Source organism: Harmonia axyridis, chromosome 3 (genome assembly GCF_914767665.1).
Source record: "Harmonia axyridis chromosome 3, icHarAxyr1.1, whole genome shotgun sequence".
NCBI lineage: Eukaryota > Metazoa > Arthropoda > Insecta > Coleoptera > Coccinellidae > Harmonia > Harmonia axyridis.
Window position 1 is genome coordinate 32,893,381 of NC_059503.1, and position 120,353 is coordinate 33,013,733.

The 120,353-nt window shown below is 34.2% G+C and overlaps 4 protein-coding genes, 1 long non-coding RNA gene and 2 other non-coding genes across 11 annotated transcripts; 3 read left to right on the forward strand and 4 right to left on the reverse strand.

Moving 5' to 3' along the window:
- Positions 1–1,002: 1,002 nt before the first annotated feature.
- Positions 1,003–3,927, reverse strand: LOC123675783 (casein kinase II subunit alpha-like). Its single transcript, XM_045611300.1, has 2 exons — positions 2,417–3,927; positions 1,003–1,804 (listed from the first exon to the last, which is right to left on the reverse strand). Exon 1 carries the CDS (start codon positions 3,468–3,470, stop codon positions 2,448–2,450), a length of 1,023 nt encoding a protein of 340 aa, XP_045467256.1. The 5' UTR covers positions 3,471–3,927; the 3' UTR covers positions 1,003–1,804; positions 2,417–2,447.
- A 3,014-nt stretch (positions 3,928–6,941) lies between these two features.
- LOC123676894 (cytospin-A-like) lies at positions 6,942–97,425 on the forward strand. Of its 5 annotated transcripts, XM_045613177.1 has the most exons (15): positions 36,770–37,059; positions 67,946–68,342; positions 68,965–69,152; positions 71,439–71,612; positions 73,496–73,635; positions 73,694–74,216; positions 74,273–74,461; positions 74,520–74,645; positions 74,708–74,851; positions 78,532–78,694; positions 87,937–88,098; positions 88,563–88,802; positions 88,906–89,016; positions 96,241–96,515; positions 97,179–97,425. In XM_045613177.1, exons 2-15 carry the CDS (start codon positions 68,108–68,110, stop codon positions 97,266–97,268), a joined length of 2,760 nt encoding a protein of 919 aa, XP_045469133.1. In that variant the 5' UTR covers positions 36,770–37,059; positions 67,946–68,107; the 3' UTR covers positions 97,269–97,425. The 5 variants fall into 5 exon arrangements, with proteins under 5 accessions (XP_045469131.1, XP_045469130.1, XP_045469129.1 ...); XM_045613175.1 differs by lacking the exons at positions 36,770–37,059; positions 87,937–88,098; positions 88,563–88,802; ... (1 more) ...; positions 96,241–96,515; positions 97,179–97,425 and adding exons at positions 6,942–7,199; positions 23,987–24,058; positions 81,907–86,627 and having other exon boundaries at positions 68,137–68,342; XM_045613174.1 differs by lacking the exons at positions 36,770–37,059; positions 87,937–88,098; positions 88,563–88,802; ... (1 more) ...; positions 96,241–96,515; positions 97,179–97,425 and adding exons at positions 23,865–24,058; positions 81,907–86,627 and having other exon boundaries at positions 68,137–68,342.
- Trnac-gca lies at positions 19,973–20,044 on the forward strand. The gene has a single exon. It is a non-coding gene; the product is annotated as a tRNA-Cys (tRNA).
- On the reverse strand, positions 23,271–23,342 carry Trnat-ugu. Its single transcript has one exon. It is a non-coding gene; the product is annotated as a tRNA-Thr (tRNA).
- On the reverse strand, positions 49,895–50,753 carry LOC123675264. Its single transcript, XM_045610609.1, has 2 exons — positions 50,625–50,753; positions 49,895–50,435 (listed from the first exon to the last, which is right to left on the reverse strand). Exon 2 carries the CDS (start codon positions 50,432–50,434, stop codon positions 49,895–49,897), a length of 540 nt encoding a protein of 179 aa, XP_045466565.1. The 5' UTR covers position 50,435; positions 50,625–50,753.
- On the reverse strand, positions 79,294–81,128 carry LOC123676895. Its single transcript, XR_006747017.1, has 2 exons — positions 79,605–81,128; positions 79,294–79,541 (listed from the first exon to the last, which is right to left on the reverse strand). It is a non-coding gene; the product is annotated as an uncharacterized LOC123676895 (long non-coding RNA).
- A 6,453-nt stretch (positions 97,426–103,878) lies between the features above and the next one.
- LOC123676335 (rabphilin-3A) lies at positions 103,879–117,561 on the forward strand. Its single transcript, XM_045612187.1, has 11 exons — positions 103,879–104,314; positions 106,673–106,783; positions 107,512–107,659; positions 111,375–111,559; positions 111,648–111,877; positions 112,699–112,738; positions 112,796–113,063; positions 113,148–113,353; positions 113,434–113,629; positions 114,795–115,009; positions 116,570–117,561. The coding sequence occupies exons 2-11, from the start codon at positions 106,707–106,709 to the stop codon at positions 116,868–116,870; spliced, it is 1,866 nt and encodes a 621-aa protein (XP_045468143.1). The 5' UTR covers positions 103,879–104,314; positions 106,673–106,706; the 3' UTR covers positions 116,871–117,561.
- Positions 117,562–120,353: the final 2,792 nt, after the last annotated feature.

Genomic DNA, 120,353 nt, shown 5'->3' on the forward strand with positions numbered 1-120,353 from the left:
TAAGTGAGCATAGACATAGGAAAAAAAAATGAATAATATACTATTAAATGTTGATGTCCAACTGTAATGATATACAATCTTGAAAAAGGCTTATTTTGCGCTGAAATATATGTCTATTTCACTGAATAAAATGTAAATATTTGAATTTCAATGTGCTCTAAACCCAAGAAAATTACACTTTCAACATATACATATTTATATATGCAGTCTCCAAGGGTGTAATAAGCTTATTGAAAAAAGAGCTCCCATAATATCATGACAACAGTTCAGTGTTTACCCCATTTTATTCCATTCTTTTCAATCCTATATCTAATAACTACCTTACATATCCTTAGTCAGAAAAAAAAATTATTCCAAAAAACATATTAACTAATAAGCAATGAATAACTTGTTTTCAAATCTATTAATCTATCAAAAATCATAATTCCACCTATTATAATTTATTTGAACTGGGGTCGTTTTGGTTCGGTAAGCCTACCGGGAACTGTAACAATGTAGATCTTTTGTTCTCTACCCTACTCATTCATGGAAACCCAAGGAGGTTGTCAATTCCACCTAATTTGTAGAGGTTCAAAATTTCCATTCCACTCTGCTTCTTTTCCTGCAATAGTATGGAGCATGCTCTACAGAAGGAAAGGTATTTTGGGCAATCTCAATTTTGTCGCTGGAATGTCTGAAACAAAATCTCATTAGTATTTCTAGACATCTTAAGAATATGACAAACTGTCTTCCTAAATGACTAGCATACTTGCAAATCTCCACATAGAATGAAACCAGGTATGCCTCAATTCATCCCAGACAGATAAATATTTGTTAGAAATATCCAAGGATATCATGGTTAAAGAACCTTGGTCTCAAAACAATCTAGTTTCACACATCAACACCTATTGCGTTTTTGTAATCCAAATAATCCAAAATGAAAAACATAAAATATAGTCTTTCATCAAGAAAAAATAGCCAATCGATATTAGTAATTCTATGTTCATAAAAAAACAGAAGTTGTAATTTATTATCATAGTTTATTCAGGTAGCATTCATTATGTAGATGGTAGCGTTATAATACCTACGAAAAAATTATAGCTTTCAGCCTTAATTTAATGAACACTGACAAATTCTCAATATACAACTATTTACAAAAAAAAATGGTTTTGAGGCTGTGGAAGATCTTCAGTTCAATTGACACAATAAGATAAGAGCCACAATAAAAACATCAGTCTTGTACCACAGCCATACATATTTAACTCTATCAGTCTTCAAAACATATATTTACAATTTTTCCATATCTGTTTTTATATACACCAGTATTATTATCACATCCTCGTTTATTTTGTATCTCTATTGGAATTTTTGTAATATGTCTTATTAATGGAAAAGAATTAGAACATAATATATGAAAAAATTCTATTAAAAAGAAATATCACCCAACTCATAAACAATAAAAAATAATTGATTATTATCAAAAATCTTAATATTCTTTTACTACTTGAAATACAATATTCTTTGAGGTAGAATGTAGTTTTATTAGAAAATGTGTAACTAAGTTTCAAAAAAAAAAACAAAGAAAGAACTATTGTTAATTGAAAAACTTGAAGAAATGTGAACAAATCAATACTATTGTAAATACTAGAAGTACAACTAAATATGTTAAAGTAATACCAAAAAATTTTCAAGATAATAAAATATTTATCGTTTATAAATAAGGAGTAGGTGATACTGAAAAGAAATTCTGTAAGCTGTATCCCTCGATATTCTTCGAATTAGATATCTCACTTGGTCATCTTTATCCTCTGGATGTACATCAAATCTATAATGAAAATAAAAATGAATTTCACTTCACCTTTTACATATTTTTTCTATAACTAACAACAAATAATTCATTTTATTTCAATGTTGTATCTCCTCTAGAAAAACTGTTAACAATGAACCTCTGGTATACAGATGGGATTGAACAAATTTTTTTTAGTTTTCTCCCTGTTTAAAACATATTTTTCCATAAAATCCAAAATCTCCAAATTAAATTCTATATAATCAGTAAAATGGTAACTTTCAAGAGTTAAAAAAGGAAGACACACATTTACTATCCATTCAAAAGAAATAGTACTAAGAAGTTTGATCTTATAGCGCTCCTCAAAATATAATATTCAAATATTAAACTGCTCAAAGAAAGAAATACAGATGTGAGATGAATTGTGGCTGTAAGAACTTTCCTCTTAAATTAAATCTTAATTAACTGATTATGATGATATTTCTTTTCAAAAAAGATATGAAGATGAGGACAGTTCAATTTGAAATTATATTGTTAATGAACTTTGGAAATACATTATATTCCATTATCATTATATTCCCGTTTACTGTAAATGGATTTATCATAATAATAAGATGAAAATCTCACAATGTATCTTTCTTCAAAACTCACCAATGCGTACGATCCATGAGAAAACCACCCGTCAAACCTTAGACGTTGAGGAAACTACGCTCATTTGCGTCAAACCTTGTGTAACTGGAAAAAAATAGGGGTGGTCCATGGCCTCTTTAGCCGTCAATCTCTCGGCGTGATCATACCTCAGCAACTTATCCAAAAAATCCAAAGCTTCCGGCGTGACCAAATGCTGATTTTCCCTGTTAACGAAACGTTCCCAACGCTTCCTCGAATGTCTACCCAGGATATCGTCAAATCTTGAGTCCAGTTCAACGTCGTACTTCTCAATATACCTGAACAGGTCGTCCGTACCCAGTACCTTAGCTATACGAACCAGCTGGTCGTAGTTATCGTGACCGTGGAAAAAAGGCTCTCTCTTGAAAATCATCGAAGCTAACATACAACCCAAAGACCACATATCCAAGGAATAGTCATACATCTGGAAATCAACCAGGAGTTCAGGTCCTTTGAAGTACCTAGATGCTACTCTCACGTTGTACTCTTGTCCTGGATGGTAAAACTCAGCTAGACCCCAGTCGATCAGGCGGAGGGTTTTGGTTTCAGGGTCAATCATCACATTGTGTGGTTTGACGTCTCTGTGCATGATCCCCATGCTATGGCAGTAATCCAGGGCTTTGAGTAGCTGATGGAGGTAGTACCTTATGTCCAGATCTGTAAGTTTAGGGTATAGTGTCTTGAATTCTACGTTATTGATGTTCTCGAAAATCAAAGCTGGTATCTTGGTGACTGGATCCTTAACCACTGACTCGAGGGTTATTATATTTACTCCTCCTTTCAAATTTTCTAATATCTTGATTTCCCTCTTTATCTTTTTTCTGTTCACAGGTTTCAGGACTTTAACTACACACGTTTGACCACTGGTAGAATTGACGGCTGCGAATACTTCACTATATTTACCTCTACCCAGTTTTTTAACTAGAGAATAATCGTCTAGGGATTTCCAATGTACAACGTAACTTTCATAGTCCCAATATTCCCTAGGTTTCTGAGAGTTCACGTCGGCGTACACTCTAGCACGACTACTAGCCATTTTCTGAACAAATATAAAATAAACGCAAGCAAACCTCAGCAATAAGCACCTTAACACATTCAGAGTAACTGTAAAGAGTAAATCACGTGTACACACATAACCTATCTACATATATCGTAGCTCTAAACACAAGCCCATTTACGCACCGTTCACAAAAGACTAGGTTCTGAAATGAAAGAATCGTTATTCGTTCGACACGTTACGTTAGACCGGCATTAGAGATTACTCGGAAATGTGTTGTACCCCTCTAAAACTGCATTGCCCCGATAGCGTCGCCTGTATAGCGACCACGTGCGTGCGCTGTGACGGTTTTCGGCACTTTCTGACTTTCTGAGCATCGTTATGCGAGAATTGAACACGTTCTTCTGTTCCACTTACGGACTGTCCCACGTAGATTCGCGGGAAATAAAAGGCGACTATAAAGTATAAATTATGGTCGTATTGAAATTCTGTCAAAACCTAGATTGTCAAAAGACAGATAGCCACGATTGATTCGCGTTTATTCTACAATTAATAAGGGGAGACACGCAAATCATAATTTTTTTTAATTGGTTTGTTATTATTACTTGAATTAGATGCTATTCGTTTTTGAAATCAATACAACCTGTCAGGGCCAGCGAAACGGATTGGTCCAGGTGTGAAAAATGGATTATAATATGTTTTCTCATTTGTTCATTTTTTTTTTCTTATTCCACAAAGAGCTACCTATATAATCATTTCATTACAATGTTTCGAAGGTTTGACTCGATGATGACAAATCCGTCGTCAAATTCAATTATGTTCAGATCTCGAATAAAATTTCAATCTATATGAAATTCTGCATTTAAAGGTAGAATAACAATTTTGAGCTTCGTGTAAAATTTCATGTTGATCACGTTACCAGAACCAGCGCCAACGGAAGTAATAGTCAATATTTCATTGACAACTGAATAATAGATTCTTCCTAGTCTAGTTGCGATTTTGCGCATATACATATATTATATACAGGGTGTCCAGGAAAATGTGGGAAATCTCTCAGATTCAGATAAAACATAAAAAAATAAGATGACAAGTCCCCATCATTTTTTTTTCCTAGCGCCCCTATACGGAGATACAGCCTCCTAAATGACATCACTGGAAATCGATTTCACTGGAATAAATTTCAAACTACTTATTATAATTGAAAAATATTTGATATGATGAACATTAGAAAGGACTTCTTAAAATACTGCCCTTAAATTTATATTAGCTCTTTTAGTTTAGCAGGGGCGGACTAGGTTGTACATTTCAATGCTCACATTTTCAACACCCTGTATGATAACGAGTAGAAACGAAAATTTGGATAGCTTGAACATTAAGCTAAAGAAAAGGTACGCTTGTTTGTCGTCGATAAAATGAACCGTTTTCGAAAAACAAAATAACAAAGGAATTAATTTTTTTATTTCTATCAGAAAGAACCATAAATTCAATTTTTTTTTGTCGGTAACAAAGTGTTTATGTCATCGAATCCGGCAAAATCTGTTTCTTATCACATCACAATGAAAGATCAACTGGAGAGGAATACAAACGTTACTATGGTAACTACAAAGTAAAAAGAGCTAATTTAACTTTGAGGGCACTATTTTAATAGGTCCCTACTTCTGTTCATCATATCAAATTTTCTTCAAATTATATTGAGTAGTTTGATATTTATTCCAGTAAAATGGATCCATTTTACTGAAATAAATATCAAACTACTCATTTTTTTCTTCTCCTTATCATATAGGGTGTTGAAAATGGGAGCATTAAAATGTACAACCTAGTCCGCCCCTGCTAAACTAAAAGAGCTAATTTAAATTTAAGGGCAGTATTTTAAGAGGTCCTTTCTACTGTTCATCATATCAAATATTCTTCAATTATATTAAGTAGCTTGAAATTTATTGCAGTAAAATGGATTTCCCGTGACGTCATTGAGGAGGCCGTATCTCCGTAGGGAGGGCAGCTAGGAAAAACATGATGGGAACTTATCATCTTATTTTTTATGTTCTATCTGAATCCCAGAGATTTTCCACATGTTCCCGGACACCCTGTATAAAAAAATAATTTTAGACTCACTTTTTTAATTTTATTATTTATAATAAATAAGAACTTTTTGCAATGACGTGCTCTTTAAAATGAATAATAGTGAAACCCTCATATAAATCGATGATCTTTTGCGTCTTTTTTTTATTTGAACTGATCGCTGAAATTTTAACATATTCCATCTAGTATTCTAGTAGATAGGTTTATAAAAATCATTTCAAGTTTGAAGGGCTGCCGCAAGATATTTAGGCGCCCCGACGAAATAAAATTTTAACGACCTGCTCTGCCTAATTAATCAATACATTAATCAATGCAGAATTTTTCTCAAACTTTCGAATTGCGGGTTGTTGAATTTTCTTTGAAGAAGCCTCTGTTATTCCTCTCAGGCATCTTTCAGGCAATTTCTTATGGAATCGTATTTTTGAATTTGAAATCAATTTCCGATCATCAAAAATCGCCCTTAATTATTTGAAAGTATCAAGTTCCATAGTAAAAAGACAACGCAATTCTTAAAGGTGCATATTTCAGTACCTTCTTGTTATTTGTAATTGAACTAGTTGATAGCGCCTATTCGATTTCAATGAAATTAGAGCTTGGTAATTTTAACTATAAAGAGTTACATATTTTCACCAAGAAAATATTTATTGAAAGACACGTTTTTGGTGACTGCTTAATTTCACGTTTTGGAGCTGTGAATTGGCCTCCAAGATCTTGTGATTTAACACCGCTAGATTACTTTCTGTGGGGCTATGTAAAGTCATTGGTCTTTGCGGATGAGCCACAAACCCTTGACCATTTGGAAGACAACATTCGCCGTGTTATTGCCGATATACGGCCACAAATGTTGGAAAAAGTCATCGAAAATTGGACGTCCAGATTGGACTACATTCGAGCCAGCCGTGGCGGTCATATGCCAGAAATCATATTTAAAATGTAATGCCACAAGATTATCTTGCGGATAAAAAAAATTCATGTCAATCGAATAATCCATTATTGCAATTTAAAGTTCTATAGCTTTAAAAAAAAACACCCTTTACATCAGTACATGTATAAATTTCGGTGCATATAATTTGCTTCTTCATCAGGATGCTAAAAAGAATAATTATCCTACAGAGAGCAATACGTGAGAAATATAAATATAATATTATAATTAATATAATAATAATATAATGAGTTTATAATTTACGGCAATACTCCTTGTAGATACCTTACTAGTACCTACCACCAAAAACTTAGAAAGTGGCCCAACTAAATCCAAGAAACCCCAACAAAACTATGGTATTTTTTTTTTGTCAACTGGACAAAAGCCTATTTCACTACGTCTATTCCTATTGTTAGCAATCGGCAACGCCGCAAACTTTGGACCACGAGGAAATGCAAGCACATGTCCGGTACAGTTGTTGTCGGATTGTTTTGTTTGGGTTGGCAAGTCGACGCGTAGCGTCGGTAGTCGTCTGTCTCATTTTGTTTTCCGCATTCGACGTCGCGCGTAGGATGTATAAACGTGACGTCATTTTTTTGTGAAAACTTCGAATTGACGTAGGTGTTTTTTCAATTTGCTATCTCCAAATAAACGTTCTGTTTATTACAACTAAGGGATGAAACAGTGACCAAGGGTAATAACAAGGGGGTTGGATACGTCAGAAAATTTGCTGCAGAGGGTTCTATATACGCAGTGGCGTAACAGTGGTGAGTAGTATTGAATAACACGATGAACATGTTTTTGTTTATTTTATTAGTTTTAAATTTTCCGATGTTTCAAAAAGGTTGCGAATCGGGTTTGAGACTTTCAATGAGAGCTTTCATTCAATTTGTTTTCTGTCTCCTTTAAGTAACTGTCTGAAATTGGAAAACTCTCAAGGAATTAAAAGAAGAATTTTTTTTTTGAAATAACAATTTTGGGAGGAAACGTCAAAACATAATTAAGTTACCTTCATATTGAACTTGTTTTATTGAATACATATTTTAATTCGAAAATTATTGAAGCATCATTGTAGGGGTTGATTTTTCCACCCCTTTGTCATAACAATACTTTAAATACAAGGTTTTTATAAATGATTGTAACATCGAAGTGAGCTTTGAAATATGTTTACCACTTTCCACTAAAACTGGCAATTATTATATAGGTACCATATTAAAATTTCGAAATTGACAACCATAAATTTTTTTCTATAAATTCTTGAGTAAATTTGAAATTTTTCAAAGAGGACTACGATGATATAAAGACCCTGCAGTATTAGTTATCTGCCTAAATAATTAATTCAATTTAGGATTTTTAAGGCTACAATAATAATGATCAACTTCATTGAAATAGGTAATATACGAAATGTTGAGATTCAACCTAGGGTAACTCTTCGGGTTACCCTTACACTTAATTATCACCTGCTCAAAAGATTATGTTATCAGCCTACAATCCTCAAATCAATACCATACAGCGAAGATGTCATATCAAAATAGGTAAAGGGTTCTCCAATAGAAATGATATATTTATAATTTGAAATGATTATAATAGCTACACTGTGTGTTATTTTTCAACATATCTTTTGACATTTGTATTCTAGGCCATTTAATCATGAGGAGATACTTTTAGAAATTACTGAATTGTTTTATGAAAATGTGCTAATTTATGAGACAAATTTGAAGGTGAATAAACTTTCAAATTTGTCTACAATAAAAAGAATAGTGGCCTATTAACTGAATAATGACGTCCATGAATACTTCTCAAATTTCCCTCAGTATTCACAAACCAGCTCTAATTTTGATAAACAATTTCTAAAAGTTGTAGATGTATGTATTTTCCATGATCAAATAACATTACATACTGAACAAAAATTACATGAAAATATCAAAAATCAATAAACAATGTTGCCAACAGTGACTTAATTGACAACAGAACCATTTCAAATTGTATAAATACTTTAAGAAAACCCTTTACAATACTTTCCTCTCCGGTAGAAATCCTTTTTTGTTATGGTGGTATGATTTTGTGACTGCATAGAAGAAAGATCAGCGGCAGTGTTCTCAAACAAATTATTTCATTCAAATTGAGTAAATTTACATTGATTACTCATATCTGCCGGCTCGCTGAAGGGATGTCTTTTAGAAAAAAATCTTACTGAAATAATAATAATAAAGGAAATTACAAATCATAAAATCCTTTCCTTCTTTATGAAGTTATTAAAAATACGTATTTTGCCTTTAATATTTCACGTATGAAATAAGAAACTATTAATCATTCTGTATTTCAATTAAATAGAATACAAGAAGCATTTCCATTTCGTATTTAAATACTTTTCATGAAGTATTTTATACATCTCTGCACTTTACATATAGGAGAATTGTCTTTGCAGCAGTTATCAAATATTTTAGCAGAACCTATATCTTAAAATATGAACCTATGAACTTATATATAACTTAATTTGATAACGAATTATTATATTAGATACAGTTTCCGAATTTCTAGGTGAAATGGTTTTTGCTTGGGTTTTTGAAGAGTAAATATAATTTCCACTCCACTTGCACTCGTTATAAGTTATTGGTGCCTAGTAGGTAATAGCAGTTTGCTATTACACAAATATCAAATTTATGAATATTTTCAAAATCATTATTGTGTACTCTCTCAGAAGAATAAAATCAATATCGTTGAAACGGATTACATTTTTGAAAAACCCATAAAGGGATGCTTTTCGACAAATCTGCGGCTTTAAAAACTGCGCTGAGAAATATAGGGTGTTCCATTTAAAAGACACCATTTTTACTCTATATCTCTGAAACGGTAATTAAGTTCTATGATCTGTTATGAGTACCATTTAACAGTAAAAATTACTGAAAAAAACGTTTTAGAATTTTTCGCATATCTTGAAAAGAAACCTAGAAAAATTTGAAACGGTAATTTTTCGGAAACGTCCCCTAACTTGAGAACGAATCAAAATCTGCTTTCTGTTATCTTATTATTTCGAAAAAAGATATTGGAGGTTCTTGTTGTTTTTGAAGTCTTATAGTCCTCAAGATGATTTCATAGAGCATCGAATTTGGGACACCCTGTACATGAATTGAAGAACATTATTAACGGGTTCTATCTTATTAATGCGTAAAGTACAAAATGCATCTTGTTCATGGTTAAGATGTCTAGAACTACACGTTTGATAAGATAAAACTTGCGATTTTCGAAGAAAAGAGCCTACTCGGTTGTTTTAAAAAACAACTGATACTACACTTAATTTCTGCATTGATTCCTATGTTGTCCACATCAAATTACACTGTAGTTCCCATGGAAATATAGCTTTATATATATCTTAGCCATCCATACTCGTAGCCATATGAAATCAACTGAAGTATATAAATTCAAACTTCTTTAAATTCATCACTTCAAGAGTCGCTAGTCAGATCTGTAACTTTTCCAACCACACCACTATTTTTGAAGATCTTACCTGGCACCAAGTTAAAAGCACTTTGTAACTGAGCACCTAGCTTATTACCTGCAGTGTGGCGTTAGCAGTATTATTGTATAGAACGTCTAATGCAGTTTCTTTTCACCAGAAACTAGATATTTTAAATAACAATGCTTTACAAGAATTTGAGGGGTTTACAGAATAGACTGACAATATTAGATCATTACAGGAGATCTTCTCACCTTAAATAAAGAAGACATAAATAAACAATCAAAAGAATAGTATTTAATATGTTCATGAAATAAATTGTACATAAAAAAACGAAGATTATTTTGAATACTCTGAAGATAATAAAATTAATTTGAAAGAAACAATTTCGAAATTCAGAAAATGAGGATAACTCGGAATTTCGAGATAATACCAGACTTGGAATCTGAACTCGACCGTGGTATGAATAGATATTCTTTACACTCTTTATAGTCCAGTCAAATTAGTAGTTAACCTCGCAATTTGAGATACCTAGCTATAAACTTGTATTATAACATCCTAAAAGTTTTCTCGTAACCTATATAGTAGGGTGTCCGCGAATATTAAAATCTACGATTGAAGGTTTCAAAAATCGGTTTTTGGACATTTTTTTACTTTTTGTTACCCTTGACCTTAGAATTTAATAGTTGCCCATACCATATGTAGGTTTTGAGACACCTTTTAGGATTTCCAAATTCAAGTTTTCACGAGTTTATCTGGGAATCTCTAATCCCGAGATTAGTATGTGTTCCCCAAAGGTACATCGTAGTTACGACCTTTTACAGCTTTTCAATTTAATTTATTGAGGCCCTATCATAAAACTATCCCTAAACACTTGGTCCACACACGCCAGCTGTTCAGGATCGTATTGTTAGAAATTTTGTTTTCAATTATCTATAAATGCCCTTGTTCTTAGAAGTTACCTATCAATAAGGTTAGTATACTAAAGCTTAAACCTTTCAAGGAAAAAATTCAATTCAATACAAATTTGTAGAGAGCATTTCTCAAGGCAGGATCCGTAAGAAGAAAATAAAGAACCCTGAATTTGTCAAAATATAAGAAGAAATAAATAACACTGCGCCAAAATTTAGTAGTGACTGTATTGAACTGAGAAAAAAGAAGTTGAAAAAATATCCCCCGTCAGTTGGAGTAAATGTGTATGTATCACACGTTATACTAGAAGAAGAAGTTTACAGAAAAATGATGGTGCCGGACTTAATTATTAACATAGACCTATGCAGTCCTATGCATAGACAGTATGAGGATACCTTTGAAGCGGATGTTGAGGTTATGTACATCCGAGCGAAAACTTATCTTATAAAGGTATGGATGACTTTTGGTCTGGAGTACCTTGTGATAGGAAATACTTGAATGAAGTACTTAATCTACTGTTATTCATATTGAGCTAGTTCGCAAGTTGGAGAGTGTGATCCTATCGAATTTATTTAGGTATACCTATCAAATATTAAATGAAGACATTAATTCTGAAACTTCTTTATGCTTGTCCACATAGCTCAAACAGAAGTTGTATAATGTCTCAGCATAGCTCGAACGAGTTAGCATCAAACCCCCGCAAAGTAAAATTTTGATATTTTTATTTGAATATTCTCGTTCACCATATACAGGTGTTTCAAGTTCGACGGCCTATTAGACGTTTCTGGAGAACGGGGCCGATTTGAAATCTGAAAATTCGGAATATGACATTGTTCATGATGCCCTATTCAGCTAAAATATTTTCGAAGTTCCGGCACTTATATGCTTTTGTATTGTATTTTGGCAGTTGGTGTGACTGTTACGAACATTGACAGATTACGCAATTTGAATTTGAATCGTACTTATCAAATTTAAATACTTTGAAATTACTCATTTAATTCATGAATTATGTCTGACGAAACGATTCAACACCACCAGATTTAAGAGAAATTGAGAACAATGCTGCAAATCATTTCACTATATTATCCAAATTATACATTATATTAACAATTATTGACGTTTGTTGAAATTATGATAGGATTGAAAGGCAGTAGAGACAACCACAAAACGAAAAATATAACTGAAAACGATGCTGTAATGAGTTCATTACAGCACTGTTTTTAGAACTGTAATGAACTCATTACGATACTTAAATAGAAAAACTCATTTTATGAAATTGTTTACTTCAGATAATGGAAAACAAACTTTTCAATGACCAATGTTTAATGCAACTGATAAACGATTAATTTATCGTGAAGAATTAATCGAAGATGATTTCTTTTATCAAGTTTTTTAGCCCATATATATATGTCTACATTTGGCGCATATTTATTTGATTTTCTAATGAAAGATAGATAAGCAACACAATATTATTGAATCAATTTGAATACCCGCAAAAAACAATGTAAAATCTTAGTGATTTTTTTTTGCCCGCCAGTGTATTCAATTGAAATTTAAAATTTTTCGCCAATATACTATCAAGTTCAAGATATTCCGCCAAAAATTACTCTCTTTCAATGAATATCCTTTAGTCTTGAACCTCTGAACTCTGTCTAGTGTCTAGTCCAGCCATACTCAACGTGCGGCCCTTTGCCCCTTTTTATGCGGCCCGAGCAACGGCCTAGTCCAGTATTACAATTTTCACAATAGTATCATAAATGAAGTTTCGAAATTACGCAAAAATAACGGTATCAATATTCACTCATTTACCTTTGTTTTCTCCCTTATTGCGTAGGTACACACAGAACACTATATCCATAATAAAGGGTGTTTTTTTAGAGCTATAGAACTTTAAATAGCAATAAAACAACGATGGATTATTCGATTGACATGAATTTTATTTTATCTGCAAGATAATCTTGTAGTGTTACATTTTAAATATGATTTCTAGCATATGACCGCCACGGCTGGCTCGGATGTAGTCCAATCTGGACGTCCAATTTTCGATGACTTTTTCCAACATTTGTGGCCGTATATCGGCAATAACACGGCGAATGTTGTCTTCCAAATGGTCAAGGATTTGTGGCTTATCCGCATAGACCAATGACTTTACATAGACCCACAGAAAGTAGTCTAGCGGTGTTAAATCACAAGATCTTGGAGGCCAATTCACAGGTCCAAAACGTGAAATTAGGCGGTCACCAAACTTGTCTTTCGATAAATCGATTGTGGCACGAGCTGTGTGACATGTTGCGCCGTCTTGTTGGAACCACAGCTCCTAGACATCATGGTTGTTCAATTCAGGAATGAAAAAGTTAGTAATCACGGCTCTATACCGATCACCATTGACTGTAACGTTCTGGCCATCATCGTTTTCGAAGAAGTACGGACCAATGATTCTACCAGCCCATAAACAGTCAGTTTTTCTGGATGTAAGGGTTTTTTGACATACACTTGAGGATAAGCTTCACTCCAAATGCGGCAGTTTTCTTTGTTGACGTAGCCATTCAACCAGAAGTGCGCTTCATCGCTAAACAAAATAAAATGGACGTAGTGCGCGATACCTATTCCGCACAGAACCATTATTTTCGAAATAAAATTGCGCTATTTGCAAGCGTTATTCAGGCGTGAGTCTATTTATGATGAATTGCCAAACCAAACTGAGGATAAATCACTTGACAGCTGATAAATCGGTCGCCATCTTGAACAGTAATGCCAGCTTAAAGTTATATATGTACCTCGAAAAAAAACACCCGTTATAAACAATGGATTCTTTATGTCATAATATACCTAATCTTTTTAGCGAGAATACCGTATCTCGCGTTTTTTGCTCTTGTAGTTTTCATTTCTATGGATTCTTGGGTGCGTTTTTTTTAGCTGATTATACGGTTAAATTGTCATATTATTGTGTAATTTTTTTTCTGGTCAGTACCATGATTTTTAAAACCTCTTATTAGCATTATTTCGTGAATTATGCTAATAAAAGGGTTTAGAAATCATGGTACCTACCAAAATAAAAAATTGCGATAACAAAAATTATTCCAATTTTCTTAAAATCGCCAATAGTACCCCTATTTTCGTTGTTGGGAGCGTTTCCCTGACACCCTGTATATTTTTATTTTCGCACTTCCCTACTAACATTACAAATGCAAAAAACGTAACCTGCCTGTCTGTTACGCTTTGACGCATAAACCACTGAATCGATTTTGATAAAATTCGTTTCACAGACAGGAACTACTAGTGCTTAGGAAAGGACTAAGGCTACTTTGAAACCGATTTAAAAAAAAAGTTTTGATTATGCGCGATAAACGAAAACCGCGCGGGCTAAAGCTAGTTTTACCACTAGGTAAATTACTGCGGCCCGCAAGAATGAACAGTAGCAATTATGCGGCCCGAGGTGAAAAAAGGTTGAGTATGACTGGTCTAGTCCATCTAGAACTAGACCATTTCGACACCTAGGACAGAGATTACGGAAGTTGACCATGCCTCTATGAGTGGTTTAATTTGAGATTGCGTAACACGATAGCGGTTAATGCGGGCCCCGGATGTCGGATGTGACGAGCATCGTCACGCTTGCAATTCAGGCAACACATACGACCCCAACGTTGCAATATATAAAAAGCATTGTGAAGTCACGTTCCGGGAAATAAGACGTCCTTACCGGTGAATCTTTGAATTTTTGAGAATGGGGTGCGTTTTTTTCTTCTCTGACTTTGTTTTGTCTTATGTTGCCATTTAATTTTATTCTCCTTGAGTTTGGTTCTATCCTTGACAATACACAGTGTCCGTAAAGTATGCAACAAATTCATTTTTAGCTAAATAGACCATTTTAAGAAATAATCCTGAAATACGTCCATTTCTTATTTTAATTTACCGTATTTTAAAATAATAATCTTATATACAGGGTGAATTACTTTCGAGTAATGACGTCACCGTCATTTTTTTTTAAATAGAACACCCCCATTTTGTCTCAATTTTCCGATTACTCCAGCTGAACTGATTCCAAAAATGTATCACATGTTGATTCCAATTGGTACAGGGTGGACAAAAATACAATAGTTTTGTGTGTACTCATAAAGTAACGCGTAACATTCTTTATTAGTTAAATCATAGTATAAAGAAGGATAGTAAGACAGTCCTAATGTTAAAGCGATTTGAAGCGATTTCGAGAGCCATCTGGTGTTCACGTTGTAATACTGCAATAAAAATGGTCTGTAAAGTGGCGACCTCCAAAAAAAATGCAGTTATTTTAAGGAACTAATACTTTTCTGCCGGTACAAGAAGATAGGAATGAAGTTTTCTATATTTTCGTATATCTACAGAACTGTAATCAACTCGAACAGACGTTATTGTAGACTTAACAATATGAAAGAAGACCGAGACAGTGGCGTGTATAGTCCATGTTATTGATTTCTTGATAAATAACGCTGTTGCTTTGTGTTCAGAATTTTTGTACAATGGCTGTAGCGAATGGTCATTTCGAAATGTTCCTTCCAAGGTGAATTTCATTTATTTCATAAAGAGTTGACTATTTTTTCAATAAGGTTATTGTGCATTTCTGAAGAAAGATCCAATTTTCAGTGGGTTTTGCCATAGTATGGTTTTGCTTGCACAATAACCATTAATAATAATTTGTAGAATAAACAGACATTATGTCTCAGCTAAATTTTTCAATTTAAAATAATTCAGCTATTGGGGAATAAATAATAAAATAGTCTTTTCAAAATTCGTAGGTATTTATTATTTCGATAGAATACAGTTTGCAGGTATGGTAGGTAGTTAAATGAATGTTTATTCATGAAAAGAAAGTTTGACTAACTCACCCTTCGGGCTCGAGGGTTAATTTCTTCGAATGAATAAACATGTATAACTCACGTAATGTATACAAAATTTTACCCCATTTGATGGGGATTCAAATGAACAGTTTCCAGAAATAACTATGAAATGAGATGAAAGGTACCGCTCCAATTTGTGATTGCTACGACACTGGGTATTGGATTGTTAGCAATTGTCATAAAAAATATGATAGTCTTGGAGGAATTCAGTGGTGAATTAACTTTATTTTTAAATTACTGAATGGATTAACGTCATTTTACCCTTGTTGCTGTGGATTGAATGATGTCGTTTTATGCGACAAAATGGTATAAAAAATGAAATAATCCTTGAACAATCTATATTCTCACATGTTTCCTATGCATTACTCTGTGTGGCTAAATGGATACTTATTATTTCATTGATCTTCACTACGAAAACTTTTTGAAACTCTCGAAAAATACCTCAGCCAGGTTGTTGAGCCGTGTTTATGCAGCTAACTTGCTAAGTTGAAAACAACCTACTTTGTGGAGCTAAATAATTTATTTGATACTCTGAATATTTTCATCTGAACTTTGCAATCCTATGTATATAAAGCGATACCAATCTAATAATTCTGCCGATTTTCATTCAACAATAATGAATTAGGTTCTTTATACTATGTCTAAAGTAACTGTACCTATCAGTTAATTTCTGATGATTAAAATATTAGCAGTGTTACATAAAGAATAACAACGGCCTTAGGATTTCAAGTTCCTTTTCAATGAATACTTTTAGGGTTCTATACCTGTAATACGACCCCAACTCCCTTCTATTGTATTGTTATGGCCACTCTTCAAGTTATTTCCGCAACCAGAGGAAGAATGCTATGTTGCCAAATTTTATAAATTTAACAATCAATTTTGTTCTTAGTTTACAAATCGCCAAAACTTTTGACTATGTGTGTATATCGGGTGTCCCAAGGTGAGTGGCCTATTAGATTATTATGGAAACTATCGATGGTAAAGATTTAAAATTTTGTGGATAGATATTTCGCCATGTAAGGTACATTTTTAAAATAATTTCACATTTCCAATGTTGCCGGATGTACGACAATTTGGCAACAACTTTGTTATTTTGAATGGGACATCCGGTATTTCTATTTTTTTTATGATACTCCATAAAATATTAAATCTATTCACTCCTACTTTTCCATCCCTATCTTTAACGGTTTTTGAGTTATTAATTATTTTTCGAAATTCTAGATCGAATTGGCGTATTACGAAAATGACTCTAGTTCGCTCAATATTTGAGATTTAAGTCAGAAATTTTGCAAGTCGTTAGATATTGATCTGATCTGTGTCACTGCTTTTGAATTATGGTTGTCAATAATACAGGACGGACCAAAAAAAATCATCATTCACCAAGTTACAAAATTGTAAAAAAGTCTATTTTTTCAAATTAGACACCTAGTATATTTTTCAATTTTTGGAATCAGTATAACACACTCTACAATTTTTCTATTCACGTCCCTATACCTATCTCAACTGGATTCCGAGTTTTTCGATTTTTTTTACTTCTGGAGGGCGTATGAAAATGAAACCTATACCAGATTTTAAGTTAGATCTTCAGGAACACAACTGTGAAAACCGCATAGAATTCTGTGCTGTAGTTTCTGCGTGATGCGCAAACGAATTTACATACAGACAAAAAGACAGACAGACAAAAAATTTAAAAATGGTTGTTCTGCCTTCTAATACTCATATAAGATCTCCCAGCATTGGTTTTCTTCAAATATCTCTCATGTACCGACGTCGGACCCCTTACAATTTTATTATATATCAAGATTTGATTTATTATTTGTCTGTTCGAATCACATTTTATTATCGAAGGGAAAATGTCCGGAATTGCATAATCAAATTGCTTCTTTTACGTAAAATACATGTGCATGTATTAGGAATTAGTACCCTGACGACCGAGCTTTGCCCGGTGTTCTCATTTGGAAAGGCTATCATAAATAGTTATCAAATAAGTTTTTTTTTTAATGATGTTTTTCAAAACACCATCCTAATACCAAATTTCATCCAAATCATTATGGGCGTTTTGGATATACCTACGCAAAATGTATGAAATTGTGCCATATTATATATTATGTTTATGTAAATATAACGAAAACTCAGCATACAAATCGGTTTTATTTATTTATTTTCCTTATAACAACATGAAAATCAAATGTACATGTAAGTTACAAATGTATGGAAATATTTCATTTTTCATAAAATTTCCAAAGAGCCCACACATGACATATATTTACATTTGAAAGTTTGGTAGTTTGCAGCCAAAGGGTTGTAGGAAAAAAAAATTTTATTTTCAAAAACTGGAGAAAATTAATAATCGAATAACGGGTTTACGCATTTTTATTCTCAGTTATTGGTTGAAGAAAATGAATTTTATTCCAGACTAACGCCGAAACAAAGTATATACAATATACATACATGCGAATAATACCAGAATTGAGAAAACAATCAATCATTAATTTTTCGATATAATCACGTTCGAAAAAACTTGAAGAGGCGATTCAAATCCGCCCAACTTTAGTATCCGCCACTGGTTTAGATTCCAGGGTAGATTTAAAATACAGCGACATCTATATCTATTGGGTCAGCACCATCTGTTATCGAGGTACGTCTTGTCCGAAACCTAAGTATGTACCAGAATCAAGCTACGACATGCTTCGTCCTGAAATAAGCTAAGACGTGCACTGGATGGCAAATCCCCAGCGACATCTATTGGTGCACTCCACGCCGTCAAATTTTAACCCCGTATGGTTGGATTACTATCCTTCTTTATACTATGGTTAAATTAACAATATTATCACAATTACTTATTGTCTAGCGGCAATTGGTTTGAATGTAACACCCTGTAGTTTGTTACATTTTCAGATTAATAAAAATAAGCTGTTTCCAAACATGTTTGTTACTTGTGGTCTAGCAGACAGAATATGAAAGAAATTATTTCTTATCAATTTAAAAAGCACATAGTTATCTATTTTTTTGTGAAATGTCATTATTCGTTTAGTTATTTATTGGTGTTCAATGACAGTTTAGTACTACAATATTTTTGGTATTCGAGAATGTTTTAATTATTGCTTAGATTTAATTTATTATTTTTGCTAGACAAATTGAGACGGGGTGTTCCATTTAAAAAAAAAATGACGGTGACGTCATTTATCGAAAGTAATTCACCCTGTATATTAGATTAGATTAGTGTGTTTCCTAATCGAATGTCAATATTTATTGGGGTGAGTTTTGAGTCCATTTTAAGAAAAAACTTCATATGGACATATGTCCTGAACGTCTTACCTTTTGAGATACAGGATGGTAAAGTTTTCAAAAATAAAAAAAAATGGAATCTGTATTCAATTATGAGCAAATTTGATCTCTTGAATTTTTTCAATCCGACGAACGGGTTTCATCTAAAGCAATAAAATATACGTATGTCTCTGCATGGTAATATTGTAATAAGTATGTATTAACGATATTTTTATGATCATGCAGAGAAACTGTTTTTATTTTTATAAGCGAAAACCGTGCATCGGATTGAAAAAAGTCAGGTACTTAATCAACTTTGGTAATAAATGATTGGGAAATTCAAAAATAATTTTTATTTCAGGAAAAATCTGTGGCGTACCATCAATGTCTGACAAAATAGGCAGGTCAAATTACGTACGAACGCCACTGGTTGAAATTAAAAAAATTGATACATTGAGAATGCCTCTTGATTCATAGTACAGTGGTAGTGTAGATATTAATAATGAGTAATTGATTTATTTTTGAGAATTTTACTACCCTATATCTCAAAAGGTAAGACGTTTATGACATATGTTCATATAAAGTTTTTTTCTTAAAATGGGCCCAAAAACCATAAATATTGACATTCAATTAGGAAACACCCTGTATATATCAATTATACATATAGTCTAAGGTTCTATCCATCTGTCATAACACATTTTTTGTTAATACAAATGAGGGCTCTATAGTTTTTCTAGTTTCACTTCCTTTGTCTGCAGCAACTTCTAATTAATCCATTGCATTGAATTATGCACTGAATTCTGAATTTTCTGCAGTATTCCACTTAGGCAACACACAAAACACAACCTTTTATTGATTGTTGCTCGCTTTATCCATGTTTAAATGAATTATTAAGGTCTATATTATTATAAATCTGATTAGTTTGATTTTTTCCAAGGCTAATTTATGTTAATTTAAGGTTTAACGAATTGATATAAAATCTCATAGTATTCGTAGTACTTATATTCGGATACGCCCTAGATTCTCGAATGGGGGTATAGCTCAGTGGTAGAGCATTCGACTGCAGATCGAGAGGTCCCCGGTTCAAACCCGGGTGCCCCCTCTTTTTTTATGAATATTGTGAACTTTCCAAATTCAACACTAGTCTGAAATTGCATCTACAGTCCATTCAGGAATTATTGACATCCCGGGTGGCTTTGGAAAATCGAAATTAAGTTGGTACTGGCTCATTCCGTAACATTTTGAATTGCAGATTTCGGGTTGGCATTGGAAATGTCATTGACAGGAGGTTAGATTTCAGTTTGTTTTGATCGAAGAAATTTCGAAACTTAAAAGTTGTATCAATTTCAAACACACATTGATTAGTTTATTTGAGTATTTCTCACAGTACTGTTTGAGAAAAGAAGAAGGCAAGTCATTACAACCTGGATTATTAGTGGAAGAAAACCTGTGCAATACGATTTCACCTTCAAAGAATCATTGAATGATTTGATTGTTACCAAAAGCCGAGCCAAAAGCAAACAATATATCAGCCTGGATGAAATTTGACCAAAAAGCATCTGGATTTTAATCAATCAAAGACAACATTACATAAACTTAATTGGTTACAAGTTCAAAGCAGTTAATAAAAGGAAAATTCTTATTGATAAACAGAAAAATATAATAATAAGTTGAGAACAATTTTATGGTGAATACAGAGAATATTTGCAACAAAATGTGAAATTCATTTATCTGGAGGAAACTTGGTTATTTGAAAATGCCAGCATTATTCAACAGTGGACTCTAGAAAGTAAACAAAATGTTTTTCAAGTATATTAAAGGGTAAAAGTAGAAGGAGCACTATTTTGAATACTGGATATTTGGATTTTTACCTGGATGTTTTGTTTTGACAGTGGTGATCACGAGGATTATATAAATCTTATAGAGAGAATTATTTTATTATTGGATTGCTAAACAAAGTCTTGGCATTGCATCTATAGTTTATTTATATTCTATATTGAAATTAAGTATTGTTATATCTGTTTTTTGTTCTTCAATGAGTAATCCAAAAATCTAATAAATTCCAATTGCTTTATAGAATTTTTACTGAGTATTTAATCAAAAAATATATTCAGAAGAGTAACTTGAAGAATTTCTTCACCTCTTACCCACTTGAAGATAATAATAGAATGCAATAAAATTTTAAAATTCACAAATTAAAAATAATTTCATGCAAAAATGCTTTTAGTGAGTGAGTTAATGCTGTTATGGGCAAAATAATTTATGTAATTTAATAGAAACTAGTATAAAACCATTTCAATAAAAAACAGAAAACTCGAGTACAAATATTACCTATATTTTTCATACAAGTTAAATCAATCATTCATGTCATGAACAGTTTCAATAAATAGTGACTTCAAAAAGTAATTTACACATCGGCTGATAAATTGGTTCCAATTTTGAAAGTTACAGTACAACTGTGATGTCAAAATTTTTCATATACTAAATGGATTCTTTGAATTTTATTTCTGTCTTATTATATCTGTATTATTATTATTATTATTCTTCACCAGTTTAGACACCACAGTTAAAATGATCCATAAGAGTTATTTGATAAGAATTTTGCAAGCAGGTTGGTATCCAGTGTCCATCAGTAATGCAACAATTTTTAAAGAGCCTTTGGTGAAAAGGAATATGCATATTTTAATGATCTTCAATGGGATCTTTCATGGGCGACTCTTAAATGAATAGATATCTCTTCGTTGGATTTCCTTGAAATGAGATAGCATTTCACCATATTTTTACGTTATATAATCTGAATTTCAATTTATGAAATCATGACTGTATGCGTCCCTTCGTAATTTCGAGTTTCAGGATCTTTCGGATACAAAAATGATGAAAATAATTTAAACTGGTTATTTCTATGATGAACCATAGCAATTTTTAGTGATATTTATGTTACCAGAAATAAAGCCTCGACTAGACGTTCATGGCCTACTTCGATGTCAATAATTCCTGAATGGACTGTACATACGACAACAAAATTTCGTTTTGCTATCAGAACCATAGAAAATTCGAGCAAAATATAAAAAAAAAACAAATATTTCAGTAACAACAGAAAGAACCGAGTTTAAATTGTAGGTGTAGATGTTCAAAAACAATTTGATGCTCAAAATTACATTTTCATTGTTTTATCAGAACCATAGAAAATTCAAGAAGAATATTCGATATACCATATACCTAGATTCCCAACGTTTCCGTGAAAATTGGTCCAGTCCAGATTTTGCGAGTATTTATAAAATAACACTTTTATGTGAATCGCGAAATCAGAAACATTCAAGCCAAAAATCAAAAAAGAAATTAATATTTGAGTGACAAGAACTTCTACGGAGATGAAATTCAACGTGTAGATCTATAATAACAATATCAAGTATATTGAAGAATTTTATATTGATCGTGAAGAACCATAGAAAATGCAAGCAGAATACCGAAAAAAATTTACCCAATATTTCATTAACAAATTAACAAATGATTTGGTTGAAATTTAGTGTGCATTTGTTCAATAATCAATTAAATATTCATGCCGAATTTCAGAAGGATCGTATCATTGAAACCGCTGATATACGCAATCTAACCGACAACAATGACGATAATAATAATAAATCACATCTCATATAATACATAAATGACAATTCTGTGGTCTCCATTAGCCGCATAAATGAACGATCGTTCGAAAGTTCCTGACATCAAGTTACTGCTTTCCATGAATTTTTAAGATATAAGAGGAAATGAACCATAGTGTAATATTTGATAATAACATAACCGCATAGCGATTTACGTCTGAAAAATACCAATATGGTTTCTCTTATATCGAATTGGTAAAAGCCGTATTTTCAACTACATTGTCGAATCCAAGCATTCAAGTTTTTACCATTGAGATAAGTCGATGACCAGAGTCTGTCAAGGATGGATGTAGCATGTTTGAAGGTCAATTCAACAATCTCATGAAGAAATGCGAAATCAAAGAATCCAGACGATTTTCTTACTCAATCAGAATCATTGATTAGTGAAGAAATTTCAAAGCACATAATTTTTCCTAAGTGTTGTCGAATATTGAGATTCATTTGAAAATTCATCTTGATACACTTACTAGAGATAGAAACTTGAAAGCAAATAAAGAGTCGCCTAAAATATTTTCGTTAAAATAATTTTATGAAATGGTTCAATTGAATGTGTTACATTAATTCCCAATTCGTATAAATAAATGACCTTCTTACAATGTCATCTAAACCTAAGAGAAACGTCAAAATAAGTTACAATCTGTTCCAGAAAAAAAATTACAACAACTCTGCCTCCTGTGAGGATTGAACTCACGACCCCTGGTTTACAAGACCAGTGCTCTGCCACTGAGCTAAAGAGGCTTCGAGGTATATTGGGATATCGGATCATACCATTCCTTATTTTAGGATGCGGTGAATTGAATTCATATTCTGTAAATAATAATTGATTTAGGTACAATATTTCATTCAAACTTTTATCGAAGAATATTGAGGTAGGAACATGTAGAAATATAAGTTCGTTTTAAACAGTGCTCCCCCTATTCGTAGGAATATAGCTACAGTACCTATCTAATTTAAAGCAAGATGAAATGTTTTCGCTTCAGAATCAATATTGCTCCATTTCGAAAAAATATATGAACCTATTAACCCAAAACCATAATCTCCGTTACCAAAGGAAAATAATTCGACTTCCATATTCCATCTATATTTCAATTTAATTGAATATGTTGAATATTCTCTTCTTTATCTCTAGCCATTTAAGAGGTTTTATTGAATACATAATCAAACGAAGTGAACCAGACAAGCGATGAATAACAGATTCCTAATTATTCAACCCAAAACACAAATAAACCGTATGATAGTATTATTATTTATCAGTCAGTTAAACGAAATAGCCAACGAGTTCACTTCAAATTGATAATTCTGTGCTGCAAAGGGCGTTCTTATTGACAACTTCAACATTTCGTTTTTGATTTATGATTACAAATTTCGTTTTGATGTTGCAGGTCGGACCCATAAGAGTGCAATAAGTGGATGTGAAAATTAAAACTTTGGCAGGATTCAATATTTCAATTCAGGTAAGTGATTAATCATGTTTTTAAAGGATTACCTATTAAGGCACTTGGTTCTGGTTGGTAATGATGCAGATAGTCGTAAAAGACAAATGAATAATATAGAATCTGTACCTATAGAAAAAATGAAAGGATCTCTGAATGTTTCGCAGTTGAGGATTTGGATAGTGCACAATTCTGAAAATCGTCTTTTTGTCAAAGTTCATTATTTATTCATTGTAAAAACATCTGCAGGTATTTGCAATGAAGAAAATATCATTCGGGTTTGCGGCGTGAAGCCATATGTTGTTCGTTGATCAAATAAACTGTCATTACAAAACTCTCAAACAATTTTTGGGAAATTTTGTTATTCGTACAATTTAGTGTATAGGTATAATACCTATTGTGTGAAATTTCTTGCGTTTTTATAATCATTTATAGTGCGAAATAGTCACCTATTACCGATTGAATTCGCTGATTTTAGAATCAGATTATAAAAGGTTTTAACGGAAATTGGTATGTTGAATCGAGTTAGGATACTAATGATTCCATAGTAATTTAATTTCCATATTATACAGGGTGATTCACCGGGATGGCCATTAGACGTTTATGAAAAATTAATCATAATATTGTGCTGAAAATTTGCGTGTTTGGGTTTGAGACAATGATCTTTCTACCTAAAATATTTTCAGATCTCTACAACTTCCGGTTGTACCGAAAACATACTACTACTTTCTTATTTCAAATGGCACACCCACTATATTATTGCATCATTAGATAGCCTTTTTGACGACAATTTCAAGAATACCTTGGGTAAAACTGAACGGTTCATGAGTTAATGGGATTCTTATAAAAAAAATGGTGACGATGTGGACTCACATTTTTTGAATATTTCGGCAGAAAAAGTTTTTTCGAAAAAAATTTCGATTTTGCAAATACGTAGTTTATTAGACTGTTTGCGGTTTGTACCGAAAATGTACAGGGTGTTTATAAGAAGGTCATGAACTTGGACAACTCAAATTCATCTAAATTCAAGAGTTTTAAATTAGAACCTATATTTTTTATTATTTTAGTCGATTCTACGTACAAAAATATGGGGGTAACTTAAGCAAACCATATACCTAAAATGAATTCTTTAAGAGTTATCGAGGAAGAACCTTAAATGAGTAAAAACCGCAATTCCTTACTGTGTGGAGTAGTCTGTGACTTCCGGAAAACAGAAAAAACTAAAATTTGATGTTTGGGTAACTGAATTTTACATTTCATGAGTTATATGTAATTAAGTTTTCGTTGGGAAATCTATAAACCAATACAATTTTCAATTACGAATAATTCATTACAATTTTTGAAATGTCAAATTTAGTTCTGGAAATATCGATTTTTGTTTTTTCTGTGTTTTCCGGAAGTCACAGAATAATCCACACAGTTATAAATTGTGGTTTTCCTCGATATTTCTTGAAGTATTCATATTTGGTATAGGGTTTGCTGAAGTAAGTCCCACAATTTTTGTACATAGAATCGACTGAAATAATAAAAATGGGATCTAATTTGAAAATCTTGAGTTTGATGAATTTGAGTTGTACAAGTTTCTTAATCTTCTTATAAACATCCTGTACATTTTTGGTCAAAACCAAAATTTGTTTTTTAATGCTACTTATCGACAGATTCTGCCCAAATATTAAAAAAAAAAATGTGAGTCCTCATCGCCAACATTTTTTTATAAGAACCACATTAACTCATAAACCGTTGAGTTTTCATCCAAGGTATGGCATATTGCTGAAATTGTCATAAAAAAGGCTATCCAATGATGCAATAATTAACTGGGCATGCCATTTGAAATAAGGAAATAATAGTCTGTTTTCGCTATAACCGGAAGTTGTAGAGATCTGAAAATATTTTAGTGAGAAAGATTATTGTCTCAAACCTCAATATGCAAATTTTCAGTTCAAAATTATGATTAGTTTTCCATAATTTTCGTCTAATAGGCCATTCCGGTAAATCACCCTGTATAAGGTGCGGATTAGTAGAACGTGAAATATTGATGCCCACTGCTATTTAAAATGGCGCATGGGCAAAGATACTTGAAAATTTTATAGGGTCATCCAGTGGCGTACCCACACATATGACATATGACAAGCCTTGGGGGATGAAGAAAAAAAATTCGTTTCTGATGTCCTTTGAATTCGCAGACACGTCTTGAGATGATTTTCAATTCGAGTATTTCAGAGCTTTTACTTCTGAATCTTATTGATTTTTATCATCAATTTGGAATATTTATAGCCAGTAAATAATGATTATGCCGATGAAAGTCGGATCAGATCAAGCCCTTTGATATAACAGCTGGTTATATTATCCCCCTTGGTTACGCCACTGGGGTCAACTATAAACCCGAAACAGGATACCCATTCTAAATATCATAATGATCAGAAAGAATTGTACAAGTAAGGGGGTTACCAGGATTTGCTAACATAAAGGTAGACACGAAATCAACGTTTTTTATAATAGAAATAGACTGAAATGCATTTTCATGTGAAAATTTCCAGTTGATGACCAAAAATATTCATCATCCTGAAAGTTATCTGAAAGCTTCGTCTACTCTCATTAGATTATAAAAGTTCATTCATAATGGACAATTCTGTATGTCCGTGTTGAAGACTCTTGAATTTCGAGTAAGTAAACATGCAATTGATATTCAAACCACCGTTGACATAACATGTGTTAAGCAGGCGACATCTGTTCTTCAGGCTTTCCTGACATACATTTTCCTGAACTGATGCGTTTCTGGGACACAGACATTGTCTATGGATTGTACACTATTTACCTGATTAGATAAATGCTTCCTGAGCTTTCTACTTGATTTACTTTCTACGTTGGATTCCGAGGATAGTTTCGACTAAAACTTGAAAAGAACAAGGTTAACCATCTAAGCTGATTAAGGTCAAATTATGAAATATTGTATAGGTTGATGATCTTAATCTTACTGCCATTTCAGTACTCATCTCGTGGGTATAGTGTGAAAGATATTGACAGAATATCAGGTTGGAATAGTTATTTATAATACAAGTGTAGAAGGCATTGATATTCTTTCACGAGTTCAAAATTCAAAAACGAGCCACGAAGTGGCGAGTTTTGGAATGAACGAGTGGTAGAATGAGCCTTCTGTACGAGTATTATACATTATTTTCTCTAATTCATTGCATTTTCATTGAAATTAATGAAATAATTCCATAAATATAATTTAGTGATTTTTGCATTGAAAAATGTTGGTTGTCAGAACTGATTTCTTTAAGGCAATTTGATGAATTGACAGATAAAGCCGTAGCGGAATGTTCGGAGTGCCAACATAGAATAATAAAATATAACCATGAAAACTGTGCTTTTCTGATATATTCTCGCACGATTTTGTTCTACAAGATGTGGAAGAATGAACGGAATAACCACAGAATTAGAGAAAAAATTGAGTGACATTCATCCTAAAAGTCTTTGTGCAATTTTTAGCACTCGTTCTCCAAACCGAACATATCGTTCATTTACAATTACAATGTCTGTAGTTTTCGAATTTTGAGCCAGAAGTGTTCTTGAATGAATTTGTCCTTAAATTGGATTCGAATCGTGTGTGAACACTATAGCTTTCGAACGGAAAACCTAGAAACTTGAAAATTTAGAGTAGCTTCGATTGGTCAAGTTTATTCATGGGCAAAATCTGACAAGAGGTTCCGTAAATATGGCCGGTCGAAATGATGATTTCCTGTTGATTTCAAAACTGTTGTTTCGATCTAGATGAGTGGGGCATTTAGATGCAAAACATTAATTTAAAGCTTTGTGTAAAATTTTATATTGGTAGAAAATTTAAGGGGAATATAGAAAAAAAAACAATATATCCGTGATCACACAACTGACGGAGTTGAGATTTTGGGAAAAGAAAAATTTCCAAACTTATCACATCCATAGAAATCGAAGAAGAATTTTGAGAAAAAAACTTATACAGGGCGATTCACCGCTATGGCCCATTAGACGTTTATTGAAAACTGATCATAGATTTGTGCAGAAAATTTGCATGTTGAGGTTTGAGACATTGATCTTTCAACCCTAAAATATTTTCAGATCTCTACAACTTCCGGTTATACCGGAAACAGGTTACTACTTCCTTATTTCAAATGGCACACTCAGCATATTATTGCATCATTAGATTATTTGATGACAATTTCAGCAATTTGCCATAACTTAGGTATAAACTCAACAATTCATGTGTTAATGGGATTCTTATGAAAAAAATGGTGGCGACGAGGACTCACATTTTTCTGAATGTTTCTGCGGGAAAAGTTTTTTCGAAAAATATGTACTTAGTAGTGGTGTTTTTGAGAAGATCATGAACTTGAGCAACTCAAATTCGTATCAAAACTCAGCCTATATTTCTTACTATTTCAGTCAATTCCACGTATAAAAAAAGGGGAGTTCTTAATATAACACTATACCTAAAATGAAAACTTTCAGAGTTATCGAGGAAAAACATGAACTAAGGAAAAGCTGCAATTTCTGAGTGGAGTAAGTGATCTGTGACTTCCGGAAATCATAAAAAGTAATTGGAAGTTAATTTTTAGATAACTAAATTTGACATTTCATGAATTGTAATTCATACTCGTAATTGAAAATTTTATTGCTTCATGAATTCTCAACAATCCCAACGAACAATTGATTACAATTCATGAAAGGTCAAATTTAGTTAACGTTTCTTTCTATGTTTTGCGGAAGTCACAGACTACTCCATTCAATTAGAATTTCGGGTATTTCTTAATTCATGTTTTTCCTCGTTAACTCAAAGTTTTAATTTCAGGTTTAGGGTCTACTTAAGTAACCCTCTCGGTAACCCCCCTTTTCTATACGTAGAATTGACTGAAATAGTAAAAAATATAGGTTGTAATTTGAAAATTTTGAGTTTTGAAGAATTTGAGTTGTGCAAGTTAATGATCTCCTCATAAACACCCTGTACATTTTTTGTCCAAATCGCAAACAGCATTATACTACTACATATTGTCAGAATCGAAAATGAAAAAGTTTTTTTCGAAAAAATATTTTCTGTAGAAATATTAAAAAAAATTTGAGTCCTCGTCGAAACCATTTTTCTTCATAAGAATCGCATTAACTCATGAACCATTGATTTTATACCAGTGTTAAGGCATATTGATGAAATTGTCATCAAACAAGCTATCTAATGAAGTCATAATATACTGGGTGTGTCGTTTTAAATAAGAAAGTAGTAGTCTGTTTCTGGTATAACCGGAAGTTGTGGAGATCAGAACATATTTTGGAGAGAAAAATCATTATCTCAAACCTCAATATGAAACTTTGCAGCACAAAATTATGATTAATTTTCTATAAGAAGTAAAATAAGATGTATTACTTTTTAGGATAGTACAGAATTACAACTACGATGCACTCCTTTTTATAAGGCATACTAAAAATACATGCAAGTGAGATTTTCATTGAAGTTATATTTAAATAAGGTATCCAATAATGATTTTCATTATAATTAGATCGTGTACTATTGTTAGATTCCTAATCAATTGTATATTTTTTCAATTAGTTCATTGGCGTATTTCACTTCCTAATTGAAATTTGAGAGAGTCACTTTTTGATTAGAAATAAAAGAAAAATATACGCACTAGTTCTCATATTATTTTCCTTCAAAACATATTAAGGCATATCATCAAATTAATTCACATATTTGAATTAATCTAAAAATGCTAAAACCGCGAAGCATGATTTTCGGATGGCAATAATTAATGAGCAAATATTGTTGTCAATCATTATGGTAAATACTAAATATGTGTTTCGGTAATAAAAATCGATTGCCATTTGAGGATCTCTGACACAAACAAGGAGCTTGCTTTTTGTTATTTTGCAACTTTCAACTTGACTCATTTCTGATGTCTAGGTATATAAAACTGAAACTTTTTGCAGGATTTTGACTTTTAAGGAACCAATAATCACATTTTAGCACTTGATTCTGCTGATATTTACCATCATCTCCGAATTTTATTGATATGTACGATCGATATTCATAAGCCAGTCATTATGCGAAATAGAAAATCAGCACTTGCATTCTTGCACGCATTGTGAAAACAACACCTGGTATAGCTCTGGACTGAGGAGTCTAGCCATTGAGTCACGATCGGCTTACGGTTACAGAACAATAATCTCATTAGAAATGACCTTTGGAAAGTCGAATGGATTTGAAGGCATCGTATGGTTGTCGACTTACAAGGCGAATGCTTGGAATTTGTGCAAATAGTTGGTTTAGATGCTATCTTCCGCTTTCAATTTTGAAATGGACGATAGAATTTATAACATTTTTTCAAGTTCGAGGTGCTGATATGTCAAAAACCTAGGGATTGGTCAATGAACCGCAAAATTATTATTATTTATCCATAGGTATTTATTACCCTCCTGATAAAATATTTTCAAACCTACGAATGATCTAAGAGTATTTTCCAAGCGCTTTTACATAGAGGAATCTTATGTATGTCTTCTGTCCAAATGATAATTTGAATTTTGGAACAAGGAAAAATTTGGTCGAAGTCAAATCAGGGAAATACGGTGTCTTTCGAAAATATTTGAAGTTTTTGGCTAGAAATTAATTTTAGATACCAGCATGATTAGATATCATATTTGTGAATGTATATTCATCCAATTCTCGCCAGTTATTGCATATTCTACCAAAAATCTAGTGTTTCTGCATATTTTTATTGCACTTCCAATATTTTTTTCATGGAGTACATGCCTAGTAAATTAAATCTTTCCTAGATGCCGACAAAATCTATTATCGACACAGATCTTAATAAGGAAATTAGTAGCATTCTATCAAGAGTTTCAATAAGATGATAATAACTGTTTTTCTTGACGATCATCATAAAAGATGTTTCAATTTTTGGAATGGTAACTCAAATGTAATATTTTCGATACGGTCGTACTTTTATTCTCATTTCAGCAACAATTCGATTCAGCTTCGATAGTTCTCAAGATGCATAGAATAAAATGTGGGTACCTCAGACAATATTACGATGTTTGTTATAATATGTCTAAACACTGGTGTGCTCACTCACTCTTGAAAACCCTCAAGATTAAAGTGGCGACTCTTGAAGGGGCCAGCCTTCTTCGATTTTAATGGTATTGGTCCCTTTGCACTTGATTTCCGTATATTTTCCTATGGCGCTCACGTCGTCTTTCTGTAAATGTCATGTTTTGAGGTTAAATCAACAATAATAACAAGATAAACGACTTTTGACATAACAAATGAAAATTTTATATTGATGCCGTTGATAGGTCAATCCTTTGTATAGCGTCAGGGAGAAGCGAACAATGCCCAGTCGAGTCGCCAAATTATTTTAAGCAAAATCTAATCAGTGAATACACCAATATTTTAGACATCTTAGTATGGACACTGGTTGACAATAATGACATATTTTCCCACAAAATGTGTGCCTAAATCCCTCAAAATAGGCAGGTAGATGACTATTTCATTTTTCGTCGATAGAAATCAGAACCAGCGAATTTATTGAATTTCCCAAAAGGGTTTTTATAATAATCTAATATATTTCTGATTTGTTATATAAATAGGTACAGTTGCGGCCAATGAAAAATGGAATAACTCTTATAGCATATTTTTGTCTAATTCTAGCTGCTCGAATTTGTTTTACGAATGTCATATTGCAATATTGAATATAAGATGTCTATAAACATGGTGTATGCACTTGTCAATTTTTGAATGGAATGACATTCGACCAAATTGAAAATATTAGTTTTATTTCGTGACGGCACCGCAATGTCATACTTTTCCTACAACTGCTATGGAAAGTAGCGTATTCTTCATAGCTTACTCAATTTCAAAACTATGTTTTGCTCATACTGTGGGAAATATTATTCCCCACGGCACTTTTCCCACACCTTGCTTGAAAGACCAATGAAATTGGGCTTTTGAGTCGTTTCTATGGAAACGCAATAAATTAGCACATACTGTCAACGAAGGCCATTTTGATTTGAATCAAGTCCATTACATGAATTATTGAAATGTGTGCAGTTGTAGGAAAATTATAGTGTGCAACATGTGGAGAAAGTTTTTCTCGCTCGTGTGTTCGCGACACTCGCCTTTCAGGCTCGTGCCACAAACTTCCACACTCGCGAGAAAAGTTGGACTTTCCCCAATTGTTGCACAATATACTATTTCATTTCGATCTTTTTTCCTTTGATTTTGACAGGATACAATAATTAACATCCGATCCTAGCCAATCAGAAGCTTAACTAATATTCTCAAAATTGGCAAAACAAAAGCTAATCAGTCCATACACCAGGTCTTTAGACATCTTAATTGAATATTTGTTGTATGTCAAGCAATCCAAATTAGAAAGTAATTATGCCGCATATAAATGCAGTGATGAAAGGTGGGATAATCGCAAAAATAGATGAGGAGTGTAAAAAATAACTGAAGAATAATTGTTCCACATATACAGAACTCGAATATCTCGGAAACTATTAATTTTCGGTTACCAATAAAAAGTGGCGAGTTTTGGAATGAACGAGTGGTAGAATGAGCCTTCTGTACGAGTATTATACATTATTTTCTCTAATTCATTGCATTTTCATTGAAATTAATGAAATATTTCCATAAATATAATTTAGTGATTTTTGCATTGAAAAATGTTGGTTGGCAGAACTAATTTCTTTAAGACAATTTGATGAATTGACAGATAAAGCCGTAGCGGAAAGTTCGGAGTGCCAACATAGAATAATAAAATATAACCATGAAAACTGTGCGTTTCTGATATATTCCCGCACGATTTTGTTCTACAAGATGTGGAAGAATGAACGGAATAACCACAGAATTAGAGAAACACTGTACAGATCGATGACTAGTAGATCAACAGAAATCATAGAGCATAATAGCGGGAAAAAGTCAATTCCACACTAGGCATTTCACAACATTCCCATCTTTTTTAGCGCATCTGTAGTCCTAATTGTCATAACTCAAATGCTATAGAAAAGTTAAATTTTCTAGTTAAATTTTTTCTAATTCTTTTTGACCATTGGTAATACGTTTCGAAAGAAGAAAAACTAAATTTTCTTACATAAGTGTCCCTCATTTTTTCGCTTCGAAGCATGGTCTATCTTCAGTAAATTTTCAAACCCGGAATTTTGATGACATTTTTTTTTTTTCAATTTATTGGCAACCTAAATACAATACATTAATTATTTATCAAAGGGATTCAATACACCTTATTTACCGTGAGGGTTATCATTATTAAAACAAAATTGATAGTTGGGAATCATTAGTCTCATAAGGACTGAAATTTACATATTTGAGAGAACCTAAACACAGCTTGAACAACAACAAAAAAAGACAAAATCGAGTTTACAAATTAGCAAAAAAGGAAAAGCTTGATCCAGTCTGTCCTTGAATATATTAACAAACCGCGCACCCACCACCTTCGCCAAGTGTATCGTGTATCCCATTCACCAAATATTGGGTTTGGAGAGAAGTGCTTTGTCCGAAAGCATTCCCTTCTTATTTTTAATTGGTATCCACGCAACACCAAAGTCCGTATTCAATACAAAAAATGTCTCAGACCCGCATAATTATGCTTTATCAAGATGAGGTCTCCACGCAGTTTTCTTTGTTGGAATGTACTCAAATGAGGTGCCTGCAGTCTTTTGACATACGTGGGGTGATTTCTGACGAAGGAGTTGCGTTTCGCACGACGTTGTACGTTTTCCAGCAAAAGCTGATCTCTGACTAAAATTGGGTACCACACGATTCCCGCATCCTCGATGATACAGGGGGAGTCAAAAATGTGTACCGAGCTTTCTGGGGGTGATAGTACCTACATTGAGAAATAAGTATAGTTTGATGAATTAACTTATGGCCCAAAATGCATATTACTGGATATACAGGGTGGCCATTTGAAAACGAAACAGACGAGATTACAGACGAAATAAAGTTTTTCGATAGAAATGCTCGGACAGGTCGATTTCTGTTTCGAGGGGGACAACCCTTGCTGCTACAACCCCCACCCCCAATTTCGTGCATAAATGTTTGTTGTTAAAATAATTTTTTTTACACTTCCACATTTCTGATATTGTTATAAAAGATGTTTTTAGAGGGCGAGTCATGATATTGTTGGAACAGCTACTTTCGTTGTATTCGTTTTGTTGGAAAAATAAATGATGGATTACATGAAAAAAGTACTCTTATCCAATTATGATTCATCCTCTATAAAAACACCCTCTACAGCAATATTAGAAATTTAGAAGTATAATAAAAAAATGTATTTTAATACATACATTTATACACGAAATTTCAATCTAGTGGCATTCACCGTTTAGCATTTATGCGGAGAAATTTTTACAATTTTATCAACTTTGGAAGGATACAACTCCTTTAGTATGCATTTTGATTTTGATTTTGATAAAAATTCTAAATTTCTGCTTGGTATCGTCATATAGAGTGATAAATTAACATTCCCCTGGAATTTTTTAGTTCAATAAATATTGAATCTATCGGTAGAATTATTTCGAAATTTGCAGTTTTGTCACCCTTTACGAATGCCTTCCTTTAATTTTTCTTTAATGGCTACAAATAAAGAGACAGAACCGGATTATCAAAATTCTAGATTATATTTCCGTTGAAATCGAATCATCCTGTACGCGAACATTTGAATTTTTTAATTTTTATAGTACTGAAGAAGAATATTAGTGTTAAAGTTGAGAGTTCAGATCATAAAAGAGTGTTCATAAATGAAACGAATTCATTTGTTAACATTTTCAAGCAATAAACTATATAATGAAATAAAACAAAAAAAACGGATAAATTGAAAATATTAGCACTTCTGAACCAATGAATCAAAAATAAAATAAATGAAATAATTTTCAGTTCAGGAATTGTTCAAAATGGTGTCCCTTCATTGCAATACATTTTTGAGCACGTTGATATAGTTGCTTCACAGATTTCACTATAGTATACGGTTGAATTTTAATAATATCGCAAGCATAAATAATTCTTTGTAGCAGTTGCTCCCTACTGTTAATCTATACCTCATAGACCTCTTGTTTAAGCATTCCCCATAATATCCAAGGGTGTCAGATCAGTGGATCAAGGAGGCCAAGCCACATGTCTGCTGATCCATCTGTTTTCAAAAGTGCACTTCTGTTGAATAGAGCGCAGGAGCCCCATTATGTTGCAAACACAATGTTTCCATTGGAATGTTTTCTAACAAACTGGGCAAAGTATGTTTCAAAAAATTATTATAAATTTCTCCTTTCAACCTATTTTCAAAAATATGAGGTCGAATTAATTAAACGATGATTGTAGGTAGATCATTAAACATTTATTGAGAATCTACTTTTCTGGAAGATGTAATATAATCATGATAGGGGTTTTACATATTTTTCATTCTTGAGCTTTTGTTTTCTTAACAATGAAAATTCTCAGATTAGTGTTTATCTATGCAATATTCTACTCGTTGCTTTGAACATTTTTATTTTCGGTCATTAACACGTCTGTGGCTTATTCGAGACTTCACTTCTTATCAAACATATGACACATAGTTCGGGTAAAATATACACACATCAATCTAGCCACCTATATACCCACTTCTTTCGTTCTTCGATTGCAGAGGCATTCAACAAGTTTTACCACTGTTGCCGCTAACTATTAATTTTCCTTTGTTGATTCAATGGAGTTGGACTAAAAAATTCCATATTTCTTTTTGAAACAAATGGGTGATCGTGATCGATTTAAATAGTGATCACATGAATCTCTTATTACAAAATTCAATGAAAAATCTTGTTTCAATTAATAATAATAATAATAATAAAGTTTATTTGCTTTCAGCACAACCTGAAATGAAATGATACACTGAATGTGAAAAATCATCTGAAATTAAAATAATTTTCGTAATGATTTTTGATATTTCTACTATGATTGGATTGGTAATGTTGAATATAAAATAATGCTAGTTAAAATTCGAGGAACTTTTTTGTTTTTTTCGAGTGGTCGATTCTGCTGATAGTGAAAAAAGAAAAAGACAATTTTTGTAATTCTTTTTTAATTTAACTTCGATCAGGGTTTAGAATTTCAACAAAAATCAAATAAGGCATTGTATATTGTTACATTTACATAATATATGAAGGAGTATAAACTCATTAAACATTTATTGATTGAAGATTGAAATTTCACGGTAGAGCTGAACTCCTAATCGTTGTGAGTTACAGCTTTGATGATAGTGATTTTTTTAGTTCAGATGTTCCGTGAGACATCAAACTAATTGAAAAAACAAACGTAAAATGTTTTTTTTATTTATGACATTTTTAAGATAATAATATTAATGTTTATTTGTCCCAAAAGGAAAATTACCACATGATGTATTAAACAATCAGTACCTATACCTATACAGTATGAACTATCAAAAATGAACATATTGTTTCCCACAAGAATTCAAAAATTGTATATGGGCAGTACTTTTAAAAGAAACTGCAAAAGAATAGCGTGTGTACAAATATAAGAAGGAAAAAACTAACAAAAAATTAAAAGATTGTAAATATCATCGAAGATTTTAAAAGTTAATTATTGGATATAAAAAACTTTGGCATCTGATCTGAAGAAAACTTGAGTTTGAATTCCGACATAACCGGCAACATGGTGCATCTCCAGCGACACGTTTTCAACGGTTGTCTCGACTACGCTGTTCGCGGCTTCTGTCAGTTCGTTGAAGGTTGTGGTTGTAAAACGTACGTTCGTTCGTCTTCGGTCAGCGCGAGTACTATCTCGAGTATACGAGGTGTGTGTGACGTGAACCCAAAATCAAGGTGGCCGCGCGGGAGCAGCGTCTCTGATTTGTTTTGTTCTCGTTTTTCGTGTACCATCGAAGAACAAGACCTATATTGTGTTAGTGAAATTACGTGCACAACCCGCTTCTTCAGCTAATACCTGTGGTACTGCGGTCGAACTCAGAACCCGGAGAAAGTCGAGGAGAAAGGTTTGGTTACAAATTTCAACGAAACCGTTCGATGTTTTGCTCTCAGAGAGAACTGCAGTTAGATGTTATTTGGGAACAAATAAAACAAGAAAGAAAGTTTATTAGTTTTTATTTTTAAAGGTTCATGATCCGATGTTAAGCATCGTTTTACCATTCAATGATTTAGCTTTGTGCTTTAATTTGCAGTTGACAACTTTAAAAAAATTGACTTGCTAACAAAGGTGAAATGATATTTTTATTATTTTAAATATCTCTAAGTTGGAATTTCTTGTAACAGTTCACATTTCCCTTCAATGGTCTTAATAGAGACATGAAGTCATTATTAAGGTTATAAATCCTGTTGTCTTTACAATCGAACTAAGAACTGTTATATTCCTTATGTTTCTTGTTAGATCTATTTTTCCATGATTTCAATATTTTTTAAAGTCGATATATTGTAATGATGATTGATGAATCTTTTGATCTAAAGTACTAAAAAGGGGCCATCGGTGTCTCTGTCTTTTTCGAGGAAGTACCTACTTCAAGAAGTACCACCAAATGAAGGGATTAAAATGGGTCAAGCATACGTTCTATTCAACTGACATAACCCTTCGCTCCTCCTGTCTGAAAATATAGATAACTTTGATTCTAAGATGAAAAGACTGAAAAAAACAGAATGAAATGAATTACCTAAACTAGACGGTGAAAAAACAAAATTTGCAGAATTGTGACTGAAAATAGAGACCATGGAAAGTACTTTGAATTTATCGAGGAATTTATTTAATTGTGACAATAGGAAATACAAAAAAAATACATCTATCTACCATATCTATAAAAAATACCCATATGTTGAATGTATCTACTACCTACATCAAGTCAAAGAAGTCCCGGGGATCGATTCTTTCAGAAAGAAAGTGTAGTCAAAATTGCCTCTGCGAGTTTGAGCGAGTTTCATTTTGTTCATCTCAATTTTTAAAGTGGATGAAAGTTTTGAATGGAAAATCCGTTTTGAGTTTTATAACTAAATTTGTGGAATGGACATTTATGGATTTCGCACCTTCAAAACGTATCGAATTTCTAGCAAAAAACTCAACAAAACCTTTCGAACAACCACCGTATTCTCCTGATATTCCATAGGATGACTTTTTTCCTGTCCAAAACTCAAATTCAACTCGAGCCAAATGTTTTTAGTTGGCAGAAGAAATGAAATAAAATTTGCGTCGAGAACAGATGTTGGTTGATTCCTGAAAGCGCTTAAAAAATATTTTTATGACTGGGTTATTCATTGTCATGAGTGCATTATTCCGAAAGGAAACTTCTTCGAAGGCGATATAGTACATTAGGATCAACAATACAAATTTGGTGCCCGTTATAGTATAAAGAAACTGGAGATGAAGAAAGCCAGAAGGTAGAACCAAAGACAGATCAGGCGTTAAAAGGCAGAGGCAAACTAAACCAGAAAGAAAAATTATGCAAGGAAGCGATATTCTTGTGGGCACATAATTAATGATGCTTTGAATCAACTGGGGTTTTGTAACTAGGATGGTAATAATCATGAAATAATCAATTACGTTAAAAAAGTTCATTTGATCGTAGAAACATAAAAGCTAATTATAACGATAGTTATGAATGAGGAAAGATCGGGACCAATTAACTAAACAAATTGTAATGAGAAGAAACATAGTTTCCTCCTCGGTTTCCTCATATACAAGCTGATTCTTGTAGAAAATTTCCTACTATTATTGTCAGTGGAGTAGCTTGCCCCATATCAAAATGTCCTTACCAATTTCTGCTAACATCGAAAAGTCCGAATTTTATTATAGGATCAAACAGTATATTTATACCAAATTCATCAAAATTGGATAAGAATTATAGAAGTTAAGGATGTGTGAACATAGAGACCGAAAGATAAACATCAAACCCTCGACCAAACCAAAGTTGTTCATAATGGCCTAGACCATAAGAAAAAAAATTTGAAACTGAAGCCTAAAACATTTTCCATCTCAAAAGTGATCACAATGCTTCTATTACCTTCGGTATTTCGGAAATAAAACATAATTCATCTTCAGGATTAAGGCGAGGGTAAAAAAAAGCAACACGGTAGCAATCAAATAAAACTTATGAACAGTGATCTCGGTAGTTTTTCTTTGTTATTCTTACTGTGTTTTTGATATGATAAGAAAATATACAAGCAAAGCAATGGCGTGATAAGTGTTATTCAGACAGCCTCTTCGAAAACAACTGTGGTATACTGACTTTAAACGTGGTGGAAGAACTATAGATGATGATGTACGCTCTAGCCGCCCAAATTCGGCAGTTGTTTCAGAAGACATCCAAAAAGTCCATAAATTTCAGCGATGAAGTTGCCTGGGATAGGAGTGGAGTTGAAGATACCAGAAATCAGTTTATTCACTATTTTGCAAGAACATTTGTCACTGAGAAAGCTTTGCCCGAAATGGGTTGCGCGCTTGCTCACCGCTGATCAAAAGCAACAAGTGTTTAAGCGGAATAATTTTTTTTCTTGACAGTGGACGAAGCATTGATTCATTTATTCATTATTGCATTCCTGAGTCGAAGCATGTGTATGGTATAATATACATTGACCATCTTGACAAAGGCGAAACCATAACATAACGTTATTGGATCAATTGAGTGAAGAAATTAAGAAAGAACTCCCTAAAATAAAGAAAATACTCATTTTTTCACCAAGATAATGCTCCTTGCCAAAAATCGATGAAAACTATGGTCAAATGAACGATTCCAACTGCTTGACTATCCAGCTCATTCTCCAGATCTGATAACTGGCTTTGAACAGAGCTCAAAAGCATGCTCCAGGAAAATAAAATTATAATTTAACTCTTATGAAGAAGTGATAGCCGAGGTTCAAGCCAATTTCAAGAGCAAAGATCAATCTTTCTACAGAAAAGTTAGAGAAGCGTTGTGGTGCATGTATCACTTTTGTGGACAAATGGAGTCGAATTCAAAAAAATGTGTTTTCACTGGTTACTTATTGATTATGTGTTATGATATTCTATGTTTAGATATGATACACTCCCAGGAATTATGATCTAAGTCTTAGAATTAAAGTGAGATTGCAGATAACATTTCACAAAATTTTGCCCAAATCCTCTGGTTCTGCTGACACTCTACATGGAAATTTGCACAAAGTTTGAAATCGTTATTCTACATCTGAATGCAATATTCTATCGGATTCGTCATCAGTGAGTCGTTTGATACCATTACCTGCTCAAAATTCGATTTTTCTTTTTCATATTATCTTCTATCGATTGAAAGCGAGTTCGTCGACCTGGTAATTTGAGTTTAGAAAAGGGTTGAAAAATATCGATGTCATATACGTGGATATACAGGGATTTGTTGAGTTTCCAGCTAGAAATTCGTTGGAATTGATAGTCTTGTATGGGGTGAAAAATCCATGAGTTTTTTTCCACAATGTAATTTTTGAGTTAATTTATTCTTACACATCGTATAGCCATATTCCTTCTCTAATTGTGTGGCAATTCCGTTCATTTCATCATATCTTGAAGAACAAAATCGTGCGGGAATATCTCAGTTTCACATATATTTCTTGGTTATATTTCATTATTATATGTTGGTACTCAGAACTATCCTGTCACGGATTGATCTCTTATCAAACATTTTTCAATACAATACAATATGCATTCGAAGAAACTTTTACCTACATTCCGATTTTGCAGATATTTAAAATTACAAATAAAATTAAAATTTTCATTCAAGCTATCTACTATAATATATAAATTCAAATTGTTATATCAGAACAACACAAGAGGAAATGAACAATGACATAACAAACAAAGCCTAAATTTTAATTTCAATAGAAAGGAGAAACAACTAGCCTTAAATTCCAGATAAACTATTTTCCTCAACGAACACATTGCATGCTAGGCATACAATGTTCTTCGGAAGATCAAATTATCCGGTTTGTAACACTTAGGACGCATTATTAAACACGAGACTGGAGAAAAACGTTTCCTGTATTAAAAGACATTGCATTTGACGTTTGGTGTGTACATATCCGGAAATGTCATTCGGAAGATTAATATTTCACAGCTCTGTGAGCCAGCAGATTGAATAGTTTCCAGGAGAATCGGGTGAAGTTCAAGTTCTTGTTTTAGCTTGCAGGAAGTTGTACATTCTATATTTGAAAAATAATATTATGTTGCCTCGGTGAGCTCTGTCATCGAGGCTTCATTTCTTTCTTCTGAATTTATACGCAATTATTTTATTTTTAGATCTCCTGAAATCTGGGATTATAATTTTTTTTCCACACAATATCATTAGGCTCCATAATCAAACTGTTGGGAAATACACAGGGTGTACCAAAAAAGAGTAAACGACCAAACATATGTTATTTTTTTTCCTACGGAACACTCTGGTTTTTATCGAATTTTCAGATTGCATGGAATAAATGAACACAAATTTGTTCGAAGTTACTCTTTTTGAGATATTTCATAAATTGAAGGTGTTTGGATAAACCTGATTACTCCGAAATGAATTAATTCATTTAAATGAGATTTTGAAAGTGAATCCTAGAAAAGTGAAGACTAATATAATCGGGTTTATTCCAAATGATATAACCTGCATTTTATTTTTATTACGTAACAATTTTTCTTATCTTCTAAAAATTCTCTGACGAATGAGAGAATAAAGTTTAGGTGAGCCATTTGGAATAATTCCAATAATATACTTTGAATAAATCACCAATGAATCGTCTCATTTTAAACCTCCAGTAGAGTTCTCAATGGTTTTCAAAAAGTCTCATCTCCGTTTTTCTAGTATTCACTATCAAAATCTCATCCAAATGAATTTATTCATATATCGATGTTATGAGGTTGTTCCATAGATCCATCAATATATGAAAAATAGATATATCTCAAAAAGGGTAAGTGAAATTTCGCAAAAACTTGGATTAATTTATTGTCCCATGAGAAAAAATAAATATTTGGCCATTTACACGGTTATGGTACACCCTCTAAATTGTCAAACAATTGGTGAATGTGGCTCTAATGAAGCATAATTATAATGTGTCGAAAAGGAGTCGAAAATTTTAGCGCTTAAGATTGTAGACTACTTTGCGCCAAAACTGCAATTCCGCTAAATGGAACTACCCGAAAATGTTTGGTAGATTATACCAATATTAACATGAACTTGTGTGATGTCCACAATTTAAGCCTACCAGAGGAACCCTACCCTCGTAAATCATAAGAGTCATTCATCTTGAGACATAAAATACAGTTCAAGATTCCATTGGCGTTTATGCTACAAAAAGATGTTGGGAGGCGTTGAAAATAGAATAATTCTTTTTGAAAAACATCAATAACTAGAGCAAATCAAGAAATTTTTAAAAAATTTTTGCACCAATTCAAAATTCATAATATCACTTAACATTGAGCGTTGAGTTCTTTGAAATAAGAAGTACCTCTAGAGCTGAATGTTCATTTATATAATATGTTTAGTTTAAAAATTCAATTGGCGGAATACTATCAATTGTTTTTTGAAAATCGAAACGTTACGTTTAAGTTCACTATCACGTCATTGTTGATTCAAAAAATGAAATGAATCCGACCTGTATTTTGGAAGTTACAATGTTGTTGATCAGCACTGGAATAGCATTGGCATGAACAAGATATCGAAAACTCTTAACCGTAAAAGAGCGTTGCTTAAATGGTGGAACAACCTCTATATATATCAATGGTGGTAATTATGTATTCCCATTGGTTGTTCGATACGATTTGTTTTTTGCCAGAAATTTATTTGAAATGGTAGTCATATGAGGTGGTGCATTGATATGGTGTAAAATCCACCACAATAATTGAAAAAAAAATTCATCTGCCGGTCAAAATGGTACGAATTGATAAATGGGTCATACAAATTTCAACGGCTATCTCTCTGAGACTTAAGCAGTGATACAAAGCCACTCGCAAAGCCATGATGTATAGTTTTTCTTCTTCTTGGGAATAAATTAGTTGAAAATACCTTAAATCAGAAGAAAGTCATTCAAGAAGCTGAAAATTAAACTTTATCGGAACAAATCAAATTCATACTCTTTTCTGAATAAATTGAATAAAAAAAAACCAAATACATAGTATATCTTCAATCTCTTGCTCCCTGAATTGAGTGGTACCAATCGTTTATCAACCCTGAACTAGTAGAAGTACCTTCTTTAATTAAGTAGTACCAAACGTCTGAGACTGAAATCAACCACAGAATTGTAATTAACTATAAATGGGTATGTGATCGACGCGATAATTCGTATCCATTTTAGGTAAGAGGTAGGAACCACTGTTAAACGTGTTTAGTTGCTTTTCGGTGCCATCTACCATGGCGCCATACGTGTTTGGCAAACCGAATTGAGTTTGTCGCCTCACGTTATTGGAAGTACTTCTATCAGGAACTCTATTAACAACGATGACCTGTTTGTTTGATTGATCGATTCGGGGAAACATATAGTGTGATTCTACATATAGAGACACAACATGTTTCTATCAATATCGATAGGCGGTTAGGTATTATGTACCATCAAATGAACACAGTTCTAGATCAAGCTTTTGATATTCAACGGTAGGATTTCTGGAATCTACTGATGTTAGAAAAAAAAACGGCCTTGCTTACTTACTCGATCTTGATAATAGTTTTAATTTTTTTTTACGATTACTAGAGGATTGTTTTTTTTTTCTCGAAATCGGTGGCAAATTCGACAAAGTGCAGAACCAGAACAAAGTTTTTTCTACATTTTTCCAAACTAGCATTGGTGCACCAAAAAAGTTCAGGAGGAAAGAGGCGGGCACTGTTCCAGAAAAAAATATCACCCTGTAGATTTGCATTCTAACTTCAAACTAGAATATCTATGCCAAATTTAAGTCAAATATCTTGTGGAGGAAAGGTTCTATGAGAAAAACTTGAAAAATAATCAAACTTTAACACCTGTATCTCGGAAACAAAGCGCTTGTGGGCCCATATTTATGGACTTTTTTTCTTAAAATGAGGAATCTGTAATTTTTATTTGTACTTCCAATTTGCGAACATCTTGTATAATATGTGGTGGTCATTCCCAGCAGAGAGTACAATTTATGAAAATGTGTTTCAAAAATGTTTGATGAATTGATTATTCCGAGGATTATTCATTGGCGTAACTGTATCATTTCGACATTCAATTAAATAGATTTCGATTATAAATACATATAAGCATTTTGTGTATCATTGACCAATTTTCGATACATTTCGAATACATATATCCGTTTGATCATAATGTTGAATATTTTCAATGTGAAGCTCTAGTTTCGAAGTATGAATTTTGAATATTTCAAACCATCGTTGTGAATTCCTTATAACATTTTTAGAATATGAGTCGAGGTTTTTTGTGATTGAAATAATAAACTATATATAGCTTTAAAATTTACAGCGTTTTTATCTTTTTTCCGAGAAAAACGGTGTTATCCTTTTCTTTTTCTTTCCGAAAATTCCTCAGTTCTATTTTTTGTGTTAGTCACACCAATTGATTATCTCAAGTTTATCAATGAGTGACTAATCTCCCCTTCAAGTCTGGTTTATGTTTGGGTCTATGTGCATTATTATCTACATATTGGTATCAAATTTCTCGTCTTCGACCAAAATGTGTTACTTTCGAATCGCTTCAAGGAATACGTTGAATATAATATGTGTATCGCATTTCTTGGAATCTGCATTTTATCCTTTTTTCATTCCTGTAAGGCTATTTATAGCAGATGATTTCGGGAATCGAGACATGAGCTCTCTTTATTTTTGCATCATGCGAAACCGGAACGAATCGAGATGAAATTGACTCTTCAACGATAAAAATGTGTTGTGAAGACTTGAATTTATAAAAATGGACTGAAAGGTTTTCGACCTTTGAAGTTTTCACATGAATCAAACAGTTTTATGATAATAGAATTTCATGTAACTTAGTTAATATTTTAAAACCAATGAACATAGAGGGAGTATACGCAATTTGTACATGTCCCCAACATGGTTAGATTACGTTGTCGGATTGTGATATATTTTCAAATCCACAATTTTAATCATTATGAATGTATATTATATTGATTGATATATTCATTTGAGTGATTCTCAATTGAATATGCAAATTTGAATATTTGGAAACCTATATTTTTCCTAATTGTGGAATTCATAGTATGCAGAATATTTATTATTTTCTGTATCTAACTGCTGAAATCCAAGGTTTGGCAACTATTGCTCTCCTAGTGTCATCCTTTGTTTCACATCGTTTGGCGCGCTGGAAGTTTGTTTTCTGAATTTCTGATATATTTAGGTATTAATCTCAATATATTTTGAGTTGATATGAAACGTTGATTCACTATGGGACATAAAAAGTGCGTTCTTTGTGAGAAAACTCGCGAATTGAGTGAAATATCATATCACTGATATGTTATCATTCCCGCGCGCTTCATGTCAAATTTGATAGTTCAAATTGAGGACAAAATTTACTTACTGCAAATAACATATGCTCTCATTATCCTTGTTTATTATCTATTTATTAATCTTATTGTTTATTAGTTCAAAACCTAAAGTCTTATAACAGATCGGTCACTCAGATAGTTATTGACCCCTTCTAACCAAAGCTACTTGGCTCAATTGATTGGTTTTATCCGAGGTTTCATCTATACAGGTATAGGTCGTTCCCAAACATATTGCTCTATAATTTCGTCATGATACGTCTGTAATTTTCGAATTTTGAGCCGGGAATGGTCTTGAACGATAAAGTTCGACTCCCTGATGATGAATTCATGGTCAAATTCAAGATTGTCCAGCCATAAATATAGCCTTCCGAAATTTGGTTTTCCTGATAATTTCAGCCTGAAATTGGTAGACCTGAAATTTTCAGGTCTACCAATTTAGATGTCAAATAATAATTACCCAATAATTCTGTGACACAAAAACCGACGGAGAGAGATTTTTTAGGTGTAGATATAAAATTAAAATTCTGCTAAGCTGATAACATCATCAGGACCATATAAAATTTAAGCAGAGTATTGGAAAAAAATACTCTATACTTTAGTATCATCTGAACCCCTTATCTAGATAAATTAATCGACAACAATGACATCACTATGAATCACAGATACAGTTCTGTGATCTCTACGAGCACATGATGGACGAACGCTCAAAAGCTACCGACTTCGAGTCGGTGCTTTCATAGAATATTTGGATTAATCTGGAAACATACTTCTAGCCAGAGTTCTCACCAAATTTTTGCATGAACATTTTAACTTATAACTCATTTTCGATACGATCGGATTACTATTTTCCAAACTATTCGAAAAAAATTAATAGGAACATATGATATCTGTGAAGTTAATAATAACTTCGTTAATATATTTCAACTTTGATCCACATAAGTGAATTAGGTAAAAAATTGCTTTTCTCTAGGGTTTTTCAATCAATAACCTATAATTATTTGTGACCATCTTCGGAAAACTACTGGCAATTCTAAAATTTTCCTGTTACCTGAAACAAGTACGCCATGAGTGCCAACAATCGCCAAATAATATTTCTCTAATTCTGTGGTTATTCCGTTCATTCTTCCACATCTTGTAGAACAAAATCGTGCGAGAATATATCAGAAACGCACAGTTTTCATGGTTATATTTTATTATTCTATGTTGGTACTCCGAACTTTCCGTCACGGCTTTATCTGTCAATTCATCAATTTGCCTTAAAGAAATCAGTTCTGTCAACCAACATTTTTCAATGCAAAAATCACCAAAATATATTTATGGAAATGTTTCATTAATTTCAATGAAAATGCAATGAATTAGAGAAAATAATGTATAATACTCGTACAGAAGGCTCATTCTACCACTCGTTCATTCCAAAACTCGCCACTTCGTGGCTCGTTTTTGAATTTTGAACTCGTGGAAGAATATCAACACCTTCTGCTCTTGTATTATAAATAACTATTCTCTAATTCTGTGGTTATTCCGTTCATTCTTCCACATCTTGTAGAACAAAATCGTGCGAGAATATATCAGAAACGCACAGTTTTCATGGTTATATTTTATTATTCTATGTTGGTACTCCGAACTTTCCGTCACGGCTTTATCTGTCAATTCATCAATTTGCCTTAAAGAAATCAGTTCTGTCAACCAACATTTTTCAATGCAAAAATCACCAAAATATATTTATGGAAATGTTTCATTAATTTCAATGAAAATGCAATGAATTAGAGAAAATAATGTATAATACTCGTACAGAAGGCTCATTCTACCACTCGTTCATTCCAAAACTCGCCACTTCGTGGCTCGTTTTTGAATTTTGAACTCGTGGAAGAATATCAACACCTTCTGCACTTGTATTATAATAGTTATTTATAATACAAGTGCAGAAGGCATTGATATTCTTCCACGAGTTCAAAATTCAAAAACGAGCCACGAAGTGGCGAGTTTTGGAATGAACGAGTGGTAGAATGAGCCTTCTGTACGAGTATTATACATTATTTTCTCTAATTCATTGCATTTTCATTGAAATTAATGAAATATTTCCATAAATATAATTTAGTGATTTTTGCATTGAGAAATGTTGGTTGGCAGAACTAATTTCTTTAAGACAATTTGATGAATTGACAGATAAAGCCGTAGCGGAAAGTTCGGAGTGCCAACATAAAATAATAAAATATAACCATGAAAACTGTGCGTTTCTGATATATTCTCGCACGATTTTGTTCTACAAGATGTGGAAGAATGAACGGAATAACCACAGAATTAGAGAAATAACTATTCTGATTGCGAATAGGGTTTGATTGAAACACCGGTGTAGCGTTAACGTTTATCATCCAAAATTAACCATTCTTTATATCTGACAATTGTGTTAGAGATTATTATTGGTATTCATCGGCATCATGAACTACTCGAATTGAAAGCAACAGATCAAATTCATAACAACCTTTGCCCCAACAAAAACAAATTGCTCTTTCGACACCTGATCAGATCGAAAGAAATAACGCTTACGGGTTGTTTTTACGCTCAATCTATTTATATTCAGCCTTGTCTTCTCAGTGTTATTATTCAAATCACGAATGGCAATAGACTTAGATAGTCTTAGGAGCATTGTCCTTTGAAAATAGATGTCGACAATTTCTTCATACACTATTAGTTTGTCGATAAATCGTAGGATATCTGAATAATGTTGTTAATAACTCATTGAGAAGTGTTGACAGGCCTTCCGCAGTAAAGGTCAAAGTTTGAAGAAGATAATGGGTAATTTAAAAAAAAATCAAATCCTCTCAGATTATGTATAAAAGATGTCTTTTCAGTACATAAAAAGTTGATATTTTCAATCGTCATAAATATCCAAAAAATTAAACCCAAAAAGGCCGCCAAAACCGAATTTCAACTATCAGTGACTTCATTTGGACATGTATTATTATTATTTTACCATCTTGATTACAAGTCAGTAAAATTTGGTAGTTTTCTTCTTTGTCAAGACACAGTTTTAGGTAAATTTGAGGTCACAAAATATTTCGCTGTATTGATCTAATTCAGTAGGTACAATATTTTGAAGGATTTGGCACAATGATGTCGTAAATTTTGACGATTATATTTGTAGACTCATTAAGGGCCAGTTGCACCATTTGCCCTCGCATTTCCCTAAACATTGATTGAAAATTCAAACGTTGATCACTCTATAATTTCTCAAGAGAAATCAGAAATTAATCAATGTTTAAATTTTAATCAATGTTTAGGCAAATGGTGCAACTGGCCCTAAACCTTTATCGCTTCATATTGTATGTTATAATGATTTTAAAAAATATATTTTTCTAATATGTATATTGATTTTTGTTTATTATTTGCGTCTGAGCGGTATTCAAATCTATGCAATCCGAACAGAAAATTTTCCAATTAGTGGTAAGATCAAAGGTGTTGAAATGCTTGTCTGTGTCTTCTTGCACCTCATTATTATTCGCTGTTGAGCTTGTTACGCCGTCCAGACTTTTCGCACATTAATAAATCACAGAGAGGGAATTCTATGTTTGGTAGCACACATTCGGAAGTTTTGGAATGTGCAGACCAAAAATCGACTACCTAAACAAGATTTTTTCGCCCGCTGTAGGTTATCAAGAGTTATTGTTCTCAATTTCAGTACAAAAATCGGTTGCTATAACATATTGATCCTCCTAGCCTGAGAAGCCAAATATTGCATTCTTAAAATAAGAAATCGAATCATTGAACATTTTAAATGTCGATTACGGAAAGATTAACTTCTCGCCTAAAAACCCCTTTAAAAGAAAATATATGAGTTAAGATTTCAGCAAAAAATAGGAAATATTTATATTTAGTACCAAATGAGCATTGTTATCATCAATCAGACAATAGTTTATGTGGCATCGGAAAATTTTTTTCAAACCCTCATTAAATATTTAGGTTGTGAAATGTATAGAAACTAAAAATAGAAATGAAAAAAATCGAGAAAAAAAACTAACTTGGAGACCACATCACTATATGTAGGGTAGGGCGGGGCTAGTTGAGCAATTTTTCATTTGAGCGGATGAAGCTCCTCAATAAAAAGTCTCAATGACTCGTTATGTGGCTTGATGGATTAGTAATTTATCCCTTAGCAAAAGTGTCCATAGTATATTTTTTGTAACAAGTCGAATTTAAGAGTTACCGCTGTTTAAATGCAGAAAGTCAAGTATGCTCAATGTACCCCATAGGTGAGGTAAAATGAGCAAGGGTATGGGGCAAGTTGAGCACTAAGAATGTCTAACCAAAGCATGGGTTCCTTTGGCAGCTACAATTTTATTTGGCTTCAGGACAGTGGATACTCCTGTCTCATCTATATTTCAAATGTCTGCCGCACTAAATCCATATCTATCCATTACTTCCGCTAATTTCTCAAAAAACACTTTAACATTCTGCTCATTAAATGATGTTGCCCTACCAAGGCTGGTGGGTTCTGGTTTACGTATGGATAGCTCCAGATTTCGTTTTAAAAACTTCGTAAGCCATTCTTTTCCGGCCATCTTATTCGCAGTCCAGCTAAGTAGAATTGTAATGCCAAATTTAATAGCACATTCGTAGGCAAGGCGACGGACGTCTTTTGGAGAATATCCATAGAAGATTGATGCCATTTGTAGCAAGTACTTTTTCAGAGAGTCTTCCTGTGTAGGAGAAAATACTTGTCTCGGTGTTGCATAGCCCATGGATGAATCACCACCTTCATTTAATTTCTTCAAAAATTTTGTCAAAGTCATCCGTTTGATACCAAATTCTTCAGCGGCGGCATTAACACTTTTTCCTTCATCATTAACAGCCTTTGCAGCATTTTTTAAATCTTCAGTAGTGTAAGAATATCTTGTAGTCTTCCTCTTGTAAGTCCGCATCCTAACAAAAAATAAAACATTCATTACTTTACTTGTTTGAGTCGTGGGGTAAGTTGAGCAACTATAGCTCAACTAACCCCAATCCGGAATTTTAAAACAAAAGTGATGTTATAAAAAAATCGTAAGAATTACCCAGAACCTCTCTCTACATATCAAAAGTATAATAATTATCTGGAAGATTAACACTTACCTGATTGAAAACAGACAACAATTGATTAATATAGACGAAAACTTGCGATAGACAACGTTTTTACTTTTTGGGCACAAAATAAACAAAACGCACGGGCGCTTCACTCGTTCGTCCAGCCGCCACTAGTGATGGCGTGGTGATTACCCCTCCCGCGACTCCTTCTTTCCTCCATAAGATGCCTATACGTATGGTGAATAGTTTGCGGGATATTTCGATTGCCCAACTTGCCCCTATGCCCAACTAGCCCCGCCCTACCCTATATAAAATGGTATTCACCGGGAGATTTACTATGACCTCATTGTTGTTTCAGTGAGGGGTTCTGATAATACGACCCTCTTGAAACTCAGTATGACCATTCGAGTGGTTATTTTACATATACAAACTAGTTTTCAACCTAAGAACTATTGTTTCAGAAACGCTGGGTATTCTTTTAGTTCTGATGCAGAAATCATCGCGAAATTTAGCACGAAAGTTGAAAGTTACTTTATATCTACACGGAAATCAAATCTGGACTCGGTCGGTTCTGTCATCACTAAGATATTGAAATTTTTCCAATATTCTTAAATTTTCTTTGTTCGCGAACACCCAGGCAGAATGAAGAGGCAGAATTTAATTTGATTTAATCTGTGAGCAAACCTTATTGTTCATGACTATTCTCTGGTTAAAATTTAAAAAATACGGATATATTGATGAAAAGATATAGCTCTCTATCCGTAAACATTTTGTCAAAAATGAAAGAAAAAAAATACGTCAGATGCTTTTGCTAATTCGCATTCATGTAGTTTGAATCTGAAGTCAAAACTTCCTGGTCTTCGACATGCCTTGAAACATGATCTGATACTTTCAATACAAGGTCATTTATCACTATTTTGGTACAATTTTCCTAAGAAAATGAAAAAGTTTATGTAGCTATAAAAATAATTAATTCATGTTTGGAAGATTCGATTCTTCTCTTTTCGATATATGCCATTATACCAATCATAGAGGAATAAATCGATGAAAATATTTTTTATTTCATAAATTACTTTTCTTTATTTCAGTATCGTAATGAGTTCATAACTGTACTAAAAACAGTGCTGGAATGAACTCTTTACAGCATTATATTCAGTTATATTTTTTTCCATATATTTTTTTTCTTCACTGACTTCCGATCCTATCAGATTTCAACAGACGTCAATTCTCAATATAATATACTTTGGATACAGTGAAATTATATATTTGCAACATTATTCTCAATTTCTCTTAATTCTGGTAGTATTACATCGATTTCGTCGGACATAATTCACGGATTTAATGGGTAATTATAAATTATTTCAAAATTCAAAACGTTCGATTCAAATTCAAATCCCGTAATTTTTTCAATTTTCGATACATTCACACCAACTGTCAAGATACAATACAAAAGTCACTAAGATTTATTATCTGAATTTTTTTTTAATGTCGACAATATTTCAAAAAACTTTACTGAAATAGAGAAAATTCCGTCTAATACTGATTGCAAAGGCAATTCCAACTTTCGCATTCGTGTTAGAATAGGAGTCCATTCTGCAACTTGTTTTAGAATATATGTACTATTACGAAGATTTGTGAAATTAAATGAAATGAGATTTCAATGGTTAATAATAGTTTAAAATCTGCAGTGATTTCAATATTTTTGTTTTTCCGATATGGGAGACAATGAATTCCAGAACTTGGCCTTTTTTCGAGCCAATTCCTAGCCGATCGATCCACTCTGGCTATACATATTTGAACTGCAACTGAATCCCAACAAATTCAATGCCCGAAGCTACATATAACGTTTCCAAGTACCTAATGCGTCCTTTCTCTTGTGAAATCTGGCAGACACCAATAGCGTTACCTAGGAATACAAGTAACTGGGTTTTGAGTCATCCCAGATAGATTGACCTTGTCGCTGTTGAATTACTTGAGCCAGTTTTTTTGGAGACACCCATGTCAAAAATTTAGGGTTGATTTATGGTCGAGAGAACTTGACGCCTGGGAAAGGGATACCCTGTTGAAAGGCAACATTTAATGTTTTATGTTTAAATACAATAATGAATGAGGACTTATCGTTTCAACGAATGGTTACAGAGCCATCTTTGACGAATTGTGAAAAATTATTATAAATCGTGAAAAATAGTTCAAAAAAAATGTAAAATTTCTTGCCGTAGAATACGAATCTGAAATAAAACCGGGGATTTTCATTTGAAATTCCAAAGTTGACCCCTGTACCCCCACAAGAGTGAAAGAGATTTTAACATAATGGATTTCCCACTCAAAATAATCAACCTTTTATTCTGAACATTTTTCCGTTAGATGTTTCCTTTTCTAGATCTTTGACTGATTCAACTTAAAAAATTCACCCGGTATATACACGTATAATCTCAACCCGATCTGAACTGCAATCATGGAAATATTTGGTATTTCTTTTTCAATATTCTTCTTGAAAATTTTATGATTCTGATGATGTGTTTCGCTTGATGTTTTACAAGGAGCTTGAAATTGTTTTTTCCTATCAACACCCAAATTCTCAATTTCGTAATTTTTGTGGCCACGAAAATGTTTGATGATTTTTTCTGATATTATTCTTTAATTTTTTATAGTTTTGTTTGAGCGATCAACATGGAGTTTTGCACGAGGCTTGAAATTGTCATTCTCAATCCAAAAGCAAACTTTTATCTCGATCTAGTCTGCATTTCCGAAATAAACAGGAAAACAAAATTTCTAACGATAATATTTACGGAACCCTAGTTCGAATTTTGTCAAGTAACTAAATTAACCGAAGCATTCGAAATTTTAATTTTTTAGCTCTCTTCGTTTGGGAGTTATACATATTATTAGTTTATTTGTCATGAGTGGGTTGAACCTTATCGTTTGAGACCATTTCCGTCTCAAAATTCAGAGCAAAATTCAAAAATTACATTGTGAAAAATGATAATGAGATCTGTTCGGAAAACAATTGGTTTGGAAGATAAATTTAGATATTATGAATTATGGAAATTCATGATTATTATCTGCAAATATTAGCAGTCATGACGCCCTAAAACGTTTTCCAGCACCGTTGACAGAATGTGATGGTCAAAATATTCTCATGCTTTTAATGTTTGAATTTCGTGTTCGATTTAGATAGACTGTATGATCAATACAGCATTGCATACTGTTATTTTATTCGTGATAGGTACAAAACCAAAATAATTTTGAAAGAAAATTGAAATCGAGATTAGAGTGACACATTGGCAACATCGTAAATTGATGGCAACAGTAGGCTGAGCAAATATCCTATGGTTTGTGAATGCTTCAAGCAGTGGTTTGACATCATTTCATATGTACCTAAAGAGAAGATTTCATTAATTTTAATCATGCTAACTTAAATGCCATTCGCACCTCTTCCTCGCCAATTTTTGTATCGAATGTCATTTCGAATGGCTTATAAAACACGTAAATTGCAAAAGTTAACATCAAATAAGGTTATACTGTGATTGTCACTTATTTATTAAATAAAAGGTTTTTGTAAAAGAATTCAAGAAGGTTTGAGTGGCTTCACTGTTTATTATTTTTCGACATTTCTCATGTCATTGGTGTTAAGTAGGTAATGTTATTTGATCATGGAAAGTTGTACTCTTCAACAACGTTCAGAAATTGTTAAATTGTTTCATCAAAATCAATGCTCACATGTGAATATTGAGAGAAATTTAAGAAGAATTGATGGATGATATTATTTAGTTAATCGATTCACTAGTCGACGTATTAAAAACAAAATTTGTTACTGGTACCCGGTACGGTTTGGAACTGATACTCTGGTATCGTGTAAAGAAAATTGACTTTTAAATTTGTCTACAATACGACGGAAAGTAAGTCGGTTAACTGAATAATGTCGTCCAGTTTTCTTCTCAGTATTCACAAATGAGCACTGATTTTTATGAATCAATCCAACTTTTTTTAACGTTGTTGAAGTGTGCATCTTTTCATGATTAAATGGCATAACATTCCGAAAGCAAATGGTATATCAAAAATTAATACACAGTGTTGCCACCATCACTACTTTGAATTGTATATTTTTTATTGGAAAACCCTATATGAAAATTGTTTGAATAACACAGTTGCTTTTTCAAATATGTTTCATAATTCACAATTTATTGTAAAGGTTTGTCTTTCGAAATAACAACCTACATAAATGGTCAGGTTGCATACCTAGAAGATAATTTGAGTAAATTAACTTGAAGAAAAAAAATAATATGCTTATGTTGAAAATGTAACACAAAATCCTCACTTCACTCTAATGAAGTCCAAATTCACTTCCAAATGTTGTTTGCAGTCATCAACCTTATTTCAGTTTCCTTGACCATGGATACAAAACAAAAATTCAGCCACTGTTTTGCGCAACATATATTGAGATGATAATCACCTAAATCACACACTAAAAAACTATCGAATTGTTTCTCATGGCGTGGGTAGTTCCCACACACATTTTATCATATTCAATTATGTAATGGGCATACGGCAAGGCCAGGAGAAGCATTTCGAGGATGCTAATCTATGCAATTTTATGTCTTCCTATAAGGTTCACATCTCTGGGGAAATAATTGAAGTCCGATTGGAAGAATAAGAAAACATCTTATTTTTAATAATCCCTTCAAGTTACCTGTGGAGAAATAAATGGTGATTCCAAATTTCCAAAATCTCACTTTTTGATATATTGCTGTAATTGAGGAAACTGAGTAAATTGGAATGTTAGTAATCATACACGAAATTTTTTACGAAGCTGGAAAATGTTATTTCATATATCTGTGTAGGTATCGGGTGTCCCAAATTTGTTGTCTGGTGAGAGGATCTCAGAATACCTTTGAGCTACAACAAAAATAATGACACATTTTCGGGGGGATTTTTGAGAGAATTAAACCTCAAAAATTCAACTGTCTTCAAGCTATAACAGAAAACTGGAAAATGACTTCAAATAAAAAGTTCTCATTACTTTTTTATTACTTGTGCCATAAACATGAAATAAAAACATTCTATAGGCACTTTTTTCAGTAGAATCCATTGGTGTCATCATTTGTTTTCATTGCACTTAGTTTCGAAGTTATAATACAAACTGTGTTTTTTTAATGTAAACCATAAAATTTTCTATAACTAACAAAATCGCTTTTTTTCTTTTTTCAAAAATATATAATATGTAGAAAATATATATATGTATATAAATTTCTTACCAAACTATAAAAAGCATCAAAAGTTTCAGTTTCAATCGACAAATCAACCAAGTGCCTATCTATGATAATCTGTGAACTTCAGTTAATTGAAATATTCGGTGGCCACTAAGATCTCCGGATTTGACAGTTATATTTTTTCAACATTTTCAAATTGATAAATGTTTAAATCTAACGATGTTAAACACAGAGACCTTGGTGGCCAACGAATATTTTTATTATCTGAAATTCATAGATTATATCATAGATAGCCACTTGGTTGATTTGCCGTGTGAAACAGAAACTTTTGATGATTTTTATAGTTAGATAGGAAATTTATATACATATATATTATATTTTTGATAAAAGAATAAAAGAGGTTTTATTTTATTTTTTATGGTTCACATAAAAAAAACACTTCGTATTATTACTTCAAAATTAAGTGCAAAAAAAAACGAATGATTATACTAATGGATTCTACTGAAAAAAGTGCCTGTAGAATGTTTTTGTTTCATGTTTATAGCAAGTAATGAAGAAGTTACGAGACTCTTCATTTCACGCTATTTTCCAATTTACACTTATTGCTTGGTAACAGTTGAATTTATGAAGTTGCGGTTTTCACCAAATAAATTCTTTCAAAAGTCTCACCCAAAAATATGCCATTAATTTTATTCTATCCAGTTCAAAGGAATTATGAGATCACTCAACTAGAAAACGAATTTGCGACACCTGATACATATAAAATCTATGTTAGGGTTGTTACTGAAATATAATGTTTTTTTTTCGATAATCTACTTTAATTTCCTTTGGTTAATAAGACGCTATTAACACGAAGTCCGCATGATACTGGGTGCATCTTGAAATTTTTCACGGGTCTTGAAATAATCATTTCACATCTAAATGCAGAATTTCATTTTGAATGGTTAGGAATTATTAAATGCGGTATTCAAGATCTTTACTTACCCTGAAAAATTTCAATTTGAAAGGTGTTTCGTTCGATAGCTATCGTTTTTACGGCCGGCGAGACGGATGGACGCATAGAGTCCTTAAACGAACCTTATCGTTTGAAACCATTCTCGGATCAAAATTTAAAATGATGAAACGTTGATCTGTTCGGAGAATGAGCATTCAAAAACCATTGCTTCTGTATGTAACTCCCAGCAATTATTGGAAATTCCTGAAGTAAACATTTACCACCCATATCCTTATATGTATGTGGGACTTTTTGTTGAAGTGTTGCTTCGAAACTAATGGTGAATATATTAAACTATAAACATACAAAATGATGTTGATAATTAACCTCCCATGTATTCTCGGTTTGTAATCAAGGTTAATTGTTCTGAAATACATGGGAAGTAAAACTTGTTTGTTGAAACGCGAAACTTGTTACTACTACTACATGGGTTACTCCAAAATGCCTTGCCAATAGTGTGTAAATGTTGGTTACTAGATCGAATAAGGAATGATAATAAATATCTATGATTCCAATGCGCCAAATATGGGTACTCAATACTTTTAAGAAGAAAAATTTTCGAGAAAATATCTTACTTGACATCGAGAGTTTTTGAGCCCTCGATCTTTACAGACCTATTAATTGATTTCATTGCAGATTCAGGACATTTTGGGGAGTCTGGAACATTATTCGAAATACTATGTCCTAAGTATATTCGTTTCGAGATAGACAGGGTGACCACTTTTTCAATGGGATTGTATTGGTAACTTTTGAACCATAAGAGTTAGGAGGTCGATCAAATGGAGAAAAAGTTGCATGCATAGAAGCATTATCAAGCAGTTCAAACAAATCGAGATTATCAGGGCCGGTTATTGAGATATCATAAAAAAAGTAAATTCTGTCATTTTGATTTTTCTTTTTTTCCCACTTTATTTCAAATATTATCAAAAAATGTTACAGGAATTTTTTTATTCGACAATAAATTGTTCTCAATTTGACGTAATCAGATTTCGTATCCAACGTTTCGTGCTCTGTGGGCCACCCACAACCTCATTTTTTGCAATACGGACCTGTATATTTTATGACACTTTTCGAAATAACTTTTTTTCAGGTGATTTTGACCCTTATCCAAATTTCTTTGGGTCGGATCTGTATTACATTTCGGTACCTTTAGTTTGATTAACAACAAGCAATACATTTCGATGAGAAAATCAACTTACTCATCTTGAACTAAATGGAACATATCAGAATCAAATCAAGAAACAAGTAATAATTATTTACATATTTCAATTCATAATAATTAAACGAATTATCATTTAATGAAAGAAAAATCGAATGATTATTCGAAAGTAAATGAAAATGAATGAAGTAATTGTTCGAAATGTCCACTATTCTCTAAAATGCACTTAACGGTTCTGGAACGCATACTTCTTATACATTTGCTTATTTCGTCTTCTTGAATACCTTCCAATACATTCTCAATCTTCTCGCGAGAAATCACTATTGTTGGATTTGTCATTTGTTCCAGAATCGAACTTTATTTTGATATCATTACGATATAAGTTTTGCAAGGCTTGGTATTCAAATTTAAAATCATTGTATTCGCGTCTCTTGACTATTTTATTAACAGCAGTTTTTGATAATTTGCCTTCACTACAGATCCGAACGAAAGAAAATTGGATAAGGGTCAAAATCACCTGAAAACTTTGAATGACATTGTATGATATATCGTTGAATTCAGCGTTAAAAGTTATTTCGAAAAGTGTCATAAAATATACAGGTCCGTATTGAAAAAAATGAGGTTGAGGGTGGCCCAGAGAGCACGAACCGTTGGATACAAAATCTGATTACCTCAAATTGAGAACAATTTACTGTCGAATAAAAAATTCCTGTAACATTTTTTGATAATATTTGAAATAAAGTGGGAAAAAAATAGAATCAAAATGAGTTTTTACTTTTTTTATGATATCTCAATAACCGGCCCTGATAATCTCGATTTGTTTGAACTGCTTGATAATGCTTCTATGCATGCAACTTTTTCTCCATTTGACCGACCTTCTAACTCTTATGATTTAAAAGTTACCAATACAATCCCATTGAAAAAGTGGCCACCCTGTATACAGGATGTTTTATGTATTTGACATAACTTTTATGGATTTTCAAGACATTTCAAGAAATGAGTATAGAATATAGAATAGAATTCAGTGATTTGTCGATAACGCAGTTCCGGATTGAGAAAATAATATTTTTTCAAGTTACATGTAAAACACTCTGTAAAACAAATTTCCAAAAAGAGTACCTATCATCAAAACTACATGGAAAACCCTATGAAACAAGTCTATTTGCGATACTGGCACACCTCGTAACCAAATTTGATGTACTATTGAATATAGAGTAAATTTGAATTTACAATAAACACGAACCTGTGTATATCTGAATAATGCATTGATCCATTGAACGCCTTTATGGATCTCCAAGAAAATGCCAAGAAATGAGTCTAACGCATTTGATATTAAACTGCCTAAAATAATTAACACCGAAGGTGGTTGGATAAAAGATTTAATGGAAAACAGAATGAAATCAAATTTTCCAAAGAAACATTATTGAAGTTCATGATGTATCTTATTCAAGCTCATTTGATTTGATACAAAAAACCTTTTCTTCATCTGAAACTATCACTTTCAGTACATGCTGCATGCTGGATAATTAAGGTCTCAATAAGAAACTTTTGATATTCTTGTCCATTGTCATCAAGGGCGGATTCACAGGGGGGGGGTGGTAATGGGAGTAATTACCCCCCCCCCCCCCATGAATATCGAAACCCTGAAAAAAAGTTACGGAACTTGGTGCACATAAAATATATATCATGCAATAATTTCAAATTACTAATTTCCCAAATATTACAATCAATGACAACTTCCTAAATACGTTATAAGCAAAATGCTTTTAGCACAAATTGAACTGAAAAAACGGGAAGCCTATAGCTATTGTAGTTTTCGAAATATCGCTCGATCAGCCAGAAAACGGACCAAGTGAATACGTAATCTGTATTTTGTTGCAAAAATGCTTCTATTAGGACGATCTGGTTTCACCGACGACCTCTCGGATTGCTCTGAATCGTTTGTTTTGTTTATTACATCCAGATGAAGGAGAATAAATAAATATTCGTCGGACTCTTTGAGGGCTGGATATTTCAGTGCCACAGATGGATAATTGCACACACTTGCCGAATCTTATCGTATAATCCGTATAAATGTTCGGCATCAGCAAGTTGTAGAGAACATTTTTTTTCAGTTTCTTCTCGTACCTCGTACGTATTAAGCCTATTTAGATTCGAACGCGCATACGAATAAAATCAGTTGCTACCCCCCCCATGAAAAAGAGCTATATCCGCCCTTGATTGTCATGCAAAATGTATTAACGCTTTATTCAGAAATTCGCAGGTAGGTTTATGTCTTCAATGTGAATTCTCATTTATACAATATTCAATGGTACATAAAATATTGCCAATAGACTTTTTTTGAAGGGTTTCAATTTAGTTTTTGAAGATGAATAAGATTTTCGAAAATTTGTTGTACAGGGTGTTTTACAATATGTACCTTACATTAAAAATAATTTTTTCTCAGTCAGGACCTGCGTTATCAACAAGTCACTAGAATATTAGGATTTATTCTTCACTTTTTTCCTGAAATTTTCATGAAAATCCATAAAGGCTTCCAAGAGTTATGCCGATTGAAAGTTTTCGATGGAATACACAAATTCTCTCAAACGAATACATATTTCGAACATTATTTCAGACTTCTCAGAAGATGTTTCATCTGCACCGAATCTCATGTTCTTATAGCTATGAAATTATCAGGAATACAAGTTTCAAACATCCACTTTGGGTTATTACCAAAATTTCAAATCAATTCACTGGTCGGTTTAACAAAAGTACTTAACAATGTCCATAGATGGAGACATGTTCAACGCGGGTATATTAAAACGTTTGAGATGGCCTTGATAACAAGGTGGCAAATGCAGTCGAGATAACGTAGTATTTCATTCATGAAATACAATATACCGTTTTAATTGATCGGTTCATTGAATATCATGAGAAATAATTGTCGATGTCCGCTATAAATACTTTATCTCTAAATCATAAGAGATTGTTCGATTCTGCGTGATTGTGTTTTCAAATCTGAAGGTCTATGCATCATTTTTTCATACTGAGATGTTCCAGTACAGTATAAAGGCCTTAATTTTTTCTCAAAATGTAGAATGATGCTTTTCCGTTGTTTGATTTCAAGGCCATACTACAATGTTGTCATATTTCACTTTTTGTCCTAGAAATAAGGATTTTTCTCATTACCAGATTGGTCATTGTTTCGTAATGTATATAATTGCGATCAACCTTATGCGACAGGATTGTGAGTCAACACAATCCAGATAAGTCGTTTAACAGGCGCCATCAAGATGAAATCGTGCGTCTACAAGAAACCAATAAATAAATTATCAACTTTAGTACGTACCCACCTAACAACACTTCCCTGTAAGAAGCCTGCTAGGAAATCTGCGGGACCTCAAGTAGGCCATTAAACTTTTCGTTTGAAGAACGGTTATCAAAATCTTGCGGTTAAAATTCTCGTTGATATGAATCATGTAAATGCTTGAATATAAACTGCAAACTAAATGTTCCCCAAATTTCACTCATTTTTAATTTTATAGAACTCAGAGTTTCGTTCAACAGGCCAGTCGAAAAGGATTTTGTATCCTCTTTCACATAACAAGTCCGACGTTTTCTATACAGGGTGGTTCAGATTCGATGTCTAAAGATGGGATCTGCGGAAGTACAGTAATTCCGAAAATTGGAATTTTCCATTTTCATCATCACCAAAACTTTCACATTCTTGATAAAACTAACGGAAGTGTAACTTTTCATATACACTGTGTCCGTAAAGTATGGAAGAAATTCATTTTCAGCTAAACAGAACATTTTAGGAAATAATCCTGAAACTCGTCGATTTTTTATTTTAATTTACCGTATTTTAAAATAATCATCTAATATACAGGGTGAATTACTTTCGAGTAATGACGTCAACGTCATTTTTTTCAATGGAACACTCCCATTTTGTCTCAATTTTCCGATTACCCTAGCTGAGCTGATCCCAAAAATGTATCACATGTTGGTTCCAGTTGGTACTGGCTGGACAAAAATACAATAGTTTTGTGTGTGCTCATAAAGTAACGCGTAACATTCTTTATTAGTTAAATTAACAATACTTATTGTCTAGCAGCAATTGGTTTGAATGTAACACCTTGTAGTTTGTTACATTTTTACATCAATAAAAATGAGCTGTTTGGTACTTGTGGTTTAGAAGACAGACTATTGTATTTTTGTAATCAACATGTGATACATTTTTGGAATCAGCTCAGCTTGAGTAATCGGATTATTGAGACAGAATGGGGGTGTTCCATTCAAAAAAATGACGGTGACGTCATTACTCGAAAGTAATTCACCTGGATATTAGATTATTATTTTAAAATACGGTAAATTAAAATCAAAAATCGACGTGTTTCAGGATTATTTCTTAAAATGGTCTGTTTAGCTAAAAATGAATTTGTTCCTTCACGAACACTGTGTATGTAATATGATTATTACGCTGAAATGAGATTCTCAGTTCTCAGTTTTCGAGTTATAATACAAAGTTATGTTTTTCCAACATCCTGTTATTTCGACTGTGTATTATAACTGACAAAAACTTGTGGGAAACACTAGAAACATATTTTTTCAGCTCAACTATCAGATTCTATGAAACATTTCATTTCAATAATGTTTCTGTTCATCAGCGATAACATCAAGAAGGCGGAAGCTTTGATAGTTTGATGAAAACGGAAAATTTCAATTTTCCTTCATACTTCTAAAATAAAAGGATTTTAGTTAATTTTTTTCTCGTTAAAGAAGCTCGAAAACATTTAATTCATTTTTCTCCAACAATCCAACAGAATAATATTGCAATTGCAATAAGTAGGTACTTTCTTCAGTTTACAGAATGTCGGATAGTGGTAAGGGATATATTTGACCCTCGATTTGACCTAATTCTCATCAGCCCCCACTTCGTAAAGTGTTTATTTAGAATGTTTACCTAGCTCTTACCCTACAGAGGGAATCTAGAACCCCTTTTGTGGCTAATGTGTTGACTTTTAATTGTCTTTGTCTACCCGAAGTCCAGTAATTCAGTCAGAGGAGACTATTACTTTTTTATAACCATTTGGTGTTAGAGTAGATGCAGTCCTGGACCATTCTCTAAAATGAATATTCTCTGAAATTCAAAAAAAAAACTACTATTTTATTTGAAACTTGCAGTAGAGTTCAGTTTTATTTATTTTCATATTTTCAGAAATTTTTCTATTTTCAAAATTGTAGAAATATTAAAATGTTTAATTCAAGTGAGAAAGATTGTATGATAGTGAGAAGCATTTGTTTTGACCCTAAAATCATGAGTGAAAGTCATAAACTAGGTTGATTTGTGTAGATGTTCCTTTAATATTTCGTTAGTCTCTCATAGATACATTCTGAAGATAATAAAATTCAAATCAAGTTCTGAAAAGGTATCATCTTCAAATCGCTATGTTGCACTGCTGACCCACATAAATTAGCATATGTTACGAGTTTCGAATATGAACCAAAGCCATGGGCGTGCTGTATTAGGCAGTGTAGTCATATTTTTTATACTACATGTTTCAAGACTTATGGATTTATCGATTAAACTAACAAAAATTTTTGAGCATAATTTATTTGGTTAGGAAAATAGTGGAATGTACAGTTTTCGTCAAAACTATTATCTAGAAATGAGGAAAATCGGGAACTTTTGATCGCCGATAGAGCCGCCGCCAAGACCGGCAAACCGTACATTTTGCAGGGGCGCCAAATTGTAGGGGCGTAAAGTCAGTTGATAAAACAAGACATATTTTTGACACAAAAATGTTATCTTAGTAGTAACATAATAAAATTTCCAAGGGACACATTTTTTTTAAATCAAATAGGCGCTCTCAACTATAGTTATGAAAATACAAATAGGCACTAAAATGCAACTTTAAGAACTACGTTGTCTATTTATATTATGGAGAATAGTACTTTAAAACAATTCAGGATGTGTTTTGATGGAATCAACAAAACAGCCGATTTCAAATTGAAAAAGACGATTTCATATGAAATTGAAGAATGTCTACTTGATCAGATCGGTTGTCATAAAAAATATTAGGTTTTTTCTCCATATTCTGCTTGATTTTTCTTTCCGTTCGAGAGTTGAAGTGTTTACTACTATAGACAGTCGGCACAATCGGAACTCGGTACGAATTGGGTATCAATGTGTTTAACCTCATCATTTGGACCATTCCCGACTCAAAATTTGTAATTTTTTATAACTGGCACACCGTGATAAAATGAAGTTTTCTTTTTTACTTGAACTTTAAATCAATAGAAGCCATGATGAATGAATGACATCTTCATTAAATTTTTTTTGTCTATTATGGTGTCATACTGAGTCACTCTACGACTCTTATCTTACGTTGTAACAACAAATTTCTGATATTATCGATCAAGTTTACACATAATAGGGAATACCAGAGAAGGTGCTTCCTTCCATTATTCTGGTTATCGCATTTTATGATGTTTGAACATGGGTTGGTTAATTGTTAGTTTTATCGTGTCAGCAGAATAGTGTTACCTCCAATTATTTGTCATTCGTAGACGTACCTTTTTTTTTTGGCCAGCGGTAGCAGTTGAGCTTCGAGTTAAGCTTATTTGTTTGTTATATACTTCTCTTTCATATAAATAAGCCAAGTGAAGCCTCTTATAGTTATTACCTCTCTTCACACAGAAACTATAATTGCTTGGGTTGGTTGAATGACTAAACAAATAATCTTAGCATTAGCAGCTTTTAAGCGCTCATTATTCATGCGCAGTTTAACACAGAACTGTATAAAGATATTTTAAGTTGAATCAGTTAAAAATCTCGAAAAGGAGAACTGTATAAAGATATTTAGATATACATACCAGGTGATTATTTCAAGTTGAATCAGTTAAAAATCTCGAAAAGGAAACATCTTATGAAGAATTTTTCGACATACCCTATACATAAAATGAATACTTTAAAATTTTTGAGGAAGAGCTTTAAATGGGGAAAAACCGCAATTTCTTACTGTGTGGAGTAGTCTGTGACTTCCGGAAAATACAGAAAGTAACTAAAATTCGATATTTCGATAACTTAATTGGCCATTTCATGAATTTTAATCAAATTATTAGTAATTGAAAGTTTTAGTAGTTTATGTATTTCTGAACAATCCCAACGAACAATTAATTACAATGCATGTAGTGTAAAATTTAGTTATCGGAACATCGAATTTTAGTTACTTTCTTTGTTTTCCGGAAGTCACAGACTACTCCACAAAGCTAGAATTTGCGGTTTTTCTTCATTTAAAGTTCTTCCTTGATAACTCTTGAATTATTCATTCTAGGTATAGGGTATGTTTGAGTAACCCCTCTCTTTTTATGAGTTGAATTGACTGCAATAATGAAAAAATATAGGTTATAATTTGAAAATCTTGAGTTTTGGTGAATTTTAGTTGTCCAAGTTCATGATCTTCTGATAAACACCCTGTACCTTTATGGTCCAAACCGCAAATAGTCTTATAATAGTACGTGTTTACAGAATCTAAAATGACAAAGGTTTTTCTCGAAAAAACCTTTTCTGGAGAAATATTTAAAAAAATGTGGGTCCTCGTCGCCACCATTTTTTTTCCATAAGAATCCCATGAATCATGAACCGTTGAGGTTATAGCCAAGGTATGGCATATTGCTGAAATTGCCATCAAAAAAGCTATCTAATAATGCAATAATATACTGATGGGTGTGCCATTTGAAATAAGAAAGTGGTAGTCAAAATTATGATTAGATTTTCATAAACGTCTAATAGGCCATTACGGTGAACCACCTTGTATATTTAGGTATACAGCTATATTCTCTTCAAGGGGCGCAATAGGCGCATGAGAACACGTACTCCCAAAGCTATTAACGCAAATTTGGCGATTTTCTCGAATTTATTCATCTTCCTATCATTAGAGTCAATTTAACTTATCTGCATCTACATAATATTCTATCAACATATTAGCATATGTTTTCGCAAAACATTTAATTCCAAAAAATTCGTGAACTAAACATCGGAGCAGCCAAGATTATTTGAACTACCAGACACGCACTATTTGCATATTTCTCCCATTTGCATATCAGATAGGCACAACAAATCGTGCATACACCACCGTTTAATATCGATTCACGAAGGTCAGTAACATCCAGCCAGTCGATTCAACAATGTCTCTTTTCTCATGACCATGTCACTCTTGATGTGATTAAATTAAACGTAAGCGTACTCTGTTTGATTGAATCCGCTCAGGCAACAGTGGACAGCGATTGACGTACGTTGACAGTTGTTGTGCTTTTTAATTATGAACGGTTTCTTTGAAGCAAGCTTACAGTCACGTTTTGCCTAACAACAGTTCAACTTCTGTGTGGGTTATCATTCCCACTGTACTCTTTGCAGGCAATCTTACCAATGGATGTTCAATGTAATTCTATGAAAAATTTATGAATTGTACATAGTTACACCCTATTACTCTCCATATGGTCTTGACGTTCTTTGTCGTTCTCAGCTATTAAAATACTTAATCATAATAAGAATGAACTTTTTCTCTACTTAACATACCAAATTGCTGATCTGTCAGTACTCGTTAGATCTCCAATGAAGTCAAACGAAAGAACTAATGCACTATTTTTCATCGAATGTTGACGTCCAAATATGATGAACATCCATATGTAGCAGGCCAATTGAAAAGTCCTCGATCTACTATAGTAAAACACTTTTTTTTGGCAAAACTCGATTTTATTATTCAACATAGTTGCTTTCGAGGGCGATACAGCGATTATAGCGATCTTCCACCTTTTCGATACCATTTTTGTAATACGATTTGTTTTTAACTTTAAAATAGACCCGAATATCGGCGATTTCTTGTTCATTGGCGCTAAATTTCTTTCCAGCTTTCGAGGTCTGGGAACAGTGAAAATTCGCTGGGGGCTAGATCTGGCGAATACGGTGGATGTAGAAGCAATTCGTAGACCAATTCATGCAATTTTTCCATTGTTTTCATTGATTTGTGACACTGCGCATTATCTTGATGAAACATCACTTTTTTCTTCAAATGGGGCCGTTTTTTAACTATTTCATCCTTTAAATTATCCAATAACGCTATATAATATTCGCTATTGATGTTTTGGCGCTTTTCGAGGTAATCAATGAATATTATACCTTGAGCATCCGAGAACACTGATGCCATAACGTTGCCAGCTGACTGTTGTGTTTTTCCTCGCTTTGGATTCGGTTCATCGTGTGCAGTCCACTCAGCTAACTGTCGATTGGACTTCGGAGTAAAAGGATGGAGCCATGTTTCATCCATTGTCACATATCGACGCAAAAATTCAGGTTTATTGCACTTAAACAGCTTCAAACACTGCTCAGAATCATTCACACATTATTGCTTTCACAAATATTCGTGAATGATATGATGTACACGTTCGGATGATATTTTCACAATGTCTGCTATCTCAATCAACATCACTTTACAGTCATTCAAAATGACACCGCAACGGCGTCGCAAATGCAAAAGTCGGATGTGTACACCGGGCCTTAGACTCAGCATACCAATCAATGGTGGTTGATTTTCCAGGTGCAGACCCCGGAAACTCTTCATCAAGCCAAGATTTAGCTTCAACTGTTATTTTTTCACATAAAAAAATAATATTTTATCAGCACACGAAATTCTTTTTTTTTCCATTTTTTTTTCAAATAACAAAAGAAGCTAGCTACACTCACAACGCAATATCTCACAAACTAATGGTCGGACTGATGTCAAATTTTGACAAGTCTCGTTTGAAGGTTGGTACTAACTAAAAATCGTATGGATTTAATACTAGCACCGCCATCTGTGCATCAGACCGGGGACTCTTCAATTGGCCTAATAGACTATGCAAACCGTAGAATATTCCAACAGAAAAGCTCCTAAAACATCTTCTGCAGTTTTCTTGGAACAACAAATCGAACTGGCAATTACCATTCATTGTCCTATTTCTAATGGAAAATATTCTTTCACAGGGGCATCATGACACTATCCGATAAGCATTCATAATCTTTGAAAATGTACATAATCAATAATATGCCAAAATCTGACAACATGCTTTAAGAAACATCGAACCAAGTGCCTTATTCAACCTAAACAAATCATCTATTGATGACTTAGTTATATTTACTGCCAAAATGAAGAGTATTAAAGCGATATTTCGTAGAGGACAGACGTCTAAGTTAGACGGACAGATCCACACGCCAGAAGACCTGTCTAGGTCTTCTTCTGTAACGAACTTGAACGCGGTGGATCAAACTTCACCCAAGACCAAGACCGGCACTAATAAGCCTAGAAAATCGTCAAGTAGAGACAGGTTGGACAAGATTGCCTCCAGTACTGGCACAGCAGAAAGAAAAAATGAGAGAAAAGGTCAGTATTTATACAGTTATTTGAATATTTTGGTTATCTGGAAGATGAGATTTTGCTCTACTTTAGTATTTATCTTCCTTCTTTCACTTTGCAAAGTTTCTATAGATGTTATAATGTTGTTCTTTTCTATTAGGTTTCCTCTTATTTTTCTCATTTCTGATTCTGTATAGATAGATTAAGTTATTTATGCATGAATTAAGACTTGCTAACTTAAATTCTGTAACGCTCATCTTTGATAGTATATTCTATAAACATAGTCACTTCATATTTGTAATTTTAACAGTTTTCTCTTTCTTCATCATTTATTATCTTTATATGTAGCCCTCATGTACGAATAATATTGTTCTTGAACTGATTCTTGAAGAACACCTTTGCCACACTAAAAACTATTCATTCAATGCGATCAAATTCTAAAAAAAAGACTTTTCAATTTACTTTGCAATGATTCACTTTGCATTTTGTCAAATTTGAAAAGTGTAAAATATCTTCACTTCGCAGTTTTGAATTTTAAATGTTGATTCTGTATCGTACAGAGTGAAAAGTACTGAGTGGAATGTTGCAAAGTAATTTAGTGCAACGAGCCTCTGGAAAAGTTATTCTACTATAGCTTAAGTATTTGCAGGAATAAATAAAAACAACAACAAATTGGAAACTGGTGATCAATCTCTAAACCTAGATACCTTACAAGAAATCGAATCTCTGAAAGCTCAGCTACATCAGATGGCAACAGAAAAGTCTAGCTTGGCCCTGAAGTTGGGGGAGCAGAAAGGTCAGATCCATTCTTTACAACATCAAATAGAAAACCTCAAAGTGAGTATAAAATTACGATATCCTAAAAAGCACTTACTTTTAGATTATAAAGAGGAATATGAAATATTAGCCAAATTAATCCCAAGTTTCGTAAAATTAAATTTTTGAGATATAGAATATTATTGATTTTGTTTATGCCGACATGGAGGATGTATGGATGAAGGATGTAGGACTTATGTATCAGCTATCGTAATGTTTCTTAATGGCAAAGCTCATCCGAATGACCAGAATCTTTCACACAGTATGTTTGGGAAAGAATCATAAAAAATTTTGTGATACCAGAGTCAGACCCTTTCATAAATTCAAACTATTGTTAGCTTGGTATTTATCCACTCATTTTAGTCTCTATTTTACGGCTTGCAATATTTCATACTTTCTTTAAACACTGTATAAAGAAACGAGCTTCTGTTCATTCGTAGATAATCCAATAACCCAAATGTCATCTAATCTTATCGAGTTTGAACGATTTCAATTTAGCTTCCATAATTGAGATAATGATTCATTCCTGTTACCTGCTTATTAGTGTTTGCGGTATCGATACTTGCTCATTATACTTATTAGGTATGTCAGCCTTCATTATTTATCGACATGTGTTTTATTTTTGGTTACCTTAGGAATCTGTCAAATCTCAAAGTCATATCATGACATTTTTATTAATATCCGTTGAGAATTGATAAAAATTAACTCCTTGTCTTAGACTCACATTCTGCGCACTAATCTTCAAAGCTCGACGCTCATTTAGCGAGTCGTAATCTTTCAACTCAACCATCGCTAATAACCAATATACGGCAATAAATTTTGCCCGATACAATTAAGAATCCGAAATGAGTTTAATCATTGACTTTTGAAGAATTTTCCTCTTTTCCATTGCCTTAATCGACAACCTCGATCTAGATCTTTGACAAGTAAGATTTATTAATGCATTTTTTTTTAAGGAAATGCCGTTCCTATAAAAGAGGAGTATGTTGCTTCTGATTGTTTAGGATTCTTCCTGTAATCTTTATAACACAGATTTAGAGTGCATTTTATTTAGTTTCATGGTAAAAAACAACGGTCCAAAAAATCACCCTATTTCGTTTTCACTTTTCTCGATCATAAGATTTAGGAAGATATGACTAGGCTATATGAATATGCTGCATTCACAGAGAGACTCAGATTCCTTTTTCATACAGGGTGTTTCATTGGTAAACGGGAAAAGTTGAACAGTGTTCATGTAGTCTGTTTCTCTTAATTTTGTATCTATTTGTTCTATTCAATGGCTCTTTTCATCATGATGTACATAATTGTAAGAACTAGTATTGAATCTATCTGATTCTTTTCATTTATTCCAATAAAATTTTCGAGCTTTCAATTTTGAATTATGTACATTGAGTTCAATACCAGAAGTGACTTATAACCACTGTTTGGTATCCAATTTCTCGAAAACTTCACTCTTAAATTGAAACTTGGCGCAGCAAAATTTTTTGCGCGAAAATTTAAATAACACGACTTTGTTTTGTTTTTGTGTTGTTTTCAAATCTAAAAACGGATTTTCAAAATTTCGATATACAGGGTGTTGTTTCAAGGATACAATCGTTTTATAATTTTTTGTTAATTCAGACCTGGATTTTCCTTGTGATCATTAAGTGATTTATTTAAGCTTTATATAAGAAAGATGTGTGCCAAATATATAGAAAATATACTGGGTGGTTCGCTTGTTATAACCTCGAAAAGAAATGAGCAAAATTGTACCCCTGTATCTCAGTAACCAAGGCAGTCAGACCTAAAAAATGGGGTATATATAGAACCACCCTGGTGCCCTCTATTCACTGTTCAAGTTTTTCCGTTTACCAGTGAAACACCCTGTATAATGTTTGAACTTCCTACCTCATCAATTCAAATCGTCCCATTTGCTCAATGAAATGATTGAAAGTAACAGTAAACGGATCCGCAACGATGATGCAGAGGAATTCGAAGTTTTGTTTTGGTTTATTTCGCACCATATACCTAGTTCTTGATGTGTGAAGAGTGCCGAGTTTATGGACATCTGCATGAAAAAAAAACGGGAGCTACTTCCTCAGAAAGCATGAAATGCAAGATGAATGAACTAATTATGGTGTCAGATTACACGCTTGGGATTCTGTTATTAGATTTCTCATCTGGGCATTTCTCATATCTTTCATGGCTTTGTCGATATTTATGTCTATCGATATTACGCTCAGCAAGTTTTTTAACCCAACATCTGTGATCTTGTGGAAGTGTTATATTCTTCCACCAAACATTGATTGGTGAATTGATTTTCTTCAGATGTACCAAGAACAGAGTAGTCTTCAACTGGAGCAACTGACTGAAGAAAACACAGCCCTGAGGAACAGACTTAGAGATGTCGCCCATTCTCCACTTTCTGACAATGAAAAGCAGCAGCTTTTGTACGAGTCTCACAGGCACCATAACTCAGCACCGGCTTCCATAGCTACCAATGTAAGTATCAAATCCAAATGTCAAACTTCAATCCCAATCAATTAAATTTTGTAATTCTTTTATGTATGTACACACAAAGTTACAGCAAAGTTTAGCGAATATTTTTTAAAAAGGACATTTTGTTAATATTTTTTTATAAAATCTTCATAACATCTCACATTAACTTAAGGGCCATTATTTAAATCTAATTACAACGTTTCGGTTCGATTGTATTGGTATTTGTCCTATTTTACTTTTTAACAAACTTAACCAACGCATTCCTCCTCATACGTAGGTATCCAAAAAATTTCAAGTCTCTTCTTGTGCTTTATTTCGACAGTAATAGTGTTTACACCGGCTTTCGTCTCTAAAGTCTTTTTCAAACATAAATAAAGCTCTAGCACAAGGTGAGCCTATTATGTTATTGCATTCTCTAACATCCACTCTTCTAAGATACCTGGTGTGTCCACTTATACCTGTAAAACTTTCAGACAAAACCGAAGATTTTTCAGATTTATACTTACTTGATTTCGAGGGATCGCGTCTGTTTCAGATGGCGCATACATCGTTTATATTTGACATTTCTCTCTATTCCCGGCGCTCGTGACCTTTGATTATAGAACAATGATATTTTATATTCTATGCTCGTAACAATCTTCTATACTCTGTCATTATATTTTATATATATACTCTGTCATTATATTTTATTTATTGAATATTTGATAGGAACTGAATTGCAATTTATTGTGAAAGTTTGTCAAGTCAAAATCAGTATTTCATTCTTAAACGGCGCCAGACAGATAGCGGGAAAAATATATCTAAAGAGCGCCACCTTTCAGAACTCTGGTCGAACAGAACACCAAAGCAACAGGTGGGTATCTCAAAAGTTTGAAACAAAATCGAATCAGGGATTTTATGCATCTTACGCCCATCGCTAAGTTTTTTAGTTTATTTAGTGAAAGCATATGCAACCCCAAATATTTATCTATTGTTTTCGTCGTTTATTCTTCATCCAATCTACGTGAAGTAAGATGGCCTACTTGATCTGACTACAAAATCCCGACTCTAAACATTTCATTGTAGCCTGGTGCAGGCTGTAGTGAGAATACTCAAATACAGGGCGATTCTTCGGGAATCGGGATGGCCTATTAGACGTTTACATGAAATGTAAAATTTAGTTATCCAAACATCGAATTTTAGTTTCTTTCTGTGTTTTCCGGAAGTCAGACTACTACACACAGTGAGGAATTTATTGCGGTTTTTCCCCATTCAAGGTTCTTCCTCGGTAACTCTTTAAGTACCTATTCATTTTAGGTATAGAGTTTGATTAAGTAACCCCCACTATTTTTGTACGTAGAATCGACTGAAATAATGAAAAATATAGGTTCTAATTTGGAAATCTCGAGTTTTGATGGATTTGAGTTGTCCAAGTTCATGATCTTCTTATAAACACCCTGTACATTTTGGTCCAAACCGCAAACAGTCTTATAATACTACGTATTTGCAGAATCGAAAAAGAAAAAAAAAATTCGAAAAAAGCTTTTTCTGCCGAAAAATTCAAAAGAATATGAATCCTCATCGCCACAATTTTTTTCACCCCATTAACTCATGAACCGTTGAGTTTTTACCCATGGTATGGGATATTTCCGAAATTGTAATAAAAAATGTATCTAATGATGCAATAATATACTGGTGTGCCATTTGAAATAAGGAAGTAGTAGTCTGTTTCCGGTATAACATGAAGTTGCAGAGATCTGAAAATATTTTAGGGAGAAAGATCATTGTCTTTAACCCCAATATGCAAATTTTCAGCTCAAAATTATGATTAGTATTCCATAAACGTATAATTGTCCATTTTTGATACATCAATATTGAATTTTAATAATAATAACTTTTAATTTCAGCCGATGGAAGACGGAAACTGCGGTGATGTTACAGCTTGCCCTACTCCTGATTGGGACAAAAACTCAAGCAGCAATGTTAGCGAAATTTCGGTGGCATGTTTACAGGACAAAATTAATCAGATGCAAGAAACTCATTATAGGTGAGTTCTCTTTATTATTCAAATCAATAGACTGATGGAAGACTAAACCTCTTTAAAGCACTAATGAAGAGCTCCAAGCGACCCTTCAAGAACTCAACGACCTCCAGGGACAACTAGGAGAACTGCAAAAGGAAAACGAACGGCTAGTCGAGGAGAAGAACCTAATGTTCGACTCACTCTGCCGGCAGACCGAAAGGCTGAAGGATACCAGACAAGAGGTGGAATCCCTGAAGACGCATTTGTATCGGGATCAGAACGAGACTGGCCTCGAGACAGCCCAAGAGCGCGAGGAGAAGTTGGTCGATCTACTGAAGTCGGCACAAGATGAACACGAGTCGCTCCTGTCCAAACATGAACAGCTCAGTGAGGAACTCCATGAGATGCGGGAGGCAAACGATGCCCTCCATGACCAGCTAAAGGTCATGACAGAAAGAAACGGGACTTTAGAGAGCACTCTGGATGCCAAACAAGCGGAGCACAAACTCCTGGATCAGGAGCTGGCCATGGCCAGAGATCAGTGCAATGGAAAGCAGATCGAAGTCAATAGGTTGAAAGATCTTCTAGAGAACGCCAGAACCAAGGTGAGATCTGTGAACCAAATGAAGACGTTGAAGATTTAAATTTGTATATTTCGCAGATAAATGAACTGGAACAGGACAGAGCTCTCAGCGACAAGTCAGAATTGGACGAGATGTTAGACAATGCTAGAAAAGAAAAAGACGCGTTGGAATCGGAGGTTGCCCATCTCAAGGAGCAGCTGGCCAGGAGTAAGAACGAAATCGAGAGACTCAAAGAGCAGATATCTATTCTACAGGAAGAATGCAAGGTATAATCCGATTGAAACCTACTGTTGTCATAGTGAATAATTGAATTTGTATTTCAAGGTCACAAGAAATAACGCAAGAACAATCCAGTCCGACTTGGAGTATAAATACGATAAACTGGCGTCAGAAAAAGCAACTGTGACTGAACAGTTACACAAGTTACAGGACATTATAAACGATCTCCAGGTAAATTCGGTTTTTTTTTTCGGGAAACCCATTTGTTTTATTCTAATTTCCATTTTCTTCAGGTTCAAGCTCAATGTCAGGAGGAGGATAAGAGGAACCTTTCAGATGTGTTGGCGGAAACCCAGAGAAATCTCAGCGAATCCGAGAGGAAGATCTTAATGTTAGAGAATGATCTAGCCGACGTGAAGAAATTGAGAAAGGATGAGGTGGGTGATCCATGTTGAGATGTTTTTTGGGGATTTTGGTATACAGGCGTCGTTGTGCAATTCGATTACTAATACTTTACCCGTCCTTCGGCTTTGCAACGATGCGATTTTATATTTACCAAAATCCTGAGAAATATTAAAGCTGTGGTTCGTTTTGCACTCTGCAGAAAATCAAGCGGTCTTAACAATGAAATCCCCTCGCAAATTCAATACTATGTTTTATTATCGTTGATTAGTAGTGTTCATGTTTCTGAACAGATTGCGAAAGTTGGCAGTATTTTAGACAATTTATTATTGAATCTTTTAGTCATACATTGCCAGAATTTCGAATCCCGAGTGATTTTGGTTCAAGGCTAAAGCTAAAATAATAAATAACATTGTTACGTACAGTTAAACACTTGGGAACATGCACTCACATCGACTCAAATGTCAGATTCAATAAAATTAACTTTTTTTTGTGTAAATTCACAAATTTAATTAAAGTAACTCCAGCAGGGCGCAACCAACCGATGTTTTGATTGGTTGAACATATGGAACCAATGGGTCATTGAATCCTTTCAAAGCACGTGAATTCAGTTCCCTAATCATTGGTTGAAATTCAAACATCTTGATCCTACCCCTCGTTGTCACGTTACCCAGGGCTTACCTTTTTCTCTCTAATGTTGGAGTTTATGCTCTGAACTGCACAAAATTGAGTGAAATGAATTTAAATGGATAAAATTGAAAAAAAAACATCATTTTGACATCTACACATTAAAATCTGTTGTTTTCAACATAAACTTAAAGTCCTTCTTCTTCCCCTTTTTTTAGGCTCACAGCCTGTTTTTTTCCAACTCAATACTTAAAGTACGAGCGATATTATTATTATTGAATATTAAGCTATTTTAGACCAAACTAAGAACCTGAACACATCCTTTTAAAGATATAAAACTGTAACATCCTCAAAGTTAAATTTATGTCCTCCAGTGTGTACATGATTTCGCCATTTTTAACAAATATTAAATTAAAGTATAGGTCGATTCCTCGCGAACATAGGTGTTCAGATGCAGTCCTCAGTTACTTTTTTTTGTTATATGTATACAGGGGCGAATAAAAAAAATGAAAAGTAAGGAAGTTAGCTTTTATTCAGTGATCAGACGAGAATGGTTTCAGTATACTGAAAAAAATTGTTGATTATATTAAGAAAGACAATCATCTACTTGATTTCATTGATACAATGTACTTTTTCATCAATATAATGAAAAATCATTCTTTCACGTATATTTCTTGATATTATCACGATTCTGAAATTGATGTTGAGTGTTCATTGTTTTGGTGAAATATTCATTAAACAGAAGAATTTTGTTCATTGATCATTAGATGTATAAAGTAGTACATAACGAATACTTTGGATAATTTCAATGAAGAATAATACATTATTGATACAATGTACAACCGATCGAATAATAATACGAACTCTGGTTTAATGTTTAATGAAAGTTGTTCCTTGATTCAACGAAAACAATTCATCAATATGATGAACGGATGAACGACTTTTCATTGGTTGAAAAATGATAACTGAATTCCTCAATACATTTTACTTTTCATGGAATTTTTGAAGTACACTTTTGGTTCAGTGTGATTTTGTCCGTTTCCCTAATTTTCCGGAGGGATAACCACCACGTGGCTTTCCGGGTATCAGTCAAACATTAGGTACCCATTGTTTCCCCTCTGGCGCTCCTGCGATGACTAAACTTTGTACGATGTATGAAGTTGTACATTCACTTTATCTTCTTTCTCTTTACGAAGCATATAAGTAGAGGACAGCACTGTACGACGTTCGATTATTTTTTTCACAAAATTATAGTTCTTTTGTAATGATTTTTTGTAGGTCTTTTTCACGAATATTTTAAAAATATATCAGTGCTTAGTACATCGATTCCTCTGCGAAAAACGAAAAGTTACAAAAATTTTTTTTTTTTCGCAAATTGAAAATACATATTGTCATTCTACAATGTAGATTATTGTCTAAAGAAATTATATTAAACCCCTATAAAAATCGAGGATTGTAAGAAGAAAAATCTATAACTTCGTCTTGCATTATGATCAGTCAAATGGTATGGTATTCCCTCTTGATACTAGCTCTGATGTATTTAGTTGGGTGATTGTTAGCTTTTAGGATTAGCCTAACATTTCTTCAGATTAAGTAGATATTCGATATCCCTTCTCTATTTATCATATTTTTAACAACATTCCTTTTTTGTGAAAAACTGTTGTTTTTATGGAAGTTAATGATTGGTTTTCTGTACCAATTATTTTTATCTATGATGGCATTATATGTAAGAATGAAAGCCTGTCAAATTTTTTAATAGCTCATTATTTTCTCTGAAGTTTTTCGCTCAAAAGTATCCCTTTAGGTATTCTGTCAAGAAAGTACCAACAAAAAATACAATTGAAAAAAATTCAAAATTCTTTCTGGATATTTTTCTTTTTCATGTTTGAGTATCATTCAGTTTGATCACATTGATTAATTTGTCAATTAATTTTGAATATGCTTCGTGATCTGGATAATGGATCAGACCATGCACTAAAGCGGTAAAAATATTATAAAATGTTTACAATGAATCGATTCCACGAAAGACACTTCCTTTAAGTGCGCTATGAACATTAGAGTGATCATACCTGTAGAAACTAAAGTTCGGATATTCGGAATTTTTTTCGATATCCTGTTTGAGTTTTCTTTAGTGACATGATCAACATAATACTTTTAATCAAGCTTGAAATTGTATTTAGATTCTTCAACACATGAAATTTCCACTCAGTGGAATTTTTTGTCACTGAAATTTTGTTTTTTTTTTCTGTATTCTGCTTGAATTTCCTATCATTCCCAAGACGCAATCAACTCGACTTTCACCGAAAAGCTCTAAATTTCAAAATTGTTCTTTTAGATAGGTACCTATACAGGGGAAATCTGAATGCGGTCGGAGACATATCACTGAATTATTTGGATATTCAATATGCAGTTAAACATGAAAAAATGCATAAAGCTTGACATGTTATTCTTCACCTAAATATATAATTTAATCTTCGTCGAAGTCGTAGTTTTGGAATTATCATTGAAATTTTATGTTCAATATGTCCTTCTGTTCGAAATTTATCATGTTTACGACCAACCGGACGGAAAGAATCTAATTTGATGATGGATTCGCCATCAGTGACTTGAACCTTATCGTTTCAGACCTTTACCGGCTCAAAATTTTAAAATTACAGACATTGGGATGACATGATATAGCGATCTGATCGGGAAACAAACACTCAAAAAGAGAAAATAAAAAACCAAATGAAAATTTACTGTGATATCTCTAGAGACGAATCGGTTAATAACTTGGTGAGGATTTCCCAATTTTGAAACTTTTAGAGACACGATATTTCATTTTTTTTTCAAATCTCCAACATCAAAACATCGTAGGTACTAAAGAAAATGTTAACTGTCATTTACATACTCTAAATCACTCTACGTCCAAATAAAACATTTACTCAACCCTACACACTCAATAATTTCAAGTCGCAATACATATTCCACGTAGAAAGTAATCCGCGAGATAAACCAGTTGTACTCTTATCTGAGAAGATAAGGTTCCATCAATCTTTGCAATAAAGCGTTTGCACAGCATCGTGAATTAACTATCCCAATATTCCAGAATGAAGAATGGGAGAAGTTCCAGAACGACCTTCTAACCTCCGTCAGGGTGGCGAACGACTTCAAAACTGAGGCCCAACAGGACCTCCAAAAGATGATAATGGAGAATAAAGAGCACAGGGATAAGGTTCGGCAGCTTGAGGCCCAGTTGGATAAGTTGAAAGGTGAGGGGAAATTTTGTTTTCATTTCTAGCAATGTTTTTGTCTTAGGTGTCTTTGCATTGTAAACTGATAAATGGTGGCGGGGAATTTGGAAAGCTGGGGGCTACTTAAATTCAACAAGTGGTTTTTCTATTTGTGTACCATCCTAGAAGATTGAGGGTCTAATACTATTATGTATACCTTCATGATATGTTACACAAGAATTCAGTTTATGTTAGGATAAATAATATTGACATTAGAATTGTCATGGTGCTTTTTCCGACTTAACATAGTCACACATCTCACACATCTACAGAAACTCTCTTAAGTTTGACTAGTTTGTTCTGAAATAATATTTCTATTGAAATCCTCCAGACTCAACGTTTCCGGTTATTTGCAGTAGTATATTCCTTCTGCACCTCTTGAAAGTATTATTCGGAAATGTCAATTTTATAAACATTGATTAAGTGCTTCAAATTACCAACAAATCTCAAGAATACCTATGTTATTTCTTGATTTTGTTGATTGAATTGAATGTATTTTATTTTGCTTGATGAATTGGCTGAGTTTAATAATTTAAGAGGTATTATTTAATTCGGTATTCGGAATAAATAAGTACGAGTTCAAATCTTATGTTTTAATATTCTTCATTTCTTAAACTAGGTAGATAGTGGAAACTAATAACTTAATTTGATTTGAGTTTTTCAACAACAATTTTCAAAAAAAAATGTTTACTCATCTACTGAAAAAATGTGTCCAACTCATGATTTTGACTTGGTTTATCTCATTATGTGTTCTGTGATGTCTACGCTTTCTACTTCATAATGTAGTAACTGATGACAAGAAAGTATTTTTTTACTCATTTTCGATCTGGAATTTGACAATTTACAAATGAGGGCTGCTGATTGAAATAACTGCTACTAATTTCCATACTTTTCCTATAATTTCATGCCATGTAGACAGTGGCAGATTTACAGATTACACTTAGTCTGTAGGCTTCAGAGATGTGGCAAAAGTTAGCCTACAGGCTAATCTCCAATTTTCGAAATTCGTACTTAGTGTGTAGTTTTTTTTTATTCTGTGAATCAAAATAAAAATTAATAAACTCAATCTGCCGGCGCTCAAAATTTGCCGCCATAGGCTTCAGCCTATACAGCCTGCTGGTAAATCCGCCACTTGCTATGGTATAAAGACCAATTCCCAAGAATTGGCATGGCTCTTAAGGTCCCCATATGTTATTTCAATCAATTATTATTTTTGGGAATACAACAAATATGTAGTACAAATACTTATTGAATAAAATGCTAGACATTTTTTATTGTTTTGGTCCCTAGTTGTCGAAAATTGATCTTGATATTGATTTTAGGTGAAAGAATTTTATTTCTTCAAAATTTATTCAAAAAAATTATTTCGTTAATTAAAAATTGATAATTTATGGCAACATGTTGTTGACGGAAAACTTATCTTACGGAAATAAAAATTAAGATAAAAAAAAGCATTAATGCTCTGATGGAAGTAGACTTAATTTGGATTCGTTGTTAAAATGCATACAATTTCAGAAAAAACTTTTCGCTGACTTGTCATCGGCCAATTGATTGGAAAATTGACATTTAAATTATTATGTCATACCAGTTTGATATTTTGATTTTGCCAAAATCATTATTCAGTGCATTATCTGAAACCTTTATGACCCTTGGGCAAAATTTAAAGAAAAAAATAATATATTTAATAAATTTCAATTAACAAAATTATAATAAATAACACAGTTAACATTCTTTATTTGAATTAATATGAAATTGGATTCAACTTATGTTTTCAGATATGTATATCACAATGATACATGGGATTTTACCAAATGTGAAAAATTGGTTTGTCACATCTGAAATCAATTATAATAGCATAATATATTATGGCTTTCCGACAGGGGTTCCTCGATATCCGTTTAGAACTTTCAACTTCCTCGGTAGCTCGCTTGGTAGAGCACTAGACTAGTGATCCGAAGATTGCGGGTTCGGGTCCCGCTCGAGGAGGTACTTTTTCCGGATTTAAAAATTGTCTGTTCATCAAATGGGTTTTTCCAATTAGTTGTATAGTATAATGACTCTGCCTGCAGGTCAGAAGAAGTATGTTTTCCGGTCTCCGGATACTCGCATTGCTGTAAAGACTTGTATTCTGTTATCCTCTTTAAATTATTCTTTTCTTCTTCTTCAATACTTGTGAAAACGAACTCTTTATTGGTTTTTGTCTTTGGTGAATTTAAAATCAAAGTCTTCTTCACCATTGATTATTTGGACTACAAAGTATTCCACACAGTTCACTGCTATCCAATTCACAACATTTTGGTATGAGTTTCGTGAACTTTATGTCAGTGAATATTTCACTACCTTTTTAGATTTTTCGTATAGTTTTTCTTGAAAAAATTCACAATTCAATATTTCCTTCCATAGCAACGATAGTGTGTCCCATAGAAAATTAATAAAAGACATAAAAATTTGTATGACCACGTATATTGAGAGATGTTGATGATCTCGAGCGATTTACAAACACACGAGCTGAAGGCTTTCAGGTTCACAAGTCATCGCCCTAGGATCATAAACACTACTTAAAAGCCTTTGGTACATAAATAATTATTATATCATGAAAACACGTTATTATTTTAAACGTACATTATTCATGAGAATATTAGATTCGAATAAAATTCCATCTTCAATTCTTCGAGGTAAAATGATTGGGTATTAGGACTATTAGCAAGAAAAAATATTTTTGAACGTATATCCAAATTTTCCTCAATCCATATTACCCAATCCATTCTAAATATACTGAGCTCCTTCATGTTCAATATTTATGTATACCTCAAAAATATTACGGGAGATTATGCGTTTCTGTGTCGAGACGCCTAATCATATGCATATTTACTATCAGATAACTGCGATATAAAAGTAAATAGTTGTTTTACCTAGTTGCCTCTTGGTCAGATCTCATCCTGTCTTCCTCGCCTTGTTGATGGAAAACTCATATTTTCACTATCACGGGATCTGGGCAAAACGCGAAATGAATTTTTATGAGTCACCTAATTTGTAGATAAGATAAACGATGGACGATTCGAATCCGATGTGTTGGATTGTTTGTGCTGGTGTCGGTTTTTAGTGCTTTTCATGTTGTGAATGTCAACGCTTTCGTGGTGTCCACCTCGGAGACTCCGAAAAGATATAAGCTAGTATTGTGTGGTTACCAGGTGTTCCAGCTATGCCCGAAGAAAGGAGAAACTCGCAGCAGTTGCCAAAACAGAACGCCCATAGAAGGATGTTTGGTAGTTTGCCTAGCCTTTTGGATATTTTCAATGATAAGGAACAAGCTGATAAAGTTTCCAAACGACCCAAATGGATTAGACATCAGAAAAAACTATCTGAAGGCGAAGAGAAGATTTTGGAATCATTACACGAAATGTATAACGAAATAGATCCTGAAAAACCAAGTGATATGTTAACCTCTGAACAAGCTTACATCAAGAAACTTAAAACCTTATACGAAGATAACAGCACGGCTTATAAACCTGTAGCACCTAGGAAAAAACATGATCTCGCTATAAGTAAACCCCTTCTGGAATCGGTTTATTCAAATCCAAAATTAGAAAGTATAGCCAAGAATCCAAACTTGAAAAACCTAGAAAGCGATAGATTTTCTTGGATGGGATACAAGCAGTTCTCTGACGATCAAACGAATAATAAAGAGAAAAAAGACTTAAAATCGAATGCTGTCAACATTGAAAGATTTGTGAGCTACCTTCCAAGCACACCTGAAGTTTCATCAAGAACATCCAGTTCTGAACAACGTCGAGTATCATCCATGGACAACACCAGACAATTTCCCCTGAGGAGGTATAGCAGCAAAGAAGATCTAACAGGCATCGCTGAACTGGAATCATTCAAGGACCCGTCGAATAAAATCGGAAGAAAGCGATCTTCCCTGAAGAGCATCCATTCAGATACTAGCTCCAATATTTCTAACAAAAAACGCGTTTCTTTCGACGAAAAAAGGAATTCATGTGTAGTTATAAAGGAATTCTTGAGTTTCGGTTCTTTGGAAGATATTTATAAAAAAATCGACCCAAAGTTACCCGAAAGTCAACTGACCAAAGAGCAACGATTCGCAATACGCCTGAAGACATCAATGGAAAATTTGGGACAAAAACCGGAGCTGAGAAAACGACCAACCTTCAAGAAGAGTAAAGTAATTATAAGCTCTCCTCTGAAAGAATCAGTTTTAAAGAACACAAAGTTGTTATCTATCTTCAAAGACCCAGTCGTTAGAGTGGCCGGTAAAGATACAGAGCTAGAGACCGTTGAACTGAGAAAAGTGCATAGGATGAAGAAATACCTCGCAGACGTGAATAGAGTACTGAGGAATCCCACGAAAACCATGTGTAAGAAAGATTCCAGGTTAAGCAGGAGCCTGGAGAATCTTAATTGTTTTCCATATGTTTTCAACCGTATTTCTTCTTCCATGGAGAATCTTCCATCTGAAGGAGGAATAGAGCCTCAAGTAGAGCTGAAAGTCGTTACGAAGATTCTCCCTGCAAAAAATTTCGCCGCTTCGTTCAACATTTCTTCGAGTTCTTCCAGTGTCGACAATAGCATTGAGAATTTGATCGAAAAGACTGAAGAGACTCCAGTAGTATTCATAGAGCATTTCGAATCAGAAAACAAAAACAGAGATTCGAATAAATGTGTTTCAACTGTGGAAGATAGTACACTACACATAGAAGACATTTCAGAAGACTGCAATCAGAGAAAAAGTGCTAGTGCTGTCGATGATGATGATGAGTATACAGGTCGTATATCGTTCCCCGAAGAAGAAGGTGAAGTATGTAGAATGAGATTGCTGTCTATAAACTCAGTTGAAATGGAAGAAGAAGACGATGTCTTGGCTAGGTACAAACGAATTTCAGAGTATATAGAGGAATGTTCTGACAAAGAAAGTTATGTAGAAAGAGGTGAAGAAGATTCCCAATCGTTGTACACCGTTGAACTAACAAACGCTGAAGATTACATTATCCACACTGTAGCTTCGGTCGAACCAATAGACGAAGAAAAAGAAAACTGGCTGACGAAATACTTGGATGAAACTTGTGACATCGAAGAAAAAAAAGAGAACAGAAAGATGAGGGTATTATATAAGGATGTAGTCCAAGAAATAAAACGAAAATATAGTCAAGATCAACATTGTTCGAGTGAAAGCAGCGACGAAGAGGGAATTCATATACTCAATACCAAGGAAGGAAAAATTGAAGTGCGACGATCGAGCGAAGATGAAGAATCCGAAGATAATATGGACTCTAATTTCTTAGATAGATTCTTCAAAACAAATCATTCATTCCCACAGCTTAATGTTTCCCCAATTGGAACTTGTTCTACATTTGGAAATGAGTTAAATGTTCAAAAATCGGAAAAAGATGATTGTGTACAAGAAAGATTCGTAGAGCAGCAGCATCCAACTCAAGAAGAAATGGACTACATAATGAATGTAAGAAAAACATATAAGGATGAATTCGAAGACGTCGATAGGTTAGGAAATACTAATGTGGAGTCTGACTACAACAGAAAATATTTGTGTAGACAAAATTATGTAGACTATGATGACTATGATGTAAAAATACAATCTCCAGTATTAGAAGATACAACGCCAACAATATATCCTGTGGACAAAGTATCTGAATCAAAGCAGTCAGTTTTGTCAACAAGTGATTTGGATCTACTATCTTCTATTGAAAAAAGGCATTCGAGAGCCCTTTCAGATATAAATATGAATGATTTAGCATTCATAGAATCTATGAAAGATAAATATTTGAAGATAGATGATTCCAAAACCATTGAGTCAAGCCAAAACGATACAGCAAAGGAATTTCTTTCAATGGAAAGTGAGCCAATAAATGTTATATCTCTAAATTCTTCAACGAGTTATAGTGAATACGATTTGAAATATCTAACACGAGATTTTTTAACTGAGGAAATGAGCCACCATAGTGATTTTTGGGGGAACGATAATTCTGATTCCAGAAGTTCATTACAAATTCACACAAATGAGAATAACAGTACATTGAGATATATTGGACAGAAATCTGATTCGATATCACCCTATTCTTCTAAAAACAGTGAATTTGGTATTAGTTATAGTTATTTTTATTCGAAGCTTTTGACGGAAAATTTCTTGAAAGAAGAAAAAAAACATAGTTCATGCAGTACAAATGGGAAGATTTTTCCATCTGGAAATATAAATCAACGAGATGCTAGATACTTTGATTGTTTGGGTGTCCAAAATAATGAGTTCTTAAAAAAGTCGACGCTAAATTTTTTGACACAGGAGATTAATTATAACACATATTCTGGCACAATATCAAGAAGATCTGATAAAAATTCTTCAGTAGGGGAAATAGTTAATCCACATGAATGTAAAGGTGAAGTGAATGATTCAAGGAAAGAAAGTGAATCAACAAGATTGGTGCTAAATCCACCCTGTCAAGAATTCGTTTCAAATGCGGAATTTATACTGAGAAACCCTAAAGACAGACTGTCAAGAACTTCCACCGACTGCGATAGTTGGCTCTATTATGAGCCAGTCTACACAAACTGTTACGAATTTCAACCACGTACTCCAATAAATGTCCAATCGAAGCCAAGGAAACCGAAACCGTTACCAAGAAAATTTTGCACAGATGACAAGTTGACCTTAACCACAATCGATGTGAATGTGGATTCTTCTGTGACTCGAACCTTTGACAACGTCCAAAAAGTCAAAAATGAACCACACGAAGAACTACTGCCAAATTCAAGTAAAGTCATGAATGAATCCAACGATGTTGTAAGAATGAAGTCTAGATCCGACAAGATCCTCCAAGATAGTATCGCTCATCCATCCAAAGAACCCTCCGTAAGCTCCCTCGCCAAATGTATGGACGGCATTGGATCGTCCAACGTCATGGTCAGAAAAACGAAGAAGTTCATCAAAGAAGGGGACCTGGTTGAAGAGTTTGACGAAGCTGCAGGAGTGTATAACGTTCGTTTAGAAAATATACTCGATAATGAAAAGTTTGATACGAAAAACCAAATCATACCAGAAGCGTTGATAGACTATGCTGATAGTGAATCGAAGGTTACTCTCATCGACGTCGATAATGGTTTTAGTGATTTTCAAGAGCCCTGCAGTAGACCCCAGACCAGTCGACAGCGATCAACCCCATTCAGACTATCTTATTATGGGGAAACTAGCGAAGAAGGTGTTGATAGTTTGAAGGAAGCAACTTCGCGAACTTCTGTTTCTCTTCTCAAGCAAAAATTCGAAAATTTAGTTACAGATAATGACGAGACAGACACGAACTCTGTGGTAATCAAAGAATTCAGGGAAAGCCAAAAAGCAAACCTGGCCAAACTGCTCAACGAAAAAGCTGCCTACGACTTGGTATTCAAAACAGAGAGCAAATACTGGTTCGACAACACTTCAGAAGCTGATAGGCCTGAGACCCCCATCAATACTTCAGCGCCATCTTTCGAATCTGCCGCCACGGAGAAACCCTTGAATATTACCATCTTAGATCCGATTGAGTCGAAGACCAATGCTAACTACCAGCACTTGTTCGAGAGCGGTACCGTGAGCAAGAACCACCAGAAACCCTTTGTGGGTAATGTGAAGCTGTCCGAGTTGAATCTCAAGACCAGCATCCCCTGTGTAGATTTCACTACCCTGAATAATCCCATGGTGGAGAGAGAATCGAATGCTTCCTTGTACAATTTTGGATTGGGTAGCGAAGGGAGTTCTGGTGCAGATGCTGCTACCTCATGTTTGGCGAAGGATGAGTGACGTTTCGTTATCTTATTTGGTGTCGTTCTACTTTCATATTTTATCGCTGTATATGATTGGATATTTATTTCTTTTATATGTAAATAGATTTCATTCGATATATTGCATTTTTGTGTTACCTCAAATTGAAACAATTATCTTCGATTTTCTTGGCTAATCAAGTTTTTTTAAAACCACGTAGTATATGTACAAAAATTTTCCTAAAGTTAAAAAATATCTTGAAGAATCGAAACCTAAACCTCTTCCACGAAAGGGACTCAACAAAACTACTCTGTTAATTGGTAGGTGAGTGTTTTGGGTGATGCGTTAATATTGATGAGGTTTTATTGTCCTATAATGTTGCCTTAAACATTTTGGAGAGATGGGGAAAATGCTATACTGATAGACTGAAGAACAAATAATTAATTTTCTAATATAAGAAATTAACATGGACTTTCTTTGTGATAGTAATTATTTATGTAACTGCAGTCTTGATGAATGCATGTCCTGTTATAATTCCATGGGTGAATGAAAACCTTTGAAATTCTTTAGAAATGTTCAAAATTACTTCTTAAAAATAGTCTTTCTCAACCTTTTTCATACAATATTTGGTGAAATAGAAAAGGATGTGACTATTTGAATTTGAATCGAAAGTACTAATAACGCTTTTAAATAGGAGATATTTATTTGTCAATTCGTTGCAATGGAAGCAATTATTGTTCAGTGTCATGTTGCGTGATTTTTATCGTCAATAGAAGAGGAAAGTTTTTCTCCTAAATTATTCATAATGATAATTTTTTTAAAGAAGAATATATATCTACTGCAATGTCTGATTTGAAGAAAGAAGTACAGATCAACATTGAGAGTTTCAATCTACAATTTTTCCTAAGAAGTCGAGGAGCAAGTATGATTTAGGTGGTTCAAGTATTTTAGTATTACAATTATTCTTCATTTTTGCCTTTAATTGGGAAAAATACTTTTCATCAACATTTGCAAAATATTTTGATTCTCATAACTAGTTACAGAAAGTAAAAATTTCAAAACGTCAAAGATTTTTAAAACTCTTATGTATAATCGATTATAATGTCACAAGAGCATAGAAAATATTCTAGTCTCGAGAAGTATTTTGCGAATAAGAGCCTAGTTATGAGGTTGCAATAATCGAAATATATTTGCTTTTTATGTAACATTTAACAATATTTTCTGGGATAATTATCAAAATTGAAAATACAATTATGTATTATAATAAATTTGGATGCATTGACGTTTTGGGAATTTAGCGCTAGTGGCGCTAAAGGAGGATGGATGATATTTTTTCAAAAATCTTTCAATCCATCAGTAAGTTTTAAATAATTTTTCAGAGATTCACTTTGATAATAATTTTTCTCTCGCCATATTCAGAATTTTTATCAACATAATTCTTCTTTTACAGTAACAACCGAAGCAAATGTGGCGCTTAGACCATCAAGTTTCCCTGGGGGCGAAGACTTGACCAGAAGGGCAAAGATTGGTCTGAGCAGACAGAACAGCAGACAGTCAGTGAAATCCCTGATTGAAAGCATCGAAAATCAAGGAAAGCCAATAACGAAAAATGGTAAGATGTTTTCTGGTCAATCGAATAAGTTGAGGAATATGTGTTATAAAGGAATATCGAAAGCAAATACAGCCATAAAAGATTGAATTTAAATACTCAATCCTACATGCTTAAGTTATGTACATACATCGAATCGAATTTGCGTTTAGACATAACATTAAGTGTGAAATCTCACAGAAAAAGACAAGACGCCTTTGCTTTATTCTTGATGGTCAGGATTAAAAGGACTTCATGGACATTACACTTAATATTGGTATCGTTTCATTATTGAAGAGATACATTCAAGTAACAAATTCAATTCAATCTATTATTCAGTAACTTATCGTTATATGGCATGTTGGTTGGCACGAAATCGTAAAGAAAAACAAATCAGATCAATTAATGAAGAATTAATTCAAACAATAGACTGATATAACACATCCAAAATATTCATGAGCTTTAATGACACCTTCATCCTTTTGCAGCCCACAACATAGTGTCTAGAAGCAGCTCAAACTCCTCCATAAACTCCTTGGCTTCCGATGCCAGAACACCATCGAGTCCTTCAGTAGTACTAGTGGCGCCATCTTTTTCTCCAGCGTCACCTCTTCGCACGTCATCAGAATGGTGCGAAAATGAACCACCACTTGTACAGATCAAGACTCCACTGAAGGAGCAGCAGCCCAATAAGCTGGTCAGGGATTGGAGTAAGATTCACATCACGGGTAAGTCGAGATATCCGAACAGATAATTAATTTTATTTATGTAAATAACGAGAATTGGAGTGGGTGTCATCAACGCTGGTCTCTATTGTATTCGTTATTTCAGATTCCTTGCTCAAAAACGAAATTCCAAAGGGAAAAACTGAGGAAAACTTCAGAGAGTCTATATTACAAAAGGGCATCGACTTTTCTAGGAGAAATAGCTACTCTGACCTCAGTAAGTATTCAGTTTGTTCTTTTTTGAGTTTTGTGCCTCGAGGAACGAGAAAAAGATTAAATGAGGCAGCAAAAAAGGGAAACGATTCAAGCGTTCCATAGTGTTTGAAACAGAAAATTCATCCAAGAAAAAATGTCAAATAAATTTCTGCAAGAAAATTAATTTCGCATCACAAATGAATTTCTGGCCAAACAAAATAAATCGATTTATGTATTCCCCGTATCTGGCTTTGCCAGAAAGATATCGAGCAGTCATTTTGCCCAAATAACAGTAATATTCGAATTTTAAGTCGAAAGTCAAAAATTGTATTCTACTCACTGATGAAAAATTCGAAATCGAAATCAATAACTCACAAATGGAATGTGCTAGACATATCGGCTCCAAATATTGAAGTTGAGTTCGTTCCAATCCGTTCAAGGATTCCGCCTTTTGAAAAATTGATGTACAGGGTGGGCAAATTTCGATGTTTTAGCACTACATCTTTTGAACCAGAGGAGATAGACAAAATCTGATACCCACTTCTCGATCTCTTTTTCTGAGGAACTAACAAGGGTAGTATTCATTTTTGGCCACCTTCTTTTGTTTTCGAGTTATAAGCGAAAATTGGAAAAATGGCGATATCGAAAAACATTTATATCTCCGCTAATACTGATGATAGAGCTCTGAAATTAAAACATTATACAGGCACTTTTTTACGTAGAATCCAGTGGCGTACTCGTATTTTCAAAAGGGTTTTTAATTACGAAGCTATGACCCAAAGTTATGTTTTTTTAAATGGGAACACTAGATTTTTGTGCCATTTTCTGAAAGCTTAATTTTTCCTGATTTCAAAAATATATAACATCGTATGATTCGTATCAAAATGAATAACAGAAAATGGTCAAAAACCTTTTTTTCCTTAAGAGTCTCAATATTTCTATGGTTTCAACTGTTGATGAGCCTTCCTATAACAAGAGCAGTGTCCTTCCGTCAATCTGATTATTTCTATGCTTTTCACTTATTTCTACAAAATTCGAATCTATATTTATTTTATACAAATAGTTTCGAAAAGATAAACGAACTTGGAAAAAGGTTCCTAGGTAGCTCGAACACAGTTTCAAATATTTGTGGGGATTACAGATTCCTGCGTTACCATCATGGTGGCGCCGCCAACCAGGTTAACGCTTCCCCCAACAGAGGGCGCAACAATCTATTTAAGCCTCGAAGTACACAACTTAACCAGAAGACAAGCCGAAGATTTCCAGTCAAATATCACCTACCTACCTTCTGTAGCACTTTGTGTATTATAATATATCTGTTTGTATATTTTATTTTACTGTTTTATTTTTTCCCTGCTAACTAGGAGTAGGCAGATAGAGGCCTAGTTAGCGCATGTCCTGTTCTAGTTGTCCCGAGGTTAATCAGATTGAGACCTGATTAAACCCCAGCACCGACCAAGTCGTCACGCTGTCCCAAAACTGGTGACCCCGACGTGATCAACGTCAACTTTATGGACAGGGACGATTTGGTCGACTAACTCCAGACGCCAGGACGCCAGACGCCAAGATGCCGAGCCAATCCGCCGCAGCACCCGCTCCAGAAATGTTCGCACGCCTTGAAATCCCTGCGTTCACCCCAGAGGACCCAGAAGTATGGTTCCAGCAGGTCGAGTGGTCACTTGAAGATGTCGGGCTAACGGCCAGCTTGGCTAAATTCCGTCAGGTGGCCAAATCCCTCGACGGAAGGTACGTGAAGGAGGTCCGCGAGCTGATCATAAACCCTCCAAGCCAAAAGCCGTACGAGACGCTGAAGGAGCAGCTTCTCCAACGCCTGGGGAAATCACAGGCCCAGAAGACGCGGCAACTGCTGGAGAGAGTCGAAATTGGAGACCGGAAGCCTTCTCAGTTCCTGCGGTACCTCCAACAGCTCGCTGGGGACAACGCCGCAGACGAGATCGTCCGCGCCCTGTGGATGGAGCGGATCAACCCCCTCGCTCGCGCCAGCATCGCCGCGCAGGCAGCCCAACCGAATGTAACCCTGGACGACCTGGCCAAGACCGCAGATTGCATAATGGAAGCGCTAGGTACTGTCGCACCGCAACAAGTATCTGCGGTGTCACCTCGGGTGTCACAAAGCGAATCACAGCTTTGTGAAGTGTTGGAGAGGTTGTCGGTGCGCCTCGACGAACAAAGCCGCGAGTTAAACAAGCTTCGTGCGGAAGTGCGCGGTCACTCGCGGAACCACGATGGTCCTACATCGCGTACTACAGGGAAACGGCAAAGGCAGTCGCTGAACGCGGCAGGCGAAGGCTGCCCCAACACACGCCGCTTGTTTTTGAGGGACCGAAACAGTGGAGAAAACTTTTTAATCGACACCGGCGCAGACTTGTGCGTATTTCCGCGACGTTTAGCGAAAGGCCGACGAGTAAAAACCGGTTACGAGCTAACCGCGGCTAACGGTAGTGCAATCGCTACGTATGGTTCAATTCCACTGACGCTTAACCTCGGTCTCCGCCGTGATTTCGCGTGGAATTTCGTCATCGCGGACGTGTCCAAGGCCATCATCGGGGTGGATTTTCTGACTCATTACGACCTCCTCGTGGATCTGCGCAACGGACTCTTACTTGACCGATCCACGAGTCTCAGTGTCACGGGACGGGACTCCAAGTGCGCGACTATCGCCGGAATTCGAACATCCGCAGGCGATACGCGCTATCACGCGTTGCTCCAGCAGTTCCCGGAGCTGACGCGCCCCGATGGCGCTTGCAAAGCAGCGGATGTGAAACACCGTACAGTGCATCACATCCACACCACAGCAGGACAACCCGTCTCACAGAAGCCACGTCGCCTAGCCGCGGACCGCTACCTCGCCGCTAGGAAGGAGTTCGAGTCCATGCTCCAATTAGGGATTTGTCGCCCATCGAAGAGCAGTTGGGCTTCGCCACTCCACATGGTGCCAAAGAAGGGAGACGAATGGCGCCCTTGTGGAGACTACCGGGGACTAAACGCGCGCACTTTACCAGACCGGTATCCAGTGCGCCACATCCAGGACTTCGCCCAAATGCTCCGTGGAAAGTCAATTTTCTCCACCATTGACCTGGTACGAGCGTACTATCATATCCCTGTGGCCCCTGAAGACGTGGAGAAGACGGCCATCACCACTCCGTTCGGATTATTCGAATTCCCGGCAATGAGCTTTGGACTACGAAACGCCGCTCAAACGTTCCAGCGGTTCATCGACGAGGTTCTCCGGGGACTCGACTTCGTGTATGCCTATATTGACGACCTACTGGTGGCCTCCTCGTCCGAGGAAGAGCATCATGAACACCTACGCATTCTATTCGAACGTCTCCAGCGGTACGGAATTGTCGTCAATTCAGCGAAGTGTTACTTTGGCGCTAAGGAAGTAAAGTTCTTGGGGTACCTAGTATCTGGTGATGGAACAAAACCACTCCCCGAGAAAGTCGCTGCCATCCGCGAATATCCCAGGCCAACAACAGCAAAAGATCTCCGACAATTCCTTGGCATGTTGAACTTCTACAGGCGTTTCATGCCCGGAACTGCTAAGACCCAGGCACCACTCAACGACCTGCTCCAAGGAAACATCAAAAAGAAGACACCAGTGAATTGGAACGACAACGCTGATGCCGCATTCGCCGCATGCAAGGAAGAACTTGCAAAAGCGACACTTCTGGCACACCCCGAACTTGGCGCCGAGGTCTCCTTGGTTTGTGACGCATCGGACCACACCATTGGAGCTGCACTACATCAACGGGTTGGCAACGAGTGGGAACCACTCGGTTTTTTTTCGAAGAAGCTGGCTGGCGCTGAGTGCAAGTACAGCGCCTACGATCGGGAACTCCTGGCCATCTACAAGTCGGTCAAGTACTTCCGACACATGGTTGAAGGACGCCACTTCTTCATTTTAACTGACCATAAGCCGCTGACCTTCGCCTTCAGTCAAAAGTCCGATCAATGCTCCCCACGCCGATACCGCCACCTGGACTTCATCGGGCAGTTCACTACAGATATCCGGCATATATCCGGAAAAGAAAACGTCGTCGCAGATGCCCTTTCCAGGGTGGACGAAATCGCAGCACCACTCGACTTCGAGGCCCTCGCAGCATCCCAGCAATGTGACCCAGAGCTCCAGGAGTTCCGCCAGAAGCAAGACTCTGGCTTACTTCTACGCCAAGTCACGATACCCGGATCCAACGCTGCCGTCTTCTGCGATATATCCACCACAAAGGCACGACCCTTCCTGACGGCTCCATTCCGAAAACCAGCTTTTGACGCCATCCACGGCCTGTCCCATCCAGGCGCCAAGGCCACCACAAAGCTGATGAGCCAGCGATTCGTCTGGCCCTCCATTTCCAAAGATTGCCGAGCGTGGTCCCGAGTCTGCATCCAGTGCCAGCGGTCAAAAGTGTCACGACATGTTTCGTCTCCGATAGGTAACTTTACACCGCCGTCGAGCCGTTTCGAACATGTGCACATCGACCTGATCGTGATGCCATTTTCAAAAGGATATCGGTATTGCCTCACCTGCGTCGATCGATTTTCTCGATGGCCAGAAGCGATACCGCTCCAAGACCAGACAGCAGAAACCGTCGCCCGAGCATTTTACACTAACTGGGTTGCCAGGTTTGGCGTCCCGCTCCGGGTAACTACAGACCAAGGACGTCAATTCGAGTCCCACCTATTTCGCTGCTTGAATAAGCTACTAGGAACGAACCACCTCAGAACCACGGCGTACCACCCGGCCGCCAACGGAATGGTCGAGCGACTCCACCGTCAGCTCAAAGCTTCCATTAAATGCTTGGACTCTGACACATGGGTCCACACACTACCCACTGCACTACTGGGGATCCGCGCCGCTTGGAAAGAAGATCTCCAATCCACCGCCGCTGAGATGATATACGGAGAACCACTCCGTCTTCCTGGTGAGTTCCTGGGTTCGACGTCGACGATGAACCTGGATAACTCCGACGATTTCGTTCGCGACCTGCGCCAGCACTTTCAGGCGCTCCGACCAGTCAGTGGCACCAGGCACGGTGAGCGGAAGATCTTCGTCTTTAAAGATCTCGCCACCGCATCCCACGTCTTCGTAAGGCACGACGCCGTTCGACGTCCGCTCCAGCACCCATACGATGGACCGTTCGAGGTGGTGTCTCGAGCCGAAAAGCACTACACCCTCCGAATTCACGGTACCAACGTCCCGGTCTCGATCGACAGGCTGAAACCAGCCTACATCGCGGTCAGCGAAAATTCACCGGAGGACGCTGTAAATTCGAACGAGGACGATGAAGACGAAGGAATTCTTCTCTTTTTACCAGGCGAGAACTCACCCCCGGCCCAACAACCCATCCCACCTGCTCCAGCAGAACCAGAGGCAGCAACGCAAGCGCCAGCAGTACGACGACCTTACACGACCAGATCAGGTCGGCAAGTTCATTTCCCCGAGCGTTTCCAGGCGGGGATGTAATATATCGTTAATCACTAGCAAGGGGGTACTGTGGGGATTACAGATTCCTGCGTTACCATCATGGTGGCGCCGCCAACCAGGTTAACGCTTCCCCCAACAGAGGGCGCAACAATCTATTTAAGCCTCGAAGTACACAACTTAACCAGAAGACAAGCCGAAGATTTCCAGTCAAATATCACCTACCTACCTTCTGTAGCACTTTGTGTATTATAATATATCTGTTTGTATATTTTATTTTACTGTTTTATTTTTTCCCTGCTAACTAGGAGTAGGCAGATAGAGGCCTAGTTAGCGCATGTCCTGTTCTAGTTGTCCCGAGGTTAATCAGATTGAGACCTGATTAAACCCCAGCACCGACCAAGTCGTCACGCTGTCCCAAAATATTCATCTATTGAAATATCGAGAAGAGGTGTCGACTGTGCATTGTGCAATTGTTGTCATTATTAGGTAAAATATTATTTCTTGTTTGTCCCTTCGTAATTAAAATGTTGAGTTCAATCAGATATGCATTGTTTCATATGCTGTTTAAAATGGATTGGTACTTGTGCGTATTGATTTTGGAGACCTATGTAAATAATCTCCTGATATATGCATCTCATTACAACTCTTTCGATTGAAAAATTCGATCTTGTGGTTTCTCCGTTATTTCCAAATCAATTTTTAGATAAAAAATTTATAAAACATATCTAGATTCGAATTTTGTAGAAATAAGTGAAAAGCATAGAAATAATCAGATTGACGGAAGGACACTGCTCTTGTTATAGAAAGCTCAATTTTTCTGTGTTCATCAACAGTTGAAACCATAGAAATATTGAGACTCTTAGGTGAAAAGAGGTTTTTGGCCATTTTCTATTATTTATATTGATCCGAATCATACGATGTTATATATTTTTGAAATCAGGAAAAACTAAGCTTTCAGAAAATGGCACAAAAATCTAGTGTTCCTATTTAAAAAAACATAACTTTGGGTCATAGCTTCGTAATTAAAAACACTTTTGAAAATACGAGCACGCCACTGGATTCTACATAAAAAAGTGCCTGTATAATGTTTTAATTTCAGAGCTCTATCATGAGTATTAGCGGAGATATAACTGTTTTTCGATTTCGCCATTTTTCCAATTTTCGCTTATAACTCGAAAACAAAAGAAGGTGGCCAAAAACGAAAACTACCCTTTTTAGTTTCTCAGAAAAAGAGATCGAGAAGTGGGTATCAGATTTTGTCTATCTCCTCTGGTTTAAAAGTTGTAGTGCTAAAACATCGAAATTTGCCCACCCTGTACATGTTACATGAAAAATATTATTATCTCAGTACAGACCTGCGTTATCAACAAGTCCCTAAAATTGAATGTTGGTCTTCATTGTCACTTTATTTTTATTTATTGTAAATGTGAATGTGATTTTTTGTTCGATAGTGTAGTACGATGCTCACTGAGAGCATCTCGAGAACTATAACTTAGAGAAAAAATCCTCAAGAACCCCCGATCTATTTTTTCGAAAAAGTAAGGCATCAGAAATCAGAAGCTATTTCCCTAACTAAATGTGCGGGGTCCTTTGTGTTAAAACTTTCAAGACATACTTCATGGGAATTGTTCATACTACAAAGAAGAAAAAGTATATTTGAATCAGCATTCGCGCATCACTAAGACACTGATCATAATACATACTGATGAAGAAATTCTCACATTTTTGTTGATCAGAAATTTACACTCAATAATTCAAAGTTGTCTTCGGCTTTTCTTAACCTCAATGCTCTTCTTTCAGGCGAACGCAAAGACCCGCTGAATGGACTGATCAAGAATGGCGGCTCCAAGAGGAACGCCCTACTGAAGTGGTGTCAGAATAAGACGGTCGGCTACCAGAACATCGACATAACAAATTTCAGCAGTTCCTGGAACGACGGTCTTGCCCTCTGCGCACTTTTGCACACGTACTTACCGGATCGAATCCCCTACGATAGCCTTAGCCAACACGAGAAGCGAAGGAATTTCTCTATGGCTTTTTCAGCGGCCGAGAGCGTTGGAATATCCACTAGCTTGGTGAGTTTACCACTTTACAACACCCCCCCCCCCCCTTAAATGCGTAGTTACAATTCTTTTGTAATGAATGAATTAATTAATCACAAAATTCAGTGACCGCTTACGTGAACTACCTTTTACAAAATTTGAATTTCGGTTATGTTTGTTATAAGCGAGAATACCTATAATACAGAGAGCTATTTTGAGTAAATTGGAAGTACAAGAATGATATTTCTTTATATTTATCTGTGATCTCCAAACATATACACATTTACAGAAGTGGTTGTTTACTATATTATTTACACATTTGTAGTGGCTCTTTGCTAGTTCAGCAAAGTCACTCATAACACGCTGAAATTGTCAGTTCACGTTAGAATATTGAAGCCAAGCAGCGCGTTTGGGACTTGGATGGGTAACCGGTTTGGAACATCGGCAGAAGGCAGAATAACCCCTAACACATCGTGTATGTACCCTGCAGCGGTTTATAAAAACTGTCATTCTGTTAGTCTAATGAACTAATTGACCAGATAAAATCACTTTTGAAGTGGCAAGCGTATTTTTACCGGGGAATTCAAGAACAAGGGCTTAAATTTAGAAAAAATAATTTCGTGAATGATATCCATAATCATGAAATTATGCACCCCCTCCCCCCACATTTATTTTATCAATCTTATCTTGTTGTAGAATATCAACGATATGGTCCAGTTAGAAAGACCAGATTGGCAGCAGGTGATGAGCTACGTCACTGCGATCTACAAGCATTTCGAAACCTGAACTTGGTTTTAACTTTTTCACCGGTTACTGTGATAACGAATTCGTTCATTCCCAACTTCGATGTCATCCTTCTTTTGTATGATTTGACTATTTCTATTCCAGAGAAGTTAATCGATGTTATTTATAGACCCCTTTTGTGCATTGATTGTATCAAATGTATCAAATGACAAAATCGACTGAGAACTTTTATATATGTATTTATTATGGAATATCTATGAAGTGATTCATAACGATACAATTATAGCTCTTGTATTTTTGAGATGTAATTAAATGTAGGAAAAATGCTGAATGTATTCCAATATATTACGCTAGTGATACTGTGATGTAAGTGGACTTTATAGAAACCAAATTTTCAATAATTTATTTTTTCTTTGAGAAATGTTTCAGCAATGCTTCAAGTTTTTGTTTCAAATTATATATTACACATTGAATGACATAAGAAACGTCTATTTGATCTGAAAAGACTGAAATTTTTGATGTTGTACAGGGTGATGATGACATTTATAACAATTATTAATTCCTTGAACATCCACGTCTAATATATGAATATGATATACCGATATATCGAAGAACGATATTTTTATGGAACTAAACTCAATGATATCCTTCATGTAACTTAATATTTCTTCATTATTCCATCAATATTGTAATATATCTAGTCACAATGGAATTTATCGACTTATGAAACAAATTTTCTTCAGCCTAAATGTTCGATTATTCCAAACATTCACTAGTTATTTTGCACTTGAGAATTATTCATTATCATTTTTTAGGGTTCAATGATTTTTGCTCTGATTTAGTCCTGTTAGTTATCTTCGGGTTATTTTCATTTTGTGAATAAAATGGAAGATTTTTATATTGATTCATCGACTGAATTGTCTCTTCCAGGTTAATTTATTTCTCTAGAAAATATTCAGAATGTTTTTCGCTTTTTTTTTGTTGTATGAATCTGCAATTTGTTTTGTGAAGATATTAAATAGGTACGATTTTTTGAAATTGTTTATTTATTTATCCTTTCCAGTAAATAAATGTAATATTAATATGTACTCGAAAACTCTCCTAAAATTTTCTTATTCAATTCGTCTCGTAATGTGAATTCGTGAACTCAAAAGAACATTGCTTAGGTGAGTATTCTACAATAATATTATTTTGACTTGGGCTATATCGGAGCCTATAAACTGGATGCTTAGTTACTTGGTCCATATATCCAAAAAAATGTGTTTGAGATATTTTGGGCAGGGGAAATCCTAATGGACGATTTAGGCATATATCTTTTGAAAATTCAAACAGTGTGAGCCACTAATAACTAAGAAACCTACTACTATGGTAAATAATGGTGAATTTAGATGTGTTATTTAGGCAATTTTTTTAGTATAATTTTTCATTATTAATGTTTTTTCTCGTTAATCGATGTTGTTATCAACCGTCTGAATCTTTGAACAGAGTATAGAACTGTGCGCTGCTTATCATGGGGAATCTTTTGAACATTTAATTAGGTGAAATGTGTTAATTTGACTTTTGTCAAAATGAAAATTCATTTCACTTCTTCAAATACGCCCAGTAGTTAATGTGTAGAAGATATTCATCATAACAATTCTAAGCATAAAACACCTCATATATTCATTTCAATGGATTGAGATACTTCATTCTGAGCTGGTTGTGATATTGTGAAAGATCTGCCAATTGTGAGTTTTCATAAATTATGATGCAGTGGTTATTTCAGTATTGTAAAGATGAGTAAACGAAACTAACTTTTTTGAATAGATCCAAAAAGGAATGAAAATTAACCTGGTTCATAAATCAATCATGTTTTATGCCGAATTGTTCGATGCTCATAAAATTTGGATTTCACGTCGTAAAGATAGGGACGCTCTCTCTTTTCATTGATTACTCTGTCACCATCGTGTTCGGAAAAGTATGCTTCGAACTCAACACAATTCATCAACGAATCGACAAAAATTTGGATCCTCCAGATCGGTCGTCGTCAAGCAGTGCTCCAGATTTTCGTACGTAACACTGGTCTTCTCTACGTCGACTTAGTATGTTTCTGCATAACGGTAACCGACGGTCACCGTCAACCAGTTTCAAGGGCGCTAGTATGTTCGCTTGTAGGGAAATCAGAGCTCCAAATTTTCGTGCGTAGCGTCGGCCTAAACTAAACCAGCCATACTCAACGTGCGGCCTTTTGGCCCTTTTTATGCGGCCCGAGCCATGGCATAGTGTGATGTACCCAGCTAGGGTAGGTTCGGTCAATCGTTATACAGTTGAAGGAATGGTTAATTAATACTCTCCAGACTCATCAAAGGGTATTTATTTCTTACTGCACACTGTACTGATCACAGATGAAAACTCACATAATGTAATTCAAGAATGTGAGCATCAAAATGAATGAATTACAGACTACTATTGAATAAGATCATTCTTACTTCTTTATGTGTCTAACGACATGATATATATTTACTATTTATATTGTATATTCACAACAACCTTGCGAGTTGATAAATACAACACGATCGACAAGGGTAAACATAGTAAATATATTTATATTTTAAGATGGTGTTTGGTTATACGGACCTTGTCGTCTCAAGTATGAAAATATACAGGTTCTTCATACTGATACATACTACACCTTCCCTCTTTGAGAGAAAAAAATTTTCTATACAAATATAAAAATTTTTTTTTTTTGACTTATCTATAGCTTAATATCTATATATGCATAATACGTTTCATAATCTCAATGGATCTTACATCTTAAAGGTTTAATACAGTATTTTCCTAATTAAAAATTACATCAGTCTCTTAATTCTAGCACTGTTCAGTAATTATTACTTGCTATGAGAAATACGGTTTCACTCTGTTCTTGTGTACTTCTTTGAGTTTGTTCTTGTCCGTTTTCACTATAATGTGAAATCAATATTACAGTTTTCACAGTAGAATCACAAATAAGGTTTCGAAATTACGCAAAAATAAAGGTATCAATATTTACTTATTTACCTTTGTTTTCTCCCTTATTGCGTACACACAGAACACAATTACCATAGTAGATATAAACAATGGATTCTTTATACATACCTACTATGATACTACCTAATCATCTTAGCGAGAATGCCTTATTATCTCACGTTTTTTGCTGTAGTTTTCGTTTCTATGTATTCTTGGGTGCGTTTTTTTAGCTGATTATATAGTTAAATTGTCATATTTTTATGTAATTTTTCTTCTGGCCAGTACCATTATTTTTAAAACCTCTTATTAGCATTATTGCGTGAATTATGCTAAAAAAAGGGTTTAGAAATAATGGTACCTACCAAAATAAAATATTGCGATAGAAAAAATTTGTCCAATTTTCTTAAAATCGTCAATAGTATCCCCTGTTTTCGTTTTCGGGGGCGTTTTCCTAACACTCTGTATATTTTTATTTTCGCACTTCCTTACTAATATAACAAATGCGAAAAAACTTAATCTGCCTGTCTGTTACGCTTTAACGCATAAACCACTGAATCGATTTTTATAAAATTTGGTACACAGGCAGAAACCAGTAGAGCTTAGGAAAGTACTTGGGCTACTTTGTAACCAACTTGAAAAAAGGGTTTTGATTATGCGCAATAAACGAAAACCGAGCGGGCTAAAGCTAGTTGTACAAGTAGGTAAATTACTGCGGCCCGCAAGAATGAACAGTTGCAATTATGCGACCCAAAGTAAAAAAAGGTTGAGTATGACTGGTGTAAACTAAAGTAACTAAGTATGTAACTGACTTGCCGTTTGAAATGTACCTTTATCTCCCGAAATGCGGAGAGTAGTTAAATGGCGAGGAATGGGATTGCCTGTGCTTTTAGAAATGATACGTCTATCATTTTCGATGGCAGTCATGCCATCGAAAAATTTTAGTTGGAATAATCTTGGACGCTTGTATCTGATAGAAGAAGAAGAAAAAAGTTTATTTTATACCTAATAAACTAATTACATCGCTGAGGTATACAGGGTGAGTCTTTGACTTGTACATATATTTTAACCGAAGATTCCTTAGGTCAAAAGAAACACATTTTTCGTTTATTGTTTTTTTCCGATTCGGCCCGGTTACAAAGATACAGGCTGTTGAAGATCGATTAAAAAATGTGATTTTCGGCTATATCGTTTTATCGGCTATATTCGTTTTATCGAAGGAAATGATTTTTGGAATATAGCTTTTCCTTGATGTGATACATCTTCTCCGAACACAATATCCCCTACAGTTTCTTCATTATGAACATTACATCCCATAAAAATACCAGAAATTCGAAGAAACGAACTCTTAAAAGTAATTTGAACGTTCATTGAAGAATATTTGGCTAATTTGAAAAATAAAAGTATTCTTCATATTTTCTCGTACAAAACGCTGTTTTCGAATAACTTGATCTTAAAAAAAATATTATCTGTGAAATTCAAAAAAATTGGGTACTTTGGCTAAATGCAACTATGTTTTGTTGTGAAAAAAAAACCACAGAAATGAATATTTACTATGATGTCATGGTCATGTCTCAGATTTTAGAACTGAAGTACTAGCCAACTCAGGCGCAAGAAAGTATAAGGTGTAGTAAAAAGAAAATCATCATAGTTAGAATAATCCAATTTGAGTCAAATATGCGCTGTTTCGTTCGATAACTACAGTTCCAAGTTAACAGTTGTGCCTTAGGGGAACAGCTCTTCGTAGGTAATTCCCTGCCAATCTCACTAAACACACAGCAAAACCTTCCATTCCGTTTCCCAAGGCTCACTGCGTTTCGATCACAACCGTTTTTGCTTGACGTTGTCATAACTGATCCACTTTTCATCACCAGGTACCAAGCTTTCAAAAAGTGGGGCGATTTTGTTGCGATTCTGCAGTGATTCGCAGTTGAAATTCGGTCCATGCGGTTTTTTTGCATTAGCTCGTGTGGTATCCATACATCTAGCATCTTCTTGAGATCAGCCTTATGCAAGTAATGTTCCAAACGGTTTATTGAGCTCTCAAGCAATCGAAACAGGATTCGACAATGTCCATGCTTTCAACGATATTTTCGACAATTGGCCTCAAGGCTACCGCCAGATATTTTAGCGCCCCGGCGAAATAAAATTTCCCCGCCCTGTTTTGGCCTCTGTTATTCCTCTCAGGCATCTTTTCAATTTTATATGAAATCGTTTTTTTCAACTCAAAATCACCTTGTCAAATTTATCAAAACGTCCTGCATTGTTTGAAAGCATGACGCTTTATAAATCTATAGCAAAAACACGACGTAGTTCTTAAAGGTGCAAAATGTCTTGTTTTATTAACTGACTTTGCGCCCCTACGATTTGGTGCCCCGGCAAAATATCCGGTATGCCGCTCCTGGCGGCGGCCGGAACGGATCGACGAAACCAAAATTGCACGTGATTGGTTATTGAAGTATCAGTCATTCAAACCACCACAGTAATCTTCATTGGGGTGGTACTAATTCCCGAAATACAGTTGAGTCTATGAGTATGGGCTGATATCTCTGAGATTGGAGCCTTAGTAGGCCATTTTTTCATCGAGGCCCGAATGACGTGATACCAGCATTCTGGCATGTACTGGTTCATGCAGAGTGGTACACCTTCAAATATCGTCAAGCTTGATAGAGTTATTCGATGAAAGGGTCATAAGTATTGGTTAGGATCCTGAGTGGCCACCGAGATCCCCAGACCTGAATCTACTACCTCTGGGGTGGAGTCAAACACATGATATTTGAATAAGGAAGCGCTGATTTTACCGAGTTAACAGTAAGGATTGAAGCAGCCTTTGGAAGACACTATACGATGCAGATATCAGATGTATGATCTAGTATCAAAAAAAGAAGTCGGGAGAACCAGTGAAAGAGCGTCCAAAACGAAAGAGGTCGTTAATGTAAAGTAAAAGTAAAAATAATAGTAAATAAATTTGAAAAAAAATTACTCAATGCTTGCAGAAGAGTTAAAAACAGTAAATAAGTAAGAATTATGCAAATAGCAGCTTGCGATTAGATTGAAACCTCAAAAAAATGTCAGCAGGATTATTTAGGATAATATGTTGGTATTACATGTCTTAGCTCGCGATTTGGTAACTATTACCTAACTAACTCCGGCATTAATTTGTTTCTGGGAACTACTTGCGATGCCTTTTTACCATTCTCTTTAGTTTTTTTTATAATCTTCATCCATTATTTTTCCATCAATTTTCTTTGACTTTTGATTTTTTTTATAGGTTTAATTTTATAGGCTGTGGTGGTCACGACCAGCTCCTCACCCTGCTGAAGCGAATCTCGCCTAGAGAACATTATTTTTTTTTATATCAATATCTTGTGAATAAATGAACATTTAACCTAAACTCAACTATAAGGGAATTCTAGAGTTGGTGGTTCAAGTCATTGAATTAATTGGGATATCTCACACACAATTCAAAGGACACTATGTTGCAGTCTACAAGTAGTAAATAAATGTGGGTGCGATATCTCCATTAGATTGTTATTATGACACAATATGAATCTCCCGGAATTCTGTTCATTACATTCCTACCATGTTTCGATTATTCTATCTCTCATTTATACTTGGATGAACTTAGTACTCGTAGGAGTTCTTTTCTTATTGTGGTCGAGTGTAATTAGAAATGAAATAAATGTTTTTCAACTTTCGTATGGCTGAAATGTAGAGCGAAACATTTCTAACCTCGAAAGGGGCGCTTTGAAAGTGTGATATTTAAAATATGTTCTTCACATGGAGGTCTTCCAGGATTATAATTCGCAAAACATTGTTTCCATAAGTGGAATTGAATAATCTGTTTACAATGAGGTGATATCAATCACACAGTGAATCACATATCATAAACTGTGCATTTTATTTGCTGTCTGATATCAACTAGATTTCCACCAGGGGGAAATATCGATCATACAGAACCTCCCCTCTACCTATCTTCTTCCGGAGCAACAGGCGTCAAATATCAACAGGCGTCTCATGGCGTCACTTTAGTTTCAACGAGTTGGTGATGGTGAAGCTCAGTTCTTACAAAATTCTATTGACATATGTTGAAGGTAGATTTTATGGTGAGCTAATTTGTGTTTTCCTTCAGAAGAGAAAATTAATAGAAATTGAAATGTGTTCGTAATATTTATATTTAGGGCCAACTATAAAATTTCGACTTTTTTGAATATCACGATTTGAGAATTGCATGTTAGTTTCTATGTTATAGAATTTATTTCTTGTTTTCATCAACCCCTTCCAATATTTTTCAAATAAGCAGTCTAAGAATATTTTAGATCAATTTTGATGAAGACTTAATATTTCCCTTGATGAATTGATTTTTCCCTTTTTATTATTATTGTTTATATTCGTCGAGCCCTTGGAATTGAAAATATGACATTCTCACTTGATGCTACGGGTTTGACCCTCACTCCATACTATTTGAAAATATTTTTCTAATTTATTTATATTCTATTTTATTTTATATTTGTACTTATATATTTTTTTTTTATTTTCATATATATTTAATTCACAGAAGACAGGATGCTGAACTTCAAATAAGTATTTCGAAAGACCAAAGAACGGGAAATTGAAAAAGCAGGAAACGATTAATTACTTTCGCAGAAAAAAACCATGCAATAATTTGTTCTGTTCTTGAGCTTTCTCTCAAAGTTTCTAATCTCAGTTTTAGAACAGAATCTTCGAAGAAAAACATTTAGCTTCACCAATTATAAATCTAAAAATTGAATAAAATAACCTCGGGAAAAACACTAGAATTTTTTTTACTATGAGTCATATTCGTCGAATGAAGCCAGATTTGTGTATTAATTTTTCGACAATTCGACAAATCTTATCGGACAGCCTTAGCATACCCCAAGTAGATATAGCTCCAACAGGCATTTGAAATTCGAACTTTCTTGAAAATTAATTAAAAAATATTTCCATATTTCCTCTGCATTGTTCGTTGGTATAATTTCATTATTTCACGGAAAGTTTGCTTGAAATGGTGATACAAGAGATATAAATGAAAATTAGATATTCTAGATCTAGATACTTAGATATTTCTAGTATCTAGATATTCTAGATACTAGATATTTGGCAATATAATGTTTTTTTGGACACAAATATAAATATATCTAATGATTGAATAAAGACTAAAAATGAAAGAAACTAATTCAAACGATATTTTCTGTTAAAGAAAAAAGCGCATCCTGGACAGTTTCGGAATTTTGAAGATTCGTTTCTAATTCCATGAGAAACCTTAGTTATTATACAGAGTAATTCGAAACTACTTTGACAAACTTCAGGAAGTTATTCCTCACAATATTTTAATATGAATTGTCCAATTAAATAAATGTCCAGAAACGCTTCGTTTCCAAAATACAATAAGGTGTTTTATTTTTAATTTCCTTTTTTGAATAACTTTCGAACGAGGAAACAGTAATAGATAAGGGCGCCCCTGCCAAACCCACAAAAAATCAAAACTATTAACTCAAACGTCAAATTCATTTCCTAAGCATTTTTATGAAAAATGTAGAATAAAGCTAACAACTTCAACACGCATCAATTATATTAGACTTGAAATTTTCAAGTCCAAATATCTAGAAAAGAGTTTCTTATAGCTATTTGAAACAAGGGCAGCTTTTTTACGTAGATATGATCGATGAGAAATCGTTTATTTTGCTGAAAAATGTGCATATATTTCTTTTACAATTTATATTAGAATATTGTGAGGAATCACCTCCAGTAGTTTGTCAAAGTACCTTCTTCTAATCACCTTGTACGAGTAAAATGAAGCATTTTGTAAATTTTCAGTTTATTTATATTCTTCATATGAAAATTATTTTGTCCAACAATTTTTTCTCGAATTGTTGAATAATAAAGCGTAATTAATGGAAAGGTCATATTGAATACTAATTCTTAGCCCCCTAATATAATCGTATAATGATTCAAGACACTAGGATAAACAGAAATAATTGCATTGTGTAAAATTTAAAGCGTTAAGTTGAAAAAAACGATAAATAGGTCGAGAAGAGGGCTTAATATTCATATAAACTTTCTTGATGACAGATATCAATGAAGGTGTATTACCTTTAGTACCTATTGCTCTTATTCAGACGATAAATTAGTTTATTTAGTAAAATCGTTCAGGGACTCTTCTCTCATGAAAGAACAGTGAACACAGACCAAATTGATAGTTGACCTAGTTCCTCCGTGATAACAGACAAAATATCCATGGAAAATAAGGTCAAGGTCAGCGCTCATAGCCAACCTAAATTTCGAGCGAAGGAAACGAAAGAAGTAAATAATTATTATTTCAGGAACCCCTGAACCATTTCTTGGATAAAATATCTGGTTCTCTTCAATGATTAACCCTTAATTGAAAATATAATTATCACTGAAATCATCCACGAATACCTATCAAAAAAAAGTTTTTTCAGTTGAGGAAAACATGCAAAAGATTAACCTTCACTGATGGACTGTGGAACGCCACCAAGCCCTTCTAGTAGATTCGTATGCCCAAATGATAGACAGTTAGCTCTTCGTGCCAAGTGAGTACATATTCCTAATATTTTTTTTTATTATTCTCAATTAAAAGTAACAGTGTGACACATTGTTGAATTCATAATTGTTTTCTTTATCACCCCATAAGGATATCCAATATGGCGTCCATAAGAAAAAAAATGACCATCGGTTCTCTGAAACAACGGAAAACAGAAAAATTCTGAAGACACCATTAGAGTCTCTGTATTGGATAATGGCTACAAACCTAATTTCGCGAGGTTATCTCCAGAAACAAATGAGTTGTACAAAAAAAAGGAAATCTCGCTTTTTATGATAGTTTTTTCGAGTTATCTTGAGAACAATTGGAGATATTTTGGATCTGTTTACACCAAAATAATCATTCCTAAATAACGCAACTTTTTTCTAATTTATGCCACCTTGTATTTCTAACGTTTTTCGATATTCCTGTAGTGTCCCTTTGAATAGTTCTAACCCTGTAATGTGAAAAACTAAACGAATTCTACACAATGTAAGCATTTATTGAAAATTGAAGCTCCGAAAAAATTTGTGTACCTTTAAGAAACAAATTTCAGGATTTGATATTTCATACCTCTAGTGAAATTTTTATATTATATACCTTTTCCAAAGAAATGAAATATTTTGTCTTTTGACATGAGCATAAAAATCTACGAGTTGTCCTCTATTCTAGACATAATTGAGCAAAATCTCTCCTGATCATTCAATACTCGTGAACCAAAAATACCATTTCTTCCAGATTGAAGACAGGATGGAGTATTAAGACTGGCTCCCTAGGGTATCAAACCCCCTCTACTTCCAGACAACCCTTACAACCAGACGAACAAGAAGCAATCATCGCCGTTATCAAAAGGGCCGAGGAGCTTGAATTAAACGAACAAGAAAGGGTAAGTGGCTGTTACCAGCACGAGGTGAATTATTTATTGGATTTCTTGGGAATTCCCCTATTTTTCCGATATCTTTTTGAATTCGAACTTTCCTTGGAACACCGAATTCAAAGGCTGTTCCTGTTGAGAGGGTTCCTTAGATTGACGTGAAGAAAGCTCAGAAAATGTAAATCCCTATTGAACTTTGGAAAGAACTGGGGACTGTCTTATGGAATTTCCAGTTCCTCCAGGGCCCCCGCAACCGCGCGTTCAACGCGTGCACCGCACGCGGGCGCCACACTTAAGGGGCGCCAAAGTCTCTTATAGACCGCATGAAAATCCGAAAGACCAAAGGTTTTTGAAAAAGTTTTTTTTTTATTTTTTCAACAATTTTAAACGTGCAAAGACATCTTTTACACATCCAAACAAGTTCCCGAACGTCACAATCCCTATAAAATAACCTCGGCCACAGATTGCAACTATACTATTCTTTTCGAGTAAACAAATCATAAATAATCATCCCTTTGTCGGTACGGGATTTCATTATTTTCCACCTTGCACCGGACGGCGGGCACCATTTCTTCGATCATCATCAAACGCATATGGTACACATAAACCATCATAAATACCGAAGCGATAGCTTTTAGCCAGGGGAATTACTGAAACTTTCGCCACCATCTGTAGGAAAAATACTACATGTTACAGAGAATTTCTGAAACTACCAAAATCTGCTTGCTATGCTATAACAGCAGAAACCTATCCAAAGAATAGTTATTTTGTTTCGAAACGTTTAGGGGTTGAGGTCAAGACGCAAAAAATTAAAATACTCAGATAATTGGAAAGATTTGTATTTTGTGTAATTGTGGTTTGTTTTACTGTTTCTTGTTGTGATTGAATTAAATTTTATGAAATGGTGAGTACCTATCCACATACAGTATTAGCATTTCTATTAGTCTATAAAATTCGATTTTTTTTTTTCTGTTTAAAATGGTGCACATCCTAAATTAGTCCATACCTATATACTATAATATTATTTTTATTTGCTTCAAATAGGGAAGTATTGTTTGTAATCGTGAAAAAATTGAATCGACTTTGATATTTTGAATTTGTTACCTGGGGCCACCATCATATTATACTTAATTTTTTTTAATATGCACCCTGGATCTGTATTATTTATTTGATGTTCGTAGCCGTTTGACATTTTAAAAAAATTATATTTCACCTTTACCAAAAATTAATTATTATAACAGGAACAGGGTATGTGCTTCAGATCGGTCTTAACTTATTATTATTATTAATATTAACTCCGTTTAGGTTTAAAGGCTCGGATTTAAGGTTTAAATTCATAAAAATGAAAACATACAGGTTATTCTCAAAGGGATGACGCAAAGTAAATCATGGGTGAATGTCCTCACCAATTTTGGATCAAGTTTTTCCTAAATTCTAGGAGCCATACAAGAGAAAACGACTTTCTGATGCAAAATTTCGAGAGCAAAAAAAAGCTAGACTTCAACAAAGGGAGAAGATGGCTGGGAGTATGGAATAATATTTAATAATTATTAATAATAATATTAATATTTTAATATAATATTATGAATAATTTAAAGAAGAATAAAGCTCAGGTTTTGAAAACTCTGCAGTTTCATTACAAAATTGAAATAAAATGCGGTTTTGATCGAATGCTTGAATAAAATAATGAAACATTCAAAAAATGTATTATGCAACAACTGACAGCATAAAGTTCTTAAGGCATTCAATAAAGGTTGCTGATAGTTTTTTCAACCCTTATACAAATAAATTCCTAACAAAAACTGAAACATTTTTTGCCGATTATCCTGCGACGTTTTTCTCCACTTCCCCCCCTTAAGGGGCGCCAAAATATTTTCGGCACGCGGGCGTTGATGACCCTTGCGGGGGCCCTGAGTTCCTCAGTTCGAATTGAATATTCTATCGGATCCTTTTCAGCAAAAACAGAACAGACACCTAAACTTGGACGTGAATCGATATTTACACCTGGTTCCGAGAAAAGCTACCCACCAATCAAAGGAGACGAGACTTCCCCGAAATTAATTGAATTCTTCTGAGCTTTTGAGCTATTAGAATGTTTCGTTACTTAACTTAAAGGTACAATTTGACTCCGTCAAACTAATTTGTGACTATAATTAGCTTGTAGTTTATCGGAGTCGGAGATGAGAGGCATTTATGTTAATTAATTGTAACCGCAATTATCGTTTGATATCATTCGAGGCGAATTGTTTTCCCCCTGGAATTCCGACAAATCAAAGATAGGACAAAGTACCTACATATTTACCCTGTAGTTTGTTACATTTTTAGATTAATAAAAATGAGCTGTTTCCAAACATGTTTGGTACTTGTGGTCTAGCAGACAGAATATAAAAGATTTATTTCTTATCTTTATACATTTTTATTAATCTAAAAATGTAACAAACTACAGGGTGTTACATTCAAACCAATTGCCGCTAGACAATAAGTATTTTTGAAAATATTGTTAATTTAACTAATAAAGAATGTTACGCGTTACTTTATTAAGCCCACGCAAAACTATTGCATTTTTGTCCACCCTGTACCAATTGGAATCAACATGTGATACATTTTTGGAATCAGCTCAGCTAGAGAAATCGGAAAATTAAGACAAAATGGGAGTGTTCCATTTAAAAAAATAACGGTGACGTCATTGCTCGAAAGTAATTCACCCTGTATATTAGATTATTATTTTGAAATACGGTAAATTGAAATAAAAAATCGACGTGTTTCAGGATTATTTCTTGAAATGGCCTGTTTAGCTAAAAATGAATTTGTTCCATACTTTACGGACACAGTGGATAATTGTAACGAATACGAACTCGAGCATAGACAATATATTTCGATTATACGAACCTCTTCACTCGACGTAGTTCGCGAAAAACCACTCGAGCTCCGCTCTCGTGATGTTTCGAGAACTACGTCTCGTCAATCGGTGTATAATCGAATATTCTCTATGCTCTTGTGCTATTATAACTGAAAATACAAATAAATTAATAATGTTTCTTTCTCGGAAAATAGAATGAAAAGAAATAGGTGGTTCAACAAGAAACCTCTGAAGAATCACTTGTTGGAAAAGTGTGAAGCAGTTTTTTTTTGTCATTCAGGCACTTAGTCCCACTTTACATGTAGAACATTGTCATCTGGTTCTATGTAGCTCTTGTTTGTGCTGCATAAGGCACAATATGGCGAGATATACTATGTTGGGTTGGGGCATATGTTCAGATGCAGTGGTCTTTGTTTCTATAGGAACATGCCACTTGAACTTACTAGTTACTGGCTCCACACTCTTCCTGTATCCCTCCCGGTGCATCTCTTTCTTAAATTTTCAACACCAATAAGGCCACGTGATACAATTTGAAAATTGGTGTTATCATTTTATTCAATATTCCCTATTATGCAAAACATTTTTGCGTACTAAGCAAGTTTTCGAAATATCAATAAAATTGACGAAAGCATTTGAGTGCTCATTCATTCCAAGTTGCGTTCTTGAAGAGCACAGAACATTATATAAAGTTAAGTATAAAGTATATTTGCCTCCAAATGTACCATTGGAGTGTGAATGACGAGCACCTGAAAGCTCCTGACTTAAGTACATTCCTCATTTTTTAGAATGCAAGTTGATTTTTTTGAATTTCCGAAATAAATTAATTTTAAATCCGGACACCCTGTATATCAACGGTTAAATTTTCAGGTAGGATGTCTCATACAACGCTTGGAAAACATGCGTCGCAAAGTTATAGGACGGAATCCATCGCAGTGTCTTCTCTGCGCAGATGGTTTTGGTATCCTCAAATCCCAGAAGCTGGTTTGTATAGATTGTAAAAAGCCTGTCTGTCAGAAGTGTGCAATTGATTCTTGTGGTTCTAAACATTGTTGGTAAGTATAAGCAATAAAACTACCAGAACATCAACCATGTCAAGCGGTCAAAATCTTTCTTAAACATTGCCATTCTATTTTCTGTTAGCTCCAAAGACCATTGGCTTTGTATGATCTGCTCAGAAAGTAGGGAAATATGGAAAAAATCAGGAGCTTGGTTTTTTAAGAGCATCCCCAAATACATTCTACCAAACGACCACAATGTCTTGAAGAAAGGTAGTACAAGATCTCTTAGAGATGACGACAGCAGTAGTGATGACGACTTTAAATTGAGGAAGAGGAACCAAAGGAGACATTCCAGCTCTGAAAGTCCAAATGGTAATAACGATAATTTTATTATTATTATTATTTTATTTTGTTGTACTTGAAATGCATAGTTAACTGAGTGTCACATTTGAATTTAATTGATACAAATTCTTACAAACATATCACCATCAATAAGGCATATCATTCTCTGAAGCAAAATAGATTTAAGTATCTGGTGGTATAAGTATGGCAGTTTGAAAGGATAAAAAGGGATTTTATTTGTTACAGAAATTTTTATGGTTTATATTTACAATAACACAAGTTTGTATCATAAAAAGTGTCTGTAGAGTGTTTTTGTTTCATTTTTATAGCACCACTAATAAATAAGTTATGAGAACTTTTCATTTCAAGGCATTTTCGAAAACTCTTATATCTTGAAAGCATTTGAATTTATGAGGTTGCGGTTTTCACCAAATTAATTCAATCAAAAAGCGAGCCCGAAAATGTGCCATTCATTTGAGACTGTATACTTCCATTCCAGTAGCCCCTACGCCTTATTGTTCACTTTGAACCTGCATGAAACAATATGTCAACTATGAAAAATTCCATATCGTTATTCGAACTGGATTTTCCCTTCTGGCGTTTTCACACTTTTTATGCTTTTCTGTGAGTACTATTATTTACTATCTTTACATACTCGCCGCCCTGTGCCTATTCGATAATAATAAATAAGGAAAATCTTAATTGACAAAAAAAATTGGCGGATATATCTACAACCACTAGTTTATTTTTGAAGATATCATTAATTTCTGTTATTAGCAGAAAAAAAATGAAGTTTCTATTAGAGTTGTCATCTACCTCCTAATCTCTAAGTAAAATATTTATTTTTTTAGATCTTAAGGACCATTCTCCGCATCCCCCTTCATTGTCCAGGTAAGACTATTCAAACCCTGAAGCTTGATCAAAAACTAACTGCATCTACTTTTGCAGTCAGCCCAATAGCTCAAGTCCAGGTAGCTCAACGTATTCCAAAATGCCGGACTTCCTTAAGCCTTACCCGAGCATTTCGACAACTTTCGACTCCAAGTCTGAAGACTCTGACAGAGATATTAAGACAGGACATAGCACTGAACTTTCCGATCATGACAAAAGGGGCCTAATGGGTAGTAGAAGTTTGACAGATTGGCCGTGGAGTGACAGCAGGAATGAAGGAAGGGTATCACCAAGTACTTGTAGTACAAGCAGTGGAACTTTCAGGGTGGGCTTATTTTTAATTCACCTGACCTGATTTATTATATTGAAATTAGTACAGCTATTTGCATAATGTGATTCAATTTTCTAGAGCCTAAGTGAAGAACACAAAGAACCAAAGCCAGTTCTCGATCTATCATTAGGAACTATGGACTTATCATTAACTTATGACCCTAATAATTCAACCCTCCATTGCACTATCTACAGGGCGAAGAATCTGATCCCAATGGATATGAATGGCCTAGCAGACCCTTACTGTAAAGTAAATATACTACCAACTACGAAAACAGCAACGAGGTAAGTTCAAAATGATTTTCAGTATCTCTGGAAATACATTGCGCAATAAATTATTTGACGATGTAGAGTTTTCATTCTAGATTACGCACAAAAACAATTCACAAAACGAAAAATCCCGAATTCAACGAGAATTTAACTTTTTACGATATTTCTGAGGATGATCTCATGAAAAAGAGCCTCCATATAATTGTAGTTGATGAAGATAAATATGGACATGATTTCATGGGGGAAACAAGAATAAATTTGGCGAAGCTCAAAGTTCAGAACACCATGTATGTAAGTAGAAAATGAATATAGTTCTATGTTGAAAATATTTGATATTGGTCATTCATTAGATAAAAAATAAATAACTGAATGAATGAAAACTATAGATTCTGATGTATAATTTTCGAATTTTGGGCTCTGAATAGTCTCATGAATACCTACCCTAACAAAATTTGCCCTAAGCAACATAAAAATTGCTCAACTATTCCTCCTTAGATGAAATCTTTTTTATATACAGGGGGAGTCAAAAATGTGTACCGAACTTTCTGAGGGTGATAGTACATTGAAAAATAAGTATGGTTTGATGAATAAACTTTAGCCCAAAAAGCATATTAAGGAATATATATCCTTCCAAAGTTGATAAAATTAAAAAAATTGTTATACGCATAACTTCTAAACGGTGAATGTCACCAGATTGAAATTTCATGCATAAAAGTATGTTGTTGGAATACATTTTTTTATTACAATTTTACATTCCTGATATTATTATAAAGGGTGTTTTTAGAGGGTGAGTAATGATTTTTTAGGGTAACTTCTTTCATTGTATTCGTTTTGGTGAAAAGATGTAAGCCTTCGAGGAAGCGAAGAAAATTACATGAAAAAGAAAGATAGTCTTATCCGAATAAATAAAATTGAACCGTTTTCGAGATATTTTGAAGTCACATGATGTCAGCAGATTAAATCTTCGCGAGATTCACCGATAACCATAAAAGTTGTCCTAAAAAAATCATGACTCACCCTCTAAAACCCCCTTTCTAACAATATTAGAAATAAAGAAGTGTAATAAGAAATGTATTTTAACAACGTACATTTATGCACGAAATTTCAATCTGGTGACATTCACCGTTTATAGAAGTATGCGGCCTAATTTTTTTAATTTTATCAATTTTGAATTAATATACATATCTCCCTTAATATGCATTTTAGGCCATGAGTGAATTCATCAAACAATACTGTCAATACTTATTTTTCAATGTACTATCACCTACAGAAAGCTTGGTGCACATTTTTGACTCATCCTGTGTGTAACAAAAAAAAACGAATAGGAGAGTCTGAATAGATAATGTTGTCATTTTACGTTTGAGATCATTTCAGGCTACAAATTCGAAAAAAAAATAGACATCTTGACGAAGAACGAGAGGTGAAAGTAATATTAACACTTAAATAATAATTTCAGCTGACCCTCGCTTTACAAAATACTACTTTTCAACAAATAGGACCCGTACCTGCCCCTGAACTTTGCCAGTGGTTCGATGATATGTGGTCCAGAGGGCAGATACTGCTCTCCCTGTGCTACAATACAAGAAGACGGTCTCTACTGGTAACTGTGATTAAATGTGCCAATCTTCTACCGATGGACAATAATGGATTTTCTGATCCTTTCGTTAAACTGTAAGTTGCCCATTCTCAAAGTTGAATTTGTGTGAGTTGAGTGGAATAAAAGGACATGTGTTATGTACGCAACTCAAAATGCTTAATGAACCAGATCTGCTGCGAAATTCAAGCTGAATAAAATAATACTATCTCTAAAATGGGGATCGGTGAAATGAAGTCATCTTGGAAAAGAGGTGGATGTGGAGCTACTCATTGATGGAGTATGACTTTGGGGCATAAGTAGCGATGCATATAAAGATCGTTACTAAGTGGAAACTTGTTGGAGGGATGTTTGTGGAATCCTCAACGAACAATTTGAAAAATTGTCCGTGACTAAAAAATGAAATATGATAATTTTTTGAGTAAATATAAAATTGATTCAAAATCCATCCAGCCATTCAGGAGGAAGTTGGTGACATGCATTCAGCATGACCTATTTTGAAAGTTCAGGAGGACATCGGATATTCAGTATAACCTTGGAGTTTGATTTCAAGACTAAGCAGAATATCTCCCCTAAAAACTAAAAATATTTTGTCTCCTTCGTTTTTTACATTAAATGAACTCCTCTGAAGATATGAAATATTTCATGCTTGAGATTATCATGATAAAGTAGGTACTTCAAAGTTATTTCCTTTGAAAATTGGTTTCTGTATTCCATAATAATCTGTATTCAAAAATAAAACAAGTTTGTTTTCTGATTTTTTCTCCAACCGCACACATCTTCTGACACATCAATAATTAAATCTCACAAAAGTTGTATGTACAACCGAAGATTGCTCCACTTCGGGAGCAATGTGAAAATGTTGCATGTAGGACAGTAGGAGCATAAAACGCTCTCGATTGAAAACGGGAGCCGTACTGCTCTCCATGAGAAAGGAGCCTAACATTGCGTATTAGGTACTGGTATACAACGACAGGTAGGATGGATTTGACTGAAATAATAAAAATATAGGTTCTAATTTGAAAATCTTGAGTTTTGAAGAATTTTAGTTGTCCAAGTTCATGATCTTCTGATAAACATCCTGTACATTTTTGATCAAAACCACACACAGACTTATAATACTACATATTTGCAGAATCGAAAAAAGTTTTTTCTAAAAAAAAAATATGTATTCAAAAAAATGTGAGTCGTCCTTGTCACGACCATTTTTTTCATAAGAATCCCATCAACTCATCAACCGTTGAGTTTTTACCCATGGCATGGCATATTGCTGAAATTGCCATAAAAAGATCTATCTATGGATGCATTAATAAACTACATTTGAAATGAGGAAATAGCATTCTGTTTCCGGTATAACCGGAAGTTGTAGAGACTTGGAAATATTTTAGGGAGAAAGATTATGTCTCAAATCCCAACATTACATTTGCAGCGCAAAATTTTGATTAGTTTTCCATAAACGTCTAATAGGCCAGCGAGGTGAACCAGCCTTTATATTGATCCTATTCATTTCACTGAACGATCTAAAAATAATAAAAATAAAGCTTGAATTAAGCATTTTGAGTTTGAATTAATACATACCGCACAAATATTCGTTCCGAACGATAAGTAAAACCCCTAACCTATTCGATCTTTTATAGACAACTTCGACCAGACCCCCACCATAAAAAGCACAAAACCACTGTAAAGTGGAAGGAACTCAATCCTGTATGGAATGAAGAGTTCTTCTTCGAGACTCGACCAACAGAACTTTGCACTCAAAGCCTCTACATCACCGTCTATGATAAGGATTACGGCAAAAGCAACGATTACCTTGGAGGTTTAGTCTTAGGTGGCCTTGGTTCTAAGGGGCAACGTCTCAAGCACTGGCTCGACATGATCAAGTACCCAGATCATCACCACAAATGCTGGCACAATCTAAGCGAGGAAATTCCCAAATGAACAGAACTAATCATGAAACCACATAATGCTAACCTAAATTTAATTCTGATGGGATCAGTTCAGCAGTTTTTGAGGGGATAAAATCCACAAAGCTTTTAATGCTGTTGCTACTTCGTGAAATTGTCTTCTAGATAATTTCTGCTTCATGTGACTTGTTTGGGTTGTGAATATGCTCAATTCTTCCAGTAGCAAGTTTGTTAGTATGTTGTGATAATAAAACCAACATACATAAATACAAATGAATATCTCAACATTCAAAACTGCCTTAAGCGAATGTATACATTTTTTCTACATCTCTCGTTGACTCTTTTTATTTTGAAAAGCCTAAGCCTTTCACATACAATATGAAACTACATTTTATAGTAGTAAGAAGAACATTGTCGAAAATGAATTAGTGAAAAAAACATTAGATTGGTGTCTATTGTCTATTTTTGTAAATGGATCTTAATATAATTTGTAACTGTAACCTTTGCTATGGCTTAAAATTTAACATCCTAATGTCTAATGTTATTTACTATGTCTAATACTTTTCTTCATTGTTATCCTTATTTTCAGAGCGATACTTTTATATGCCTTTACACTCGATAAAGTGAGAGTTAACTGAAAACTTCTACTTTGTGTTGTATCCAAAAATTGTCAAGTTGTTTGTTATGAGGAAAATATATGGTTTTAAAGGCATTCAGAATTTTATTTCAAAATAACCAATTGTAACGTGATTTTCTTATAATGTTCATGTTCGCGTAGAAAAGAAGACTGCAAACTCTGTTCTGTAGATAATCAAATAATTCCTCAGTGGAGCTTAAAGAGTAAGCCTGCAAGTTACAAAGTTTCGTCACCCTGACCACAACAAAATAACAGTGTTCAACGTGGAATGGCAACGGCCAAAGACATTAGAAATACAATCAATGAACTGGAAATCTTTAGGAATCAATATAAAATAAATATATAATGAATCTAAGAGTCAAAACTCCTAAACTAAATTTTTTATTATTTTAATAAACCAAAATCTAGAACGAGTGGAGTTTAGAGTTTAGCAAACAGTGATCCCTGCCAAATACACCTTCGCCAAATTCGCCTGCATTCTCGACCATTCCAAATTATTCTTCCCGAACGAAGATTTACAAACAAATAAATATCCAATTGATTGGGCAAAATTTAAAAAAAAGCAACCTAGTGTTTAAAAACCATAAAAACACTAATCCAAAATGTTTTAAATGATCAACCGAAAAATATAATTTCTTGGAACACCATCTGATAGACAAATTTAAAAAAGTCTCCAACGTTATTTCGATAGTAAACTGTAGTTATCTAGAATTTCTGAAACATAGAGAAACAGTCGTTTTTATCAAGGTCATTTAATGTCTTCCTTGAAAAGCAAAGAGAATGGAAAACTATACCTTCTCTAATTTTAAACAATGCAAGCAATATATGGAAGCTGGTTACATCACTGAACACAAATTTTGGAGGCAAATTTTGAAAACAAACCTCAACAGCAGGAATGAACAGAAATCAACAGCAAATAATGAAGCAAGACTTAACGAAGTCTTGCAACATTCTTCGATGGCTCATTCGTCGGTTCTGTTTCATTCCAAGGTATTTTGCAAAGATCGTCTGACTTCATTGATTTACTGTCCGGTTGAAAGAGTAATCGGTTCTGTTGAATTCTATCTCACACTATGCTGAGGATACGACACTTGTCCAATACGAATGCCATACCTACATCTTTCGAAAACTTTTCCACTAAGTTAAACATGTTATTAGTCTTAAATCATCCATATAAATCAGATGATTTAGGGTGATATGCCTCTGATGTTGAAATCCTTTTCAGTATCGTTCAGTTGTTTAGAGAAGGGGTTCAGCACCAAACAGAAATGTAATTCATTCAGCTATTTCAATACTATTCTCATCCGAATATCTCAATATTCTTCTTAAAAAAAATTGAAAGCGCGTTATTCCCATAGCCATATTAAGCAATTTCCATCCGAATAATTCAATATTTCTCTAAAAAAATTAAAAACGCTTTATTCCCATAGCCATTTATCTATTTCATTAATCAACCCATGCGAAAAACTCAATATTTCTCCAAAAAAACGCGTTATTCCCATAGTAAATTCGCATTTAGTGCCATTATGATTTCCATCCTTCACAACACCTCTCTCTCTTTGATAGTATGCAGAGCGAAGCGAGTAGAAGCCACGTAAGGGCCAGTCCATGTTATAGGTAGGTCTATTGTCTGAAGGTAGCAATCGCCCAGAAGCGGACAGCTTTGGCCAATAGGAGAGGATTTGTGTTCCATCAGGTCAAAGCCAAGCCACACACATCGATAGTGACTCCAGAACATAGACAAACTAGTTTATCTATGCTCCAGAATCTCCGGGATCTTGGAGCATCAGCATCCTCCTTATAGTCCGGACCTGGCACCAAGTGATCATCATCTGTTCCTGTTTATGGCGAACAATTTTGCTGTTGAAAAATTCGCTTCAATAGAGGCTTGTGAAAATCAACTGTCTCAATGATTTGCCAATATAAGGACGAGGGCTTCTATGAGAGAGGCCTTTCCAAAATGGCAACAAGTTATCGAACAAAACGGAGCATATTCGACCTAAATCGGATCATTCATTCTAACTATGGTAATAGTAGCCTTGTTTTTAATGCAAAAATAATAGATTCCTTTTTACTATACCTTTTTTTTAAGATAGTGAAGACAAAAAAATGTTGAACAAAAATTTCAATCAAATTTAATAAAGCTGATTCCAAAGAATTAAATAAAATAGCTACACGTGAATACGAAGGCAAAAGAATTGTTTGAATACTATGATAATTGACGAAATAGGATTTATTGCATCTAAGGTTTTACGGAGTTGGTTGAAGAATATACAATTGCCATTTTCTAGACTTTGTATTTTGTTTCAACTTAAAAGATTGCACAGTGTGGCGTACATTAAAAAAGCAAATCAAGATTCATCATTAAACCATTTTTCTCTATTTCAGTATCGTAATGAGTTCATTGAAGTTCTAAAAGCAGTGCTGTAATGAAGTCATTACAGCATTGTTTTCAGTTATATTTTTCGTTTTGTGGTTGTCTACACAGACGTCAAACTTCCAATCCTATCAAAGTTCAACACACGTCAATTATTGTCAATATAATATAATTTGGATAATTGAATGATTTGCGATATTATTCGCAATTTCTCTCAATTCTGTTGGTGTTAAATGGATTTTGTTAGACATTATTCACGAATTCAATGCGTAATATTAAATTTTTTCAAAATTCGAAACATACGATTCAAATTGAAATTCCGTAATCTGTCAATTTTCGTAACCAACTGCCAAGATACAATACAAATATCACTAGGATATATGATCTAAATTTTTCATTGAATTTCGGTGGTATTTCACAAAACTTGACTGAAATAGAGAAAATATCGTCTAATACTCGTTGCAGAAGGGAATTACAACACTCATGCGTTCCAAAACTCGCTC

Excerpts from the sequence above, each read along its gene's own strand:
- LOC123675783 (XM_045611300.1), bottom strand. The coding sequence starts at position 3,470 with ATGGCTAGTAGTCGTGCTAGAGTGTACGCCGACGTGAACTCTCAGAAA.
- LOC123675264 (XM_045610609.1), bottom strand. The coding sequence starts at position 50,434 with ATGCGGACTTACAAGAGGAAGACTACAAGATATTCTTACACTACTGAA.
- LOC123676894 (XM_045613173.1), top strand. The coding sequence starts at position 68,108 with ATGAAGAGTATTAAAGCGATATTTCGTAGAGGACAGACGTCTAAGTTA. Across the intron at positions 73,636-73,693 it reads ATGCAAGAAACTCATTATAG|CACTAATGAAGAGCTCCAAG; the intron begins GTGAGTTCTCTT and ends ACCTCTTTAAAG. Across the intron at positions 74,462-74,519 it reads TTCTACAGGAAGAATGCAAG|GTCACAAGAAATAACGCAAG; the intron begins GTATAATCCGAT and ends TTGTATTTCAAG.
- LOC123676335 (XM_045612187.1), top strand. The coding sequence starts at position 106,707 with ATGGACTGTGGAACGCCACCAAGCCCTTCTAGTAGATTCGTATGCCCA. Across the intron at positions 106,784-107,511 it reads CAGTTAGCTCTTCGTGCCAA|ATTGAAGACAGGATGGAGTA; the intron begins GTGAGTACATAT and ends CATTTCTTCCAG. Across the intron at positions 111,560-111,647 it reads TGTGGTTCTAAACATTGTTG|CTCCAAAGACCATTGGCTTT; the intron begins GTAAGTATAAGC and ends ATTTTCTGTTAG.